The sequence below is a fragment of the Scomber japonicus genome, chromosome 18 (assembly GCF_027409825.1).
Source record: "Scomber japonicus isolate fScoJap1 chromosome 18, fScoJap1.pri, whole genome shotgun sequence".
NCBI classification, from domain to species: Eukaryota; Metazoa; Chordata; class Actinopteri; order Scombriformes; family Scombridae; genus Scomber; species Scomber japonicus.
Window position 1 is genome coordinate 22,754,166 of NC_070595.1, and position 138,962 is coordinate 22,893,127.

Consider the following 138,962-nt stretch of genomic DNA (forward strand, 5'->3'; position numbering starts at 1 on the left):
AGCAATTGTTTTATAATGTGGCCACAAAACAATATTTGACTGTTCTTATGTGTTAATGGATAAGGAACTGTCCCCAGGCACATTCATGCAAAACATAAAACTGAGTTAGAGGCAGGCGGAGGCTGGGAAATGTGAATTTATTTTAGAGATCTATTTGGACTAAATGTCAGGGCAGTTTACAACAAACAAGGCTTAAGTGAAGGGGAACACTGCTGTGTTGGTTTTCATTTAAATCCTAGCTTGTCTCACAAAGATACATTAGCCTTTTTAGAGAGCCAGAGACATGTTACAATGAAAATAAAAGCCATTCAGAGTTAATGCATCCGTCTGAAATGTTACAGGAATTTGTTTTGGTTATCTGTGGTTTCACGCTCCATTAAAGCTGTAATAATGTAGCTGCCAACAAAGAGGAAAATATAGGAACAATCTCATCTATTTAATATGCCTTAAAATGTCGGATTTGTTTTTACCAAGTGGAAACCTCCGAGGCTGAAAAATGAAGCCAGTTGCAAAAACTGCAATTCCTTGAATGGTCAATTGAGGCAGGCTTCAAAAGTCAGTCAATCTCCATAGACAGCCATGCTAAAATTCTTAACTTTATAACAGGAATAAACGTTTTCCAGCCTGGTAAAAAATATGGTTTTTGTCTTTGTAGCTGGTTTTGCCATTCATGACAACTGATTTTTTTTATATAACTCACCTGTTTAAATTTTTATTAAATTATAATTAAGGGGATAGGCCGCTGTACCATGGTGACAATGTTGAGGAGATAACCATGGCATAGCCCCAGATTAAAAATATTGTTTTCTATCAGCAACTTTAAACAGTAAGCTGTGATTGAAAGTAAAGTGTTTTTCTTTATCATTTTGCCCCTTCTGACCTTTGCAAGGACCAACATGTTTTGTAATATGCAAGTCTGACTGTATAGTAGCTTCACAACACCAATAAGTCATACAGCACATGATGTATAAGGATCTTCACACATGTGAATTTGTGCGTGTAGATTTGGGCCTAATGTATTTTATTTAATCTTGTAAAATTGCGTGTTCTATCGAATATTTGTTTGGAGGTCTGTGAACATGAACTATTATGGGGCTTAAAGGATCATGTTTTGCATGAATTGTGTAGGCTTTACTTTACATTGCTGACAGAGATTTTCGAAAGCATATCACAGGGTTTTAGATTAATGAGATTCTCCTACTTGGTGGCCATTGTTTCCATTTGAGTTTATGCTTTAATAGGTCTGTTATCCTTTATGTCGTTGCCTTTAAGTCACTATTATTGTTGTAAAGTGATGCAGTTGTACGCACTCACTTGAGACAAATTATTCTGAACACAGTCTTTTAGAAGTGGTGCATCCAGATGTGGTCAGATAATCCCAGACATGCAAGACTTTTTTGAGTTGGAAGCCGAAACAAAATTAATCCATGAGCTCCACCTCCAGAAAATGAAATCCATATAGCACATGCAGAGAAATGAAAAATGAACATTGTGAAACAACCACGTGAATTTTGCATCTGTTTGCACTGATAAGGTTGCCATTTGGTAGCCATCGCTTTGATCCTGAAGGCAGTTTTTCATCATTACTGTACAGTATATTTCACTGTACTGCCATGAAGTGAAACAACTGCTGCCTGAAAGGGAATAATAACACATTCATCAGTTTAAAAATCTAGGCATTGAAAAACTGTTCAAGAGCCATGTCAGTGTTTTGCCATTAGTAGTAAGTCTGCCATCACTATTTAAAAACATACATAATCCAGTGGTCAGTCCTCTCATCTTTCACAGATTGTCTAAAATTAAATTTGGAAAAAATTGGTGACTTAGAGAAAAGTGAAAGTTGGATTAACATTGTGTACACAAATAAGCAATGCAGCAGATGTGATGCAGACACAGTAGGCATTTAGCTGGTGATAATTTGCAGCCTCCATACCTGGCTACGCTTTTTAAATATTCAAACAATTGAGTTGATGAAACAGCAGGAGAAAAAACAGCAGGACAGAAAGAACAGACTGTATATACATGTTTCAGAGAAATTGAATGCAAATGTTTCCTTGTTTTGCTCTTTCCATACTAATAGTTTTTTTCTAGTCAGTATAGTTTGATCATACAGATCTAGAGAACTATTCTTAGGGAATGCACCCTAACATTTAGGTAGGTAGTAAAAACAACATATGCTCTCTCCACACTCTCACCACACTGTCATCAGGAGAGGGTTGCCAGTATACACAGTGGTCAGAGATGATGTCTGTGCTCTCTCCAAAGTAACCAGCCACTGGAACCAGCTTGGCAGCCCTCAACCTCAACACTTAAAATAATGAGATCATGCGCTCCACCAATTATCCAAATAGCTCCCAGTTCGACACTGGATTGTTTTTTTTATTGTTTTTTTTTTAACACAGGCTGATTAAGGGGCCAAGATTATAAGACATCAGGTGTTAAGCATTGCACAATATTTTCTCTTTAAACAGCTGTCTCCATATTATTATATGGCAATAAAATCATCACAAAAGAACACTTTAATCATGTGATGCAGCAGCAAAAGTTTATTTTTCCTCTCACAGATCCAACTGAAAACTTTGTCTCTGTTTTGTACAGCTCAGCTTTAGCTAATTATCATGTATACTGCCTTTTCAGGACAGCTGAAGAAATGTACAGTATGTGATATGTTGTAACTTTAATGTGAATCTATATATGATGGCATCCCCTGAGAAAAAAAACAAGAAGGAGAAAATGCATGAAATAAACCTCCAGCAGTGATCTCTCTAGAGGAGCTGCTGATCTACATGAATGAACTTCACTGTTTTTCACAAACTTCCCCCCATAATCTCAAATTATGATGCACGCGGATTGCACTATTTGAATTAAGAGAAGTTTAGTTATGAATTTTCTACTAAGCTCCTTTTTTCCCCTCTATCTTTGTAGTCAGTCTTCCATTATAGGAAGACCAAAAGGTAACAGGGTTCAGTGTCACTGACTCAGAGTCTAGGCTATATTGGGTTGATAAGCAATATGATTACCTTGGTCCACTAATAGCTTCTGTATGTCCACTGATGTTATTAAGCATTGTGATAAATACAACCCCCCCCCCTACACAGTTCAGTCATCATTATACTTTTGTAACTTCACTTCCTGTTGCACAAGCCAAAATGGACAGAAATGAAAGCAAACATTAAATTGCACTGACAAGGAAAATTGACCTTATATAACACAAAATGCCTCCATTACTGCAGCTGTTGTTACTTTAGATCTAGGAGTCACGTCTGACCTTTCTGAGGAGACAGGATGACAGAACCACAGAGGGCTAATATTAGTGGTCAACCGATATGAGTTTTTCAATGGCTGATGCTGATGCCAAAATTTAGAGAGCAGTGCAGCCAATGGCTAATATATAATACAGATATGTTGTTATTGGGGTTTTGTTTTTTTGTTTGCTTGTTTGTTTGTTTTGCATCTGATAAAACACATTTAATTTGATTGTAATGAGACACAATTGCTGAACTCAGTATTAATAATTAACTGTTATTGTCTGCATTGTTTGTTTGCTTAGGTAGACATGCACTCTGTATGTAGTGCACTTATTTTAAAGCATTTTTTAAAATGTATTACCTAAATGTCCTCAAGTAACCAAAAAACTAAAGTTTTAGTGCTCTAAAACTACAACAATGATCAGCTGTAGTGCCAAGTGCCCATTAATAACTTAATGGGCACTTGGTGGACATTATTTGGGACCAACTCTCCTGTCAACCTTCCTTGCCAACATCTGCTCCATTAACAATAATCTCTACTGCCAAAGATTGCTTCTGACTTCCTGGGGAGAGACTGCTTGTACTGCTTCATCTTCACCAAGACATCGCTTCCCGAGAGTGTCTCATACTCCACTATCTAGGTAGTCAGTCTAATCACTCTCTGGTCAGACAGGAATGCTTCATGGTGAGATCCCAGCTGGTGGCCTATGCATAAACGAAAGACTGGTATACAAATGCAGCAATCATCTCTCACACTGCTCAGCATTAGCAGAGGTTTTAGCAGTTCAATGTAGACCTTTTTATCCACCATCAGAATTCACAAATGTTGCTCATTGCTCATAACAAAATCAGCCTCTCAAAATGATAGTAATTGTTGACCATTAGCTAATATCTTGGTTAGTCGACAAAACATTTCTGATGTCCCAGTCTAATGATTCGACTGCCGTTCCACTGTGATCTGTTTACTACTGACTTTTCACAGAGAAGGCAGCCAGCTGGGTCTTGCGTTTTCCACCCCACTTTATAATTATCATTAACAGCTGTAGCAGTAAGCACTTTCTTATTGTAATCCTGTGTTTCCATAACTGGCTGTCACCCTCCCAGTGGCTCTCTGCCTCTCTCCCTGTGTGTGTGTGTGTGTGTGTAATTGTGTGAGTGGTATATTTGATACAACCATGCACACAACTGCCACTCCTCATCACTGTTATCAAATTTTGTTTCCTCCTTCCCTGTTTCCTGTCTCCTTCAGTTCTTTTTGCTCCGTCTCTGGCCCCTGTCTCCAGCCTCTCGTCTCTTCTCATCAACCCTGGATCCCCACTCTTCCCAGCTTCCAGCCTAAGCCTTAGTCCCAGGTTCCCACCCGGCAGGCAGAGCTTCAGCTCCTGGTGTCCAGCTATCTGCCCAAAGCATGAGCCACAGACCAAGTTCCATGTTACCAGCCAAAGCTTCCTTAGGTCTGTATCCTCTTTCCTATGTCTTTAGAGTAAATACCTTGTTTCAATTTTATCCCTGTGTCCTCATCGTTGAGTGTCTTGAGCACTTGGGTTCACATGCTTCGTCCCACGTAACATTTCTAGGTCTGCTTCATATTTAGATTGCGATTCAAAGAGAAAGCACAGAGATAAATGCGCGGAAAATTGGGCCACATCTTTTGATAGCTGTTTAGACTCATTTCCAGTTTAAATAATAGGACTTAAATTCATATACAACTGGCTTAGATAACATTGAAGTGTAGCAGGAAAGAATAAACGCGATGTGAAGTTACTGATACTTATTTGCTTGTTTGTTTCCAAATCAGATAAATGGTCTAGTCACTCACTATCATCCTTAAATAATGCCTTTGTGACATCCTCCCCCTTGGCTTTAGTTGCATGAAGACCACTTATCTGGCTGGCTGCAAAGGGCTGGAACCTGGAGGCTTAGATCCACAGTCAGACCTCAGGAGAAAAACTGGCTCCCATTCTCAATCCCACAAACTTTTCCATAATGCGAAACCATCTCTCATCCTCTCAGCTCTGTCGCTGTTCCAAACCAAGGAGATCAGCGCTGTTACCACCCAGTTAGAGACAGGCAACAAAATACCTAAGGAGGGAGGAAGAGAAACATCTTGATGTTGTCAAGTGAAAACCTGGGAACTGCAGTTTTGGTTACTTCCTGCTTGAAAATAATTTCACAGTTTTTTGGCTCCACTGTTGTCTCACAATGCCCATTCAAAACACTTCAGAAAAGTAGGATTGCAGCACCCATTCTAGTAGGCCTTTTGTAGCTTTCCACACAACCTGTCAGAACTGTCCTAACGGCACTAGCCTAGTATTATCTCTCTGAGGTTGTGAAACTGTGAGACTGTGCAGTGGTGCTTCAAGCTAAATACTGACATCACCATGCTACCATGCTTACAATGACAAACATTAACATATTTATCTTAGGCAGGAATAATATTTACCATGTTCACAATAATAGTTTAGCATGTTCTCTTGCAAACACGTGCTAATTAGCAATACATCAAAATATAGCCCCAGTGGCCCAGTATAAATATCTTGGCATATGGCTGGATAATAGTCTCAATTTTAAGCATCGCATTAACACACTCATTACTAAATTGAGAAATTCTGTATAGAAATAAAAATTGCTTCCATACTCACCAGAGAAAAAGAATTGTTGATGCACTGTTTTTGTCTGTTTTGGATTATGAGGATGTCATTTATGGAAGAGCAGCTGTACACTGACTTCACTGGATGCTGTGTACCGTACCACATTTAGCCCTGAGGTTCATAACTAATTAACCTTATAGTACCCACCACTGTACTCTCTACCAAAAAATTGGCTGGCCTTCCCTAGCAGTGAGGAGAGATCAGCATTGTTTTTCATTCATATATAAAGATTTGTTACAGATACTACCACCCTATATTTCATCTCTGTTAACCCTGAAGTCACACAATATTGGTACTCGTTCACAGAACTGGTTGTTGCTCTATATTCCAATAGTCAGAACCTAAATAGGAAAAATGCCTTTCTCTTATAATGCACCTTACACATGGGACAATGTTGCAAAAGCCTTAAAATTAAAAAAATGTTTTACCATCAATACAGCTGTTCAAAAGCCTTATCTCAGACCTTGGTTTATGTCATTGTAAATCTTAACTGTTTAACTATATTTAATTTTATATTATTTTATTTTTCCTAATATATTATATCTAATATTTTATTCTCTTCTCTTCTCTTCTCTTCTCTTCTCTTCTCTTCTCTTCTCTTCTCTTCTCTTCTCTTCTCTTCTCTTCTCTTCTCTTCTCTTCTCTTCTCTTCTCTTCTCTTCTCTTCTCTTCTCTTCTCTTCTCTTCTCTTCTGTTAATGTTAATGTTTCTCAACACCATTGTCCTCCTAAATGGTCTTTCGAGGTAAAATAAAGTTAATAAATGACTGAGGCTAAAAGGAATGCAACATGAGATAATTTCCTTGAATTTGACATTTTTATATTAAAAAGAAACACCATACCTGCAAACCATGCATACAAATATAAATGTTTCAGATATTTGAGAGAGACAATCATTTCTGAAATTGGGCACTGGCACTATTTGTTATCTGTATCTAAGCAGTCTTCACAAATCACTTTTGTGAAACAGGCAATCTATCAAAAAGTTGATATGTATCAGTCTGGACTGTGTTGGACTGACAAACTAACTGATGGCCAAAAAGGCAAAAGAAGATCCCTCGAACCTCATTTGTTTAATAAAGGAGGGGTTTATGATGGGAAACTGGCTCAGTCATGGCCTCTGAGAGAAACTGGACATTAAGAGTGGTTTGAGGCTTCATCACTCTGGGAGAACACAACTATACTTTGCAAACATCCAACATTATGGCCTGTTACCACCAGGAAAGTTATAATAAACTTATCCCATGGGAGGAAGTGAAGTAACAGCAGGAAGGATGAACCACCAAGAGGAGAAGGGATGGCTCTCCTTCGGCCCACTGAAAGAGGTGGCATCCTCACTACAACCCCACTAAACAGACATGCTCATGGATGAAACAAGTCAATCTCTGAGAAGTGGTGGCACCCAGCTGATGATCCTGCAGCAACAGCACTAGGACAGGTGCAACAGGAAGCACAGCTCAACAGCCTGTACACTAACCTGCCTGACAGCTGTATTCAGTCAGTTTGTGTCTGAAGAGTACTATGTTGTTAGTTTTTTGTTACTTCATGCAAAATGTCTATTGCAGTAAATTAAATCAAGGCAACTTATGAATCACTGGGGGGTCCCACTGGTTATTATAACACACATGAGAATGTGGAACGGTAATGTAATTAAATAAATCTTTATTGCATTAAATTGTTAGCAGCTGTATCACGATCATGTGGGATATGAATTTACTAACCCAGAGCGGGAGAAAAAAAACAACCTAAATCACATCCTGTCTCAACATGCTCATTAATTTTACAATAAATTCTGTGAACAAGAAAATGTATCTTACTACAGTGGCTACTGCTCGAGGCACATTACCTTATCTGATCCTGATTCAAACAGTTAAAATAAGCATCTCAAATATTTGAGCTTTTTTGAATCAATTGCTAGAAAATGTCATATGTGACAGTAAAACCATAATATCCATAAATACTCATTTCGGTGTGTTAGATTATGTTTTTATCTCCTTTAATCCTGTCACATGATGATAAGAAATAAGTCATAAATTGTGCCGGTGTTGACTTTCCATTAAAAGGCAAATATTATATCTATGTTAACCATTATAACAGCGGAACAGAAACCTTGTTAATGCTACCATCTCTACACCATGAAATTGAATGCCTGTCCTTTGCATGATTTTCATCAGTTACTGTATCTACGCTCTCTTTAGAGTTGTACCGCACAGACTAGTTTCTCTGTGAGAGACAAATGTGCTCCATTTGATGAGATCTTCACAGAAACCAAATTATTCAAAGGGAGTGGCAGAAGTTTAATAAAAACAATCTACAAAGCTTGTTTGTTTATATGCACACAGATGAAAAACAAATCATTTTTCCTCGTGCTGAGATATAAAGCCGCAACCCTAACCCTGATACAACAATTAACATCAGTTTAGAATCTCAGATTCAGTTTCTACTATCTGTTCCAAAATACTCAGTCTGACAGCTGTCAGCTGCAAACCAAAGTCAGTTTGAGAGCTTTTTTGATCCTCTTTTCCAGAAACCAAGATTGAGGGAAAGAGACGCCGGCATGCATTGATGCCCATGTGTGTGTGTGTGTGTATGTGGTCTGTTATAGGCCACATTTGGGCACAAATTTCCGACTGAGGACCAGTTAATTGCACATGACTTGTCCAAGGTTAGGGTAGGGTTAGAGTTTAGGTAAGTAGTAGTGATGGTGATATATAATGTTAAAAAAGTGACCATGGTCTGATATGCTTTGGAGTGTGAGTGTGCATCATTTATATCATTAACTGAATGTCTTCCAGCACAGTGGATAGTCTGTATTTTACCAGGGACAGAGTGCCTAATAAAGACAAAACAAACCTATGTCTGTAGCAAACATACTCTGAAAAGAAAGTTCCCAGATGTACAATCCCTCTGTGGTGCATTATCTGTCATTACCTGTATAGGCCATCAAGCTACTCTTTCAGTGAGCTCCATGACAGTCGCAGATGATAAGTCTCTCCATTACATGACTTTCTACAAAGGTTTTACAGGGTTATGTAACCTTTCTATGCCCAACATAACAGTCGCAAACTTTATCCACAAAAATATATCAAAAGTAATGATTTAGTTCAATTCTTGCCCATCCACATTCATCTCTTGTTGATATACTTTTTCGACAGGTTGGACTAAAGAAGAAAGTTATTCTGTATTTGTTCTTGATTTTTACATTGTAGAAAGAGCATCAAAAGTGGAGCTGTCATAAATTTGACTGAGAAGACAACTGTCATCACTCAAACACTGACACTGATATAGACAGTAAATTGTAGGACATGGAAAAATATCAGGTGTCTTTTAAAGCTGAGAATGATGGATTGTGCATGACTGTTAGAGATATTACTAAGGAAAATAATACCTGGAACAATATAAAATAATAAAAAGCCACAAAGCCACATACTGCAGCTGCACAAAGACTTCGAAATCTTGTCTCAATTTTTTGTATCTTCAAATGAACATGATTTACAGGCTCTCTGGTTTAAAGTGGTGGATTGTTCTAATGAAAGCACAGACATATTGTATTTAAGTGTTTCTAATTGGAAGTTTTGTTCAGTCTACTACACAGTGAAGAACTCTGTTTCAGACAGATGAGACCTGACAGGCAGCTGAATATGTGCAACTGCAACTATGCAAAGTAAAGAGACAAATGATCAAACAATCAGATAAAAGGATAAAGGAGATGATATGATAATTCAATGAATGTTGTTTTCTTTGTTGTGACTTACTGCGTTTCCCCAAGTATTAAGTTATGCATTTATTGTATTTACAGGAATGTTTATTTGGATGATCCTACTGCCAACCAGATCTTTCTTTTTCTCATCTTGACTCCCAACTTCACAACAAATGTGAAAAGTATGCTTTCCACACAGTGTCCACAATATTAAACAGCATGGAAACATTGACATAAACACATGGGTTGTCAACATAAGCACACTAATTTCCAGTGTAACACTTCCCCCCAGAGGGCAACAAGAGCCTAGTATAATGGGGCAGTTAATATCAACTTTAATAAACCTTCTTGTCACCTATAGTACAATGACAATGCCCCCAAAATCTTGACATACCCCAACCAGAGGTAGAACTAAATGAGACATTGTTTTTCCTCATCACTAAGGTCTGCCATATATGAAATGGGTTCTTGGACAAAAATATTTTCCTGCAAAGATGGTTAAATTGATAGATATTGTTAGATACCTCAAAACTAAAAAAGGACTAAAATACAGCTAAACTGATGTAGATTAACAACACAAGCTCTGAGAGCTTTAAGAATTGACATGTATGTAGTCAGGATGTTGCTGTACCTACTCAAATAAGTAGGGTGTGAATATCATGAAGTATGTGGGAGATAGAGGCCTTGGAACACACTCCTAAAATAGGCGGATATGAAAAAAATCATATTTATGCTGAATGTTTTCATTTAGTTTGTAACTGCTTTGCCATGGATTGTCACAGAAACACATATGATGGCTTGTTAGAAAGGCAATATCAAATATGTGAATGTATCATCCATAATCAGGGTGCAACGTCACTTTCTTTATATTTAACCATCTTGGCAATGAAATATTTTTGGCCAAGAATCCATTTCATAAATGGGAGACCTTGGTTGGGTTTAGTTCTACCTCCGGTTGGGGTATCTCAAAAACTAAAGCCCCTTTTGGCCATTTGTCACTGTACTACTATAACCTATGTCATTTTTTGAGCAATATTGCTTATTACAGGTGCTGGGCCACAATAGTGAATGTGAATCATTTATAATGAACTGATTTGACAGTATGTAAAACCAACCTGATAATTCAAGTCTGTGTTTCTAGACAGCTCTGGGACACATGGGAGGAAAAGAAAAAAAATCACACATCACATTTCATTTCAGTTCACTGCCTCATCTGGAGCTATCTGTGATATTGTATGAGTCACTTTCATTTTGTTATGGATGAAAAAGTTTTGCATAAAGATGTACTTTTAGACGTATATTGGTATGTGACTCCTTCTCACTTCTTGTTATTAGCTGTACAGAGTGAACCCCAGCTAAGCTGGATTTGTAAAAATTGCATAAATGATTATCCTGTCCAACATGGGGGACCACTGAAATTGTGGTGACTGGTAGCAGCTATATCTTTAAGAGTCACTTTCATATGACACTCTCTCTCAGGCGACAGCCACTGCACCAAAATGCTGTCTCAGTTGTTGGAGGAACATGAAGGTGTCCGGGATTAGATGAATGGCTGCAGGAACAAGATCTTGGACACAAATCGAAAATGAGTGAAAAGACTAAATAAGTCACTCAGACTTAATAATCAACAGTGAAGCCATCCACCTTGTAGAATGCCTTCGGACCCAAATATGCGCCTTCTGTTAGACGGTGAAACACACCCTGCAACAAGGAGACCAAAAAAAAAAAAAAACACTTGTCAGGCTGTGTAATTTTCCCCACAGCCTAAAAGTAAAATATACATGTCAGAGTGATGGGAGACAGAGAGGAATTCCTCAAGAAACCTCATTCGCCCTGCCTGGTAAAAAGGTCACTTCAGAGTGTTTAAAGAAATCACACGGCAGCACCAAACTCACCACATAGTCCACCTTTGAGCTCATTAGTCTAGTTTTAACAACATTAAGTGGTCAGCACAGGATTGTGATGGAGCCTCCCAATGCAGAGAAGGAAAATGTTATGTTTATTTCAACTAGTAGTTAATATTATACTGTATGTACAGTATATTGGGGCAGAAGTCACTTGCCACAAACACACTGGACAAAAAGTGAGTGAGGATGTTGTCTGTCAGGTAACCAGCAGCCAGGACTAAATGTTTGGACTGGTCATAACAAGACAGCTGCAAGGACAAAATGCAGACCCATACAGCTGAGTAATAGCACAGCATTGTGTGATCTAATAGTAAATCAGTTGTTGAACAGCCACAGATGTCTGGTAAAAGACAAGGCATAAAACATTTTTGCAGTATTTTTATTAAAGGTTGTCACCACACTAGACAACTCTCAGACAACACCCTCTAGTCCACTTGTGAGTTGATGTGAGGCTTTATAAAAAAGAAAAATAAGCCAAAGCTATAAATTGAGCATTCTCAGCCAAAGGCAAATAAAATAAGCAGCTAAAATGAGAATTATGTGCATTATGAGTAGTTAAATGGTCTAAATTGATTGCTTAAACTACAATAATAAATACACTGTAAAGAAGATCATTCTAAATATAAAAACAGTTCATTAAACTCATATTAACTTGTCTAAAAGTCTGGCAATTAAAGCTGCACACACAACAGCAACAAGCAACTTCTTAAAACTCCAACCAAACCGCCTCCTCAGCTGCAGAAACCCAGCAACTAACAGTCTTAGCTCCTCTGCTCCTTGAACACCTGCTCGTTAGCAGCATATAACTGCCTTGGTGACCTAAGAGTCCTGGAAATTATCCAACTGGCTGTGACTGATAGGTAGTTATGAAGAGTGACAGGTAAGAGACCGAGTGAATTTCCTCATTTGCTACCATGATAAAAATAGTCAGTCTTCATTTTTAATTTTCACATTTCTGTTTCTGTTTTTCCAAGTTTTACCTCTTTCCATTAGCACATTCAGTGGCATTTTAAGGTGTTTTTACATTTGAGTCATCCATTTTTCATTACAGGGTTTTTCTTTTTACTTTCCATTTTCAATGCTACCTGCCTCATATGTTTTGAAATCCAGTTTTCCCCATTTCCTTATGTAATATTTATGGCATTTATTGTTCCTATAGACAAGTAAACTCTATTTATCTTGCATTTGCTCCATTAATATTTATCTAGGCATATTATCCTCCTTGTAGGACACCATTTTTTTTAACATTACACTTCAATAGGCTCTTCTGCATGCTTTCAAGTGCATCTGATAAAGGAAAGCAGTCTGATGTCAGTCTGAAATGTTTCCTGGTTTCAGCTGTCATAGTCTCTGGGGGAGTTGACTGATGTGCGTACCACCTACCTACCCACGAACTCATCTCAACCCAGAGTGTTTTGCTGTATGTCATCTCCTTCTTACTCCTACCCATCTACCATCCTACACTTCCTCAGCTGCCTTGCATTAATAGAAAGTCCCAAAAGGGGAACAGCTTGAAAATGGGTATGCATGCAATGTCATGATGCTTATTCAACATTTCTTCCAAGAATTCCAGACAAAAAAACAAAAAAAAAATTGTTTATGTAAATATACATATACATATTTACTAACATCTGAATTCAAATGATGAATTAATCAAAGCACAATAAATACAGTAACCTATAGTTACAATAGGTACTATTAGGACTCTCAACATCTAATGCAACTAATGCTGCCCAGCACCTTGATGTCATTTTCCAAAGAGGAGTAATATATGATACGGTCATGTGGCATAATTGCATCATTATCAAGTGAATGCAGGTCTAATCTGTACATCAAAAAAGTCCCAAGCCTTTCTACAGCTGTGTCACACCTCAGCAGCTGTCTTAAAGAGGTTAAGGTCTGGATGAGCACAAATTTCTTTCATTTAAACACCAGAAAAACTGAAACTGTCCTTTTTGGCACACCATATAAGACCTCTATGTAAAGCATCTTTCTAATGTCTTAAAAACACCTCTAAACTCTTCCCCATCTCTAACCCTGTCAGATGCGTGAGAGAAACGTGTCCATCTGCTGAATATTGCAATTCACTCTTCAAAGGGATCCCTGGCAGGAAGTAACCAGAAGCTCCAGTACATTATGAACAGCTCTTCCATGATCCTGATGAGAGTGCAAAAATACCAACATTTAACACCAATTCTGTTTTCATTACTGGATCCCCGTCTCCTTCGGGGTTGACCACAAATTCCTGCTATTCTCATAAAAATCCACCAACAGACATGAACCTCTCTACTTACAGGAACTGATCACAGCTCAAACCCCCACCCACACCCTCAAATCTGCCAGCAGCTTGCTCCTCCAGGACCACAGTATAAGCTCTGCACCATGGGGAATTGTGCCTTCTGCTCTGCTGTACCATACTTGTGGAACAGTCTTCTTTAATATATGAGGGCAACAAAGACCCTAGCCTTTTCTTATTCTTATCATATATGTGGGTGGAAGACTAAATTACTCTAAATGCATAAAATGAGCCCTGGATGAATTCTGAACATATTCTCAAAGGTGCAACTCTAAAACTTAAAAGTAACCCATATGGTATACACAGTATGTGGACCTAGTAAGTATTTAATCCTATTAGCCCACTTGAAAAAAAGGACACACTCCATATTCTGATAGTGTAGTGCAACAGTTACAGAAATAGTGGGTAATAATAAACACGCCTTTGGCCAAAGATTTTTCTTTGATCTCCTGACCTCCTAAAACAGCATTCAAAAACCTCAGATAACTGCAGGTGCATTTTTTATGTGTTGATTATGATACACATTGTAGATTCTCATCATTTGGTGTATGTATCCTGATCAGTTCAAACCCTTGAAAAAAGATCAAAAATTAAACTAGAGTAAAAATACTGGAATAATTGATGTTTAATGTGCAGCCTCGCCATCTTAAAGTATTAACTAAATAGATTACCAGAGTAGAATTTCGGGGTTGGGGTGAACAGATTGAAGGCATTTTTTCATTACTTTTGATACTTATGGTACCTGCAAATAGCATATACTGTGCCCAAAGCCTGAACTGCTACTAGTTTTGAAACTGCTTTCCACTCTTTCAGGGCAGTAAATGGTTTTAGTTCATGTCAAAATAAATCTCAATTACACAGGAACAAATGTGGTTCAAAAGAGCCACCCTTGCCTTTTCTTAATTGATTAAAGGAGATCTTATGACCTCTAGTGGTCAGCAGCAGTAAAGCAGGGTACTGTCCAGGATAAAATGTTCTGGAACCTTATTTTTGTGCATAAAATAATGCACTCAAAATATTAATGCAACTGTTCTCTAACTCCTCATTTGAAATCAAAGTCTTTAAATTTTACAATCATGTAGTCAGAATGAGGATAAGTTTACACACTTTAGGGCTTTCCAACTTTGTGCTAGAAAAAAACATTCAAATGTCAAACTGTGAACCTCAATCAGCAGATGTGTGTATATATATATATATATATATATATATATATACACATATACACACACACACACACACACATATAGAGGAGGAATGGACAGGCTCAGACATCAAGCAGACTCCATTTAAACTTATTTTGTACTTATGGGGCACAATAAGTCTAAAGTGAGGGCTTTCACAGCAATGTTCAGATCTTATCAGTGTGATGGACTCTGTGGTTAGGCCCTAGTAATACCCATCTTTCCCAACCAGCATAGCTCTTCTCATAACATAATATCTTCTCTGCTTATAAAAAGAGTTGCTTTATATGTTTATCATGCATCACTCAATACAGCTTCAGTGCCCGTCATAAGAATGTCAAGCTGCAGTCCTATTTTTACACAATTAGAAATCTAAACATGACACTCTGATCTTGCTTACTGTTTGCTATGTCATATGTTAGCTCAGTGTGTTGCATTGCTGTCTTACAAACATGAGATCACAAGTTTACTCCTGCAGGCAACATTAGTCATTGTAGAATTTCAATGCAGTGCAATCAGTTTCAACTTTGAGTAATCACACACAATTTCTTCCAAAACATTTGCTTATACACAACATGTTGCATAAAATCAACCATATGATTGATATAAGAACACATAAGAGAAGGGACAAAGATGAATATTTCAAATTTTAATCACATAATCGACAATTCTATAAGCAATGTAAGGACTCAGCCCTGCCATTCCCTGAATCACATATCTTGTGTTTTTCATCATAGGTAATGGTAACCATGTCCTTACAGTATAATCTTTAGTTCTGTGAAAAGATGAACATACACACACACATACAGTATGACCAACTTACTTACTTTGCACACAGGCCAATATTTCTGTAGCTTGTTTGCTACACAAGTATCAGACAGACACATGAGCAGGCAAATGGACAAGCAAACAGCGGGGCGGCTGTTGGTGCAGGCTCTGTGCCTGGAAAGTTCAGTCTGAGTTGTACCGCCACACCTGACGCTGTTAAAAGACAGTATTCATGTCAGAAGGCTTTGTTATCTTTTCTCCTGGTATCCTGTCTTCTTTGTCGAGTAAAAAATGAAGAAAAAGAACAATGAAGGACGAAGTGCATGAGCAGCAGGGTAGGAGGGCAGCTGGAAATCTACTCTAGCGCCACAGTGCCACCTGCTGCCTCCAGGGCTGCCTTCAGTTTCTCTGCCTCTTCCTTGGATACGTTGGCACGGATTTCCTGAGGAAGAGACTCCACTAGTTTTTTAGCCTGGTTTTAAAAAAAACAGAGAAAAAACAAGGGTAAGTGAAGTTACCTGGTCTGTTCAAACAGCACTTGATGTAAATGTCCTGAGTAGATCTGCAGAAGCTGATCAAATACTAGACCAATATTAAGGATGGTTTAAGACTACCCAAACCCTAATCTTTAGTTTATATGAAACTATGGCACTCCAGTTTTATCAGCTGTCATTTATAACAACACATTAGAAACAAATGAAAACGGGTGACCCTGTGCAGTGAATGTGGGTGAACTATAAAGCAGCACAAAGAAGTTAAGTGCAGAATATTAATACCAAGAAATCTATTTCAGCACAATGATGCAGGTTGAGCACAACTCTAAAGTACTGATGTTGTCAAAGACTTCATTCGGATTACAGTATTTTGTAAATGTAGAGATAAAGAGAGAATGCCCAAACCTTCCTGCTATTACAGCGAGACAATCACACTCAAATCACCACAGATTCTCTCCACACACCACAGGAAGACAATACTTTATGTGCAGATGTTCACCTGTCATGTCTTTTCTAATTTACGTATCATTTCAGTATACTTTAGGCTGTGTATACTATGTAGCTGTATTATGAAGAAAAACACAAGTTCTGGATCAAGACAAAATATTCAATAGCTAAGATCAAAACTGAAGGTGGAAAACTGAACCACAATGATGAGACATACCTGCACTAGGTTCAAGCCTTGGATGCAATTCTTCACTTCCTTTATAAGTTTGACTTTTTCAGCTGCCTTTAGCTCTGTCAGTTTTACTGTGAAGTGAGTCTTCTCTTTCTTGATTGGTGCTTCGTCCTCTTCTGCGGCCTAGTTTCAGGAGAGAAATACAATTCCAGTAAGGCTGCTTATATTAGCACCTACTCACAAAGTAGACCTTGACATAACTTTGACATTAATTACACACAAAATGGTAAAACATCATAAACTATTTCTCTCACCTGAGCCCCAGCTGGAGCTGATGCAGCCATCGCGCCCATTGGCATCATTCCAACATCCTTAATATTCAGAGTTTTCTGTGACCAAGAAAAATGAGACGTTCATTCATCATGAAACACAGAGGGATTATTGTGGTCTCTTTAGATTCAGCATTTCAGGACTTTCCCACATACCTTGAGGAGCTCATTGAGGTCCGACACCTCTAACAAGGTGAGGCTGGCTATGTCACTGACTAGCTGTTGGATTTTGGGGGAATACTGTTTGGGAGCTCCGTCTAATGGAGGGGTGGCGATGGCATCTGAGTGGGTGGCTGGACTGGTCCGTAGAAGTCTGAGAGCACACAGGGCTGGCGTCTGCTGCTGAAGCTGTTGCCTGTTAAAATGAAAACGGATTACTTAAATGATTCACTCTGTCTGGTCTATAACAGCCCAATCTACAGTACATTGTGTATACAGATATATCCAGAGTGTCTTTATTGATAACTTCTGATCAATTTTTTCTCCATCACTTTATTATGACTCCTGTTGACCACTGACACAAACAGGTGATGAGCCACACAGTGGGATAAGAGGTTTATAGTAGCCACTGTATGCCTCACTTTGGCGTCAAACTTCCAATCCTCATCTGGCACCAGTAAACCAAATGTGTGGAAAGAATTTCTCATGCAATATTCACTGTGAAGTATGCAGGGACACATTTGTATTGACAATGTCACTTTTTGCTAATTTGGCTCAAGTAACTGGATTATAATGCATTTTGGGTGGCATTCACACTGGTGCTTACATCAGTCAAAATGTGATAAACTGACACAATATGTATTTCAGTGATAAAGTCCATATAAACAGCTGTACTCTACGCTGTTGGTTTCCTATCTTTTGGCTTGAGCTATTATCTTCTTGAGATGAGGGATGCACAAATCCAACTTTTTCAGTCCTGATACTGATGTCTCGGTTTTGAGTATTGGCCAGTATCGAGTCCCAGTCCAATACCTGTCTTTAATTAATAAACGGTATGTCTAACTGTGTAGAAGACATCGGGATTAAAAATCAGCCTTGGCTTGAACATTGCTTTCCCAACTTTGCAAAAGTACATGTAACAAATAAATACACAAATAGAAACTGAATTGTAACTTTAAAAAATAACAGTATCTGATACCATATCAACAAATCCAGCTATTTGAGTCATTATCTGACAGATATCAGACAGTATTGGTGCATATCCACTTGAGACCCGTTGTTGCTGGCATGACTGACTAATCTGAATACTTTTAAGGAAGTTGAGGATGTACAATCATTCAGAAATTTGCAAGAACAAACCCTTAGAACTAAAACAATTAGTCAAATCAATCAACAGAAGATTATTCAGCAACTTCTTTGATACCCATTCATTTTTTATTAAAAACCTAACTCCAGCTTCTTGTTTCTCTGTAACATGATAATGAACACTAAAACGTCAGGTTTGGGGCTGTTGGTGAGGTCAAACCTTTCAGATTAAGGAAATCACGATGGACACCTTTCACTATTTTCTGACATTTTATAGACCAAACAGTCAATTGGGAAACTATTCAGCAGAATACTGTTAGGTGGTCCTAAAAACAAAGAGCAACATTGGAGTCTACAAAATTAAACCTTGTGTCACAGAAAAATGTGTTTCTTTTTTCATGTTGTGCTCACCACCTTGTGACCTCTCTCAGGTGGATCCTGTGAGAGGTCGCGCCTGTGATCCTTTGAGAGGAGGGGATCACTCATACACCAAATTGGAAACCATTGTTCCAAGTTGTGTGGACAGCTTTTACTGTCAACTCTAGAGGCTCTAGTTGCATACGCTTGCTTCCTTTAACATTTAACCTGCAGGTCATATTTGCTTTGCTCAGTGTTGGACGTAACAACTCCACACACAAAAAGCAAGAAGATATGCTGCTTGAGGGATATATTGTCCAGTCAGAAACGTGAATTTCCAGATACACTAGTGTGACCTTGGCTGTCAGAAGCATGACTGTTGAATGGAGGAAAATAAGACACAGCTGCAACATTTAACATTTTACAACCATGCTTGAACTAAGATGAAGTGTTTCATGAGGCTAATTGCAAATCCCTGGATCACGCTTAAAGTTGAGTACATTTACTACCGGCTAAAGTTACCAAGCTAACGTCAGCTAACCTACTTAACCCACAGCCGCAAAACCATGAAACTTCATTTTATCTGCGGACAAAATACATTTTCTGTATTTGCACGAGCTGAAGAGACAGCAGCAGCTTTGACAACCAAACTCTCGGGTAGCAGTCAGCGGCTGTCTGCCCTTGAAGAAGCAGGCAGTCAAGTCACTGATGCACCGTTATCGCTGCACCGGTGTTACGTGAATAAGTGTGACCCGTTCAGATGGTGCTACGTACCGGTGAATGCTTGCCGCAACCCGCAGCGCGGTCCGGAGGCAGCGTCTGGTGCAGTACATGCTTTCGTTAAATTGGAGCCGCTTCTCCTTCTTTAAAAATCAGCTAGGTTTGTCACAGCCTGGTCTCCTTCCAGTCCCTCTGCCTCAAAAGCACATGGCGTCCTCTCTGCTCCTGACCTACCCTCAATGCATTGCGTGAACTGTTAGAAAACGTATGGGTGCCGGTAAGGGCAATACTTCTCAAACTGTCTCATATTATACAGTCTACGTATCAACCATAGAAATATATACGTATATATGTCTATGATATAAACGACCCGTAAATTTACACAATTTAGACTACAGATCCCAGTTTGATAGGGTTTTGTCCCGGGGTCCCCATCCAGTAAGATTTTTGAGTTTTGTGTGAAACCCGTGACCAAACTATAGCCTACATACATTCTGTTATTGTTTTACTTATGGCTGTAATTATAGTGGAAAGAATTATTCATTATTCACATTTTTGCAAGGGAACCCCTGTAACCCCCTCAAGGGCCCCTGGGAACGCTAGACACCTTTTTTTTCCCCTAAGATGGCGAAGTCATGGCCTACCCTACTCTATCTCTGATTGGTTAATACCATAGAGACTGTATACTCGTCACCTGCGTTGGTTGGAGTCATAGACTGAGTCACTCTGGGTAAGAATATCAGGCTAAGCCAATCAGAGACGGTCATGACATCGTCATCCTAGGAATAAAAATTGAGACCCGGCTATACTCAAACATGCTAATGGGCAGGTATAACAACAGGTAACAGAGCAACTGTACCCTGATGCAGTTATTCTGTGTTCAATGTATGGAATAGGGAATAAAATACTTCTTAAATTCAGAGTGTAGTGGGAGTGAGGCATCTGCAGTTATATGTTCACATTTTTTTTCAGTAAGGGCAAGCGCAAATCACTGCTGTAAGGGACCTGGACATACATAAAATAAAATAAAGTGAATGAAAATCACATAGACTACAATATGAATTCCTATAAGTGTTAATCGAGTTATCCATCATTATGACAGTATAATGTTAACTTTACTTTCATTAATAATGTACACTTATTGGAGCCCTGCAGCATTTCAGTAACCAGCTCTATTTACATGTGTGCACTGCCCACGAGTGGTCACATTCAGGAACTGCAACACAACAGTTGGGTTCACAATTCAAGTAGTCCATGTCTTAAAACAGTCAGCTGCCCACAACATTGAAATGTGTTTTTCTTGCCATAACCATTCCTCCTGTTCATACTGGACATTATAGAAGATCCCTTCATAATGCACGTACAGTGTGAGTGATGGGGCCCAAAATCCACAGTGTGGACACCCTCTGGATTTTCTGGCCCGTCACTTTTATCAAAACCACATTTGAAGGAGATCTTTTAATGGTCAGTTTTAACACAAGGAATGATTACAGCAAGGAAAATCTCTTTATATGGAGGTATGGACACCTGACTATTGTTTTAAGACAAACTTGAAAATTTGTGAACCTGTCCTTTAAATGGATATTAATATAGTCTAAACCAACACTCATGTTGTTGTCCTGATAAATCCTTTCCTTCTTTATGTCCTTCTCCCCTTCTAAGAAGTTTTGTCCACTTATTATTGTAACAAATAGCACCAACACAGTCTGAGCTACGTCAAATAAATGACATTTGACTAAATTACACAAACAGTACTGGCAACTGGACTGAGGCTTATGAATAGGGCCTTTATCTGCTGGCTACTCGACTTTTTGAGGACATGAGTTTGACACAAGCAAACAACAAAACTCTCTTTCTGTATATGTATCTTAATTGTACATTCATGCATACCTGTATTATCCAGCAACAAGATATTGGTCACAAGTTACATTTTATTAAAAATCTTAGTCTGTCATTAAAAATACACTCTGTTGACTGTTTGTCTTTTACAGGTTTTGCTACATAGTTTATGTTTTATGTGACACTATTTAAGCTCAATATTTGTTGTGAACACATTAAAAAAAAGCATGCCATCATTGTCTTTTCTCTACTATTCTATTTTTATGATTGTTAATAGTCACAAAGGGCCTAAAATAAAATGATACAATTATATACACTGATACCACGCAATGAAATGATGATTATCATGTAGATTAGTAATCCTATTATTGATTATATGAATACTTTCCTATGAATACATCTATTTTTCTGCTTGTGTGTGTGTGTATATGTGTGTCATACCTGGACTGTACCAGTTCTGAACACTGGGGACAAGCACAAAGGGAATCCTCTTAACCAGGTAATCTCAGCACCCATCTGCCGTTACTGTCATCTGCCACATCCACCCTGCACCAGTATGTCATTTCCCCGCTAGCCTCTGTCAACCAGCACAAGTTAAGGTAAGGTAAGAGGGATCTCCTGAGAGACAAACTCACTTCACAGGCCGGCAACACAAGATGACAGGGTTCAGTGTCTTTCTGCTTCTGCTCCCCAGACGATGCTGCTGTCACCTCAGGCAGAGAGGAACTGGGAGGATCTGTGTACAGTGCTCGAAGATGTGCTGGATGACCAGTCCCACAGGCAGCTGTTTGCCTTAGAGCTGGGCTCTGGAACAGGGCAACATGTCATTCGCTTTGCCCAGAAGTTACCCTTTGTCACCTGGCAGCCATCAGACATCAAAGAAGAGTCTCGGGAGAGGTTTGAGTCTTATACAGCAATTGTTACTATGTCTTATGTCCTGCACTCGCATTCAATAATCTATTATTGATCTAATTAAATGGTTGTGACAGCAGTGATAGTCATAGTGACAGTAAGCTTCATGGGCTTTAGGTTGTCAATTTTCAAGTTCATACATTAGTATAAGAAAAAGCAGCAAGTGGTTTATGGGAATCTATATGTTAGAAATTAAAGTGATATAACTTTTTTGCAGTATTAAGGCATACATCGCTGCCATCAATGCAAAGACTGTGCTGCAACCTGTTCACCTGGATGCCCGTGAGCCGTGGGAGAAATGGGCAGGCATTCCACACAACTCCTGTGATCTTATTATTGCTATCAACTTATTACAATACAGCTCCTTCAAAACAGCAGAGGTAGGCATGGTTATGTAAACGGTGATTCAAATCTTGAGCTTAATTGTGTGAGTAACTCAGACTAGGAAAACTTATACATTTGTGCTGCACTGGATCATTTATGAGGGCTCATAAACATATAGTTTTTAAATTGTTGAAATGTGCAAATATCTGTTTCATATCAATTGTTTTTTGATCGTTCTCCAAGGGTGTTTTCAGTGGCGCAGGTCAGATCCTCAGATCAAACGCACTTTTGATAACATATGGGGTATGTGATACTGTACTGTAGTTTATTATGCACTCAGAATAACTGTCATCATTTAAGTACACAAAAGGCTTTAAAAACTGACCCATCCAAATGTGAAATGCTTTACAGGTGTATGCTATTAATGGCACCATTATACCAAGCTGCAATGAACTCCTGGATGCAGAGCTTCGAAATTTGTGAGCAGGTTTTACAGTCTCGCATACATTACACAATGCTATATAATATCAATTACTTTAAGAGGAATCATACTGAGGTCTTAAACCTACTGTATTTGTTTATGTTCAAATTTGCACTAAGAAAGTGATTGCGTTTTTACGTAATGCAGAACAGTTAATACCTAGATAATCACTTTGAGTAGCAGTTTGATTACTCAGGTTATTCAATTTTAAACTAAATTTGATCTGAAAAATACAAGAATCACCCAGCGCCACTGCTACATGACAACAATCTGACTCATCTGTTACACAGAAATCCAGATTGGGGGCTTCCAGACATTGATGTGCTCAGACAGCTGGCCTATGGGAATGGGATGCGTCTTGAGAGGATGGTGAGTCACACACTATTCACAGTTTGGGGAATCGGTAATAACTACGAGACTCATACCTGTAATGTTGCTTTGCAGATTGAGATGGAAGAATACTACAAATGCCTCATCTTCAGGAAAATTTAAAGAAGCCAAACTGCACAAAGGAGAGAAATTAGCCCTTTTTTTGTACCCCATAATGCACAATTCTAAGTAGATGCGCTAAAGCACATTTCATCAGGCCTTTACACTTGTAGAAGAAAAAGAACATTTTAAACCCATCTTATTTATACTGAAACATGACATGCAACACTGTATTTACACTAATAAAAGGTTGTCATACTATACTCCTCTTCTCTAATTCTTTGGAAGCATATACAAAAAAAGATGAATCAAGTGGACAATAAGAACCAGATATTTATTAAATATAATTTTAAAATTACTTTAAAGTCAGACAGATCAGTATGATGGAATAAAGAAGTTCACAGATGGAAAATTAAAGGTTACAGAAATCACTGATTATGTGTGTGATACATACATGCTGCACATCATGTTCGCTCTGCATTTCCGCATTTGTGGAGAGCCAAGTACACTTTAGAAAGGAGTGCCCACCTGTAGTCACTATGTAGATCTCCTTCTTTGTGACAGTTACAACTGAATGCACTTGGAGGCAATTTGCAGTTAAATATAGGTTACTGTATGCTTCTTCTTTCAGTCTCGTCTTATGATGGTAATTTACATTCTGCAACTCATTTTAATAAAGAGGTTCTATTAGATTTGCTGGATTGTGGCTTTCCATATTGTATGGTCAGTAGATGTGTAATTTCAATGTTTTAATCTAAAAAAAGTATATTTAATAAGGATTAAACAACCATCCAGTTACTTTCTGACAATTCTCCCACAATGTACAACCCCTGCCATGTTTCATCATCTTAAAACTACATTAAGACACTCAATATTCCAAGTGCACAACAAATAAATGCCAAAACAAGATAAAACAACTCTAGCTGATGTGTATCTGTGTGCATGAAAAAGGGATGGTACCGAAAACTACAACTGGAATGTCAAGCTGTGAACCTGATGGAGACGTGAGTTAGTGCCGTTTATTTCAAGCCTGCTACTGTGCTTTCTCTTCCGTGACCTCGCTCTTTATCCACACTACCACAATCTCATTAACAGCACATACAGATGTCTCTCGATCACTGCCAACTGTGTACAGACAGGATGCAATTATTCACTTCCATTCCAGAAAATAATTAAAATTTTAACATGCAAATTTTGCTTTAGAAAAATATGACAATGGATGGTTATGTCTTGTCTTTTTTTTTTCTCCTCAATTATTATCATATTTTCTTATTCGTTTTGAACTTTAATACCACTGACTATTTCTGAGCTTCAGTTATTGAATTAATAAGGAAATACTACATACATATCAGCTGGAAAGAAGAAGGTAGAGGATGAAAGGGGTCTGGGTTATGGTGCCCCCCCTTGCAGCTTCACCCCCACATTCCCATACTTCAAGTGGGGAGAGAGCGGGCTGGCAAGGAGAGCAGTTCTGCAACATCATCACGATATTTCACATTGCCACAGCATCACAACAAGGTGGAAGGTAGGTGTGACTGTTTCCAGAGGGCATCCTCAAGAGTCCGGAGAGGGAGGGGACAGACCAAAGGAGGAGAGAGGGTGTAGTGTTTCAGACCCTGCAGCGTTTAAGCTCTTAGTCGAAGGAGATGAGCTGTGCCTCCGCGCTTCCCGGCACAGCCTGAGGGGCCTGCTGCTGTGTCTGCTGCTGCTGCTGCGGGCCACCGGGGGTAGCCACCTAGCAAAAAAAAGGAACACAGAGGTAAAAATAGGAAGGTTAGTGAGGATTGAGATTGAAATAGCCTGCAGTGAAGAGTAAAAATAAAGACACAGATGAATAGTTAACTAAGAGGTTCTTGTGACCGTCTACCAGACAAATTAGGTTTTCTTATTGCTAATACTTGCTAACATAGGTGGAAATATTATGTGACTTACCTGCTGGTACATGGGCTGTTGGCCTGGCATGTACGACTGTTGGGGGGGCATATTGGGGTCCTGTCCTGGCAATGCTGAAATCATGTTCTGCATGCTATATGGCTGGTATCCCATATAACCACCCATACCATTGGTGGGGGCTGCCTGGGACATGGGCGGCATACTCTGGGCCTGAGATGCCACATTCTGCACAAAATAGGACTGACAGTTAGTGGGAGGATCATTTTTCCATTCAGCATATGTGTATATACGGTGATCAAAATCTGAAAGTGGGCTACAAAGAGAGGCTAAAAAATCAGACCTGGTAGCCTTGTGTAGGTGTAGGCTGGTAGTTGGAGTACGGTGGACTAGTAGTGGGAGGGGCCTGACCGGGAGGAGGAGCAGGCTGCCCGTTGGTGCCTGCTGGCTGGTACATGTATGCATTGACCATATTGGGATCTAGTGAAAGAGAGGACAGTCAGTCACACACAAACAAATATGATTTTTGTGTATCATATCAAAATTTTTAATGCACTAGTTTACTTCCTCACCTGTGGCAGGACCGGGCATTGCCTGGTACTGTGGTGGTGCAGTCTGCCCAGAAGGGTTCATATAGATGTTGTGCATAGGGGAACCCTCCACAGAACCAGCAGGGCTGAAGGTGCCTGGGTAACTGGGTGGAGCACCAGGCTGGTACACCACCCCTCCTGCTACGTTGGGGGGCAAAGACTGCATCTGTGTAACGGCACATTAAAACACAGTCAGATATTTATTTCCAAAGACTTATAAAGAAGTAAGTGTGGTGTGTAAATCCCCATTTCATTTAAATGCCAATAACTGATCATACAATAAAATGTGCTGCTGATGGGAATCACAAAGCTCAGTTAATACTGAACTGCAATCTCGCAATCAGAAACCAGTTGATCAGTATGCTGTGTGTACCTGGGCGTAAGGCAGGGAGAAAGCAGGCATTTGAGCTCTCATCTGGATTGTGTGCTTCTGCTGCTCCAGACGCATCTGCCTTTCCTTTTCCTGCTCCTGGAGGCGCTGAATGGCCAGCTGTCTTTGCATCTCCAGGTACTCCTGTAGTACAAAAGCAAGGACTTGTCAGCACGATAATGCACAGTGCATCAACTTCTGTGCTCTCAGTGGAGGACTTGATTCATTACCTGTTTCTTCTGCCTCATGATCTCCAATTTCTGTGCCAGCTGGATCTGCCTTTGCCTCTCTGCTTCTTCTGCAGCACGGCGCAGCTTCTCTCTGTGTTCGTCCCGTAGGGCGTTGAGGGCCGCCCGAGCATCGCGCACTTGAGCCAACTTGTCCTGGAGCCCTTCATAGTACACTGCCAACAAGAGATATTATATGACAGTTATATGACTGGACAAAAAAAACACACACATTGCGCACACACACACACACACACACACACACACACACACAACTAGCACTCACATCGCTTCTCGTCCAGCTGGTTGAGGATGTCCAGAAGCTGTGGGTGCATGTTATTGATGGACTGGAAGAGTGAGAGCACGGCACTGTCATTGGTGATGCTGCGGCCACGCATGTGGTTGCTCTTCATGCGGTTAAGGAAAGTGGTGACGGCATTCTGCAGAGCCTTGAGAAACTGCTCATGGTTCTCCTCTGACTCCCCATTCTGGTACGGCTGCTGAAGGCAGAGACGACAGGAAAGCAGAGCACAGAGAGTCATTCTGTTGTTTGCCCACACCAGTTCAGCTAGACATTAATACATACTACAACTAGCATCTACTGTCAGCACAAAGTTTCAGCATACCTCCACTATGCTGACTGGTTGGACAGGGACATGAGTTTCTACAGGCTGACTGATTGTCGGAATGGGCTCAGCCAATGGCACAGGAGCAGGGGCTGATGGGGTGGGACTCTTGCGAGCCTCCTCCTGTTTCTTCTCCCAGTATGTTCTGTTCAGGTAACGGGCCAGCTGGAATAGTGCGACACATAAATAGTAGTATTGTAAGCATTTACATTTGTCTTTGAATAATGGAGACTTTAAGGAAGAGAAGAAAATATACCTCAGGGTCTATATCTTCAGCCGATGGAGCAGAAGAATTCTGGAGAGAGTATATAGTTCCAAAAGTCAGTTAGAGAAAATATTTTTAAATCACATTTGCTGTTAGAATGGTGAACAAATATATGGTTGTAAAAATATCTCAGTTTCTCAGAGAGAAAAGCAGCAAGAGAAGAAGTCTTACCACAGGGGAAGTGTACAGGGTGCTGACTGGAGGTGCTGAGGAAGTAACTGGGGTGGGGTCAGCTTTGGGGTACATTGAGTACGAGTTCTTCTGCCTCTGTAAGTACAAATACAGATATTTAGCAGTTTTTATCTGTAAGCAGGTTGTAAAAAAAACATTTCAGCTGTGCAACCCACCATGCGCTCCTTCTCCTCAGCCTCACTTTGGGACAGGGCAATGGCCAGTTGCAGCTCTTCTTCCTCCTGAAGTGCTGCTTCATCTCTCTTTGGGGGCATCTGATGAGAGAACAGAGCCACAGGAAGATCCAGAGAGAAGAAATGAGGGAAGAAGAGCCAAATACCATTACAGGGTCATTAAAATACACATTTACATGTGTATATAAAACAAGAAATCCTTTGAAAGATACATTGTCACAAGACTGATCATCTAATTTCCCTACTTCAGTTTGTGAAACCATTACTTGTGACTGTTGGGACAGCGGGCTGGTCAAGTACTCAGGGGGCAGTTCAGCAGGACCTGAGGTCTGGGCTTTCCCCTCAGCTTTCCTAAGTGGAGGAGAGAGGGAGGGGTGGCTGGTGAGGAAAAGGGATCAGGAAGGACAAAAAACCTTGTAAATTAGTGGAGGGGAACATGCAGATTAATTAATCTACATTAGGATCTGAAGTAGGGCTGTCAAGTCATTATCTCACAGAACACAAATAAAATTCATTTCATTAAATGTATCAATCCACACAGACCCTAAGACTCACAGCAGTGACGCATGTTTCCATGCTCCCAGTCCACTTCTATTGTGTTTAGTGAAGTGTTATCTGCACAGACAGCCGTTTAAATCACGTGTGTGTGTGCGTGCGCGTCTGTATTAATGGTATCTACTTTGATAGATCGAGGCTTCTAGTCTGTCTGTGAGCTCATCTTTTCACAATAATGATCACTTTATCTTGATCATCTTGGTTTCATAATTGAAGAAGCTAAAATCATAAGTGAGAATGAAATTCCATTAATCGTCCAGCCCTAATGTGTATTTACACATGCACAAGGGAAGATAATAATGCTGAGTTTTGGAGAATACCTAACTTCTCGTCTTTGTATTGCTATGTAGCTATTTATGGGGCATACCCGTGTCAATTAAATGTGCTCTTAAATTACAGCACTTATTTATTCCATGCGCCAAATCTGGTAAAGACTAGATGAAATATGTTCATAAAAGAATGATGAAATGAGCGTAATGAGAGTAAACTATGAATACCCAAACAGTTGCAGTGTGTGTTTTTAAGATAACAATTTAAATAACTAAAACAGGACTGAAAATATAACACCTTAGGTGGAAAAACAAAATGCAACATATCAACACAAAATCAGTCCATAGAATGAATAAAGACAAGGTATAGCATTCAATTTTTACATTTAACAACATACAATAGCAGTGGATGCTAACAGTGATCGAGCACAAGAGGAAATAAACTAAGAACAAAAGCCATTTAGGCTCTTCATAAAAGTATACAGCACACACGTCATAGAGCAGACAATCAAAGAGTTTTAGAGACAGACTGACACAGTGGTGGCATTCAAAAGTACTGTAATTCACGCTACAGAGACCAAAAATCATGATAATTATGGCAGTACCATAAATCTGGGGACTCACTTGTTGAGTAGCTCAAAGCAGGGCTCACACACACGCACTTCCTTCTCTATGCCAAACTTCGGAATGGTGGAGTACTTAGACGAACACTTGCCACAAAAAATCTGGCCACAGGCTCGACAATGGTGCTGGAAAAGCAAGAAAACACAAATCGAGGTCAACTCCTGCACATGCGCTATAAACATTCAGTATACTCCACAAAATGCTGCTGTAACCGAATGACGGAAACCATGAAATCTCCAAGTGCCCTAGATTCAGGAGAGCCCAGCCTACCTTTCTTGTCATAACCCCAAACTGGACTCTGCACCGGTGGCACTCCTCAGCATCAACCCAGTCTGGAGCCTGGATACAACAGACAGTCATTACATGTTATGACACATATGGTGAAACAATAACTGAGTGCAGAGTCATCTTCTCTTCTAAATAGTTTGCCTAATTTTTGGTGTGTATCCACCATAGACCATAAGATGATTCCAGAAATATAACCTACTTAACAAAACTAACTCTACTAAAGTGAAATAAGAAGAACAAAATATCTCACTCTCTCAGCTGCAAACATTGCATCGCTCTCCTTGAACTCAGGGAACACATGACCTATGAGAAAGCAGAAAAAAACAGACAATGTTAAGCATACAGTATACACTACTAGTAAGAAATAAATACTAGTTAACATGAATATAACTGCCGTTTAACACAATGTACTACTTAAAGACCTTGTTGAAACTGAAAGTATTCACTCTGATTAAATGACCTGAATATACAAATGTAGATGTGGTTTTGCTCATGGGGGGTGTTTATCTAGATCATTATACTTTCAGAGGCCCTGAAGTTTTTTTTATTTCAGGTGAGAGATGCAGTAAACATTTAAGAGAATTAGAAAAAGAAACATATATCCACTTACCTTCCACTTTCATGATCTGATAAGTGTCTTGAACCACCTTGTATTTGGGCTCATTGCGGAAGGCGTGGGCCCAGGCTTGGATCAGGTAGAGGATCTTGTTTCTGACATTTGGTTCCGTCTGTTTCTGGCAGAAAGGGAGCCCAATTGTTAACAAAATGTGTCTTCACACCTTTAAATACTCCTTGTATATATCTTATTCATCCCTGTTGTCACGTAAAATTCACGTAACTGAGCTGTGGGACCGCAAACTAAATCAAACAGCATTGTATTTGATAACAAGAACTGAGGTGGGAAGTCCCGTGCATTGGTCTGAAGGAAAAAAATAATAAATCCCCTCCGTCACAAGGCAATGACATAATCAGGAAGTGAAAACCAGCATGGGCTGCAGCAGCCTGTGTCACATGATACAGCAAGGATCCAATGAAATATTGCTGGCTCATGCTGAAACGTGGTCAGCTGTATGTCAACAGTGAGCAGCTATCAGTCAGAAGAGAGGGTGGGTGATAATGTTTCCAGCCAAAATATGAGCAGACAAATCACCCTGTTTATGTCTAAGAGGTCTAAAACACAGTTTACTCATTACCCTAATAGTGGAGAGTGAGGGACTTAATACATAATTGCACTGATATTATTTAAACTAATTCTATAAATGCTGCAACAGTCCACCCTCATCAGCAAATTCAGCTTCACAAAGAGAAAAATGTACATGGGGACTTTCATGGAACTGGATCAAAGTGATTACGTGCAGTTCACAGGAAACTGACCAAAACAAAAAAAAGGTATAAAAAAATAAATAAATGAATACGAAACAAATAAAAGAAAGGTCACCTTGAGTAGATCCTTCAGTTCCTCCATAGTTTGTTTACTCGCCACCTCATCGTGGACCGTCTGTCCACAGTTCTTCACTACAGACTCCAGCACCTGGAGAGTAAGGCCATGTCATTTTTTCTTTATTATGCACTTTAAAGCAAAGCAACCGTGTGTGTATGTGTGTATACAACACACTGATTTATTTTAAATATTATAATGTCTTTTTCACCAGCTGAGAAATAATTTAGCAGCAAAATTTCAACTGCACTGTTTCCACTGTAAACACATACCTCAAGTGCATAGAGGGCGACATGGGGATTTTTGTCATTTAACTTCTTCTTAATGGCCCCGATGGCATATTTAGCTCTGAAAGAACAAAACAAAAATACTGCTCAATCCAGTCCAGATGACAAATCAGAAAAGCACACTCAGTTTTCTTAATTACAAAAAACAATAAACATAATACTCAGGTGGTTGAGTTATTTTCAACATCAACAGCTAGGTGTATGAATATACAGGGAGACGGGCAGAGTCACTCACTGTGTGTCTCCTTGTCGAATGAGATCACAGATCTGCAAAATGGATTCCCAGTCAGTCTCCAGCAGCAGTTGACTGGTGGCTTTATCTAAAAATGATAACAGGTGGTTAAAGCTTTAACATCCAGTACATAATGCTTATTTAACAGTGACCATACAGTATCTGCTACACCAAACCAACATAGCATAATAGATTACCAGCCTCCTCCTTCCTTAATTACAGGCATGGGCATGTGATAGAAAAAACATGTCCACCTGGGCTACAGATACAACAGACATGTATTTTGTCTCTCTCTTGATATTGGTAATGGTTCCTTTGATGAATTATAACCACATATTTATATTTTCTTAGTGGGAATTGTTATTACTGTGGCATAAATCCAGATTCAGAGAGGTGACTTTAGTAAATCCAAGTTCTTGATACAGACACAAACACATACTTGATCTGTTAAGCTTCCCGAACTTTATAACCCTCATTACTATGAGATATCGTAATGGTCATGTGATTGACATTTTTTTGTAAGTTTAAAAAAAGATGCCTTAATATACATTTTTTAAATGGCTACTATTTTCTCTACCTGTTTGGTCATTACATCCACATGGCATTTCTCAAAATGTTCATGTTTTTTTAATATCTAATGAAAGTAACCAATATATTGTCATCTTGTCATTATTACATGGTAAGAAACGCAGATTACCAAACCTAACAAAGCTATCAACTATCACAGGGCCGAAGATCCAAATAGGCTGTAACTTAAATGTATGGAAATCAGATGATTATAACGCTGCTTAGGAAAATGTAACATTAAAGCTCAATACCCCTGTATGGCTTTAATGTGGGTTTAGCTTTGGATCTGATCTTTGTGAGGTCCTGACTTTGAAGAAAGTCCCAATGTCAGAATTTTAGGATCTTCATTATATAAACTGACAGTGTGCTTACATTATGTATATTATGAAAAATCTATGTTTTGATACCACACAACAAACTTGACAATAGTTCAGCATGGAAACAGCATCGTAAATAAAATGCAAAGAGTTGGAGGGTCAGGAGGTTGCCAGAGGGCATTACTAAGGTAACCCTATCATATATTTTCACTGCCATTCAAGCAGGTTAACTTAGTAATAATAGTAAATGATTGCACGACAGTGTTTAAATACCCCTGGAGGTGACTATTCTGATTTACTATCAATAAGATACATTAAAGCACAATATGACAGTCTCTTCTTGGGTTAGTGCTCGGGTAAGCTATCAAACACTAACATTTGTCACTTTATCTTAATGGAGGGACTTCCAATCGATTAGTGGTGAATTTATCAATCTAGCAAATTGCTAACTTAATCAACCTGTTGTGTTCTAAAGAAGTGAACATTAAAACTCAAACATCTTAGTAAATGACAACGTTGTTTTTGGCTGACTGATATTCTTGCACAGCTAATTCATGTCATTTGAAATTAATGACTTATATTACTATATTATTGGGGTTGACGATTAGCTGGCGATAATATATTATCGAGTGAAACTGATATGAACTAATTTAAAGCCAATCAAGAGCCTTGTTTAACGCTAGCTTAACTAATAACACGGCGAGAGCGCAAGATAAAGATAACGTAGATTTAAGTAAAAATTCACTGTGTTATCAACTTAATAAGGTTGCTAAAATTAGTGAGCCTATTTAGGGCCTCGAAACAATAGCAGCGGATTTGTTAGCAGGCTAAAATTAGCTGGCCTGAGAGCCACAGCCCCAGCGTCTGTCAAAACAATACGCTGAAAAACATCGCAGTTTGACTCGTAGTTGACAAATGAGCTATCAACTTGACAAGTGTGCTTATAAACTCACCCAAGAGCCTCTCAAATGTACCTCCGCCTTTCCCCATGTTAGATTCAGAGTCGCAAAGAGACTGTCGAGGTGTGTTGTTTGGTGAAACGGATCCTGGTGATTCTCACCGCTGAGGTTAGCCTACTAGCTGCTCTGTGTTAGCACAGCTGTGGCACTTCCTGCTTCTTCTTCTTCTTCGTGGCTGTTTTTTTAGGGGCGATTTGCATCCAAAATGTCGCATTACCGCCACCTAATGGATTAAAAATAAGCCACAACTCACCTATCTACCCTAGATTATTATATATCAGGCACGTGCACACATAGGGCCCTAGGGGTGCTTGAGCCCCTGCCCTTTTTGCCTCGTATTAAAAAGTGCCCTCTGTGTGTATGTGTGTTGTTGTTTTTTAAATAACATTAATAAATTCCTGTTAGAGCCGAGAGAGAGAGAGAGAGAGAGAGAGAGAGAGATGCACCATGGAGACGTGACAGTGGAGCAACGTGAACCTGTGAGTTATGGTCTAACTAGTCTCCGTCCACTTATTCAACGTGCTTAAATATGGGTAATATTTCAAAAACGCTCTATTTTAGTCAATGTGTCAGCTTCTACTTTTGCCGGACGTCAATTCAGCACAGAGCAGATTGTGCGGGATAGGAAATCGTGTACAAAATACAAAATAAAACACTGGGTTAATTTTCAAAATAAAATGCACCGTGTTTACGGCGGATCATATTTCCCTCCTCACTACAGGTCTGAGGTTTAGATATAAAGTTTATTGTGACTTTGCTACTAGGCCTACTGTGTGGGCTAACAAAATAATAATAATAATAATAATAATGATATTATAGTAATTTCAGCATTCTGGGGATATAAGATGTAGGTTATCTGTGTTTGAAATATTACCATCTGTATTTAAACTTTAAATAGCCTAATAATAAACCAGTGTTTTATTGCTTTGCATGTCTTCCAAGCCTATGATGAAGCCTATGTGAATGAACTCATGTTGACAATAATTTGTTGACACAAAGGAAAGAGCAATTGCATCACTTTCACCTACACAGGACACACAGCTAAGTAGTTAGCTTTACTATTAGCACTTTATGTTTAATTTTACATTAATTTCCATATTGTGTAAAGGACCGAAAAAAAATTGGCGTGCACTTTGCTCTGCCTTTTTCTACCTTTGAGCCCCTGCCCCTCTATAATCATGTGCACGTCCCTGTTATATATAAAATGAAAACAACAAAAAGAAAGAAATACAGTTCTTCCCTACCCCTCATCGCATTATCATATATAACTTCTCAACAACCTTTTTTTCGTTTAGTTTTTTTTTATTGACAAAAACAATTAAAAAAAACAACGTACAAAACCATATACATTCTGGGTACATATAACACAAAGAAAAGCAAATATATATGTAAAGAAAATGTACACATTACAACTATGAATTAACACTAAGGCGATTTTCAACAAGGCACAATGTCTGACTGTTTTAATTGCTTTTGGTTTTAGGAAGGATTGAATTAATGTATTGTTTGATCTGCAATAAAGCATGGTTTCTTACCTGTAAATTTGTATGGATATGGAATTTGGCCATTATAATAATAAGATTAATCATGTACAAATGAGAATCTTTCTTTGTGTTATTTTCCATGACACCAAACAACACATTCTTCCAAATTAAATTAAAACTTTCATCAATATTTTCAACAATAAAATCACAACGGTTTTGCCAGAATATCTTCACGAATGATCAATGCCAAAATAAATGTACAATAGTTTCTGGACATTCATAAAAAAACTACAACTCACATCAATATCTCTTTTAAATCTCTTATGCTCAACAACCTGGGCCCTGAGCAACTCTTATTTTCCACTTCTGCCGTAGAAACACCATTAACAGTGGGTTGTGCTCTCTCTACTGACCAATGAATGCATTGAAAAAATACTTTTAGGAAGCCCATTCATATTGGTAGAAGAAGCACTCATATTCTTTACTCAAAGATCCCCTCCAGACATGTTTTAAGATCAATTCTTTATATGCATAGACAATCAATTTCACCTGCAACTCATAAACATTATTGTCAGCATTTATACAGACATCTCTTGATACTATCTGTCTGAAGTCAAACCTATACAGTAACTAGACTTTAGGTGATCTGGCAATGTTAAAAGTTAGTTGTCCTAATTGTTGTATCCCTACCAGTTCCACCGTTGCATTTGTTTGACCCTAACCTCTGACCTACCTGTGGTTGGGGTAGCTCAAGTGAAATATTTGAAGTAAGTTATCAATGATTCAGTATACATATGAATAATTGTTACTTGAGTTATGGTGTAGTTGGTACTCCCAAAAAGCTATTTTAGGACACTGTACTGATTATTTATCATTTAAACACAACACTTGTCTCACTCTATGTTTTCTCCATTACAACTGTACAGTAAAATAGCACAGACTGCCTCACTGTATTCACAGCATTACTCTACTGTCACTTCTATAGGCCTACTTAGGTCATGTATGAGTCACTACCTGGCACTTGGAACACTGGTATCTATTGTTATTGTGATGCTGTAATGCTTGTAATGCTCCATAAAGTGGCATTGTGTTACTACGTCTTCTGATGTGATAGAAAGGAGAAGAAAAAAACTGAGGGAGCCATGTCTGCTCTCCCAACTATGATCAAAGGCATTGTCTATTGTGGATATAAATCATGTACCCGAGTATAATTACTAAACAATGAAATGAAAACAGAATCATGTCATTGTATAATTCTCTGAAATTATTCTTCACAGTTTCTGTGAATTATTAATTATTTTAAAGTGACAGAGTACATCATTTGAGTGATCTGAACAATGTCTCATAAATAAAAAATAACACAGTGATACTGAGAGATAGACATGCGCACATACAGTACACACTTTCTCATTTTGAGTGTGAGATATTTTTCATTTATTGTCATTTAAGTAGGAAGGCGAGTGCTTTGAGATTAATTGTGTTACGAGTGACTATTCTGCTGTTAATCCATGAGTTGGCAGGATTTTTTTACATTGTGAAACAAAGATAATGGATTTTTCTTTGTCCCTGGTACAGGGTAGCAGAGATAGGGAAGGGGAGATGGAGGATAGGAGATGGAGGGCCACACACACACACACACACACCCTTCTCAACAATATAGCACCACAAGCAAATGTACACACATCCCCATTGTTCTATTGTTCTTCTCCACTCAGCAGAACCCACAGTAGTGTTTAGATAAATAAGCCAAACAAAGATTTCCCTCTTAAGACTACTATACTTCTCTCAAACACATGGAGGCTGAAAGAATCTTTCAAAGTACAATATTATCTGTAGTCATAAAAATGTGAACACACACAATATCCCTCAGTAGAGGATTTGGAAGACCAAAACTTTTATTGTATTTTACAATGACAGACAGAGAAAAAGGTTATTGAATGATATCATGTATGAAATAATAAAATGAGTTCAATTTTCCCTTAACAGCCTCCTGTGGCTTTTCAAAGAAAAAAGCAAACTGGAATAACATTAAATATAAAATAATTATAAGGAGCTAAATCAAGAGAAGAAAAAGAGTGTGTCATCGGTTGGGGTGATTTTGTGGGACTTGAAGGCATTCAAACTTTTGGGATCTTAGACATAACCTTTGACTTGTGAGGCAGGTGCCCTGCGAGGACTGCTCTCTCCACTGCTAAAGGTGGGAGAGCCTGGCATGCCAGGGGGACTTGACCCAGCATAGAGCAGCGATCCCCCAATAAGGAGCAAAGCTGATGCAGCCCAGCCGATGTAGAGGGCAGGGCCAAGTTCACGCTTGTGTGGAGCCGCCACATGTGGGTCATAGAAATCCCTGATGATGGAGTGGGCAGTCCAACAGATGGGCACAAGGTAGAGAAAACCTGCGATAGCGAAAAGGGCGCCAGAAATACGAGCAATACGGGCCTTGAGGCTGTTTACACCAATGCACTTAGTGCACTTGACTCCTAGGATCCCCAGAGCCAGAGCCAGGCCACAAATCAGGATAGAGAACACGGTGAGGCCCCGGGCAGCCTGCATGTCACTGGGCAGAGCAAGCAAGCTGTCATATACCTTACACTGGATTTGACCTGTGCTTTGCACAATGCAATTCATCCACAGGCCCTCCCAAATGATCTGAGCCGTCACTATGTTGTTACCGATGAAGGCAGTGACCCGCCAGAGGGGGATGACACAAACTACAAACCCACCCACCCAGCCCACAATGGACATGATTAGGCCCAGCAACTGCATGCCCGTGGTTGCCATGGCAAAAGATGTTGTTTATATCAGATGGATTTGCCTTGGTTTTATATCAGTCTTTGTTTGTTGCACAGTGCCCACTTATAGTCCCAAAGAAATGTGACAGTCTACACTACTGGGAATATAGTGTCCCACTGGATCCTCTGTCTTCAGGTGATGATTTCAATGACTTCAGCTTTGGTTAGACAAGGACAGCAAGCCTGGAATCAGACAGTAGAATCAATTTTAAACATTTATATTCATCATCCACATACTTCTGCAAAATCCCCAGATAGAAAAATATTTACAACTTGTTACAAGAACAGGCATTACATCTGTACAGTATGAAAAGGCTAATGGAGCATATATTTACCATAAATATTTGGAAACAGGCTTGGAGGCCCATGTCTAGTGGATTCCAATGAGAACCACAGAGAATAGCCTTCTTTGAAACAGTTGTGGGTGTCGAGCTACGCCTTGCCGGGTGAGGGGATTATCTCAGAAAAACATGAGGGGACTCTGAACACAAGCAGCTTTCATGAATGCTTGTGGAGTGGGCCAGGAGGACCTGTATCATCTATTTATCACAGCTCTCAGTACCCACATTTGACCATTTCTGTGAATCAAACCCTCCCTGCACAAGATCAATTCCAGGGGTTGCTTCATGGGGATAGATGGACATGTTTCAAAGGAGTAAGCTTTACCCATTGGACCACTGGTTAATAAGAACCACCATCTGAGATCCATATTATCTCATTGGATATGAACAGAATTACAAAGCCTGTACTGTAAGTAGAAAGATAACACTGAACATATGAATCCTCCACACATGCATAATCATTCTCATAGACCTATATAAATGCACAATATTGTGAATGGTTTCACAGTAAGAAACCATTCCTAGTTTTCCTGTTGACACACTTGAAGTCCCTCAAAGGGCCTTGGAGGTCCACCAGACCTCTCTTTCTGATGCTCTACCTCTTTCCAATTGTAAACATTGCAATGAGGAAAAAGCAACTGATAACATCCAACACACTTGCCTTGAACACCCCTCAAACAGGGATAATAAACAGCAATACAGCTAAATTAGAAGAATTACTGGAAATATTCTTTGTATTACCTCAAATAGATAATCTCACAAGTGCACTAAATGTTTTTCAGTCAGTTTTTTGACATTTTGTGAAAGACAGACAGTAATACACTGATAAATGAAAATGAAAATATGTAATAATTATTAAGCATATTTACCTCAAATGGAGTATACTAGACTTTCACTGCTCTCCTTGTAGTCAGTCCACAGGTTAATGTTACCGTTCTTTTGCTTGTGTAGATCAGTTGTAGATGCCTGGAGTTGTGAATGTTGGCCCTGAGAATTCAATTCAGTCCACAGGGAGGCTGGAGAGCAGGGGAAGCTCTATCTCAGAGGTCAGTTGCGCTGGACTGGAGAGGGTTGATCGGCTTCAACACCCAGGACTGAACTGGAGATGGGGCTGCCCTCCGAGATGCCAGCGCAAGTCTGTGTGGCAGTGGGCAGAAGCATGCGCTTGTGTGCACGACTGTGTCAGTGTGTGAATGCGTGAATATGTTTGAGTGTGTCTCCCAGTGCCTGGTGTATGAGCACAATGCCCTGCTGTTTTCTGCGCCCTCCCTCCCTGCTCCTCGTCAACCTCTGTCCCAATCCTGCAGCCCCTAATGTCCATCCAACTCGGCAACCCATTCTCTCCTCTTTTACAACTTTAACTCACTTGTTCATTTATGAGAGCCTTCTCTTTTCTTCTGTACTCTCGCCTTTCATTTTCAATCTGTTTATGGGCTTCACTGAAGTTTTTGAGTGTCCTTATGCAACCTCTTGTTTACTGTTCTGTCAGGGAAAATGTGGTTCATTGTAGTTTTTTATATGGACTTGCAATCTAATAAATATATTTGACATACAGAATAGACACTAAGAAGATAATAAGCTAATAGATAAGATAATAAGGAACTGCATTCATACTGGGCATTTCTACGTTTGCTATGGTGTTCAGATGCTGCAAAAACTAGAACAGATTGTTAGGGGAGCAGCATTTTTGCCACCATGCAGGCGACCAGGACTGAAGAATGGATGAAGCCTGTCAGTGAATGTATCCATGAAAGTGTGAATGTGGACTCCAGATTCTGTGCAGTAGAAGGATACACGACCTTCTGTGTAGTCCAGAAAGACACCCACCCTCTTGGGTCTCTGTTCTAGAGCCAACAGTGTGACAGGGGAGGTGTTGGCAACGTACTGGCCTCCCACCTTCAGGCTTAAAGTCCAGAAACCATTTGCAGGGCAGACAGAGAACTTCCCTTTTCTGTTTATGGATTGTCTGACAACTCCCAGGTTCCATTCAATCTTGTCCCCGACCTCCACCTCCCAGTAGCACCTAGCACTGACGAGGCTTTCTTTGGCTAATACATTTGCAACACGGTCGAATCGTTTGGGATGATCCGGTACCTCTTGAAACTTGTCTGTGTGCCTCACTTGTTTTCTGTCATCTGAGACAAAGAGGAAGGGGTGGGCTGTCTTAGCACTTAGATTGACTTCCACTATGGAAGAGGGAGAGTAAAAAGTCAAAAATCAGTCAAATTCAGTCATATTCATTTCTGTGTACCCAAAGCCTTACCTGTGTATTTCTCTATTCTCTTAAGTTCTGTAAAGGAAAACCCAGAGGAAAAAGGAACGTCACTGTCATTGACTTTTATCATAAAATGTCAACATAATACATTTAAAAATTGTGGTACTGACCAGATTTGGAGAGCCGGCAGACTTCTAAATTTATCTTATCCATCATGTCTGACAGTGCTCTTCTGGTGACCCCAAGACAAGGATCAATTTCTATGGTAACCTTAGACCAATCCTTCATCTCAGCAAGGCACATAGTGGAAACAATGTTCTGCATGACATAAGAGGAAAATACAATTTCACTGGTGATCGTAGCCAATATCAGTGCTTTACCATCTTCTCTATGTGCAGAAGATGAAGATTCTTACCATGGTACCTTCTTTTGTATTGTCACTTTGATCACAGTTAACGGGAATCTGAGGATCAGATTCAGCGGTCTCCTTCCGAAGCTCCTGGATCTCCTGTTCAAGCTCTTTCACCAGTTTGTCCACTTTCTTCTCCTCTTCTCTCTGTCTTTCCTCAATTGCTGAAACAACAGCTTTGTGACTCTTCTCCATAGCATTTACGAGGGCAGAGAAGACCTTCTGGCTCTCTCGCACCTCTCTGAGGTAAGAGTTCTGATTGGAAATCATAATGATCATCATTCAACTGTATATATTTTTTAAGATGACAAAAGATGACAAAGATTTAATGATGTAGACATTTTCAACTGACCTTTTGGAGTTCGAGAGAATATTTCAACCTCTCTATCTTCTCCACCCTTTCCTGGATCATTTCCTCAATATCAATAACCTGTACATGTGCAACGGTGGCGTTAGCATAGACATAAATGCAAGATTTAAATGATCAGATTATATCACATGAAGGGCTGAAGTACCATCTCATCATCAGGTGGTTTCTGTGGTTGAGTCTTCCTGTAGTTTTCAGACAAATCTGCCAGAATGCGGTTGACACTGAGGTCAGGCCGGTCAGTAAACAGTCTTTTGCAGTAGGGGCAATACTTGGACTGGTGTCGTGTCCAGTAGTGAGAAAGACAGGACAAGCAGTAGCTGTGTCCACATGGTATCGTTACTGGGCTGTTGAAGATGTCTCTACACAGAGCGCAAAGGAAGTGCTTCTTAGGGAGGAGGCTGATGGTGGAGGCCATTATTCCTAAAAAGATCCATGTCAAAGTATGAAAAATGTTTTTTTTCTTTTTGCAATTAGGAGAGTGAATTGTAATATATTGTAAATAAGTGGCCAGGGAAATCATTTTATAAACATCTGTACAAGAGGAAAGGAGGGCATCTTTGTAATATATGCAATGAACATTACCCAGGAAGTAAATTCCTAATGTCATATATTAAAGTCCATATACAGATGAGTACATATGGTTAGTTGGTTGGTTAGTTCAGCTACAGACAGCACATTCATAAACTTGTTACTTTATTTGTTGTTTTTGATGAATTTATAATGATATTACATCAGTATTCAATTTTAACTATAGGTACTTGCTTCTGACAATTTCTAACATCTCTGACTGAAATGTGAAACCACAATTATTTTCAGCTCAGCTATGCAGCACTCAAACAAATGGGGTGTAACTTCAAAACGGCATACCATCTCCTATTACATAATGATACACAAAGGACAGGGTATGTTTTTTATGAACAACTGGTTCATGTCAGTTAAAAAATCCCACAATGAGGTATAGTCCTTGGATTATGTTCAACCACAATGTCTTATAGCTGTTGTCATAGATATTTGAGTCAAAAAATAATTTCTTAGTGATCAAGGAGCGATAAACCAACAGAGAGCGGAAGAGGTTGAGTAGAGGATGAGATGGAAGGTATGTAGTCAAACAGGTACCAAGTAAATGGTTTGCAACGTCATCAAGGAGCTTAAGTTCAACACAAATCGCCAACTACTGAAATCTTATGCAATATGTTAATCCTGTGTTTTTCCTGACTCTATTGTAGTCCAAAATTCATATAGAAGGCATTCTCAGGTTATGAATCATGTCCATGAATGATTCAGAGGACTGATTTCTGTCTGACTTTATAGTTACAAAAGAGGTAGCTTTTCTCTAAAATGTAAAAGAAACCAGTGTAAAAAGGTTTGTGGGGTCTTACCTTTCTTGTCCAGATAGCACTGTGATTAGTCTGCACTGCTTCTGTTCATAGTTTCAGGGTAATGTGGAGAAATAGCAACAGTTTCCACTCAACAGGTGCACTAAGGTGTGTGCGTTTTCTAGGGAAGGAACAGTGCTGAACACAATGGCATGCTCAGTGGAGACTCCTCCCAAAATGTTACCTGAACCATACTTAAACTTGCCTACAGCAAGACAACAGGAAGTGTTGGAGGTTGAATAAAATGTTGTATGGTTACCAAGTGAGTGCACAAAAATCAATAAAAATGTGGTGTAAAAAAATCACAAAATGAATTAATTTACAGTTTCAATTAAGCATGACATTTATTGTTTTTGAAAATCAATAATTCCACTTGATCTGTTAAGATGAACAGTGTAGTAACCTATAGTATAAAGGTTATATTGTTTTACAGAAAAAGGGAGTAAGCAAGTAAAGTGTGTGCTTCAACCTAAGGGGGAAATTTCCTTATTTAATCTGGTATCCAGTCAGCTTGATAGCTACATAAACAACCTTCCAGAAAAACAGGTCAAAAGTCAAGCATAAGTCATGCAGTCATTGACGAGGAGCTGCAAAGAAGCGATTGATGAAGATTGAGTTGAAGTTGAGTCTTGCAGTTGGGGCCACTCTGTCCTCTATATGCTTAATAGCCACCTGGGCTGTTCCTCCTGCTGAACCACCTACTGCACCACCTATGATCCCATAGAGAACCATCCCCCCTGGCCCCTCTATAGACCCAACCAGTGCACCCATGACAGTTCCCACAACTAAACCTGTCCCCAACCCTCTAACCAGGGATTTCCTAAGCCAGCCATTGTCCATCTCTGCCTTGGCTCTGATCTCTTCATTGGTGGTGTAGGCATCCGGCTGGGGATACAACTCATCCGATATGTATTGCTTCCCCATATTAGTCCCCATATTAGTCCCCATATTAGTCCACGCTTTCTCATTCTCTGCTGCCCTCTGCTTCCTAAGCCTCTTTTCCTCCTTCCGCACCTTGGCCTCTGCTTTCTCGAAAGTTCTGCTAGAGAAGTGCCCTCCCCCAAAGGAGGCAACCATCAACTCAAGCTTCTGCAGCAGCTTTCTATCACGACTGCGATCTCTCCAGTTCTTGCTGAAAACATGAAAGCGTCCGCCAAACTTCTCAATCAGTTCTCTCAGGTGCCAGTCAGTCTTCTTCACCCTGTCTTCCAAGACAGCTTCCTCCATATTTCCTTCAAAGGCCAGGAGAACTATGCAGTGTCTCAGACAGTGTCTTCCAAAACGTCTCATCATCAGCTTGGGGGTTCTCATGTCATCTGGGGAGACTTTATCCATGTCAAAGGCAACAAGAAAGGCATGGGGACCAGGGATACATAAGCACTTAGACCTTCTCAGCTCCACCTTCCTCTTAACTTGAGATATATCCTTTTCGTAGAGGTTTGGTCCATTGACCACAGCCATTCGTCTACCAGCCAGTTCTCCAAAATACTTCCTGCTGTCAGAAATGCTGATGACATCCTTAGAAAACTCCTCCCTCCCAAGAATGGCGTTGGTTAGTAAGAACTGGGAATGTCCACTGCTACCGACTAACATCAGCCTCAATTCCATAGAAGAGCCTATGAAACAGTGAAGTTCAGTTTTATTTTAGAGAAAAGTAACTCTTAAATTCACAAAGGGAATGTTTCATTTACTTAAATTTATCTTACTTATTTTTACATTGTTTTCAACTGAGAATCTTTAACATTTAATTGTATTAATTTTTTTTAAAGTGAAACATAACATTACTTTTTTTGCACCTTTTATATTAAATCAGAGCGCTTACCTTTCTTCCTCTTATCCATTTGGTGGGTTGTCACTTTTTGATGTAGTTCTCTGGCTTCTCACTGAACTTCAGAAACTCCCACTCAACACCTAACACAAAGCAGTTGCATGTGTTGAATGAAAACACACCCCTATCCCCTTGCCTAAAGTTGCTCTCTCCTCTGTCCCTCTCTCTCTCTCTGTTGGTTAGGTTATTGGGTACTGTATTTATTATTAGGTGGAAAATGTCCCCAGGGTATGAAGCTGGCAGCGAGCACATTCACATTTATTGACATCTTTAATTAAATACTTAAATTAATTATTCAATAAATGTGTACTGTCACATTCTGGAAATAATAATGTGAGGATGAACACATACATGTCCACCCTGTAAATATTCACTGACCCATGACTTTACACAGAGACACATATCAGTGATTTCAAGGTTATTTGTACAATCAGTAGCAAACTCTCCAGTGTGTATCACTGCTGCTCAGGGGTAATTATTTGATGACGACAATGTCAATCTGTTAATAAAGCCATGTTGGCGCTTACCTCAAAATAATGAAGAGGTTTGATTACCTCTGATGAGAGTAGGCTTTTATAGTCACTCGAACAGTGTTAAAAACATTTCTCTGCAAATAAACAGATTTGAAAGGTGACTCTACAAGGTTATCGTTCTATCCGCCCACCAGACGGTGTTTTTCCTGGGTTCAGGGAAATCAATAGCTCATTAAATTAGTTTGATCCTGTGCGTGTAGAGTACAAATTTATATTCTAATTATAGACTCGTGCCTTATGTGTCGTCACTGCAGCAAAAAATATCAGTGTTTACAGAGAGCTTTATTCACATAATGCGAAAAGGCCAACACGCATAGGCTATATTCAGATATACATAGCCCTCTGTGGTCATATTTGTTTATGTTAAAAAAGGGAGCATAAACTCTGTGAGGACTTTTTAAATTTATCGCTTACCCTATACTTGTGTTTTTCCCCCAGATATGCATCCTACGCCTAATATTTGATATACTGAAAACTATACTGTTCCATTCACTTTGGATATTGTAAAATTGTAAAACTTTACTATCTGATGTTTTTAATGACTCTCATAATTGTTTTTATTATTTTTTTGTTGATTGTGACTGTCTGGCCGTGGCTGTGTTGTTTATGTCTGTTGAATTTATGCTTGTGGTCAGTTCTCTCTTGAAAAAGAGATCTCAATCTCAATGAGAATATCTGATTAAATAAAGATTAGCAACAGTATTTGTCAACTTGAATGTAAGATACTGTATGTTTCTGTCAAATCTTAGGAGTTCCTGTAGCTTCAATTTGATTTTCAAAATGAGTATGAAGTCCTCAAAGCCCCAGAGGAACTATAAATGGTTCATTTCATACAATGTTAAACTAAACTTTACAGATATACCTTTGTTTCTCTTTAAAACATTCTTTCATTTCTCACAGTAAGCACACAATCTCTATTAACACTGCAGGTGTCTAATTAGTGATCAATCTCCTTGGCAAAGACACAAATAATTTATTTTCACTATAATTCCACAATACAATGACAGTGTATGACTATTTTGGTCTAATTTGTTTCAGTTTAGGGATCCTCTGCGTGAAAAGTTTTGAGAACCATTGCTTTAGTCAAAAAAGCATTTCATGATTCAATATACTATGCTATATTTAACATTAATATGCTTACATTGTTGGCCTTAATGGTACTGAAAATGATATGACTAGGCATGGTATATAATGTTGTACAGTAAACTGCCATACAACATTTTGAACTTGTTGATAGGCCATTCTTACTCTAGTAAAACGGCGCCTCAGTGTGGTGAAATAATGTAATACATGAAAAAGTCATAGCCAAGAAAGAAGGGAGTGAAAAATACATAGATAGATAGATAGATAGATAGATAGATAGATAGCCACACGTAATACACATAAAAACAAATGGCTATCTGACTATCAAATAGAAAAAAACTGAAAAACAACAACTTATTATTAAAAATGACCCACAAGTTGTACTAATAAAACGAATATATACATGTAATAAATAGCAATAAAATACTACAATAAAAATCTGCTTTAATATCCAGAATATCTTCTTTATTAAGTTTATGAGGGGTTTTCGGTTGTTTTTTAGTAAGCTAGGGGGCGCCATACACTTTTAATTTTGGTTTGTAGTCCGCCAGTGAAACCAAAGAAGAAGCAAACAAGCAGAAGCAGAAGAAGGAGAAGGAGAAGGAGACGTCTATGCTTAAGGAACTTGAAACATACACTATAGGCCTACATTACATTGTGGTTACATATTCTCCACACTGTTGTCATGTAAACCTTTATAGCCTAAAATGCATTTCTGTATCTTTTACACGCGTACAGCTGCGACTAATAAGCATAGACTGTATAGCCATGTGTTCAAATGAAGGACAGCTTCGGATTTAGACAATCTGCCGTCAGATAAACAAATATTGTCACCAGTATGATCAAACACACGCTGCGTGCGTCAGGACGTGTAATCTCTCCCGGTCTGCGCAGCTTCTCAGGGACTCCTGGAGGAGAAATCATTGAAGATGTGTTTGAACGTGCTGGATCTACACATCTCACACAGCAGGCGTCTCTCTATGTGCATGTGAGCTGGCTTTTGGTCAATTTAATGATGAAACACACATGAATGTTTCTGTCTAGACTCTAGGCCTTTATTTAATGCAAGTATGTCATGTTTAAAAATGTGCCCAAATGATGTCAAAGTCTTCCTCTCCTCTACAGTGGCCTTACTGTCTCAGAAGGTGCTCCTACTGCAACTTTAACAAGTACATACCCAGAGCCAACAATAACCACATGATGACCGAGTGCCTTCAGCGGGAGACAGAAACATTACTGCAGCTCAGTCAGGTATCCTGGTATGAGGATTTGTTACACCGTCCACATGAAATCATCCAGTATTCATTGCAGCTTTGTGCCTCACCCATTCTACCTTTTATTTAATTTCTCCTTGCAGCATCACCTCAGTATTCTTTGGTGGTGGGACACCAAGCCTGGCACACCCTTCAACCATCTCTGCTGTCCTCGAAACTGTTTCCAGGCATGCAAACCTTTCAGATAAGGCTGAGGTCACACTTGAGGTCAACCCAACACCCGTGGGAATGTCAAAGTTAGAGGACTTTTGCCATGCAGGGGTGAACCGTTTCTCCATTGGGGTCCAGGTGACTACAATCTATAGAATACTACTCACAGAACATCAGATTATGTTTAATATCACAATCCCCCCATATCAAAATTTCAATCTGTCAGTCTCTGCAGGATGAGGACTTGAAAATTCTGGGAAGAGACCACAGTTCTCATCAGGCTTTGCAAACTATTGAAGAGGCAAGGAGGCTGTGCCCCGGGAGGGTGTCCGTGGACGTCATGTTTGGCCGGCCCAAACAGAGCGTGGAATCCTGGGAGAAAGAGCTATCTGAGCTGCTGAGGGTTTGTGATGACCACGTTTCTCTGTACCAGCTGACTCTAGAGCGAGGCACCCAGCTTTTTAAACAGGTGCAAAGCAGTGAAATGACTGTGCCCGCTGATGACGTGACAGCAGAGATGTACCAGTGTGCCAGGAGGAGTCTCCACCAGCATGGCTTTCAGCAGTATGAGGTGTCAAACTTTGCGAGACATGTAAGTCCTCAGTAGAATGACATTTAATTTCACAAATTATTAATCTCAGAATTGTGTCCTCCTCCTCTTTGGAGGCATTGGTCCTTTAATAAATATTATAAGCAAAACCAGTTTGTTGGTAGGGAATCTTATGAATACTGAAGGCAATTCATAATTCATAAAATGCATTACAGCAGCATTTAAAGACCCCTCTTCAGCCTTAAAATGAAACTAACTCCAGAATCTCTGAATATGTAAATATTTTTCATTTCATATATTTAACTGCTGGACTCAAAATGTCTCTTACTTCACTGAAAAGTTCATTTTCAGTGTATGTGCACTGGAGGCTTTAAATTTCCTCCTGTGTAAGTTGAATATTAGACCAGAATTGGCTAAAAACTAGTTATGATGCCACAAATCCTCATTATAAGCTCACACCTTAAACTCTGTGAGCACAGAGAAACTTTCCACTTTCAGCCGATGAATGTGAAAACAGCTTTCTCATGTCAAACCTAGCACATACAGACATGATGAAGGAACAGGAAGAAAAAACCTTTTTTTCTTACTGCAGGGGGACTATAGAAGACAAGGACACATCTATTCATGAGGAGGTGCGCTTATGTGAGATATCATCATTAGCATAATCTATACCTATACATTTGCTATTTAAGGCTCCTTCCACTCTGTTTCTGGGTAAATTTTTATTCACAAAAAGAGTAAAAACATGTTGCAACTTAGAATCCAGATAACACATTTGGAATTGACAGTAAGAAGAAATGTGATGATCAGGTTTTGGAATAGTGATATAAATATAATATGTGATTCCTTTTAAAAAAACAAAAATACGTGTTGCTGTTTTTAATTAGATATTTCTATTATGTCTGATAAGAACAATCACAGCAACACTACAATGCTTCACTTTGTATTATGCAGAATGCAGCGAGTGATCACAACATGAGCTACTGGAAAGGAAGACAGTACATCGGTGTTGGCCCAGGTAATCTAAAAGCAGTGACTGATGATTGTTGAACTTTTGGGGGAAGTTTGTTTTAATATTTTCTTGTGTGACAGGAGCACACGGGCGCTTCGTGCCTCTGGGGGAGGGAAGTGTCAATCGAGAAGCCCGGACCCAGACTCTGGAGCCCGATGTCTGGATCCGTGAGGTGCAACAGAGGGGGCACGGGACGCGGAGGAGGATTCAACTCAGCTATCTTTCCCTGTGAGCTGTTGCACTTACAGGAAGTAGTGTCGTGTCTCATTTGGAGTATATTTGGCTTACAGTATAACACACGTGGGCAGCTCCCATGTTCATCAAGAAATCCTACGTGAAATATAACAACTATATATCAGCCAATCCAGAAAGTGAAACTCAACAGAATGTGAGAAACTTGGTGTTTGAGGTCGCTGTACACGTGCTTGTACTTTCAAACTTTCTGTCCTTGTGAAGTGCTATTGTCAAACCATTTGCTCACTCTGTCCTGTCCTTGTTAATTACAACGTGTAGTCGCTGTGAATATTTCTCTTATGGAAGATATTTGTTTTGCAGGCTGGAGGAGGTGCTGGTGATGGGAATGAGAATGACTGAGGGCATTACTCACAAGGTGAAGAGCACATAATAAAACCTTTATACCCACATAACATTCTATTCAGCACAGTTTGTTTTTATCTTCTCTATCAGTGAAGGTGATATTCATTATGCAGTGGAATGGTGAACTGTGGTTAAGCTTTTTGCTATTTTCTGGTTTTAAACAGCATTGGCAGTTGTTTTGCCCTCAACTGAGTCTTCATAAAGTCTTTGGTACGTCCATTGATGTCCATGAGTTCCTACAGAGTGGACAACTGATTCTTGATGACAGGTGATTTATCATTTTATTATACTTAAATGCAAAGTTTTCTCTTTTTGAATCTCTCTAATTTTGCATATTCTTTCTCTTCTTTTTTTTAGTGGTCTTCGCTGCTCCTGGGATGGACTGGCTTTGCTGGACAGCATGCTGCCATCGCTACTGTTGGAGTTAGAAACACAAATCCTTCAGAGACCACAAAGTGACCACCAAGCTGATGCACAAACAGAGAAGACCCACGATAACAGTAATGTTATTAAAGTGGCTAACTTCAGAGGAAAATAAGCTGATATTGATCAAGAAAACCAGGTTAATGTACATTATTCATTTGAATTATTTCCCTTAAGTCCTACTGTTCCGTTCAGCTGCCATCGTAACTCAAATCACCACAAGCTATAATAAGAAAAGTGAAACAATTATCGTCACACTGGTGTGGATGACGCTTGTTTTTCATTTGTAAAAATCTCCAGGTGCTGTGTGGTAATTATGGCTGTAACAGAAACTGAAAAAACAAATCTCAATCTCTCTCAGACATCACCCAGAGATCATTACTTTATTGGTTCAGAGGAAATGGATTGAGTTAGCATGGATTTCTTTTGCGCAGGGGTGTGATGATGCACTCAGCTCACGAGACGACACAATACACAATATTGGTTTCACGAGACGAGATGGAAACTGGAAAAATAGTCCTTTATTTGACTGAAAGTCACAAAATGTATAGTGCAGGTGCATTCGGAAATGTTTTAATTTATCATCTTTTAATGAATGTCACTTCAGTTCTACTTTCTGAGTGTGAATTATCATATGCAGTATGCAATATGCAAGCACTGTAAAAGCCTGAGGTCGGCCTAACCCAGCTCTTCTCCTCATCTCCTACTTTGGACTGAGATATTCTCAGCAGGCAGAAGCTTCTAGCTTTTGCCACCCCCTGAATATTACTTCGTGAGACAGCATTCACCTTGACGAGAAATGTTGTCACGACATCTCGTCACACCCCTCCTTTTAAGTATAATGTGTATATTGAGAATATATGTAAATGTTGCTGCTTTTGTTAATACAACTATGAAACAGATTAATCTAACTTTATACAGACATTATTTAAGCAGCGACCATGTTCAGCATACTGACAGACATTTTAAGATGACTACTTTCAGTAGATTTCAACTCTTGTTTGACATGTAAATGTATAAATGAATCCTTATAAATTGGTACATTTATACAAAAAAATCTGTCTTGATTTGGACTCAATCTGTGTGAACTGTTAGATTATGGGTTAGATTAAACTCAGAAAATAGTCATGGCTTTGTAATTGCTTTCGTATTCAGAGATGAATATGAGCATAGACTGATGTATCCGGTCCACAATTGCACTTCTGAATGAATCAAATTAGTGTTTTTACAAGTGAAAGGAAATAAATTGAATATTCAGTGGCTATACAATAGTGAGGGCTCAGTTTAATGATCAGTGGGCTCTCTCCATGGTGCTGATCTCATAGAGTCCATTAGTCTGTTCCCTTTCTCCCCTCGTTTTTTTTTTAATGAAAAGGTGCTTTAATTCTTTGTTAGCTTGAAATACCATGGTAATAAAGGAGTGTGATAGATTGCTAATTAACAGACATTCTCACACCTGAGTCCTTGATACCATTCATAGTGCGTGGGCGCCTGGAAATATGAACAATGTATCGTGTCTGATGACGGTAGAAGATGTTTAAGGTCGGTGCTTGAGTCATCTCCTCACTGTGCTCCCTCCCACTCGCACACTCACGGTCATGTTTTCACCATCATTAGAAAACAATCGATTTCCTACATTCATGAGGATAATGTAACCTCGCTCTGTCTCCTTGTTCTTTTTATTACATGAAGTGCATGTCTCGACCACATTAAAATGAGCCATTTGATTAAACAGACAATACAATACAATTAGAAAGATTTAATGTGTTTATTATATGATATCATAACGCAATTATATGTACAAAAAAACAAAATATGAATGCACTGGTCCAGCCAGGTGCTGCAGAGTATAACTCCTTACATAATACGACATTGCAGCATACTACTACAATTGGTTTATCGAGAAGGCTCACAATTCATTGAATCTGACACCTCTCGGGTTTGTTTTGTTTGGTGCTTGATCCAAGCACCATCTGCAGGTCGCTGGTGAAGCTCGGGCGTCTCGCCAGAGGATCCACTGCGGCACAGGGCGCACCGAGCTCCCGCGTACGACTGTTCCTTTTCCTGTCTCGCTGGCTGATGCACATCGCCTGATACGTGAGGATGGGTACGATCTGGTGCCGTGAAGGGCTGGTTTCGTCAGGCAGTCCGCCAAGAGAGGCGAGGGCTGTGAACACACCCTCCAGTCCGGTACCGTCTTTAGCCGAGGTTTCGAAGAAGGCGACATCCTCACCGAGCATCTCTTCCACCTCTGACCGGCTGACGGCTCTCTCTGCTCCCAGGTCGACTTTATTCCCACATAACACGACTGGTATTCTCGCGGGATGTTTCAGTTTCAGTAATTTCGCTTTAGCAGCTTTGATCTCGTTGAGAAGCTCACAGACTTCAGTGAAAGAGTCTCTGTCATCCACACTGAAGACGAGCAGAAAGATGTCACCTGGAGAAAGAATTCATTAAGAATAAGAATTAATTAATTAAAAACAATAACTTTTCCCATACTTTGAGATTTGTCTGTATTGAGGTTAGGCCTGCAACATTTTTATTGATTCCTAAAACAACAATTTTAGAGGTGAAGTTGTATTTTAACCACTCTTTATCCACTTTAAACGACACTGATCCCATTAACATTTGTCAAATTTAAGACCTCACTAATGATAATCATCTCAATGGCTCACCTGTCAGTATGGATAACCTCCGTTTGGCAGGAAAGTCCCTCTCACTTGCGGCGTCAAGAAGATCAATCTGGTATGCCTCACCTCCGATTTGAAACAGCTTTCTGTGAAAGTCTTCGCTTGTGGGCTCATAATGCTCTTCAAAGTCTTCACCCAGGAACCGCTGGAGCATGTTGGTTTTGCCTACTTTGGGTGCGCCAAGCACAACTATTCTGTGACAGTTCTTTGGCTTGGTCAGACCCAGCTCCAGCAGATCCACGGACCCTTTGGGGAGTCGATCAGTCGACATCGGCCGGTTACCAGAACTGGAGGATCTCCTCGTAACCACTTTCTTATCCTGTTGTCTCCAGCACCCTTTGACCATTTTGATGATGCCCATACCAGTCTTCGTTATGTTTGAGACTTTGGGTGTTTGGAGTGCTGGGGTAAGGACTGTGCTTTGCAGAACTGGGTGCGTAATGGGTGATTGATGCCCGGTGAAAGAGTTGAACATTTCGAAGATGCCATCAACGGGAAGGTAAAACTTCTCAGTTGCGTTCATCTCCATGTTCTTTCAAACGTCACCGAGAGGCTGTCAGAATCTCACCAACCCAGTTGCTTCCCCATCTGTGCACCAAGTAGAGCGGAGTGGCTCCTCTTATACTCCTACACCGAGCGCAGTTTCTGCGTCATCGACTCTCAACCAGAAACTCATTCCTTTTATAGAAGCATAAAGCACAAAGGAAACGAGAAAATAAGCCTTCAATATCTCCACTTCAGGATTTTGTAATTTTCCTTTGAAGAAATGAGCTCCAGAAAGGTCTGGAAACATACATTGTAGTTCACTTGGTACTTCGCAGCTCTCCGAATCTGCTCAAAATTGTATTTATTTTTCTCCATACGTGTTAAAATAACGAAACAAAATAAATAGGCTGTGGTTTATAACAAAGTAGAAATGGCAGCATTTCTTTTTGACATGCAACAAAATAAAATGTCCTTTTGAACATTTTAATCTGAAACAAACCATAAAAACATAAACACATTCTGATCTGTTCATTGTATTTTTAGCACCTACAGGTGGAAGTGTTTCCTGTCTCATTAAGGATAAATGGATGAATTAATTGGTGGACTGATATTCCACATAATTGCTCATATCCCTGGTCAGGGGATGTGCTCATATAACTACCACACAGTGTTTTCATAACAGCAACCACTCAACAATAAGTGCCTGCACAGCCTGACATAACAGTGCATTTGGGATTTTGTTATTCATGAAGCCAATATGAACTGCTCCTGCATTCACTCCTGGTTGCATTCTGTGATCACGACCAGAAACAGCTCACTCTGTACTCTATGATTCACAAAACATGATGATGCGTCCTCTGCAGCAACATCAGCTTCAGCAACCACAGTCCGATTTTTTTTTTTTTTTACTGTATAACCATATATAAATATATTTTAAAAATGCTGGAAGATTCACTACAAGCCCATAAATCATAACTTTCATCTTTGTGGTGAAGAACACAAATGCATTTTTTAAAAATCAATATATCAAATTTAGGGTAAGGGTCTTGTGTGAGAACACAGTGAAACTTGGACATGTCATACCTTGCAAGAATCAAAAGTATTGAACTAAACTCTAAAAAGGTTGTAGCACCAAATGCAATACACCAAGACACGCTATATTTAGCTTTTTCTCCATTTAACCATCCTTTTCACAAACCAAGGGCACTCTGAATAGACAGCCCACATAATCATTTCTTCCTGGGAACCTGAAGAATGGGTTGCTGAAAAGAAGGGCTGATTGCCATGGAGAGTGCAATCTCAATTTAACAAGATAGTGCTGTAGCCAAAAATCATGTTGTAATAATTTAATAGAGGTGCTACATTCATAGCCCTGAAATTTATGAAAATCTATTGATGAAAGATAAACATTTTGGCTTGTATGTGTGTATAGGCCAGAAGTCAGTATTAATGAAATAAACAATGAAATATAACAAAATCCAAACAGTGAGTCATTAATTATTTGTTGAAGTTTAGCTGCCTTCTATAATTACAATGGATTATCTTCTCCAGAGAAGACACAATTCAATTTTTGATATTGTAGTTCATTGTGGCTTATACTATTATACATCTTATACTCTCAGCAACATAAAACCTTCACGTTACTATCATTCACATTGATGCAAGGCACAGTCATGTATTTTTATTATTGTCAAACTGCCCATAATCACTGTACAACGTCATACGGGACTAATGGCTGTTAATTGTGGATGTGAATTTATTAGACCACATAAGCAGCCCATCAGTTAGTAACATATGTAACTGCAAATACAAAAATAAACCATAAACGAGTCATCGCTTTGATTCCAGAGGGCACATTCATACCTCACTACCGCTCTGCTGTACAATTTTTGACAAGTTTAAAAATGAATACTGTAAATAAATAGAAGCAGCCACAGTCTAAAAATACCTCACAAATGCTGTAACACAAATTAACTATTTGCTTTTTTGTTTTTTAGTACAAATGTAGAAATGACAGAAGCACTGGAGAGACAGGGTGTCATACAGACGTCATATTACAATCAGCATCATTAGGTGATAGTACTTAAATCTCCATACTACAGATATCTTATCTCTATCTAAAAACGCCTATATTAGCCTGTGTGAACTGATTTCAGAGGGCAGATTTGTCAGGAATTTAACCCCTTCATACCTGACTTTCAGTTTTAACATTGCATTGTCAGCAAAGGGGACTGGTGATCAGTGATTTTAAATCACATGGACAACTTTACCCGCACTAGTATTCAGATAAGACCAAAGATGTAATGCACTGCATAGCAACAACCAAACCACCAGAGGGCAGCAAAGAGAAACAGGTTATATACAGTGAAGTTAAAGTTTAATTTATTCATGATTTATTTAAATACATTTTAAAGACAAGATTGCTATGGTAGAAACTGTTGAGTAATTATAGTTGTTGCAGCAACAAAGATGAACTTCAAAACTAAACCCCCCCAAAAAAACACATATCTGTCTGTTTGTCCATCCATCTTTCACACACACACACACACACACACACACACCCTCTCACACAAGAAGTCATATTTCCTCTCCTGTGTGACATCACCGCCATGCAGTAGTAGTAGGCTGGTGTTATTTATCTGTCCTCTCTCCTCCCCCTCTGTTCTCCCAGCTTTCGCCTGCACGTCCCCCACACCCCTACACTGACCTCATCAGGCTTTTGTTGGGAAACAAAGAATGCTCAGGCATCTGTTTTCAGGAGAAATAAAGACATAGGGTGGCAAGACAGACAAGAGGAGGGCTGGAGGAGTTATGTGAAATTGAGCTCAACCAACCTGATCAGTGAGAGTCACATGAAAATCAAACAGGGAGCTGCGACGAGCAACTGCCACAGCCAGGAGAGAAACTTATTATAATCATTCATCAAGAGATAATCCCTACAAGTGCTGCTTAAGAGCCAGTTTCACTCAGCTTGATGAGTTTTCAATTTCTTTACACTTTGCCCCATTGTCGTCTCCAAGTGTCGTGCCTTTTGTTGTTTCAAGGTGGAGCTGGTATTTCCTGTATATCCTGCTCAGTCAACCAACCACAAGGCCCACTGCAGCGCTCTCCTGCGGCTCTCTCCCTCAGTTAGATAATCATGATATGAGCCGTCTGTACTTTCCAGTACACCTCGCACAGCAGTTGGCTTCAGACTACTATATGGCATAAAGTACACTTGATAGAATCCAAGCTAACTTAAATACAGTAAAGATTTAGGTCTTGTATAATGCATAAGGATGTGTCTTTGGAACATCCCATTAGTGGTGATGAATAAGTAAAGAGCAGAGATGTAATGATGAGGCTGCGGAAAAGGAAATTGTGGTTCTTTGTTGAATCCCACAGGGATGACGTGTTCACTGGCACTGTTAGGAAGGATTGCCAGCATAGCCTTGATTTATCTTATCTCTACCTAATTATAGGATATGTGCTAGCCACTAATAGGTTTTACTTTCTGTTTGTTGGTTATAGTTATATAGTAGAGTAGTAGAGCTGGGCAATATATCAATATCAGATTGATATGGTGATATGAGATTAGATATTTGATGTCATTGGATATAAGTGATGCCTTTTCCTGATTTTAAAGGCTGCATTACAGTAAAGTGATACCTACTTTATCATTATATTGATTATTTATCAAATAACTCATTGTTTAAATGTCTCGTGAAAGCACTAATAGTCATCCCTACAGTACTATTGCATTAATATTGTGATATTTGATTTTGGCCAATTTGCCCAGCCCTAACTAGCTGTGATTGTTTAGGATATGAGATACATACACCACTCCACGTACACATCACAGCGTGTAATTATTTCTGTTTTGTGTATATAGCACAATCCTGTTTGTCTGTCCTCAGCGTGCTCAAGTCACCTGCATGCTCCAGCCAGCAGAGACAGAGATGCTTGTCCCAACAGGCAGCGAAGGGGTTAAGTCTGACTCTGCATGCACCGAGCAGGCCTCCCTCCCCTCCCTTCTCTCTCCCTCCCTCCTCCCTCCCTCCTCTCTTCCATCCATTTTCACTCTGTGTTTTCAGGGGGGCTGTGCCATCTGCAAGCGCAGTGCCTGGTTTACGATTTGCTGTATACACACACAACAAAGTTTAGAAACACAGTAGCGCCGCCGCGTTTTAATATTGGATACATTGTGGACACACACGGCTTTCCTCGGTTGCTTCCTCCTGCGCTCTAAGTATCTTTTATACACTTGTTTCCCCCCTGTCCGAAAGCTACGGGATATGTCGAGAGGCGGAGGCGTTGCTTCCTCTACCCAAAGCCTGCTCAAGTTGGGACCCTGACGCGCTATGACATGAAGGTAAGAGGGAAAGTAGAAGCAGTGAATCGCTCTGAGATTTAGTTTAGTTGTTTTTTACTTGTTTTGTCGAGGTTTCAACTTTGAAACTCGGAAGCATAGCTGAGTCACGGTCAGATACTTCACCTACGCGATCATCCCATTTGACGCAATGTGCATGATCATGCACGTACTCGTCCTAGTTTGGGACAAAAAGGACATGTCATAGAAATCCTTAAACATTTAGACGAGCTTTCAACCGGTGCCTTACTGTTATTCTATACATCTGTATGGCATAATAAAACATACCTAGACAAGCATAGGCCTGATCTGGCAACAATTTTGACTTTGCTTCCTATATAGATAAAGAGTGTAGGCTAAATACTCATTAAAAAACACAACAACTCTTGTCCTACTCTAGATATCTGAACAAAATGTTTTACTGATTGAATCTTCCAAAACAGTGCTGAGAATTCAATCCAATGTGTCAGCATGCCAAGGTCATAAATTGTATGAGGAATCTTGTGTTTTCTCGGTAAAGATATGAGTTGGGTGTGTTCTTGATAGGAAGAGTCTGACTTTTCAGGCAGTGGTTTGTTAGTCTAAATCAAGATGCCAAAATGGATTTACCTTCATTATAACTGTTAGTGTAGTGAAGGCATCCAGATTAGATTAGAAATCAGGTGAAAGGAAGAGTTTTGGGCCACACTGAACTTTGTATTACAGCACTGCTTTCTCTGTCAGTAGCTGCATTTAGCCTCCATTTTTTATCAACTTTGATTTATAGGAAGTCACAGGAATTTAATTGAGTTGATAGCTATCCCTCTCATAGTTTTTAGATGAGTAATCCCAGGATTCAGGAAGCAGGTTTGTACTGTAAACTGGGCCTGCATTGGTCACCATTAGAGGTTTACCCTGTGGTCAGCTGAGCTCCTGGCATTTTTTAACAACCACTTAATAATCTATTGACAGCATTGGATGCTCTCTCATAGTACGTCAAATATTGCCAACCAAGTCAGTGCAGCCACATTGTATTCATGGTATTCCCACAGCCTGGTGAGGTTTTTTAAAAAAAAGTTAAAAACTAAAATGGTTTTAGTTTTCTGTCTTTATTACACTGTCAGTGTATTCAAAGGTAATATGTATCGAGTATAACATGTATTATACACCCATTATCAAGTAAGTTTGTCATATTCAGTATTTCACTGATTCAAGGGTCGATGCTATTTCTAATCTAATTTCCATTCTCAAAACTATTCATGACAAAGTACAGCTTAAGCAAAGGGATTTAAACCCTTATCAGATCAACTGACTCACCGGCCAAGTCCAATGTCCAATGTGATTGATACTGTACTGATGTAAATTGTTTATGTAGAATTAAAAAAATAAGTGATTATGGTGGACTACCTGCCAATGTGATAGTGTAGGAGTTCAGCTGGTTTGTTTTGTGCTCAAATGCTTTGAAACCCTACTGCTGCTGTGATGATGTAATCAGGTCAGAAAAACAGGGGAAGCAGAGCCCCTCCCGTTGTACTGATAACACTCAAAGGTAAAACACAGATTTCTATAATGGCACGTTGGATTGGAAACTGTTAGGTCAAGTTAGGTCTGGAAATAATATTCACTTCTTAGGGAGGGGAAATTTATTTTGTCAGACTGAATGTTAAAAATAGCTGATTATTGCTTATTTAGGAACAATGCACTGTATTAACACAAATCTCTTCAAGTTGTCTCAGGGAAAACTGAGCCCAGGTGTTGTGTTTCACATGGTTTAAAAGTGCTGAGTTGTTCACCTCATCTTCCAAACACAATTACTGAATAGAAACATATGTGAGAGTTGAGATATAGTCACAAGTGCAATTAGAAAAGATATACAGGAAAAGTAACAAGGCTGAAGATCTAATGTCTTTGTTATCTTTCTCAGTTAATATAGGATTTAAAAATAAGAATAATAAGCTGTAACAAGCTCAATTGATCTTTTTTTACATCTCATTTGTGCCCTCCTTGCCAGCAGGATCATACATGTGGACGTCACTGAAGTTGCAAACAGGAGGACGACTCTTGCATTTTTCCACTGAACTGATCTCTTAACGATACACCTTGCCTCAGGCAACACAGTGGGCTGGCCTGCTGTTTAACTATCTTTTGCCACCTGTCAAACACTACTGCCATCATGCAGACCTCATCGCTCCGCCGCCAGATGAAAAACATGGTAAACAACTATACAGAGGCTGAGATCAAGGTCCGGGAGGCCACTTCCAATGACCCTTGGGGTCCTCCCAGTTCGCTTATGTCCGAAATCGCAGACCTGACCTTCAATGTAGTGGCTTTTACTGAGGTTATGGGTATGATCTGGAAGCGGCTCAATGACCACGGTAAAAACTGGCGCCATGTTTATAAGGCACTGACCCTGCTGGACTACTTGATCAAAACGGGCTCTGAGCGTGTGGCTCAGGAGTGCAGAGAGAACATATACACCATCCAGACTCTGAGAGACTTCCAGTACATAGATCGGGATGGACGTGACCAGGGTGTCAATGTCCGTGAGAAGGCCAAGCATCTAGTAGCACTCCTGAGGGATGAAGAAAAGCTAAAGAAAGAGAGGAGCCAAGCACTGAAGACCAAGACACGCATGGCGGGGGTCACTGGTAGCTTGGGCTCTGGATCCATGCCTCCTCCATATCCAGGTCGCCGCACTAGCCATCCCAGTTCAGCAGGGTTGTACGGGGATGAGTCTGGCAGGTGCAGAGACTCACCATCCTCCGTCCACTGTGAGTAACAGGAACATCTGACTAATTTTATGCATCCTTTTTGAACAGGAAGTGCAGTGACCTTCACATGTAATGTAACATTACTTTAGTGGCTCAAAGGGCACAGTTAGCTGAACGACACCTGAAAGCTTCCTGTGGCATTTGATCTGTCGTTTGTCAGGAATGCACATGACAGGTCATGAGTTGACTTGGCCCACGAGTTCATCAGATAAATTCAAATCTGATCTCATGGATGATGCAAGTAAAATAATTCCTTAACGGCTCAGTTTATCAGTCACCTAAGATTGATGTCCATTTCATGACAAAAAAAAGTAATCAGACAATTTATAGAGATATTGTCAGTTATACAGTATGAGTCAAAACATTTGGACACACTTCCTCATTGATGTGAATTGGAAGGTGTGTATAAACTTTCGACTGAAACTGTCTGCCCAGTTCTCACTGAGGTAGATGCAATTTTAATACTGACAACACATACACCTTGATAAATATATATATATATTAATTTCTTTTTGCCTTCATTCTCCAGTGATTTAATAGAAAGTGTTTCAGTTTTGCTCTCTATAGATAGTTGGACATCTGCATTCTTTTCATTCTCCAGTTTACAGTCACGTCAGCAAAACAGAATTTACAAAAGAGAGGAGGCCCTGTTTGTGCTTGTCTCTAAAACTAACATGAAACCACCGTTGAATACCACGTTTACTCAATGTTTGATCTGCCAAGCTACTGCAGCAATCTTGGTTAGGTGGCTAGATAATGTATGACCTAACTGATCCCTGTTTGAGTGTGTAGGGGTTAAGACATCTGATGTGATTTATCAACTACAGTAAAAAGCTCTAATGTGAAAACATATTGTGAAAAAACATCTAGAAGCTGTATGCAGCATTCGTAATTGTGTATTATATACCTTGGCATATGTTTGGTCTGTGTGGTGTTAATTAAAACATGTCAGTCAGTAGCACGGCTGGTACTAGGTTATACTTTGATGTCTGTGGGCTTTTTCATGGTATAAATAGAGACATGCCTACAAATGGTATTTGGCTGTTTTATGACCATTTGTCTCTCAAAAGTAAACTTTTCTCAAATTTATTTTCCCTTTGATACACGTTCCTTGCATACCTTTCTGGGCCTAAAGGTGTGCCAGTAGAAACATATGGCCAGTTACTGCTGTCAAGCTCTGGGTCTGTAGTGTTGCTACAATAGGAGCTGGTTTGCAATACCCAGGAAGACTAAATACATACAATACAGTACGCCACAAAATGCTAAGTTTAAAGCTTCAGTTTATCAGACAGTGGCTGACTTTCATGCTATTACAATTTCACACTCTGGCAGTCATAGCATTTAATTAAAATTACTTGGTCTTTATCCAGATAGGAATGCTTCCAAAAAAGCCCAGGCGGCAAAAGCAAAGTTTTAAAATGTTTGTTTGTGTTAGTGTGTGCCAATGTTCATATATGTGTGCTTACTCGTTCTCTGGCCGGTTTAAATGCAGTTTGTTTGACTGCCTCTGCTCTGAGTGATTTAAATGGTTAAATGAGACCATACGGGCTTAGGGTAGCAACTACTAATTACTTTCATTATTAATTAATCTGTCAATATATTCTCAGTTAAATGATTAATCACTTTGACTGTAAAGTGTCAGAAAATAGTGAAAAATGACCATCATAAGTCCAAGGTAAAAGCATCACATATCTTGATTTGTCCCACCAGCTGTTCAACACCTAAATGTTCAGTTATATAAAACAGAAACATACACATTTTTCAAGAATATTTAGCAGTTTTGCTTAAAAATAATTACTTATGATTAACAAGCAATCGGTTATCAAAATAGTTGCTGATTCATTTTCTGTAGATTAACTTGTTGATCAATTGACTAATGGTTACAACTCAGGTGGTTGTCTCTTCCTCGACACCAGCACATGGTTGGACTGTGATGGATTGTGTGGGTGGGGGTCAGGAGGTAAGCAGCAGCTAATTGCCAGCAAGCATTCCAGCTCAGACGGGGGATATTGAGGGGCAGCACAGTGGAAGTGATGGGTTTCTGAGACCTGACCTTGCCAACGTGTGGCTGGCGGCCCTCTTTTAGCCTCATGACCCAATGCCTGGCACCCAGACTGGTGTACCGCCAGCCTCCCCATTCCCTCCCCCCAACCTGGACCTGAGTCCTGGAACCCATCCAGAGGATTTGGGGTAATAAGGTGGGCCCCACTCCAACCCATCCATTCCTCTCCCCCTTCACCACCCTAGCTCTCTACACAGGCGCACCATTGTTCTGAGTGCAGGCAGAGTTAGGCAGACCATAGCAAGCAATGCCAGCAAAGGCCCTAAACAACCACCAATGGAAAAAAATTAACATGCAAAAACAGCACCGGCTCTTAAAAATCAGTCTTAAGTGTTTCTGTCTTTGTCTTTCATCTCTTACCCCCTCTATATGCATCTGTCAATTTTACCTTATGCTCCCCCTTAAAAACCCGATCCTCACTGCTCTTTCTCTGTGTTTGCAGCCTCCTCTTCCTCTCCTCGACTTGCTCCAGACCTGGAGCAAGCTCGGCCCACGACCAGCGGAGAAGAGGAGCTGCAGCTGCAGCTGGCCTTGGCGATGAGCCGAGAAGAAAGTGAAAAGGTATCGTTAACTGAGATAACACACATACCCACACACATTTCTACTGACCACAAACTCCTTGCACTTACAGTACATCCGCCTGACAGAAATAATTCTTTGCTGCCCTGCTGCAGACATGTCATGTAGTAATGCTGTTGTAAAACATTAAACAGCTCTCTCTCTCTCTCTCTCTCTCTCTCTCTCACACACACACACACACACACACACACACACACACACACACACACACACACACACACACACACACACACATCATGGTGGTGGAGCACTGTTACTGCCAGCCACCATTTCCCAGAACATTTAACAGAAAGTGCTATCATCAACTCTGTCTCTGATGTATTCAATAATGGCATTTTGTGTGAGCAATACTGAAGAGTGAGGAAGCTGCTGAAAGAGTGAGAACCCAGACAGGATGTGTGCATTGATCCACTCTGAAGCACAGACATCCAGTCCTAGTCTCCATGGCAAGGACAGTCTTTGTCCTCTGTGATTTATGTTCGGCTGCTATGGGGATGTACTGTTGTGCATTGCAGTCTCCTCTTCTGTAATCAGCTGTGATTTTTAATGATCAAATTTAGATCCATTGAGAAACACCTCAAACATTGTAATTCTTAATCAATCACTTCAGATAAGTCAGGAGTGATTTTACCTTTTCCTTGATTAGTCTTCCTCCTAACCCTTCCTGCTTGACCCTAGCCACCTCCCACAGTGGATATTGATGAACAGACCCAGCTCCAGATCGCTATGAGTCTCAGCAAGGAAGAGGCCCACAAGGTACAAATACACTAGGATCAGGGATAACCCTTGCTTTGCATCATTTCCCCCTACAGCACATCTCCTGTTGCTCTAAACCTCACCACCCAGTGTCTGTGCTCCTCTGGGAAACAACTGCATGTACTACTCACTTTCTCCGCCCCCCAGATTTGATATATGGCCTTCCTCACCCCTGAACAACAACATGGACATGTAGCTTTCTCCAGTGACTAGAGACTAATCGGATGAGGTGTCATCCTTCTGTTTCACTAACCTTTGAATGTCTCCTCTTAGACCAGACCAGAGATACCCATCTCAGACACTCTGACCTCTTCTGGTTTGGTGTCAGGGGAGGGCAAAGGGACTAATCCCTTTACTCTGCTTGGGAAGTTAGTAGAATTGCATGCAATCCTACTGTAAAGGATGTCAGACAATGATTTTTAAATACTAATTGCAGTCTATTTCACCGGTTGACACTCTCACAGCCAGTCGAACCCGCACCTGCCCCAGTGGATATGGATGAGGAGACCCAGCTCCAGTTAGCTCTGAGCATGAGCAAGGAGGAGCACCAGCAGGTAGGGTTCCTCAGGGGTCACTTCGGGGGTGGCGGGGCAAAGAAACACATTTTGATTTGGAGCTGTTAGTATTGCAGATTACATTTGCAGACACCACACATATTAAGTGAGTCAAACAGGATCACCTTCAGATTTTTCCATATTCTAGTCATAAGAAGTTTACAATGGTTTGAATCACTTCAAGGCAACATGCGCAAATTCTCCATTATTTCATGCTCTAGGTTTTTTTAAAGTTGTCCTTGTCTGGCTTTTTATTTTTAATTACACCTATAAATTCTTTTTCTTCTGTCTACACCCACTGCTTCCTTTGCTTTGCCTTTTTTTAAACTGTACCTGTCACTCTGTTGTTATCTTTTGCAACTATTTTACTCCACCTCTCTCTTCCTGTCTCACTCTGTCTCTTTGTCTTTTCCCTCCCTTGTTTTCTCTCTCACTATGCCAATGTACTTTAGCACAATAGAAATGCTCTGTTAGAGATCACAGCGATGCTCCACTCTCTCCTCTCTGTGACCAGAGAATGTTCTGGTCTGTGCCCATGCCTCACATCTATCTGGCTTTTGTGCATGTCTGCTGTCACTGACACATAAATATGGTATGATGTGACAATATGTGAATTTTGCCGGAAGCTGTCATGCCCAAAAGGCATCCATGTGTCTGTATCTGTTGATAGGAGCAACTCAGTCGTCAAGGAGATGAGTCGATGCTCCGGAAAGCTCTGGAGGAGAGCAAACTTGAGATGCAGACGAAAGGCGGGGTATGAAATATTGGGGTATGGAATATCTCAATGGGGGTGATGAAATATAGAATAACCATGTATTCGCAGGGTCTCTCATCAGGTTTTTGATCTGAACCATTGATTACACTGAAAATTTCACCAATTATGTTGTCGTCAAAGATTAGAAAAGTATCAGTTAGTACTGAAGCAGTATACTAAATGAACACAATTTTGTCCTGTTTGTGTGGTCAGACTGCCTTCATGGACCTGGTAGATGTTTTTGCAGTACCCATAGATCCACCTCCAAGTGACCAAAACTGGAATAATGCCCCATACCAGGCGGCTGCTCGTGCGGGCGGCACAGACCCCTGGGACTCTATGGGTGAGTGAGTGAGCACCGAGTTCAGTAAATCATTAGTATAGTGTTCAGGTTGAGTCATTTTAAGCCATTTGGTCACAAATGTTTATTCTCTGAAGGAAGAAACATTTCTCACACAGTCAGTTTAATCTATTTTTTTTTTTCATGCAAATGGGTAGACTGTACAGTAGTAGACTTGGGAGTGTTTGGGATAAAACTCTTTATGTCCACAGCACCATATGTGCTATGAAGAACTTAAAGCAGTAGAACATCTCTCTCTGATTCATCTCTGTTATTTAAGAAGGCAGCACCAATGCCTCGAGAGTAGAGTCTCCCTGGATGGCACCGCCAACTTCCAACAGCCCTCCCCCACCATGGGAACCAAGCCAGCCCCCAGCTGACCCCTGGGACGGCCCACAGAGTAATGTCTCCAACCCCAACGCCACAGGTCGAGTATGGGCCTTCCCGGCGGGCACAGGTGTGTGTGTGTGTGAGCACACATGCACTTATAAAGCTCGAAGAAGCCACATAGATATAGATATTTTAAATTATTTTAATAATTATTATATTTCACAATAATTAAATTAGATTTGGTTCTGTCATGTTGTCATAGCCGCTGCAGGAGTTGATCCGTTCTCAGCTCCATCGGCTCTCAAGGAACCTTCTCCCCGAACTGGAAGTCCCTCAGGTAATCAATTATGTTCTCTTACTATTCCCACTGTAGATGTTGCTACTGTGCTCCACACATAGTTTCAGTGTCAAAACCCTTTCTTTTTCTACTATTAGATGGGGATCTTTTTGATGAAGCCATGGATGGAGGTCGGATGAATGTCAATGGACGAGGAGAGGGCAGTCCTGAGCTATTTGACCTGTCCCGTCTTGGAGAAAGCCTGGCTGCCCCCAGCCCCCGTACATGTCGAACCCCTGAGTCCTTCCTAGGCCCCACGGCAGCTTCATTGGTGAACCTGGACACCTTGATCCCAGCAAATCCCCCAGCCAAGAACAAGAACCCCTTTCTACCAGGTATTTCTTATGATATTATTAAGACCAGTGAAGGGGATTTGTTGGTGGCTGAAACTCTAGATTTAGTTAATCAAATGCAAATTCTATAAGCATTATCAAAGTGTGCCAGAAGGAGTCAGGATAAATATCTATTTCATGAGAGTAGAAATTCTTGTGATTGGTTCTTGTGATTATTTTTTCAGTTATAATTGAGTCATATGGTAAATTACTTTTTAAATAGTCTCTTATTGCATGCTGCTGAAGAGCAACATTTTTAATGAGAATTTCTTGGTTCTATTTCTTCATTTTATAAACCTTTCCCTGTTCCTGTCAAAGTTTTTTGTTTTGCTTTTTTTCAGTTATTATTGAGTCATATAGTAATACAGTTGCAGATATGGACTTTTCATTTTAATTTTAAATCCCCTCTTGGTTTTTATCTAGACCAAAGGAGTGTGCTGCTGAAGCATTTTAATTGCAGACATACCCCTTTTTTTTCTCTGTTTGCATTTTTATCATCCTTTTCCATCCCGTATTTTTTGTATTTTGGGATTTGTTTACTGACAGCACAACTTGTTAATTGATTTAACTCGCATATGCTTGAGCAATCTTAAAAGCACCAGTGGGAAAGAGTTTCAGATCAGCCCATGCATGAAACAAGAGATTCCCTGACTAACTGATTCTCAGAAACGATCTGCTGAACTTGAATAACTGGTTAAGTAATCTATTTTTTGTCTCTTTTGGTTTAGGTCTGAGTGCTCCTTCAGCCACAAATCCATTCCAAGCTGAGCAGACCAGACTAACTCTGAATCAAATGGGCTCTGGCTCTGGATCCGCCTCTGCAGCCACTTCTCTTTCGTACAGTGCCTCGTTGCCCCTGCCTATGAGCCACCAGCCTGCCAGCCTTCCTGCATCACTCACTCACCCCACCCAGCCTGGCCTAGGCCTGCCAGTGAGCCTCCCTGAGCCCTTGTTGCCCCTCTCCACAGCCAGCTCTCAGGGGTCACAGGCAGCACAGAACAATCAGAACCCTTTCTTATGAGGACCAACTAAACTGGAGAAAATACAATAGAAAAAGGGGAATACCATTAGGTTTTGCTCTTGAAGTATCACTCTAACCACAGATTGAACTGCAGCCCCCAAGGCCTTGTATGAAACCCCTATTCCTAGTTGTTTTTATATTGTGGTATAATACAGTAACCCTTAGACTGATGCAAGCTGGTTCTTCTTTTCACTGCAACAACCTGTCCTGCTCCTCTTGTCATGAATGCAATAATAGGTCATAAGATATAATGCCTATATATCAGAAAATGTCATGTAATGCCATGTAAATCTTTCTTAAGACTATAATCTATTGCTAATTAACTTCAGATAGACACCTACACAAAAGCACAGTTTTTGATATTTTGTTGTCACTGTACTTCGCCATAATTTCCAGGCACTTTGATACTAGTCAACCTAGTATCCGGCTCACTCAGCTGTTTGTGTTATTGGCGTAACTGGATGCTGATGTCATATACTTTCTTATAAGCGTTGACAGTGACTTAAAGACATGGCCAGTCCCTGAAATGTTTCTGCATCCACATGGTTAAGTCTGGAGCTTCTGTTGGACCAGAGCTGATGACAAACATCAGCATATATAATGTTACTATAGTAAAAGGAATTGCTGGGGTTAACTGGATAAAATTGGAGTTTGGGAGGACTGTAAGTGCTTCAGGATTTACTATAAGCAAAGCAACATTAGAAAATGTATGAATCATGAATTTTATTAATTGTTTGTGAACCACTGACTCATCAAATACAAGAGTGTAATTAGAACACTCATTCATTCTTTGGTTGGTTTTATTGTTTTGCATTTTCTCATTTCCTATGATGTCAGTACATTTGATATGAAATCATTACATCACAGGCACACATCAATAGTTTATCATTCACTTCAACACCACCTGCACGCAATAACTTATTACTACTGTGCCGCAGTACAGGAATCACTGCAACAAGGGAAGCTTTGTTTGAACATTTGTTACTCATACGCTGTTACAATAAAGGTGGAAGAGCTTCTTTTTTCCAGCCAGAGACTAAACCCTCCTTAGTGTAACATGACGTTTCCTACAATGTTATGAAAATATGCAAGTCCAGTGGCTTGGAAAGTCTTGCCTTCTGCCTGTGCGTCACTCTCTCATATTGAATGATCACACTACGAATCCCTGCAACGGACTGTTGTTTAGAATTCCTCCTGCATAAAAAGGTATATTGATACTGAATGTTTCATTAAGAGAAATCCTTTTTAGTATGACAGCATAAATAACTATTAAGTGGCCAACCACACACTGGCCCCATCCTCCCATGATTTAACATAGATTGTTTCCATTCCCCTGATGGGCAGTCGCTACTTTCATATGATACTTAAGGTGAAGCATCGTTTTTGATGTCATACTGTACCTCCTGCCATGGTTTCATTGAGTCCAGTGTTTTTGATTTGAGGGTCTGACACATACTGAGAATATTATACCCTCTCAAATTGTGTTTTAACAGTCCTTACACACTGTCTTTACACAAAAGGCTTGGAGACCTCATTCAGGGTCCTTTTACAGTAGCATCACTTTACAAGATAGATGATAGATCATTTGACTGTGATAGACTCCAGCCAGCCTAGCACATCCTGAAGCCCTTCTCCAGAACGGGCACTGAGCTCAAGTGTTGTGATTGGCTGAGTCGCAGATGCAATGATGTCATCCATTCGAAACAGTGACTTTACTTCTACAAGGCTCATAGTGCAAGGCATGTCCCTGGAAAAGATGGAGACAAAAAACTTTTTAGAAAACAGCACAAACTGCTGCTAGAGTCAGAATTATGATATCTGATCCATTAGTGTGTTGTATCTGCTGACTGACATTTTGCAGGTACAACAAGTGAATATAGTGTTTGATGTGTATGCTTAGACTGTCACCTCTTGTTGAAGAGAATAAGCACAGAAGCACTGTGCAAAGGCTCAGCAGAGAGTATTGACTGCAGTTTGATACAGGAGGAGGATATCTGAGCAATGTTGGCTGAGTCCACCATAAACTATGAAAATACAAAACCAGGAACAGTCACTTATTCCAACACTTAATTATGTATTTTCCAAATATATTTCCAAGTGTGTCCAGATAGATGAAGGATGTACATAAAGAACATACCATTACAGATGAGCAGTCTTTGAAGTAACTTGGCCATATTGGGCCCATGCAGCCTCCCAGCTCTCTCACTGTCAGTTTCTTCCTCTTCAGTGTCAGGTCTGTAAGGTTGGTTCCTACCTGTGCAAGTGTAAAGACACACATCAAAACAGAGCATATACAGAGGGGCTAAGTAAAACACAATTTCACCAACATATCAAAATAGATTCTCCACACTTTGTATTCATACTTACTGTAGGCAGAGTAGAAGGAGTTGCACCCAGTTCACCTAATCCATGCAAATTAACCTGTAAACATCATCTGTTGAGCTTTGAAATGAAATACAAGTTCAATATACTATTTGGCCAATTTCGATCGCGTTTTTTATGTCAATGCAGCTGTGAAATAATTCAGTAACCTGTAATTTGTGTACATCGTTAACATGCCTACACATCTTGTTTAGTATCTATAAAGTTACTGAAACTCTATTTGAACTTGAACCAATGCAAAACAACAGCAAAAAAATCAACCGAGATAATGGAGAAATGTCATTTATAACTCTTTGATGGTAAATCTATGTAAGGTTACAGTTTAAAGTTACGACCATTACTACTGTAGCTATTACTGTAACATTAGCTCAACAAGCTAAATGTGTTAGCTATGAAACATACGCCCAAACGTTCAATTTACGAACTGAACACAGAGGATATTTTGAAGACGTTTCATGAGAAGAGTTTTTCCCACACCCGTCGCTCCGAGAAGCAAACAGACTTCATTGCTGCTCATTTCGTTTTTTCCCCTTTTAGACATAAAAGTATCGCATGTAGTCGATGAAGCCTCGCTTGGCACCATGGTGACGCTCATGTGACCGTGAGACGCGTCTGTGATAGGACAAAAGAACCATCAATCATTCTAATCTTTCATCTGATTGGTCATATAACCAAAATAACGGAGCGAGAGTTCTGATTGGCTCTCACGTTCCCTTATAAACTTAGTATTTAGGACTGCATGCAGAGTCACTATAACGTTATTTCTGCCATAATTTATTTTGGGGGAGCCATGGAAGCAAAGTTAAAGAGAGAGCTGGGGACAGTCATGCTGAAGCCAACTGGTCACACAGGAGGTGGATATATCTGCGAGGGCCAGAGTTATGATACTGATTATGGAAGAGTGTTTGTGAAGATAAATCACATGAGTCAGGTATCTTATTCCACTGTTGTTTTTCTTGCTTTATGCGTCATACTGACATTCATTTCGTTAATTTTAGCATTTCTACACTTCATTAGTTGCACCTGTGCAAGCTCATGCAATCCAATACAACAGCTATGCCATAAATTATACCTTAAAGAAGTTTATGCATGTTTAGTTTTTGTATACATCATCAAAAAGGTGATACTTCAATATTTATTATTTAGGTCGTAGTGGGTGTTGCTGGTGTACTGGAGTGCATTATATTCAATGGTGTGTCTAATATTTTGCCCACCCCATTAACCTACATAAGGTGGGCAAAATATTAGGAACACTTTCAATATAATGCACTCCAGTACACCAGCACCACCCACTACCACCTCAGTGATAAACATAAAGAACCCTTCTAATAATGTCAGCAAAAAACTAATGTATAAGCTTCTTTAATGTATCATTTATGGCAGAGCTATTGTATTGGACTGAATTAGATTGCACATGATGTGTACCTAGTAAAGAGGCTAGTGAGTGAATACATGCTCATCTGAGACTGAATGCAAAAACACATCAGTGAATAGGATTTGTTCCAGCAGCTGCACCCTATCAAAGCCACTGCCAGAGGATTTGTGCACAATGGATAAAATAACAATCAACTTATTTAATTTACCATAACCCAAACCGTCCATACTACTACACCACTTGTAGATGTTTTTTGTCATTACACATTACCGACATACCTTCATAACATTTACACATTTTTAAAAATCACAATACGTTGATCACAGCATATGGTGCTTAATTTAGAATATATGAGACTCCCAACCCTTCCCATTAAAACTATCACAAGTTTGATTTACCACTGATTTTTGACCTTAACCAAAAATCAAACTTATTGACAATAATGAGCATTGAATTAACAACTTTTTTAAAAAATCTACGATCTCTTGCAGTCCAGTTCTTTTTTGTTTTTGTTGTTGTTGTTGTTGTTGTTTTATTTAGGCCAAATTGATGTTTAATGGGGAAATGGCCAGTTTAGAAGCCATTTTGAAGACAGAAACTGTTAAAGTTCCCAAGCCTGTGAAGGTGATTGACCTTGACACAGGAGGAGCTGTATTAGTGATGGAACATCTGGACATGAGAGGTCTTACCAAGTAAGAGCTGTCTCATACAGTTTGTGTAATACATCTGTAGCGCTGGGTGCAGATTAAAATGGGCAGTGGAGTGACAATATAGTACATTGTAATCTAAAACTTTTTATTTTTAACAATTTGCTTTATTTTCAATTTCATAGATACTCAAAGCAACTTGGGGAGCAGTTGGCAGATCTCCATCTTCACAACAAGAGACAGTTGGAAAAATTAAATAAAGAGCAGCAGACAGTGGGTAATTCACCTTTCTTGACCTCACTTTATTAAATGTAAGTAATGAGTAACATTGAGTTGGTGATTAATTAGTGCTAATTACCTTCTTTGATTGAACACAGGAAAAGGGGCTGGGCAGTCGGAGGTGGCTGTTGTTGAAAAATTTGGGTTCAATATAGCTACATGCTATGGATTTTTTCCACAGGTAAAAATATAGGCTATTGTATCGGTATGCTAGGTGAAACTGGACTGTATTGTAGTCTTTTAGATGTAGGACATATGCAGTACACATTTGTGGTCTCTAAATCTATGAAATTTTACAGTTGACATTAACAATATTGTTGTGGCTTTCTCTTTTTCCCCCTCACCTCCTAGGAAAATGAATGGCAGGATGACTGGGTGACATTTTACACCAGGCAAAGGCTGCAGCATCAGCTTAACATGGTGGAGAGATCTCATGGAGACAGGGAGGCCGGAGAATTATGGGCAAAGCTACAGGTACATCCTTATATTGACCCCACTAAAAAACTTTAAACTCCACTATATAAATAAAAGATGTCACTTACATATTGTGTCTTTTACTATTTATAGCTGAAGATCCCTGAGTTTTTCACAGATGTGGAGATTGTCCCTGCTCTCCTCCATGGAGACTTATGGGCAGGCAATGTGGCAGATTGCACAGAAGGCCCAGTCATCTTTGACCCTTCTTCCTACTATGGCCATTCAGAGTATGAGCTGGGAATTGCAGGGATGTTTGGCGGCTTCAACAGTTCTTTTCACTCTGCTTACCATGACAAAATCCCGAAAGCTCCAGGCTTTGCAAAGAGAAACCAGCTTTACCAACTTTTCAACTATCTGAATCACTGGAACCACTTTGGTGATAGTTACAGAAGCTCTTCAATAAGTATTATGAAGAAGCTACTGAAATAACTGCACTGACAGCCAGCTGTAGAAAGCCACACAGAGGTTCTTGAGTGAGAAAGTCATCCACACAGTTCATGACATCTTAAATAAAGGCTTAGTCTTAACCTTGAGCCAAGTGCTAAATGTATATATTGACATTGATATGACCAATTATAGTTTTGCTAATTTTTTTAAAGAAATTAAACATTACATTCTTAACATTGTAATTTCTGTTATTGTGTAGAAATTACAGATTCAACAAGACCATGTACCCTCCTTGGCCCATCTACACTACACCAACCAAAATGCAAAAACCATATTCCATAGCACCTCTCTTAAATTATGTAACTGAATTGTATTTTTGTGGAATGACTTGTGTATATGAATCCCAAAATGCAATACGATACAAAAAAGGAAAGACTTAATCCACTCCCAAAATCTCAGCTCTGGCTTAACCTAAAACTTACCTTTTGTGCAAGTGGAAATGTGAGCAGTGTATTTGAAGTAGACTTTATCAGGCTTGTTAATTAGTAGATCAAATGCATGTGTGGCAAGACCTCTCTTAATTTTTGATTCTCATGCATTGTAGTTTGCACTAAGGACATCTGATTTCCCCCATGAATGCAATAATGTACACATTACCTACAATATAATAGCTTGCCTGTTGATGTTGCTGTTTGGCAATGACTTCTTGCAGTATATGCTATCCACAAACCAACAATAAATCTTCGAGTGAACCAAAGTGTCTGGGAGCTTATTATTCAGAGAGAAATGAAAACTATGTTAATCATCAACATCAACTGTGCCACTATTGACAGTGGTGTTGCTCAAAATCTGGCATTACATACCTAAGGCCTTCCTAGGCCCCACAGATGCTTCATTGGTGTATCTGGACAGCTTGATCCCAGCAAATCCCCCAGCCAAGAACAAGAACCCCTTTCTATCAGGTATTTATTATCATATTATCCTCCCAGAGAAAGCTGAAACTCTAGATTTAGTTTCTATGAGAATTACCGGAGCATGCCAGAAGTAGTCAGAATAAACATCTATTTCATGAGATTGGAAATTGTTGTGATTGGTTATTATTTTTTCAGTTATTATTGAGTCATATAGTAATACAGTTGCAGATATGGACTTTTAATTTTAAATCCCTTTTTGGTTTTTATCTAGACCAAAGTGTGCTGCTGAAACATTTTAATTGCAGACATATCCCTTTTTTGTCTCTGTCTGCATTTTTAGAATCGTTTTCATGTTGTCCACATTTTTTTGGGATTTTTGGGATTTGTTTACTGACAGCACAACGTGTTAATGGATTTAAATCTCATATGCTTGAGCAGTCTTAAAAGCACCAGTGGGAAAGAGTTTCAGATCAGCCCATGCATGAAACAAGAGATTCCCTGACTAACTGATTCTCAGAAACGATCTGCTGAACTTGAATAACTGGTTAAGTAATCTATTTTTCGTCTCTTTTGGTTTAGGTCTGAGTGCTCCTTCAGCCACAAATCCATTCCAAGCTGAGCAGACCAGACTAACTCTGAATCAAATGGGCTCTGGCTCTGGTTCCACCTCTGCTGCCACTTCTGTTTCGCACAGTGCCTCGTTGCCCCTACCTATGAGCCACCAGCCTGCCAGCCTTCCCACATCACTCACTCACCCCACCCAGCCTGGCCTAGGCCTGCCAGCAAGCCTCCCGGAGCCCTTGTTGCCTCTTTCCATAGCCAGCCCTCGGGAGTCACAGGCTGAAGAACAGAACAATCAGAACCCTTTCTTATGAGGACCAACTAAACTGGAGAAAATACAATAGAAAAAGGGGAATACCATTAGGTTTTGCTCTTGAAGTATCACTCTAACCACAGATTGAACTGCAGCCCCCAAGGCCTTGTATGAAACCCCTATTCCTAGTTGTTTTTATATTGTGGTATAATACAGTAACCCTTAGACTGATGCAAGCTGGTTCTTCTCTTCACGGCAACCAGTCCTTTAACTCTTGTCATGAATGCAGTAATAGGTCATAAGATATAATGCCTATGTATCAGAAAATGTCACGTAAAGGCCATGTAAATCTTCCATAGCAAAGCAACATTAGAAAATGTATGAATCATGAATTTTATTAATTGTTTGTGAACCACTGACTCATCAAATACAAGAGTGTAATTAGAACACTCATTCATTCTTTGGTTGGTTTTATTGTTTTGCATTTTCTCATTTCCTATGATGTCAGTACATTTGATATGAAATCATTACATCACAGGCACACAACAACAGTTTATCATTCACTTCAACACCGCCTGCACGCAATAACTTATTACTACTGTGCCGCAGTACAGGAATCACTGCAACAAGGGAAGCTTTGTTACTCATACGCTGTTACAATAAAGGTGGAAGAGCTTCTTTTTTCCAGCCAGAGACTAAACCCTCCTTAGTGTAACATGACGTTTCCTACAATGTTATGAAAACAGTGGCTTGGAGAGTCTTGCCTTCTGCCTGTGTGTCACTCTCATATTGAATGATCACACTACAGTCAGTCACGAATCCCTGCAATGGACTGTTGTCCAGAATTCCTCCTGCATAAAAAGGTATATTGATACTGAATGTTTCACTGAGAGAAATCCTTTTTAGTATGACAGTATAAATAACTATTAAGTGGCCAACCACACACTGGCCCCATCCTCCCATGATTTAACATAGATTGTTTCCATTCCCCTGATGGGCAGTCGCTACTTTCATATGATACTTAAGGTGAAGCATCGTTTTTGATGTCATACTGTACCTCCTGCCATGGTTTCATTGAGTCCAGTGTTTTTGATTTGAGGGTCTGACACATACTGAACACATTATACCCTCCCAAATTGTGTTTTAACAGTACCTACACACTGTCTTTACACAAAAGGTTTGGAGACCTCATTCAGGGTCCTTTTACAGTAGCATCACTTTACAAGGATGATAGATCACTTGACTATGATGGACTCCAGCCAGCCTAGCACTTCCTGAAGCCCTTCTCCAGAACGGGCACTGAGCTCAAGTGTTGTGATTGGCTGAGTCGCAGATGCAATGATGTCATCCATTCGAAACAGTGACTTTACTTCTACAAGGCTCATAGTGCAAGGCATGTCCCTGGAAAAGATGGAGACAAAAAACTTAAAAAAACAAAAAAAACAAACAGCTGCTAGAGTCAGAATTATGATATCTGATCCATTAGTGTGTTGTATTTCTGACTCTGACATTTTGCAGATATGACAAGTGAATATAGTGTTTGATGTGTGTGCTTAGACTGTCACCTCTTGTTGAAGAGAATAAGCACAGAAGCACTGCACAAAGGCTCAGCAGAGAGTACTGACAGGAGCTGGATACAGGAGGAGGATATCTGAGCAATGTTGGCTGAGTCCACCATAAACTATGAAAACACAAAACCAGAAACATTCAGTCATATAACACTTTATGTATTTTCCAAATATATTTCCAAATGTGTCCAGATAGATGAAGTATGTACATAAAGAACATACCATTACAGAGGAGCAGTCTTTGAAGTAACTTGGCCATATTGGGCCCATGCAGCCTCCCAGCTCTCTCACTGTCAGTTTCTTCCTCTTCAGTGTCAGGTCTGTAAGGTTGGTTCCTACCTGCACATCAAAACAGAGCATATACAGAGGAGCTAAGTAAAACACAATTTCACCAACATATCAAAACAGATTCTCCACAGTTTGTATTAAAAATACCTCCGATTCATACTTACTGTAGGCAGAGTAGAAGGAGTTGCCCCCAGTTCACCTAATCCATGCAAATTAACCTGTAAACATCATCTGTTAGGAAAAATATCCACAGAGCCAGTGCTGGGACAAGTTCATTATACTATTTCTACTGCTTATATAGTATTTGGCCAATTTTGATCGCGTTTTGTATGTCAATACAGCTGTGAAATAATTCAGTAACCTGTAATTTGTGTACCTCGTTGGCATATCTACACATCTTGTTTAGCATCTGTAAAGTTACTGAAACTCTATTTGAACTTGAACCAATGCAAAATAACAGCCAAAAATCAACCGAGATAATGGAGAAATGTCATTTATAACTCTTTGATGGTAAATCTATGTAAGGTTATAGATTAAAGTTACAACCATTACTGGTTGTAACTTACTGCTAGTAGCTATTACTGTAACATTAGCTCAACAAGCTAAATGTGTTAGCTATGAAACCTACGCCCAAACGTTCAATTTACGAACTGAACACAGAGGATATTTTGAAGACGTTTCATGAGAAGAGTTTTTCCCACACCCGTCGCTCCGAGAAGCAAACAGACTTCATTGCTGCTCATTTCGTTTTTTCCCCATAAGACATAAAAGTATCGCATGTAGTCGATGAAGCCTCGCTTGGCACCATGGTGACGCTCATGTGACCGTGAGACGCGTCTGTGATAGGACAAAAGAGACATCAATCATTCTAATCTTTCATCTGATTGGTCATATAACCAAAATAACGGAGCGAGAGTTCTGATTGGCTTGTACGACAGGAAGTTTCGTAAGGAACACTTGCTAAACTTCTCATTTGGACTGCGTATAGAGTCACTATAACGTTATTTTTTAGGGGAGCCATGGAAGCAAAGTTAAAGAGAGAGCTGGGGACAGTGATGCTGAAGCCAACTGGTCACACAGGAGGTGGCTGTATCAGCGATGGTCTCAGTTATGATACTGATACAGGAAGAGTGTTTGTGAAGATAAATCGCAAGGGCGAGGTATCCCACTTTCTTTTATTCCACTTCTGGTTTCTTGCTTTATGGATTGTAGTGACATTAATTTAGCTATTTTTTGCATTTCTATACGTGCTAATCTGAGACTGAATGCAACAGCACATCAGTGAATAGGATTTGTTCCAATATCTGCACCCTGTCAAAGCCACTGCCAGAGATATTTTTAAGAGACAGCTAAAGGCATATCTCTTCATAATACTGTAGCTTTCAATTAGCTTTTCATCAGTCACTACTTCACTTCCTTTAATAGCTATATTTTTCTTGGATTTATATGTTTTTATTCTATTGTGTAGCTACTTTTGCAATGTACTATTATTATTGTTTATTACTATATTCAATTTTATATTACATTAATCATTTTATTTATTTCCCCTTTCTCTTTTCCACTGTTGTTTTTCTTGCTTTATGCGTTATCATGACATTTATTTCGTTAATTTTAGCACTTCATTAGGTACATTTGTGCAAGCTCATGCAATCCAATACAACAGCTCTGCCATAAATTATACCTTAAAGACGTTTATGCATCTTCAGTTTTTATAATTCATCTCAGTGTTTATTATTGAGGTCATAGTGGGTGTTGCTGGTGTGCATTATATTCAGTGGGGTTTTTCAATATTTTGCCCATCCCATTAACCTAACCACTACCACCTCAATGATAAACATAGAAGAATGATCATCTTTCTAATATTGTCAGCAAAAATTAATGTTTAAGCTTCCCTAAGGCATACTTTACGGCAGAGCTATTGCATTGGACTGAATTAGATTGCACATGATGTGTACCTGATAAAGAGGCTAGTGAGTGAATACGCTCATCTGAGACTGAATGCAAAAACACATCAGTGAATAGGATTTGTTCCAGCAGCTGCACCCTATCAAAGCCACTGCCAGAGGATTTGTGCACAATGGATAAAATAACAATCAACTTATTTAATTTACCATAACCCTAACCGCCCATGCTACTACACTTAACCACTTGTAGATGTTTTTTTTGTCATTACACATTACTGACATACCTTCATAACATTTACACATTTAAAAAAGTCACAATCTATTGATCACGGCATATGGTGCTTAATTTAGAATATATGAGACTCTCCCCTCTTCCCATAAAATGGTCTCACCCACTTTTCTACTTTAAAAAATGCATGTACAGCATGTTGAGACAATATTGATTTAATGTTGGCTTTTCAATCATGAAATTCAACCTTAATACAATGTTGATTCAATGTCATTTTTTCAACATTAAAACTATCAAAGGATTGATCCACCATTGATTTTTACCTTAACCAAAAATCAGCCTTATTGACAATAATTCAGCATTGAATTAACAACTTCTATTATCTAGGATCTCACCAATCCAGTTATTTTTGTTATTGTTGTTTTCTTCAGGCCAGATGGATGTTTAATGGGGAAATGGCCAGTTTAGAAGCCATTTTGAAGACAGAAACTGTTAAAGTTCCCAAGCCTGTGAAGGTGATTGACCTTGACACAGGAGGAGCTGTATTAGTGATGGAACATCTGGACATGAGAGGTCTTACCAAGTAAGAGCTGTCTCATACAGTTTGTGTAATACATCAGTAGCGCTGGGTGCAGATTAAAATGGGTAGCGGTGTGACAATATAGTACATTGTAATCTAAAACTTTTTTTTAAATTAACTTTATTTTCAATTTCATAGGTACTCAAAGCAACTTGGGGAGCAGTTGGCAGATCTCCATCTTCACAACAAGAGACAGTTGGAAAAATTAAATAAAGAGCAGCAGACAGTGGGTAATTCACCTTACTTGACCTCACTTTATTAAATGTAAGTAATGAGTAAGATTGAGTTGCGGATTCATTAGTGCTAATTACCTTCTTTGATTGAACACAGGAAAAGGGGCTGGGCAGTCGGAGGTGGCTGCTGTTGAAAAATTTGGGTTCAATATAGCTACATGCTGTGGATATTTAGCACAGGTAAAAATATAGGCTATTGTATCGGTATGCTAGGTGAAACTGGACTATATTGTAGTCTTTTAGATGTAGGACATATGCAGTACACAATTCGTGTCTCTAAATCTATGAAATTTTACAGTTGACATTAACAATATTGCTGTGGCCTTCTTTTCTTCCCCTCACCTCCTAGGAAAATGAATGGCAGGATGACTGGGTGACATTTTACACCAGGCAAAGGTTGCAGTATCAGCTTGACATGGCGGAGAGATCTTATGGAGACAGGGAGGCCAGAGAATTATGGGCAAAGCTACAGGTACATCCTTATATTGACCCCACTAAAAAAATTTAAACTCCACTATATAAATAAAAGATGTCACTTACATATTGTGTCTTTTACTATTTATAGCTGAAGATCCCTGAGTTTTTCACAGATGTGGAGATTGTCCCTGCTCTCCTCCATGGAGACTTATGGGGAGGCAATGTGGCAGAATGCACAGAAGGCCCAGTCATCTTTGACCCTGCTTCCTTCTATGGCCATTCAGAGTATGAGCTGGGAATTGCAGGGATGTTTGGCGGCTTCAACAGTTCTTTTCACTCTGCTTACCATGACAAAATCCCGAAAGCTCCAGGCTTTGCAAAGAGAAACCAGCTTTACCAACTTTTCCACTATCTGAATCACTGGAACCACTTTGGTGGTGGTTACAGAGGCTCTTCAATAAGTATTATGAAGGACCTTCTGAAATAACTGCACTGACAGCCAGCTGTAGAAAGCCACACAGAGGTTCTTGGGTGAGAAAGTCATCCACACACAGTTCATGACATCTTAAATAAAGGCTTAGTCTTAACCTTGAGCCAAGTGCTAAATGTATATATTGACATTGATATCATCAATTATAGTTTTGCTAATATTTAAAGAAATGAAACATTACATTCTTAACATTGTAATTTCTGTTATGTTGTAGAAATTACAGATACAACAAGACCATGTACCCTCCCTGGCCCATCTACACTACACCAACCAAAATGCAAAAACCATATTCCATAGCACTTCTCTTAAGTTATGTAACTGAATTGTATTTTTTTTTTTAGAATGACTTGTGTATATAACCATGAATCCCAAAATGCAAAACTAACATTTTATGCAAGTGGAAATGTGAGCAGTGTATTAGACATAGACTTTATCAGGCTTGTTAATTGGGAGAACAAATGTATGTGCGGCAAGACATTTCTTAATTTTTGATTCTTTTGCATTGCCGGTGTTTGCACTAAGGACATCTGATTTTCTCTGTGAATGCAAAACTGTACACATTATCTACATTATAATAGCTTCACTGTTGATGTTGCTGTTTGGCAATGACTTCTTGCAGTGTTTGCTATCCACTAACCAGCAATAAATCTTCCGTTGAACCAAAGTGTCTGCGAGCTTATTGTTGCGAGAGAAATGAAAACTTTTAACTGAGTGTCTCCACCTCTGTCGTCATCAACATCTTCTCTGGCAGTCTTGACAGTGGTGTTGATCAAAATCTGGCATTACATACCTCTGGCACCCACCTTGTCACACCTGTAAAAGGAATCAACAAATAAATAAATGCATCTGAAGTGGTTTTTAATGTAATGACTAGTGATGTGTTTATAATACAATAAAGGAGGCCCCTCCAAAAGGTCATCTGATAAATCTGAGGGGTTGTGAGAATATTAATGGGAGAGGAAAGAAGACAAATCAGAGTTCTGATATAGAAGTCATTTCAATTTTTAGGTTTTTTTGTCTAATATTTTATATTTGGTGATCAATTGAATATTTATTCAAATATAACCATGTGAGAAGTTTAGAGCGAAACTACTATTTCAAATAAATACCCACTATTTGGTGGTGCTCTTAACAACCTACATCTGAAATGTTATCCTGACTACACACTGCTTTTTGTAAGATGTCAAAAGCCAAAACGGTTGGATAACTTTGGTTTAATCATCAGCAATGTATTGTATTTAAATCTCCATCTAAGAATGAACTAAAAGCTGTCAAATAAATGTAATGGAAAGTAGAAAGTACAACATTTCCCTCCTAAATGTAGTGGAATGAAAGTTAAAGTAGCGTCAAATGGAAATATTTAAGTGAAGCTCTATTAATCTGTCCATTCACTCACATGCACACACATTAAAAGAAACTGTCAGTTGAATGAGAGAATAACTATAAACATACCACATAAAATGGAATATACAATCCATAAATTATATTTCGAGTAATATTTACTAGTTATTTTCCACAATTGAATATAAAAACGCGATTAACGTGACGTTATGGCGAAACGTTTTCGCCATAACGTCACCAGCTATAGTTTTGAACCTTCTCGGTCACCGTACTGGGGCGGGGTATAAGTATAACAGTGTGCGTACTTGACTGGCGCATCACTACATAGCAATATGAGAAGTAGTTTCTTATGTGTTTTTAGTTATATTAATGTGAGTTCGCGTAGAAAAGAATTTACGTAATTACTTTAAACTAACACCATATATCTTACATAAAGTCCGTTGTTCCTTTTGCTAGGCATAAATGCTAATATAAGCTAGCTAACTAGTATACAACTCATACCAACAAACGCTAACATTAGCTTATGCGACAAAGATTTTATTGGTAGGTCAAAGTCTCGCAAAAATGGCTTTATCGGAGATGGAGGATGGGCGTCCCGGTGGTGAAGGAGGAGAGTCGGATGTTATTGTCCAAGCCTGTGTGTTGGGTGGCTTCAGTGAAAGCGCCGAGACCCGAGGTCTGATCTCCACTCTGGTAGAGGTCCACGCAGACACGGTGACAACAGAGTCCGCCATACAAAGGTTTTTGGGTGAGAAAGTCATCCATACAGTACACGGAGTCTTTAAATAAACCCGTCTGTGCCCTCAATTCATCACAATCTGCCCATTTCCCTTCACAGTGATAATGAACAGATATCAAGAGCAGCCTCATCTGCTGGACCCACATCTAGGTACAGTCTGATACGTATAATTCAAAATATGATTTGTAGTAGTACTGTATATTAATCTGAAGAACGTACATACAGTAAAAACGCCCTCACTCACTGTTCATCTTTCAATTTTGTTGCAGAGTGGATGTTAAACATGATACTGGAGCTCATTAGGAGTGAAAAGTCTCCTCCTTCACTCGTTCATCTGAGCTTCAAGTTTCTCTACACCATCTGTAAGGTCAGTCAGAAACAATGCTGTCATTGACATTAGCCTGTGTCCTGTCTGCCAAGTCAGTGAAAATCCACCAGACTTTGCTCCACGATTAAGGCCTTGAATAGTCCTTTTATTTATGGAGCCAAGTTATCCTGCTAATTCATTAATCTCCCCAAAGTGTATTCATTTGTTTGTTTGTTTGTTTGTTTGTTTGTTTGTTTTCTGACCAGGTGAGAGGCTATAAAATCTTCATGCAGCTTTTTCCTCATGAGGTAGCTGATGTCCAGCCAGTCTTGGACCTATTATCCAGGCAGGATCCCAAAGACACTGAGGTGAGACTGGCATTCCTTTTTTTTTTTTTTTTTTTTTTTTTTATACAGAGATTGCACCTCTGTGCATTGGCCTCCAGCAGGTTTGATGTATGTTATCAGCTTCATCAGACATTTACTAATAGTAGATATGACCATTTACTTCTTTCAGACATGGGAAACTCGCTACATGCTGTTGCTGTGGTTGTCCATGACCTGCCTCATACCCTTTGACCTTTCTCGTCTGGATGGACATCTTGAGTCTGATTCTGGCAAGGCCAGAGAGTCCACCATGGACCGCATTCTCGCTTTTGCAAAGGCAATATAAGTATATGTATAATATAAGTATAATGTTAATGTTCTGTTTCTGTGTTTTGTGGGAGAGATTGGTCTGAATGTAAAGGTCTTGCTCCCCTTAATTGCTTGGTCATTTTTTAAAATTTTTAAAAGAGTTTCAACAATTATCAGAATATAGATCTCAAAGTTTGGTATAAATAATTCTATGACAGACAGACATAAATAATTGTATTTACTATTACTAATATATAACATAACAAAACACATTCTGCTGCTTTTAGAGTTGCAGAGGTACACCCGTTGATTAAATCAGTAATTTAAATTCAGAAAAAGGAGCACATCATCAATATGTCTCTCTATCCATAGTGTGATCACATTAGAGAAATCTTCAAGAAGAGAATCCACTCGTGTAATATCTGAGCTGATTTTTTTTTTAGCCATGTTAATTGTTTGTGGTTGTGTTTGTAGGTAATCCAACTTTTAAAGATTGGGAGTTGTGTTATCATGCAGTATTAAATAACAGCTGTTTTTGTTTTGTTTTTCAGTCATATCTAGTTGTCAGTGATAGTCCCAGAGATGCTGCATCTGTCCTGGTATCAAAGTAAGTACTCGCGCACCATGCAGGTAATTACACAGTGTTTCAATTTTATAGTGATCTCCTAAAACATTGTTTCTGTAGTTTACAATACAACCCCTTAAACCTTTAGGCCACGACACTTTAATTGTATCTGAAGTGAGATGCCACGTATAATACAATGTCAATATACTCTTGTAGCCACAAAATATCCCCTGGAATGCAAGATGTTGATAGACTGTAGTGTACATATGAAGAGGAATGAACACAATTCAGTTTTTCTTTTGATCAATCAATACCATCAAGACTCCATGATAAATGATGTACTTATGATTACATGATGTTGGGTGTTCATTACCCTTGAAAATTAGAAGTATTCAAAACCACATTTTTCACATTCACATTGAGTGGCATTATGTAGCCAAATAGTCACATATAATTATATTTCAGTATCACTGGTTCGATTCCAGCTGTGGGCCTTTGTTTCAAGTCATACACCTCTTTCTTTCCCCTACTTTCATGTCTGTTTCTACACCATCAATTCTCCAATAAAGTCAGAAATGTATTTTGCATATGCTGTTTACTGTGGATTTATCCATGTGCATGTGTAGACACATACTAAGTGGAGATGACAGAAGTAGTGTGTATGCATTAAAAGTAAATCACACCTGTCAACATTACTGTTGCAGTTGGATTAATATCAGAGTGAGTTGCATACATCTAATTTAAGATTAAGTAGCCACATGTCTACTTTTTTTTTGTGTTGATCACTGACTCATAAATCAAAGACTGTGAGTCATTTATAAAAACAGCAATGCAAAATACAAGCCAAGAAATGCAAGATACAGGTATCAACTGTAGTTAGTTTTGTAGCCAGTAGAGGGCGAGGTTGTTCTTCAAATGTCTTTCTTGGTATCTGTATGTTGTGTATCAACATTGAAACCCTTATTTTGCTTTCTTGTCTCATTATACATGACTGTACAGGTTCATGACACGCCCTGATGTGAAACAGAAGCGTTTCAAAGACTTTTTGGATTGGAGCCTCACCACTATATCCAAGACTAATGACCACTCAGTGACAGACATTATGGTACTGGATGGTGCTCTGCAGTCTCTGGTAAACATACTCATTGATCGTGTTATTGCATGAACACGTGGATGTGTATATGTTTGAAGATGGTGTAATCTGTGCACAGTACTGTATCAGAACCTGTGGAGGGTAGTTTACAAGAGCTAACATGACTGGTATGTTTTACACAATACTTAATGTGGTTTTGGCAGGTGTGTAATGCACCTGCTCTGTGTGTGGGAGGTGCTGCTTCGAGTGGTTTATGTCAGTTTAATCCATTGCTTCAAGCTTAACGGTTCTTCAGCAAATGAGACAGGGGTTGAGGGCACTTATTAGGGTTGGAGCGGAATCTGAATATTAGGGGATGGAGAAAAATCGTTTCATGTACATATCGCAATTTTTTTATGGGGTGATTTTAAAAATTGATTTTTCTCCCCAGAATCGATTTTTTTTTTCTATTTTAGAGGCTCTATTTTGGCCAAGTGTTTTATTTTATTACCTTACAGCACTACCTTCTCAGCGCCACTGCAAAAATGACTGCTTGAAGTTAACTGTTGTTACCTGACATTAACTATGTTCATCACTTGCTCGATTTCATTAGAAGTTGCTAGCAGCTAGTTAACCATATACCTTCGCTTTTGTAGGCTTCATAACACAACCTGCCCCCTCCCTTCATAAACTACTGAAGTAGGGGGAGGATAAGAGCAGACAACCCAACTCTCCTGGATGTCCTGTGAGTCTCCAGCATATTGATAGCGGCTCCTTGACGCTCGTAAATGAGACACAATCTCCCGGAATCTGGAGCAACCAAGCAAGAGCGCGCACTAGAGTGACTGAGCGCGTGTGCGTGACTATCAATGCAGCGCATGTGAAAGCACAGCGTCCTGATAGTATGTGTGTTGTTGCTTATTACACCAATCGCGCCTAAAGTGTAGGAGCAGTTCACTCTACATAAAACTAGAAAGTGTGTGCGTGATACAAATCGAATCGGCACCTTAGAATCGTGATACAATCGAATCGTGACCAAAGCATATCATCCCCCTACTGAATATGGTATTCAGTCTCATGCTGTGGATAGATTACATCACTGTCTCTGTCCCTCTCCTCTGCTCCACTCTGTGTCTCTGTGTCATGGATGTATATATAGCTGCAGGCCTGTGTGTTTGGTGGAGCTGAACTTTGGTTGAGTGGTCAGTGTAGGCATCCGTGGTCTGAAAACCGTTCGAGACCTGGTGTGGGAACTCTACTTTGCAAAGTAGTTTATTGAAGAACATTTAAATATACTAAAATTAGAAGTTCACTAAAAACAAACACAGGATTGTTATGCCTATTTCCACTTTTACTCAATTCAAATACAAATATAAATGTTTTTGCTGCTTCAACAAATACAAATACAAAAACTCTCTTTTCATGCCTAGTACTTAGTTCTAATGAAACCTATTTTTCTAACCTGATGCATCGAAGATTAAAATCTTGGAGGGTATTTTCCAATCACTCCTTGTAACTAACTTAATGTAATTCAGCCCCCAAGCAAGTACACAAACTTGTATAACATGTTTAGAAAGCATTCCTTTGTACTTCATATGTCTGTGAAATAAACCTGGCTCCAGTCTATATGATGCTTGGGGCATTTAAAACTGGCTGTGTGTTCAGTCGACAGACCAACAGGAGCCATACTTTCATGTTTTTCTCTTTGTGTGGATTGAGAGTTAAGTGCTTTAAAATATTGACTTCTGATTCAGAAAAGAGTTTTTAGTTCACCAGTGAGATACTTAGTGTTTCAAAATGTGTAATATCTTCCCTAATGTCATCACTATCATATTTGCTCTCAATATCTTGGCTTGAATTGGTTATCTCATTTCTGTGCTGTAGGCAAAGCTCTTCAAACATGGAAAACGAGATGACCTTCTGCCGTATGGTAGGTTCCTGTTATGTTTATTTGCAGTAAAGTAATGACTCAAGATCAAACACATTTGCCATTAATCCAAATTAATTGGTCTCACAGGCCTTTCAGCAGTTTAGTTGGCCTCAGTTTGATTGAAATTTTCAACATGATAAGTATATTGTGCAAAAGCACATCTTTTCTCTCTAATCTCCATGTGGAAAGTCATGGAATTTAATTTAACTCTGACTGTCAAATTCAGTGCTGTTGCTTGTGGTAACATAATTATTTGTGTTCACAAATCCTTATCTAAATGTTATATGCCAGAAGGGAGACATTTGAATGCAGATATCAGGTGATATTTCCCTTGAAAAAGTAAAATAGATCTCAAAGTTTATATGTAGAGGGTCTATGATTTTCTTGAATGCTCATTTCTGGCTATTTATGGCAGCTTCTGTATAGACAGTCCAGTTGTAGCTGTGTATGTATTTAATTACTGAATAGTCAACAGAAGGCCAGGTAAACATTCAAGTATTTCTATTCTAGCTAGATAGTTTCAAAAACTATGCATAATCCTGTATGTTTATTATAAATGTATTTGCTGTATTGAAATAACAGTATCATAACATAACATTTATGACTGTTTGTTTTCTAGCTCCTACAGTTTTACAGTGTCTGGAGCAGAAACATCTTTCAGAGAGCAGCCAAGCCATGCTGAGGAAGCTTGCTGTCAAACTAATCCAGAGGCTTGGCCTCACCTTTCTGAAGCCACGTTTGGCCACTTGGAGGTTAGACATAATCCCAGTCAATTATATCTAATGTTAAACTAGTTCTTCAACCAAAGTGAGTCAGCTGACTCAAACTCTTTATCTGTTTTGCACATTAAAACATAAAGAAAGCATTTAATGAAAGTGTAAATTTGTGTATACTTTATTATATATTAAATCGTGCGTACCATTATTGCAACAGATCTAGTTAAGAGTGAAACAAAGTGATTCAACCAATAAATGCTCCTCAATCAGATCGCAGTTGCATAATATCAGCTCTCTTTCCAACTAATTTTCAGTAGTGCATAAAGCCATATGTGTCACAACATATTTCATTCGTTAGTAAGACAAGGCACAGAGCTGAGTGTGTTAAAAGGTTTGCGTGTTTGTTTTTCAGATACCAGAGAGGTAATCGCTCCCTTGCAGCAAACCTTTCTATGTCCCAGTCAACTGCAGCCACTGCTGAAATGGAGACACAAGAAAAGGAGGAAGACTATGACATTCCTGAGGAAGTGGAGACTGTTGTTGGTCAGTTCCTACATGCAATCTACTAAAAAATATTGTAATTTTAGTCTGTATGCTCAGGAAATCAAATTTGCATATTATTTTACAGAGCATCTGCTGGTGGGACTGAAAGATAAGGAGACCATTGTGCGTTGGTCTGCAGCAAAGGGGTAAATCTGTCCTTATCTCACCATATAGTGCAAATTTAAACTGCTGATAACAAATCATCCTTGTTGCTACTTGTCTGTGGTGCTCTTCAAGACAGCATATTTGACAGAGTTTTTATCTAACCCTTCAGCATTGGGAGGTTGACAGGGAGGCTCCCCAAGGAGCTGGCAGATGAGGTGGTTGGATCGGTACTGGACTGCTTTAGGTAGCTTCATGCTTGGGGCATATTGGCTCTCTTAATCAATAATTTTCAAAATACTCATCACACAATGACAATTTTATAAGCAGACATGTATTCCAGTGCATTCCTATGCTTTGACGTGTTGTTTGTTCTTTTTTGAAGCTTCCAGGAAACAGACAACGCTTGGCATGGAGGCTGCCTGGCACTGGCTGAACTTGGTAGGAGAGGCCTTCTCCTGCCTTCCAGACTAACAGATGGTAGGTGTTAATTCCCATTGAAAAAGTCATCATAACATACATGGACTATCGTAAACAAATTTCTTTATTCAACATGTTTACATTTAAAGTACATCATCACAACTTCCATACTCAATATTACAAAACATATATAGATTTAAATATAAAGACCCCCTATAAAGCCTTATATCAGAAAAAAATATGTATGGAAATCAACAGGGAGAGAGAGGTCTTTCAGTGCTTATCATTTTAACATAGATGTTCAATAAGTTGATCTTGTCATGTAGAATTAAAGATATTCTGTCCTTATTTACAAATATTATACCAGTTAGAGTTTTAGTTATTAGCAGCAGCGAGGCCTCCTCCTCGCAGCCCGTCCTGGTATCTTTGCTCTCTTGTTTGGTTTATGGCACTTGTTTTCAGCCCGGCCACTGTTTGTTCTTTTTATGCCCTTTGCTTTAGCCTTGGTTGTGTTTTTGGTCTTCTCTGGAGAGCCAGTACTTACAGCATTTGTGGAATCTGAGATCTCAGAGAGCCCGTCTGCTGTGCCGAATTGACATGGAGAAGGACCGGAGCTTGCTATGGCTAGCTGACAGAGTGCCAGTGCTGCAGTCTGCCTCTGGTCACATGGTTCTTCATCCAGCTCTGTGCCTGGTCTCTGCTGAAGATTCTCCGAAGTGCTCAGGTCAGACTCAACATGAGAAGAGCGCAGACTGAGGTTCAGGGGCAACTCTTCCTCCTTTAAGTCCTCTGTGTCTGAGCACCTCAGTCTGTGGTCAGATGGACTTTTTTCTTTGTTTTGGTTTCTTGTGGAGAGGTTGAGTGGAGCCAGATCTGCGCTGTTGTCCTCATCATCTTGTTCTGATGGAGCTTCAGGACATGGCTCAGAGGAATATATGCTGCTCTCAGCTGATCTGAAAAAAAAGGCCAAAAAAAAAAGACTTAACAACTGACTACTGTTGTCGCAATAATGTGGCTCAGTAATGCCAAGTAAATGTTTCACTATAATACCATTTATTTCCTGATATAAAAAAACATTGAATGTGGTCATTTTACTCACCCTCCATCCTCATGTGGAGTTCTTGACTGCTGCAAGCTTGAGTTAGTTTTGGTGGGTTGAACATCTGTAGGTGTGTGTCCTACTTCTGGGTTGGGCTGTGGCTCACTCAGGTTGTTGTGGTGTGGGTTCTCGTCATCTCTCTGGATGATGTGTGCATGACTTGGTCTGTCAGGGGACCCCAAGGCTGAACAGCCCTCTTTAGGGCTCAGTCTGGTTGTCTTGTCTCCACTCTGCCTGGTGCTCTCCTCTTGTGCAGTTGTGTTGATGCTGCTGTTACTTGGACGGGAATTCATGTACAAGTCATATTCCTTAGGCCCAAAGGTTGGACCATACAAATCTAAAGGAAGATACCTTGGTCCTGTAATCGGCATGGAGAGTTCATGGGGTCTGTACAGGCTATAATGCAAATGGTGTGCTGGGTGAAGAGGGTGGCAGTATCTGTATGGGTATGGGGGAAATAGAGAGGTGTGAGGTGGGGCAATGGGTTGCGGAACCACCGGCCTCTGGGGATCCACAAACTCTGGCCGGAGAGTAGGAGCGTTAGGCTCATTAGCATGGTGGTTTCCTGGGAGGTAGTATGTCGGATACAGGGGCCTTTCAGGCAGGAGATAAGGAGAGTAATCAGGAACTATGGGAGGGGGGAATGGTTTTAAAGGAATGGATGATGAAATCGTGCCCCATGGGAAGCTTGGGTGGTTGAAAGTAGGAACAGGAGCTTGCGATTCCTCTGACTGCTGCACAGATGACTTGAAAGCTTCTGCTCCGTCGCGGTTGGGTGTGACAGGGGAGAAGGCAGATGGGCGTGGCAGAGACTTGGCTTTGTTGCCCTCACTGTTCTCTCTCTCTGCAACTGTATTTGGTTTTGTCATACTTTTGCTGTCATTATTCACTGGGCTGTCACACCCTACGTCTACTTCTTCCAAGTCATCCCTGCTTTCGGCTTTGTTCTCCTCAGCGCTGTCTTTCTCCGGACTGTTGGTATGGACTGCTGGTAGAGGGCTGGGACAATCCTTAGATTTTGTAGGGCTTCCCTTTGCTGCAGCCTTGACCTGTCTGGCTGTTTGCCCGTTTTTCTGCGACATCAGGGAGATGGAGTTCTTACACAAGTTGTATTTCATATGGTTGAAGAGATGTGACTTTTCGTTGCAGGTGAAAGGACACTGGAAACAATGGTAGTTGAAGGGCTTGCCAGGCGGTCGGGGAATGTAGTGGGGCCTTTTTGGCTTGCGCTCCTGAGCAGTGTCCATCTTGATACTGAAAAACAAACAGAGCACAATGCATTTTACGATTTAGTAGTGGTTTAGATTTTCTTCATCCTAAGCATACTGAAGCTGTTGGGGAATGTGACACTTAAGCATATAAGAACATACAAGAGAATCATTGCAGGTTTAGTACCAGATTCTCACTGAGTTTACTTTGAAGTAATGAGACTTAAAGAGTTGTTTGACTGGTTCAGGTGGAGAGTTTTACTAATTGGGAGGTTTTTCCTACGTGTGTTTTTTTAACTGCTCAGGCAGAAAAATCTCACGCTGCATAAAACACTGCACCCTCAGGCTAATGTATTTCTGCAACTGTTTCTTCATACTTGGTTGGACACCAAACAGAGACATTGTTCAATATGAAAACCTGTATGCAAAAATGTACGTTTTATGTTTGTATAGGTGTAGTCCTGACTGTAGTGCGGTTTTGGTTGATTGGCAGCGGCCTACTAAGACTATAACGATATCACTCATCTGTCTTTAAGAGTTAGAGCGCTGTTAAGTCACCAGGTAGGCAGGTGTTGGGCAGACGGCGCACTTAGTTACACAGACCTGGAGGGCATGCAGAGACTTGCATTCTCTCTCAACCTTACTAAACTCTGCGCTGTTGGCGTGGGAACCAGCAGCCACCTGCTTCCCATGACTACACCTGCGGGATGCACCCAGCTCTCATTCATCATTTGATGAGCTCACCAGCTCTGGAGATACATGAGCATGAGAAGTAACCCACCAGACAGCATGAGGAGTAACAGTTGAAACCAGCCATTTAAGTCAAACTGTGAAGTAGGTGGCATTTGAAACATTTCGGCCCTCCCTTTGAAATGAAACATCACCTAGAGGTGTGAGTTAAGTGTTGCTGGGTGCTGCGTGGAGGAACCTGCTTGTCATGGGCTGTCGCAAGAAGTTGTCACTCAAGTTTCTGTCCAACTGTAGTAGCACGCAAAGCCACTCCCTTCTTAAGAACTAAAATTCATTGGAAAATCTTTAACACTATGTTTCTCCACTGTGAATATAATCCAGTAAAAATCTTTTTTTTTTGTTTTTTGTTTAATAAAAATATATGTTGTTGCCTTGATCTCAGGTTATGTTTTTTTGCTTTTCATAAACAGACAAGTATATATTATTTTTTTAAAATGTTTAAAAGTTTTTGATATTGATAAGTAGTTAGAAACCTTATCAGAAGGGCTTTTGTTGACCAGGTACAGACGGCATTACCTGTGCATCAGTCAAGGTAGCACGAGCAGTGGATAATTGAAGCCCACAGGTAACAGGTGCATGACTTAAATCTATCCTAGTATGCCTTATAAACTACTGACAAGTAGCTTTACAAACTATTGACTAGTGTCTTTACATCAACACAGAAACACTTTGACAGATGACATGAAATGTATAAAGTAACTTAATAATGCTTCCATATTATGGATGAAAGTTTAAAAAAAAAAAAAAAAAGCGTTTTACCTGCTCGGGTTGTTGCAAAGGTGTCCTCTCTTGAGTATTCAGCCTGCAGAGAGCAGCTCCACAGTCCACTGCCAGCGTTAGTATCTGGCCAGGATGTTTGCTACAGGACGTGTTAAGAGTTCAGAGTCTGTTAGTGAATGTGTGTAATCATGTATGTGTGTGCTCTATTTAGTGATGTTAGTTGTGTGGTGAGATCCTTTCTCTGAGGTGTCGCCTCACTAGTGGGTGGGGCTTCAGTCCAAACAGTAGGGCCCTCAGGCAACATCAATGTACCTGATATTAGTCAAGCCTCAAGCGATGATTTACATGACGCTGTGGGATGGGGGCTCTCACTCCTTTTCCTTTTTCCTGATCCATTTCTCTCTTTTCAGGAAAATGACCAGACTGGCTTCATTGTGTAGTTACTGTAAATAGTTTCAAGTTCAGCAGCAAATGGGCGAGATTGGGAACATAACATTTGCATAATGAGAGTTAAATTAGTGCTGCTCATGTTTAGTTGCACCTCGCTTTTATGTGTGACAAACCAGTGTTCAAGGAAACCAATACAACACAACAGATTTATAACACTGATTAAAGTTAAGCTTTTATAATTGCAAACTCCTTGCCTTCCTAATTATAACCATGCCAGTCATGTTGTGCTTTCTCTCCCTAATGTTACAAACAAGTAACAGTTACTAAGGTGAGTGGCCAGGCACTCGTTTGAGCACGTGTAAGCACGTGCTTAGTTGGGATTTAAACTTTCATTGGAAATGTATAATTTCACAACATGTCTCATGTTTTTCTTAAAAATGATATCTGTTCTGGTAGTTGATTGGCTTTGTGCACACCCTTTATCTTTGTTTTTTTTGTCTCTTTCTGTTGCCTGTTTGCAGTTGTGCCGCTCATCATCAAGTCCCTGACCTACGAGGAAAAGAGGGGAGCATGCAGTGTCGGCTCTAATGTGCGTGACGCTGCCTGCTATGTGTGCTGGTCTTTCGCCAGGGCTTATGAACCCAAGGAGCTTGAGCCTTTTGTCACTCAGATTGCTAAGTAAGCTTCCTCTTCCTTCCTTTCCCATAAAACAGTTACACGCATAGATTGCTACAAAAAATGTACCTCAGGAACAACATTTATTATTATTATATTTCAAGTGCACTTTATTTTGACTGTAATGGACTGATATTTTATTTTCCTGTTTGTTGCTTTTAATGCAAACTCAACACGCCTACGTTGTATTTATTATATATCATGTCCACAACATAATCACAGTCAAACAACATAATCAAAAAGAAAGAAAAGAAGGAAAAGCAGCAAATGGCTCAAATGTGAATATAAATATGGACATTTACAAAGATCCAGTATCAGCCTGTAAGATTTCACCAACATGTATGTTCTTTAAATATATTAATTGTTGTAAATACATTGTTATAAGCAATAAGTATGATTTAGGGTTAACTTGCAGCACATTGTCAATTGTATCCTAATTGTATATTAGTATTTGTATACTAGTTTGTATATAAGCTGCATGATTTGCCTCCAAGCAGTTATTGTAGTAGTACTGCCCCAAACCAGTTTTTCTGTGCTACATCAATCATGCATGTCCCCGCATAACCACCATTCATGTGTGCTTTGTTGAAGCCGGCTGCGGTGCTGCATTCTCTATCTTTAATCACACAGCCATGCTATCAAAAGGTGATGGCCACATGTTGACTCCAGTGATAATTCATTATAATAAACCCTATAATGTAATTTCATACGTTATATTTTATCTTTCTATGAATCTTTCATTGCTGCTGAGAAGTACATGTGTTTGATCTCTTTGCGGCTCGGTGTCAGTTGTTCTTTTGTATTTAATACTTGTTCCTGTGTGCTCTGTCCGCTACAGTAAAGATACGCCTCGCGATTTAAAGCAGTCTCTGCTTCTCAAAGATAATTCCAAGCTTACTGTATTTAGGAAAGTCAGTTTTCAACTAAGTAGAGAGTTTGGGAAGATATTTTAGGAGTCGTGAACATCTTTAGAGCATTGTAACAACCAGGAAGTGAATATCTAAGGTTCATGTGTGTCAATTGCACAGAGACAGTGAATCAGTAGAAATGATGACAAAGTGTGTTGTTTTTTTGCCACAGTAAAAGCTCCAATGGTGACACAAAATATAATTTATATATAATTTATATAATGTATATTACTTTTTTTCAAAAAATGAAGTGAAACACACTTTTTTTGTTGTGGGCCAATAGTCACTTTATTTGCTTCTGTTTTATTTATAGTTTTTTCCAATAGGGACTGGACAACAAATATCCCTTTTTGTTTAAAGGTTGTTTAGAAGTTCTTGCTCAAGGATTAGCTGCTGACAGCGTAAAAGGGGGGACATATCACCAGAAGCTGGAACTAGCCTCGAAACTAATGAATAACATCGTAAATCTTCTACATCTAATCAACAACCAGTGTAGAGACACTAAGGTGTAATATCATCTCGTGACGTACATTCTGTCTTTGTCAATAGTAACGGTTTTCCTCCTCCTTGATCTCTTCTCTCTCGGCATGCATGTATAGACCTGCGGCCTCTGACTGTGCAGACCAGCTCTGCAGTGTCAGTTTGAACCCCTGCGACTAGCATTATCATCAGCAGTCGCGACAACACCCTCCCTTTCCCTAGCCTACAGGATTGCCAGGTTTCGCCTGTTACTGTAGGTTTCGGTCGCCGTTTGGCAGCAATGCTCAGACAAGCTGGTTCCTGCTCTCTTCATCACAGCTTGATGACATTTGCAGAAATCTCACTTTTGCAAATGTTAGACTAAGTGACTTGGGGGCACACATGTACTGTACACACGCACACACACAGTTGTATTTCTGCTTACACTTACATTACACTTACTAACTGTAGCAGCCGCAGACCTAATTCAGAATATCTTTTAGAGCATTATCTAGAATGCAATCAGGACTGTTTTTATTTCCAAGCCCTCAGGGCAAGGACAGTTGGTAAAGCCAAACTGTCCAGCTCCAGGCTTGATGTTGCTGGTTGGATGCAGGGAACAAGGGGGGAAAGCAAATAAGGCCAACAGCAGTTACTCTCAGTCTGTCACCATGATTTATAAAAAAGTTGGCCCCCCCAAAACCACTGATGTTCACACAGCCGCCCCTACTGAAACGTGTAGAGGCAGCGTAGCATGGAATCATATTAAGGTCAAAACATAATCCTGCGTAAGTTCCAGTATTGCAGGGGAGTCATAGTTAATCATATGGTGGTTGTGTTATCCCACTTTGCTGGGAATATGTACACCGTGACTAAAATCTGTTTCACAGTGATGATGTAATCTGTCTGTGATCCCTTACAAATTAATACGATGTTAATGCTTTGTTATTACTGTGTAAGAGGACAGACAAGTATCAATATAAAGGAAATACAGGAAAACATAACAAATTTTCCCAGCTGGAAAAAGATTTTTATAATAGACAAATGCCTAAGCAAGAAACATGGACGTGTTGAAATATTGAAATACTGGAGCCCAAATAAGCTAATTTAACACTCACAGTCACAAAGCTACAGTATAGTGGAAGAACTACTAATGTGATTTTTTTTTTTTGCGTACGTTTGATTACATATTCTGTTGTCTAACTGTTGAATGTTCAATTTTAAGCCTTCTGTGACTGTAAAAAAACACTTAACTGTTAAAGATTTAAAGAAGTAGTACCCTCTTTATTGCATTCAGTGAACAATTCAAGGCACAGATCATTTATCACTCAAATTCTCCAATCCATACTTTGGGATTTCTCTCTGCAGTGCTTTGCTGATCACGGCTGTGTTTGATCGAAATGTCAACTGCCGCAGAGCTGCCTCTGTAAGTACTCTGGTCAACATCCTACAATTGCTTCAATAAAGATGTACAGCAACATGACAGAACTTTAGATTTTTATGTCTCTTTTATTCCCAGGCTGCTTTCCAGGAGAATGTCGGCAGACAGGTTTGTGACCGCAGTATTGACTTCTTGTGCATCATGACTAAGACAATTACTGTGATTTTAAGTTTATTTGCTGCCAAATATCCAAGTCTTGCTCAAACTTGCCTTGCTAGTGAAAGTGTTTCAAGCAAAGAAGTAGACTCCCAGTGAGGCTACAGGGCACCAGCAGACACTTGATTTCCTGACAGTACTTGAGCCATAAATCACGCTTAAAATCATGATCATTACTTGAATTTGGAACCCATCTCTTATTTTTCAACTAAAATCATTTTCTCAGTGTCTTAACAACATAGTTTTCTTACACATTACACTGAAAGTGTCTCTGCTGTTTATTTCCTTTTTGTGTCCAAATAGGGGACGTTTCCTCATGGCATTGACATCGTAACAGCAGCAGACTACTATGCTGTTGGGAATCTCAACAACTGCTATCTGACCATTAGGTGAGAAACAGTTTAATCTACATGTTAACAGTAATTTGTTTCGTCGCACAATTCTGAAATAAAGCTGCACTCAGGGAAAATGCTAAGGACAGTGCACCTTTCATAGCAGCCTAGTGTAAATAATGAACTAGGGTGGGACCAAATAGTGTTCCATCCTTCCTTATTAACAAAGCACAGATTTAGTTTTGATATCACCGGTAGGAAATCGTCTCTGTGCACAGGAAGGGACAAATAGAAACAAATGGTGAACATGTGGCCACAAGATTTTCTTCCACTCTTGCTGTCTCCACAGCTAAAAAGAAAAATATGTTCAATTGAGATGAGTGGATATTGAAGTACACAGAATTGCGCATCCTTTAAAAATGTACAAGTAAATATTGCAATTTGTTTAAGCTATAGATATCGTGTCTTCCTAAACATGGAGGTTGAAGTTTCTAAATACCTCTCAGAACAAAGTCAGTGCTACAGTCATTCCTTGGGGCTGCTGTGGCTCAGGAGGTAGAGCGGTCGTCCACCAATCGAAGATCTGCAGTTCGATTTCCGGCTCCTCCAGTCCACCTATTGATGTGCCCTTGGGCAAGATACTTAGACCCAAATTGTTCCTGTATTAATGTGTGCTTGAATGTTAGCTCCCTCCTGTTGAGTAGGTTGGCACCCTGCCATCAGTGTTTGAATGTGTGTGCGAATGGGTGAATGTGACATGTAATGTAAAAAGCACTTTGAGTGGCTATATAAGAACAGTTCATTTATGCTGTTATATATGTGCAGTCTATCTGATTAGTTTGTTACGACAGGCACATCTTGTAAGGAAAGAACTGTGTACTTTATAACCAACATAGAAATGTTTTAACCCTTTTGCAAATTGCCACTGTTGGCAGAAAGGTGTCACCGCCCGGCAAAGCAAACATTGAAACTGTAAAAATAGAGATAGATGCTAGCCTCAGGGCATGACTGACTACAGATCTACATATAACAGGGTGTAAAATATAAAGAGAGATGGATGAAATGGTATGAAAATGAATGGTATTTAATTTCTGTTTATCTTAGTGTCTACATACCTAAAGATGTATGTATTTGTTCTTGCAGCGTTTATATAGCAAGTTTTCCAGAGTACACCAAAGCCATGATAGACCACTTGATAGCCATGAAGATCAACCACTGGGATGGGTAAGTACTTGTATTTCCCTATGCTCATAAATATAACTGAATATGAGGGAAAATGTACAGTTGTTATGTAATCCTGTGTGTTTTGCAGTGTGATCAGAGAGCTCGCCACTAAAGCGCTTCACAACCTGACGCCACAAGCACCTGATTATATGGCGACAACAGGTAAACAATGTCACCAAACCTGTTCCCCAGGCAATAAAGAGCCTTCAATAAAAATAAATTGAGAAATGCTTTTTGGAAAATGAAACCTATAATTATTGGTCATGAGTAGACATTCCATGCTTTCTTCCTTGTTGGTTTCAGTTTTGCCACAGCTGTTGCCTATAGCAATGGGTATTGACCTTCATGGTCGCCACGGAGCCATCCTGGCATGTGCAGAGATCACACACGCGCTGTACAAACTGGGCCTTCAGACAAACAGGTAGACATTAACCCAGTCTTTAACTCATAGTAGATGTCTTACACCATACTGTTGACGTTACCTCTACCTGAAGAACTGTTAAACATTGTGTAGGTTTTGGGGTCACGGTTTTCGGTTTGGTTTAGTTTATGTAGTTTTCTGTGGGGGGTTTTACATTTCATTTCTCATATTTTTAGACTGGATGATGTCATCAAGGCAAAAGCGCAATACAGCAGATTAATAAAAAAAAAAAACCTTAGTAGTTTAACACTGACCAACAGTCATGTATCAAGGAAACCTTTAAATGAGTTCCTTAGACGATTTAACATTATTTTAGACACACTGACAGCGTGAACACAGGCTGGAGTCCGGGATTCTCCCCGGAGAAACACGTCATCAGGGGGGATTCCCACCTAGCCGGCCATAACTGACGGAGGAAAAGATCATAACAATATAAAGAGCTGTCACATGAAGACCATAATATATTCATTAGTTTGATTATGTAAATAGAAATGTCCTGTGCTACTTTTGTTTTTCTGCGTCAGTTATTTTTTTATATGCTCATTTATTTATTTACAGCCACTGCACATCTCCTGTTCAAACAGACCAATTTACCTCACAATGCTAAAATACAACTAGCCAACTCTAAAATAAAACATGTAACTTATCCCAAGCTACATTATACAGCCTATTTCAATAAGCACATTGCAGGAAACTGTTTTATTGATGCTGCTCAAATCCACCTGTGGCACATGGAATAACAATAATAATAATAATAATAACCGTGACAAACATACTGACTTTTTTAATGAACCATTCCACCCCTACTAGATACTTACTCATTCTGTTTTCTATTGACCATTTTCAAACATCATCATGACTCCCTGCTCTTGTCCCATAGGACTGTGGTGGACATGATTTCTTCAGAATGTGTGGACGCATTAAAAGACATTCACCAGAAGGTTAGTGTACCTCTAAGCTAACAAAAAATGTTACATCAAATGGAACAAACTGCGGTCAAAATATCCTCCTTTGCTGATTTTCATTTGTTGATATGCTTCCAGCTACAAGACAGAAAACAGTACAGGTAGGCAGAAATAATTCATTTAACTTTCTGTTAGCTGCATAATAAATAAAAAAAAATCCAAGCATTGTTTTGACTTTTTACCAAAATTATGTTTTTTTTCATGCAGGGGTTTTGGTGGGGAGCTAATGAGGCCAGCAAGTGAGTCTACAAGCAAATAAGAAATGGTTTTAATGGGTTTTAATATGAAAAAGATGTAATAAACATGAAGGAAGGCATATGGTGATATATGATTTTTTTTTTTTTTTTTTGCAGTGTGCTGTCTGATAGAAAAGTTGTCCCTGTCCAAAATGCCTTTTAAGAAAGACCCTGTAATCAGTAAGTGAATTCATTGAACAGTCTTTGTACGTCATATAGCTTTTGAGCTAAAGATATCTAATGTTGGTTTCAGCTGGCTGGCAGTGGCTTATTGACGACACCATAAAGAGTCTTCATCTCTTTTCAAGTGGTGCAAAGGATAGCATCATGGTAAGCTTAACTTTTCCTTATTAAATTGAACACCACACACATCCACAAAGAGATAGAAATCTTTGGCAGTAGTTTAAACAAAGTGTCTGCTAAAATCAGCAGTTATACTAACAGAACAGCAGACTACAACTATTTATGAAACACTACTCTTTCATTTGGAATGACTATTTGCTGTTTACTACTCTAATTAATCTTCTGCAGGCTGCTGTGGTATCAGCCTTGTCTGCACTATGTGAGGAGTACTACCAGGCCCAGCCAGGCCAGGCTGACTCAGAAATACAGAGTGAGATAAACATAATTTATTGGTTCTACTACTTCATACTGTATGTCTTGAATTTGAAAATAATCTCTGCATGTTGGATTGTGTGCATATGTGTAGCTGTCCTGGTGTCTCAGTATACTGAAGGGCTGAAGAGTCCACAGATTCTCACCCGTTGTGGATCTGCCCTTGCTCTCGGCTGTCTGCCAAGATTTATGATCCATGGTCAACTGAAACAGGTGTGTTTGATGGATTGTGTACATTTTCTAGCTGTTTGATAACTGACTGCTCCAGGATATAGGTATAAGTTGTTATTGTGTGTGTTTGTCTGGGTTAGATCCTAGAAGGCCTTCAGCAGATGTGCATTGTCAGCCAGAAGCAAGGGAGTTTCACAGAGGCAAGGAGAGATGCAGTCAGAGCAATTGCTCAGTGAGTATAAATATCATTTTTTATTGACTTTTCATTTGTGTTTCTTCTATCTCCAAGTTTTAATTATTATTTTTCAGGTTCATGACACAAAGGCCCCGCTGTCTCTCCCCTTCTCTTTGTCTTGCTTGTCAGCTAGCTTTACTAAGCTTTTAAGGCTAAAATAAATAATGGAATGACTATACCTGCAGGACCTGAATGACATGTTCTTTCTTTTTGTTTCTCTGCTCCTTTTTTTGAATTTTTCCTCAAAATTCCCCAGTTCACCTGTTATTTCGTCTAGCAGCCCTTTGTGTCTTTCTTTATAATGGGAACATATTTTTCATTCTCTATCAGGGTGTGTATGAAGGCAGGTGTTTGCGCCAGTGGCTCCACAGACTCTGCTCTGTGCTCGGAGAATGTAGCAGAAGTATACGATGCTCTGCTCAATAGCATGAATGACTATACAACAGACAGCAGAGGGGATGTAGGGGCATGGTGAGTTAACTTATCCTTATTGTAAATAAACACGAAAACGCTCAAACACACACATGATGCAAATATACACGCTCTTTTGATTTGCCTCAGGTATTGGGAATGTTCCTCTGCCTGAGGGCTTTGGTGTTTTTGTGTCCCTCCACCTTTGAGCAAGAAGTCATGGCATACCTGTCTCACTGGTGGCCCCAGGCAATGCTTACCTACTTGCTAGGAATGTCACCAGGCTTGTCACTTGTCCTCAGTCCTCCGTGGGATGGGCTGCTTCTTTCATGCTGTCTAGTCATCCTTTTCTTTCCTTCATTCTTTCTGATAAATCTGTTTTCCTCCTTTTTTAAAAAAAAAATCTCTGCAGTTATCACATTCCACACAGTCTCTCTTTTTCATCTGTTTACACATAAACGCTCTTAATTATCGTTTTCCTAAAGTTATGAGTTCCAGTACCTTTGCACCTGTTTCAGGGTGTGACTTTCATTGGAATGAATGCCCCGGTTAACATTTCACATAAACAAATGGTGCCCTGCAGCCATGAAGCTGATTTGACTATAAAACTACCATATCCAGAAACACTGAAATGCAATCTTCAAAAGGTGGCGTGTGTCTGTGTGCCAGCTTATGAGTGTGTGTGCATGACTGTGGTGTTTGGTTGTCTTTTTAAATATTATGTAGACTAGATTTAGTAGATTCAAGCACATTTTATTGTATGCATAAAGTCTTCTTTGTCACGTTTCCCAGGGTGAGAGAGGCAGCAATGACAAGTCTGATGGATGTGACCATTCTGGTGGCCAGCAGTGCTCCAGAGATACTTTTGCCAGATCTGTGAGTAGCAATTGGAAAACTCTGACCACATCATGTGTCACAGTACCAGCAGTTGACTATAAAACTTGTAATGTCAGTCAGTCTCAGACTTGTTTGTTAATTTGCTTTAGTAACCTTTGGTGATACTTCAATGCCTCAAGGTGTGCCATAATACCTTAGCTTAAATCAATCCAGCTTGCATTATGTAGTTTTTGTAATTATGGTAGAAGAACCGGATCAAACAAATGATGAAACATTTACTTTTATCGTTGATCGGATATTATATCCTAAAGTTTATAGTTTATATCTAAAAAAAGAAATAATCACACCTAGTGTTGCCTTTGGATTATCCAAAATCCAGTTGTTAATTTTTGTCACCAGAATCTAAGCTGATAAAGACACAGAAATTGGTATAAGTTCCAAAAACAATAGCCAGTTTGTTGATTTAGTCATACCTTAATGATGTGACATTCTGTGGAGACATCTGCTGATGTTGAAAGAAATGGTGATACACTCATCATTTCATTTCCTCATTGCATCACTTCTAATTCTCCTTTGCAGGGTTAAATCTATGATGTGTTGCCTGGCCCAGCAGGCAGCAGAGAAGATTGATCGCTACAGAGCTCATGCTGGCAACATCTTTCTGCATCTCCTCCACGTCACTGAGCCTGCAGTACCTCATATCCCCCACCGAGAGGCGCTGCTAACCATCTTTCCTGTGTGAGTCACACCTGCCTCAAATTTGCAGCTCATTTTGCAGCATTAAAACCTAAAACACTGTGCAGTGATTTTTGTTTGACATAGTGTGATCATAAAACACCAGCCATTAATAAGGTTGAGCAAATAAATGTTAAATATGAAAGCTTGTATGTAGAGTAATATAATAATGTATGTATAATACATTTCCCCAAAAAGGTCAATACACTTTGCTTTGTTAAGGCTCAAAACTCACACCAGTCTGTCTCACAGTCCAACAATCACATACTCAGGTCATTTAAGTACAGGCATCAGTCACACATGTAACAATTTTCACAGCCTCTTCCGGCTCCCTTATTACACCTGTATATAATAAATAAACACTATATTACAGATCATAATAATGATGATGATATATTTTGGTCTTTTTTGCCTTCATTAGACAGTATATGGCGTAAAGTCTGTGTAGATCTTTGTTTATGTCTTCTCTCATCTGTCTTTCAGTGAGGCCACAACCAGTCTGAACTGGAATGCTCCATCCCAAGCTTTCCAGCATATCACCCAGCTACTTGGACTACCTCAGTATCAGTACCACACCCTGCTTGGCCTCACTGTGTCTGTGGGAGGGATCACTGAGTCCACAGTAAGTCAGTTAGATACAATCTGCACAGATGAGTAGAACAGTTTCCAATCAGGCTGGTGACAAATTCAAGGGAAAAACTGAACTAACGAGCAGAGAAGGGTTACCCATACAGAGCCATACAGAACATGAGGGGTTACTTAATTCTTTAATGATGACTGTTACCAAATCTCAACCTAATTGATTGTTAGCTGAGCTCTTCCCCCTTAGTTACTGTTGCTACGTCTACCAAACTTTCTAACTGATTTGCCTCTCGAAATTCTTTGTAATTTTTGAAACAGTGGGTCATTTGTTTGAGGCAGAGGTAGACAAAAACAAGCCTCTCATTTCGAGCCAGCAACCGTCGATTTTCTCGGCTAAAATGACAACTGCCGCTAGAAGCAACCTTCTCTGAGCAGCGTAAGCTAATACTAATAATAAAACTTAGTGAGCTGGTTGAAAACTGCATTTCCAGCTGACTTTTTTACGTTCTTCATCTGATTCATTTTCAAAGGAGAGCCCTATTAAAAGGTCTTAAATATGCACATGGAAAAATGGTGTTCCATCCCTCCAGTAGACTTTCACAGACTTCTATAATCTATGCCAAAGAGCCCTGAAGCTGTTCTAGCAGCTCATGGTGGCCCTATACCTTACTAAGACACTTACAATGTGCTGCTCTTTTATTTTGTCACCTGTCTTTATTTTGTAAAGTTGTTATTTCTCCCACACAATATTGATTTACTGTATTTGCAATGCTACATGCCAATACTTTTATTCACATTTCAGGTCAAATTGTTAACATTTTCTAATACTGTTAGGAAATGCAGCACTCTAAACAGAAGAGCACATACAAGAGATATATATGTAATAGTGTGTTTGGTGAAGTTGTTCTTTAGTTCATTAGCAAGCTAGAATACTACTACTGGACCATTAAAAGGTAGAAATGCTGTGGAAATCTACAGGCAAAGTCAACTTTTTATTGTTTAGGAGGAATTTAGACCAACAGGGGGAGCCATGTGTCTAATGAAGTCTATTCAATCTTCTGCACGAAAATAATGCCTTACTCTTTCCAGAAAGCTTGACTTTCAATTAAATCTTAAAAACACATATCCGACTTGGTTACTAACCTCATCTTCACTCTGGCAGCCATCTGGGTTTCAAGCATTGATCCAGACTCATCCAGAACAAATCGATCTGACGGGTGTCTCAGGGTACTGGCAAGAGAGAATTTGGCATCGGTCGAATCTTTGCATTTCAGTGATAAATAAAGGCTTAAAAGCATGCCTGCTACTCTCCACTCCTGACCCCTCACTCACCATCGCTTGGGAGGCTTAGCAGGGGCCCTTAACTGGGGTTGATGAAGCCCCCCCCCCGGCAGTATCACTTAACCCGTAGAAGCCAATCATATGAAAGCTCCCTTGTGATGGTTAGGTTATTTTTAGCTTTTATTGTTTGTGGATATAGTAAAGAAAAATAAGTTTAGCCTTTAATAGCAGCAGTGAGGTCATTAAAATTGAACTCATCTGCCAATGGTGGCTGTAACGTATTCCCTCAGAGGCGATCTCGCTCTCGTCTCGCTTTACCAGCCTTTCTTTTCCACAGATACATCCTCAGAGACGGGAAGGATTGATATGTTTGTACAGGGTTGCATGCAGGAAAATGAGCCAAGACTGCATCGATACATGCGCCAAGATCACTATTCTCACACCACAGGCACATATTCACACAGGCCAGAAAGAGATAAAGCATTGACTAACTTTCCAAGAATCGCTTTAATGGCAAGCTACAACGTGGACTCCATACAGTGCAGGCCTGCAAAAGCCAAGCAGCAGAAACCATTCCGAGGCCCAAGACAATTTGATTTGTTACCAGCAAGTTTTATTCAGTATTTCTATCATACATTTTGTCAGTGTGAGTATGGAACCTTGAACCACTAAAACACACAAAATCAAGCTGTTTGTTGTTTTCGTTTTTCATTTTGTAGTTCATTGGAAATGATGAAACAAGACACTAAGTTTCCATGCAACCTGTTTGTTTATCTGTAGATTGTTGCGTTGCTATGTGGCAAGTGTCAAAGTTTCACACTTTCTTTCCTGCAGCCTGATGATATCAGCTTTTCTTTTGAAAGTAGCTTAGGTTCATGCTCATGCAATAATAAGCACTCAGTCATTTTGTTATTACAGTAATGTTTAGTGTTTTCATCAGTTATTCAGCTTTTCTTCTCACAGGGAATCGTGAGAAGTAAAGCAAATCTCTGTACCATACTATACAACTAATCCTTGTATTTTGTTAAGGCAGTGATAGTGTAGCTTTAGATAAACAGACATAGCTAGCATCTGTCAGCAGCCCATCGTTGATCCAGGCTCCCAACTTCACCATGATGAGCATGTGCATATGTGTTTTTTTTTTTGCCCACTGTCTTGACTTTGTGGCTCCTGCTGCTCCACAGTAAACCCTGCTCTCTGCTGCTTCCATTCAGGTGCATTTTTCCTCCCAGTCATTATTTGACTACCTGAAAAGGATCCAGGAGGATATTGCTGCTCTGTCACAGTTTGGTGATACATTGCTGAGCATTTTTAGAGACAACCTCCGCAATGACAGGTATGCATGCCTTTTACATGTTGACCTTGCTCAATGTACAGTATCACTTCAGTCCCCTTTGTAGTTATTTCATTTAATAAACTATCTGATAGACTGTTCATAAAATGTCAGAAAATTGTAACAACAAAAATCCTATCACAATTTCCTCAAGCCATAGGTGATCATGTCTCACCAACAGCCCAACTCACTTTTCACAAAATTTAAAAATGATCATATTAATTGCATATTATTTTTCTGATGAACTAGTTGGCTGCTCGTTTTAGCTCTATTTGAGTTATATGTCAGCCTTTGGATCGCTTCCTAAAACTCAGATTTGTGACATGAACTTTGTCTTTTAAGGGTTAATTGTTCTGTTCCCTACTTTCAGCTTTATGCGTTGCAACATTTTTCTTTTGCTTTTATGTTGTGCTTTGCTTACATTTGATAATGTTCACTGTTGGGGGGGGGTAAATTGATTTGCTTTTTCCAATTTATCTTTTGATTGTTGTTGTTGCATTATTGGCACATTAAGTAGTAAAGTCTGTACAAACACACTGACAAGCCACCAGAAGAGGAAAAAAAACAGCTTTATTTGTATAGCACCTTTCATACAATAAATGCAGCTCTAAGTGCTTTACAACAAAAATATATGACATACACTAAATGCTTCATATGAAAGGAACATAAAAGGAGCGTAAAGCAATGTTTTAAAAAAAGAAACAGAAAAGAAAGAGAAAAAATAAAAACATTTATGTAATATAATATTTAATAAAAAGAGTATATAGTAAAAGTAGCAAAGAAAAAAAAATAGAATAGAAACAAACAATATATAAAATCAAGTGAAAATTCAACTATTAAAAGAAATACAGTAGTGACTAATAGACAAGATAATTAAAAGCTGAGTGAAGAGATAAGTTTTTAGCTTTCTCTTAAAAATATTTAGTGAATAGGCTTCCCTGATATCTATCGGTAGTTTGTTCCATAGTTTTGGGGTGTAACTGACAACAGCTGCATCCCCAATTTCTTTTCTGTTGGTGCTGGAAACCTCCAATAAACCAGCAGCAGATGATTGTAGTGTTCTTGAATGTGAATATGTAACAAAGGAGTAAGCCGTGTAGTTTGGTGCTAGCCAATTAAGAGCTTTGTATGTAAAGAGAAGGACCTTAAAGTCATTTCTGAAATTTAAAGGAAGCCAGTGATGAGCAGCTAAAACTGGACTAATGTGTTCTCTCCTCTTGGTTCTGGTTAATAACCAAGCTGCAGAGTTTTGAATGAACTGAAGCTTCTCAGTGTTTGTTTTCGGGGGCCCTGTAAAAAGTGCATTATGATAATCGAGTCGAGTCTTAAGATAAAGGCATGAATCTGTTTTTCTGCATCTTTTGGATTTATGGATGGTCGCACTTTAGCTCTGTTTCTAAGGTGAAAATACAATGTCAATCACTTTGTTGATGTCAGACCTGAGGTTTAGATCTGAATCTAAGGTAACACATGGTCACAAGACTTGTGACCTCAGATTATTGTACTGTGTTTCTTTTTCAGTTTTGGGGCTGACTAGAAGGATCTCATTTTTGTCCTCATTTAACTTCAAGAAGTGATTGCTCATCCGAAAACAAAAAAAGTTTAATGTACTCAGCGACAGAGATCCTATACGTGACCCAACATTTTCTTTTCCTCTTTGTAGGGTGTCTATTCCTTTCCTGAAGATGCTCAATCAGATGCTCGCTAACAGCTGTTTTGAAATCTTCACCACACAAGAGAAGTGAGTGTTGCGACAGCTTTCGGTGGAACAAACATGGATGATATCTGTGAAAGCTGAACTTTTTCTCTCTTTCTTTTGTTCTCTAAGTCACCAGTTCTGTGTTGACCTTTTGACTCTCTGCAAAGAAATTAAGAAGTCCAAAAATATTTCTAAGCTACGCGCCTGTGTATCTGTGTGAGTCTCCATTTCATAGTAAACATTATATACTTGACTTAAGTGGAAAGAACCATCCATGTTGACTGTGCTGATTGCTGTTTTCCAGTTTCTGTGGGCTAATCCAGTTCCAGGGTGAGGTGAGGAAGAAAGTTTTGTCCCAGCTGCTGATGCTACTCTGCCATTCCTTCCCTGTGGTAAGTTCACAACACAGAAATGCAAAATGGACTCACCGGTCCAAGACAGATGTGCAAATTCACTGACAAGCTATCTTTTCAAATAAAAGAAAAAAAATACAGCCAGTTTGGTTCATATTTCACTATCACTAAATGCCTTTGAAATTTTACACTGCTTTGTGTAACATCTATGACAGGGGAAAAAAACAAAACTGTTCCTTTCTTATAATTTCAGATCAGAAAGACCACGGCCAGCCAGATGTATGAGATGCTGCTGACCTATGATGATGTCATTGACCCAGAGTTTTTGGATGATGTTATGACCCTGCTCAGTGATGCTAACTGGTTAGTGGTCACATTGGATACACTTATTAGATCTTCTCTTAAATGTTAATTGTGTACATTATGTACCAGTATGTTCCCTTGACACTGTTGTGCTGGGTGTCCGTTTCAGGGAGAGTGACCTTGCCACAGTGCGGACCCACAGGAATCAACTTTGTGATTGGTTGGGAGTCCCCAGGCCACAGATGGTTACTAAGGTAACCATTTAACTGACATAAGTGAGAGTTATATAATGTTTTAATGACCTTGCTAGATCTGTTAATCATAACCACTCTCTTTCATCGGGCAGAGTCCTGCCTAGGATCCCTGATCACCTGTGGCTGTGAAAACCAGCTGCAAATCACACAGGTGAACAACATCTTGCAAGAATTAAGAACATACTTTGAGTGCTGCTTTTCTGAAGCTGTGTTGTATCAGTTCATCTACTGTCTGCTGCCTGCCAAACAATACATGGAATTAATTTCAATCTGTAAGAAATCTGGAAATGACATGATAATAAATAGACGAAAACATCAGTTATTTCCACTGTTTTGTTTTTACTACAAAGTTCTTGCACACCATAAATTTCTTTTTGGATGGTGGGTCCCATTAAAAACTCTGACCTTGATAAACCAACTTCTAGTTTTTCCAACTCCCACACACTAAGAAACCCAAAATACATATGTATAAAGCTTTCATTGTAGTTTCTTGTACATAAAACGTCTTGCATGGCCCGTTCAGGTCACAGTCTAATAACAAAATGCCAAAAGAGCTATTTATTTGTAAGGAGTACTTGGAGTACCACTGATAGGTGAAACTGAAACTACAGTTTGCGTACACTCCAGGGAAAACATTGCCATTTAGCCATTTTGGCACAAACTGCGGAATGTCACTGGGGGCCTGCTTCCCCTTAGGTCCAATGCAGACCTACTTTTTCAGCATCAGTGGAGGTGCCAGGGACTGGAAGAGTCCCAGGCCTGATAGCGGAGCCTTCCTTGCCTGTGGAACAGAGCCTGTTGTGTCACCATCAGTCCGGGCTTTCTCATTAGAGGCTGATAGTGACCACATTGTCTCAGCCAGCTTTCCTGTCCGACGTTGACAAAGATGCAGTTGTGTCATTATTTTGGAATTAGGTGGTTTCAGATTGTTTATCATCCATTGCAGAAACCCTCTAGGCTAGTAATAACAATATTGCATTACATTTTTCTGTAATATGATTAATTTAACTAGGTTTATCCTTTCCCATGGAAACTGAAGTGTATTTTGACCCTCATAAAACTTGGTAGAAAAAAAATGGCTGTTTTTTTTTTTGTATCCCATGTGTTTGTAATTTTGTATGTGCTGCCAAATCATTAGTAACATCTGGCCACTAATGCCACACAATTTCTCTTTTTTTCTGGTTCTGTGAAAGTTGATAATCATGAAGCCATTGGCAGCTTTATAACAAACAACATTAAAGTGGATCATTGAGGTGGATCTAAATCAGGGTTTTAGTTATATCATTGGATTTATGCATCGTTTTAGCTGTTACCATTACTCTTACTTTATATGAACACAGCCTTTCATCAGTAGGGAATACATTTTATATAAAACGTTTTCTTGACATGTTCAGGATGGCATGTGAAGTATACTAAATAACTCCAGGCAGTACAAGGATCAATTGTGCCTAAGATAAGTGGATACATCAATGATGACTTTGTAAGTCCTCTCATTGCTATCATGCCCAATAACTGCTGAGTTAGTGCCTCTGACAAGTGGCTTTGACAAGCCTCTTGCAATGCTCATTAATAAGGCCACATTCACTCTTACCCTCCATGGGAGTTGTTGAATTTGTCTGGGTAGCCCAATATTGCTGCAGTCCATAATTCGACTTTAATTAATTCCCAGCCAGATGGAAATTCCTGTAGTTGCTAATGAAAGAAATGGTGTGTTTCTCGCAAAGGCGGATTGATGGTAAAGCGAGCAGCTTTGCTACAGTGCTCAGGGTAGAGAGGAATGCTAATAATTCTAAAAGGCTTACAGTTCGCCGGCAGTAGCCATGGCAATTCCTCACATACAATGGTAGCCTTTTAGAGGAGTGGAGAGAGGAGGGGGCTGCTCCCTCATTGACTTGGTTTGGTGTGATATTAGGAAAGACCTCCTTGCACTTTCCACTGTTCTGGTTATTATGAGATTAAGTGGTACCCATAGCAGTTTGCCTAAGTTAATGGCAATGGAGCGAACAGGGTAGAAGTGTTCTGAGACAGGTCTGTCCATTTAGAACTATGGGTACATTACTTCTGTCAGATCATCATGTTATCTCCCCAACATACATATTGTAGTTTTCATCCTTGTTTTGCCCATGTGTTATGTAATTGGGCCTGCAAGAGGACAATGTGAGTGCTTGTGCTGTTTAACCGTAACTGAAGTCAGGCTCTGTTAGACGACATTAGGGGAGAACCAGGACAACAGTTACACTTTTCAGATAAATGTCATTTTAAAAAATAACATTACAGACAAAATTTTCATTGTGATCAGTAACTCTGTGTTACAATACCATACAAATGTGGAACGACAGTTTTACTTCTAACAGGGGTTGTGATTTGTTGCTTTCAACCCTTTCAGTCAGGTCAAAAGTTACACAACAATATAAGCTTAAATTGTTTATATTATTCTTGTAACATTTTATCTCCCTCATCTTAATTTAATTTTTTTAAAAACAACGAAACATTTTCTACCTGTGTAGATCAGCCCATGAACACTTTGCATTTCCTTAAATTCCTGCTTCGAGTCATATTGAGTGATTTACAGTTAAGCAGGGTTAAGGTTTAAACCTGTTATAACCGTGGAGGGACGAAAGAAACACCTGTTACAATCATCCCAACAATGACTCCTGGCAGTTAATCTCACTTGTTTCTACACCGAAAAACTGTTGACATGGCAAACTTGTTTTTAAGTACTAGATAAAAACTAGATAAAATTTAAAATAAAAATGACTTACCATGGTCTAAAAATCAAATCCATGTGATTTTTCATAGATCTAGTAAGTGTTACATGCTGCACGTGCTGACACAGTTAGACATATCAGACTAGTATGAGCTTGGAAAAAATGTCTGTGTTACTTTGGTCCCGTGTTACTTTCGACCTGGTTCTCCCCTACTATTGCTCAGAGAAACAGTGTGTTTCTAATTTCCTTCATGATCCACTGATTGGTATCAACATCACAGAGGCATACATAATCAAAATCACTTCCCCTTCACCATCAAATGATTCGACTGTGGTGGAATTAGAGGCAAATGTTACATTAATTGCACTTAGTATAACCTTTGTTTATACATTCATTTTCTCTGTTGAGAAAAATACCTCTCTGCATTGCAGGGAGGTAAAGCCCATCCCAGCCTCACATTAGGCAGGGGAAAGGAAAATATAAAAATGAATATTGACTGTTTTAAACACAAGATACATTTCAGTGAGATTGTCCGGCTAACTAGGGAAGGACATCGTTTACATATCATTTTTTTAATTACAGAATTACATGGGTGACAAATCAGGACACTTTGACAAAATAGTTTAAAAAAATCAAGAATGCCAAAAGGATGCTGGTTATCAATTTGCGGCATTGCCTGCAGTGGCTTAATAACAGCCACAGATGAGAAAAAAATAGGTGTACAATTCCTTGCTCAAGTAATGGTGCAGCAGCTGATTAATCAGTGAACTGTTGGCAGTACTTTTGGTATTTATTCTGTCAGAAACTGTCTTTGTCCAATAAAATGTTTTGAAAAAATGCTAAATTCAGGCCGGTTATGCCCAATAACCTTTCAGAGGTTCTTCTGAATTGCACCTAATTATGGCTAAACTAAACTAGTCAACCTCACTACTGGCCAGTATGAGCTGAAGCTTTAAGTATGTTTTCAGTGTGGGTCACCCCTGAGATGGAGCTATTGTCTGCTATAAGAGTTTATTATTACCAGGTGTTACTCCTGCTGGGACTTCCTGTGTATGGCCTCAACACCTGGTATAGGGGCAACAACCCTCCTCTAGCTTGTTAGTCAAGTTCATTAGTGGAGCTCCGGCCTTAATTGCACTCAATTTATGGAGTGGAGGTACTGAGGAGCAGCTGTTACAAGTAGATTGGTTTGAGGTTAAGAGTACATACAGCTTTCTAAATTGAGCTTAAACTACGGTTGACTTGAGTTTAAGCATAGTAGTTTTTACCTTATTTCTTCTACGAGTGATGCTGTGTGTACGTTCAGTGGAGGCTGCTCCAGACCTGTATGTAATGTTTATATAAAGACAGCAGCACACACTTCGGGTGCTCAGACATGTCTCGTTCCACAATCAAAGGATCATAAGTCTGTAGTGACTTAACCGTACAAATATTAGGTTGAGCACTCAAAGCAAGACTTGTGCTAAAAATGAGGCCGAGAAGAAAAGCGGCATACACTGTACAGAACATAAAGAAAATTTGGGAGTCGCAGAAACAAAGTTTAGGTAGAGTTGGTTGAATATGATAATTATATGACTGATAGAAATAGCAGAGATACGATAATTATATGATTGATGGAAATAGCTGAAATGCTATAATTATGAATATGACAGCTGATGCGGTCTCCCTCCAGGAAACCACAGTCTTTATAAGTTTCCAAAAAGCCATAATCTGCAGCACACCAGGCATGCGCTCTCTGCCTAGGAAATTACCACGTTGTTTGGAATTATAGTCATTTTGGAAATGGAGGCAGCTGGATAAGTTTGGGAATGTGGGTTAATTGGGAAGCCTGTGCCCTTTTATACACCACAGGTTAATGGGCAGTGTGTTTTTATATCAACTGCACAAACAGATGCTCAGAGATGATTTGGCTAATTGAATAGAGAGGTCATATTGTTGTACTGACCTCTGTTATTTTGTTATTCCTCCTCAGTCGCTATTGACAGAGGCCCACTTGTCTTTCTTAGAATGGATTTGGCAAGCCGGGCAATATCTCATAGCCTTACTGTTTACTACCCTTTCGTTGTTTTTTTTAACAATTGGCGCTTGGTATAGGCGCTGACCGCCTAAAAACAGTCAAGCAGTCTCTGTAAAGAAAATGTGATTTATGCCTATTAAACTGTTTCCTCGGCTTGTGTTTTCCGAGGACTGACTTGGCCTTGTTAGAGAGAAGGCAGCCTCCAATTAGCCTTCCTTCCTTATCGCTGTTCTCCTGGAGGAGTTTGACAGCCACTATTAGCTCCAGCACCTCCCTGATCCCACTTGCACTATTCATTTCATGTTCACCACATTAACAGTATTTTTATGTTGATATAGATATGTATATGGTCCAAATGCACCGGTGCACACAATGTATGAATGTATACAATATCTGAATGACCTGAGAACAGTGATGGAAAAGATGCTTGTGAGTGATGGTTGCGTAATGAAGTAGCAGAGGAGGTTGTCGGCCAGCTGGTCTGTTTGGGTTAAAATGATATCAAGAGTCCTGCTGAGAGTTCCTCGTGGCCCTCTGGGAAATGTCTTCCTTTGTACTGTGTCTGTTTGACGAAAGAATTGCGGGGCTGCTTACTTAGCATCACTTGAAGTTGTCAAGGTCTTTATGTCAGATAAGATTTGTTGTTATTTTTTCACAGTAGCCTGGTCAGGGGTATGATAAGACTAAATTTAGCCTTGAGGACATGCTGTTTTTGTTCTTGTATGCCTCTTTGCAATTTCTTTTAATCAGATGTGTTTCAGTCCTTTTATTTTTTGTTGCCTTCACACTGACGCCATGTTTGCTTGGACTTTGAGTCAGTTTCACTCAGTCCAGTTAAATGGTGTTTCTTAAAAATGTGGCTCTTCCTGTCATCACTCTGGCCTTGCATGAACCTCAGAAAGTCTCAACTTTATGGGCCTGTTTGCAGAGACTGATCTATGCTCGGAGAGTGACTTCATGGAGACAGCTTAGACGTCAGAGGTCTGGCTCGCCTCTTGTTTGGACGGTGGCCAAAATGAGCTCATCCATGACAGCAAGTCCAGCTGCTTGGTGGTAGGAGTGCTGTTCACTCTCAACCTCTGCACTCGGCCCTGAACCCAGGAGCTGACTGGTGTGAGGATGGGGGTTAGTGTGAGTGTGACACCGTTCCCAGAAGCTCCGGCAGGGACTGACCACTGGCAGCCTGCCGCCCCCTCGGCGCCTGCTAAGCAGCACGGCCTCAGGCCTCCACTGTTCCCCACGGAGAGGCCCAGTTTGTTCTGGACACACGCCAGCACTGAGCGGTAGGGGGCATGGCCAGGTCAGCTCTCAGGGGTGGTCCTGTAGTCCGTGTGTGTGAATGTATGTGTATGTGCAATGCGTTTGGAGCCATAATGATTAGCTTGTGTTTTGTTTATGTGTGATTCTATTATTTTTGCTTTAGTGTTAAGCCTTCGGCCTGTAAGATCTCTGTCTTTGTCCAGCCCTCAGCGTGTCCTGGGAATAGAGAGGAGGACAGCACATAAAAGATTACGGTTCTCGCTCATTCAACTATTTCTATGAAGATAAATGCTGATGGGCTTCTGGTCCTGAGGCACGATTGTGTTAAAGGACAGAGAAAGTTGCCAGCATACCACAGCCCATGCTACATCACCATTCTGAGCGGAGAGGTGCCACACTATCAGTGAGATCAGTTTGAGTTAACGATTTCTGCAGCATATACGGTATCAACAGGCAAAGAAAGATAGTCTCTTGGGGGAAAGATAGCTCCACTGGACTGTGTGCGATTCTGTTCTGAGATTATTCTGTCGTTCAGTCATCTCCTGGGTTAACACAGTCAATCTGGTCTTAATCTGTGGCAAAACACACGATTGTGGGGGCAGCCAAAGGTCAGAACCTGAGAAGGAGTCATATCTCTTTACTCCCCCTCCTCCTTTCTTCGTCCGCCTCCTCCTCCAAATCATGTGCTCCATATGTAACCACCTCCTCCAGCCCTGTACCCGCTCCTGCCAGAGCTCCCCATTTGGAATCCATTATCTAACCCCTTCAGAGTTTTCTGATAATTAAAAGGAGACGCTCTCCAACATTCCCTCTCAGATTAATGGCTGTTCCTTGGAATCAGCCAGTGTGAGGGCAAACACAGCGGGGAGGATGGTGCTCTGGAGACTCCACTGCTGGGAGGAAAGACCTTGGGGACAGGGATGGGTTTATACTGGTGAGCCCAGTCAATGAGTTGGAGGAGCTGTCTTAATTTAGCAGTTTGGAATTGGGAAGCGGAGGGTCCGTAGTGGAATTTTTTGGGAGCAGAGGCTGGAGGAGAGGTCTTCTACAGGAGTAAGATTTGGAGTAGGCCAGGGCTGTGGTATACCAAAAAAAAACTGTCAAAAACATCAGCGTAGGGCCTATTCTGGGCCTGTGGGTCAACCCTGGACCCAGTTGGATCTGATTGCAGTTTTTGGCAGGGGGGACATGGCTGCTTAACACAGAGGTCAGAAGCAGATCTTTCCTACAATATCATCCCACCAGAAGTGCACTTGGTCAGATTGAGTTCATCCCATGTCTCTGAAATTGTGTTTGACATTGTTGCCGTTTTTGTTATTAGGTCATGGCTTAAATGGGTATTTCTGCTCCGTTTCTCTTTTCCCAGTTGATTAAAGTTTTCACCCGTTATTCCAATGTCCATGTTAAAAAAAATCAACAGCTCTGGCAGGCCCTCTATAAAATGAAACGTCTGTCCAAATACATTTTCAAATGCATTCATAAATAATGTCAAATGAAGTCTTAGTGGAAAAGTTGTGCTGGAGAGAAATTGGTCTGACGCAACCTCAGAGACATGTGTTGCCATGCATTACTAAAACAGCGATAATTATTGTTTCTATTGGTTGGAAAAAGAGATGAATCACATCAGATAGCATCAGTTCACCAGAACTGCACCATTTCTTAGTTTCAGGTGATATGCATCATCTTCCACTCATACATTCTCCATATCTTTGTTCATATCTGCTGGACTCAGCCATGTGTTGTCAGATGTCTTTGTCATTGCATAGAGCAACACAGTCAGATTGCACTCATTTTTACTTGGAAAATGTTACCAATTAGGGTCAGAGACAGTCACTAGTTTGTGGTTGGAGCATGTGATAAGAATGCAGCACTGAGTCCATCTATGTTAGATGACAGTGCCGCTGGAGATGGTCTTTTCAGGGCAGTGTACTGCATTAACCATGACTGGTCTTGAACTTATGACATGCAAACAGACGGACACTTCACAACTGCAGGGCCCAAAGATCATCACAGGACTCTCAAATCAGATGATATGCTCTTTTTGTCCTGTGTTGACAGCTTCTTCACAGTTACGTTCTCCTGTCATGTGATTCAAGAGGCTGCCTTCATATTTCTGTGGGGCTGTAATTTTTCAATATGTCCTTTATTTGATTCACAGCTGCATCCTGTGATCTTTGTTTAGGCAAGATGGTAGGATGTATTTGTTTTCAGGGCTTTGTAGTTGTTGTGTTAATAAGAGGTCAAGCCAAGGACACTTTCAGAATTAGACTATTTTTGTCAGACCGGGATTCTGACCAAGATAGATATTACTCATTTTTTCATGGACCTCAAAGACTTTTAAGTATCAAAACCACTTCAAAAATGAATTGCTCATGTGGTAAGGGTGCATCTGCTGAAGCATACTATTAGAGATAACATCAAAAGTCAAATTTGAGTCAACAGCTAGCGTCTGTAATCTGCTGGTCATCTGTTCGTTTTATGAGTCATTTGGTACATTTGCAACACATTCTTTAGCTCAGTATTCTATTATGTTTGATTGTGGAACAAAAGTTTTAACATTTGTACTGTGGCTGTGGCCACAGTTTAGTCTTTTCTGGTTAACCTCAGTGAGACCTGTCAGTGTCTTGTGTTCAAAAGCCGCTTGTCTTTATGTTCACCAGGCAGCCTCAGCTTTAAAAAAACAACAACAGTTCTTTATACATTTTTTATGACCATTTCTGCTGTTATTGTAACAATGTCTTTTGTCTTTTAGCAGCAGTCTAAATTACAAGGCTGGAAGCTGTGACTTTCAGGTGATTGGAGTATACACTACATACTCAGCATAACCACTGCTTCCTTTGAAATCTTTCAGCTGTTCATGCATCATTTCACCTCAGCGTCCAGCGAGCACAATGACCAGAGCAGTTACACAGTGCCAGACGTGTGTGGGTTATTAACATGATAAATATCACACCAGTTACAGCGCTGCCAGTCACTCACAGTTGTGGAAAGAACACATGTTTTATATAAACCGACACTGAGAGGGATGTTTAGAGATAACTGAACCAACACAACTCAAAGCCAGTGCCTCTTCTGTTGTTGGAATCGATTCAGGATTCGGGTGTGTGTAAGTATGCGAGCACATGTGCGCATGTTTGTGTTTACATTTAAAATGGAATGTCTTTGAAATCAATAATGCGCTGAAAAACCACAAGCTGGCAACGCAAGAGGAAGATAATGTTTTCGAAGGGCTGAGGGGCCTCTGAGTGAGCGATGCTGTGCCCCACTCCCCCACACTGCAAGCCTGCTGGTGTGGTCACGGGTCGACATCAGCCTAATAACAAGTTGCTGCTCTGCTCCAATCAATGGAATTCAGACATCCGCCATGAGCCAGCCGTCCTCCTCTCTATTTCTCTATTTTAAGAGCCAGACCAAGGGGGGTGGAATTACACTCCAATATATTTAATCATTTCCATCAGTGATGTGGGATATGGAGCAGGGAATAAAACTCCTCTGCTGCAGCAGCCAGGACTGTTTCCATGAGGCACATTCACTATCCACATTAATGTTCTCAAACGGTTTAGCCGAGATCACCACACAACTACCACTGGTAGAAAAGCCTTTGAAATTGTCAATGATTTGCGTCACTCGTGCTTTGACCCAGCAGGAGTGGTGCAGCATGTGCGGACTAATTCTAATTCTAGTCTCTGAGAGAGAGAGAGAGAAAGAAGAGATTTAGGATGAGTAGATGCAGGAAAAAAGGACAGTGGATGCGGTTGCAGCGGTCTACCAGCAGCTGTCATCGTAAATGAGTGACTCAACTTTGGGAAGTGGCTTTGACATACAGTGCAGAGAAAGGGAAGTGTGCACATTGAACTACACTGTTTAACTGTTTATCAGCTTCCTCCCTTTTATTCACCACATTGAGCTAAATGTCAAAGAAGTATTATCCTTAATGTTTTCTTCACCCCATTTTTTTTCTTGATCACTCTAGTAATCTTATCATATTTTTCTGTGGTTTCTCAGACAGACAAATAGATAAAATTGCAGGATGTGGGATTCCCCCCAATGAAGCTCATCCATCTTGTCCTCTCATCTATGTGGTTAAAGAGGGGGGATGGTGGGGGCAGAGGAAGGAAAAAGTGTATGCAGGGGCACACGGGGAGCTTGCACGCTGTTGGGAAGATCACAAAGGCTGTGGCGGGAAGCTTGCTGTGATGTGGCGGCCTGCTGACACACATGGCCACCATCTTCTGTCCCTGGGTGGCAACAGTGGAGTGCTGCTCACCGGAAAGCCCCGGCCTTCTGCTGAATGACACAGGAATAATTTGAAGACTGCAGTGGATGCACTTCCTGTCTTCCTCAGAACTAATGCTATCCTGCATAGTCTGGTATGAGGTTGCAAAAAATGGAGCTGACGCAACCAACCACTGTTAGTGTTAGACAAAGCTTATTATTATATAACTAAAGCTAGTCTTGGTGATGGCATGCACAGTAAATCACGTAAACAAGTTGATCCATGTCCACAAATTAAACTATGTTGTTAAACTTTTCAAACAAGTCAATTAGGTTATTGCTGTCATATAGGTGCTGTCAGCCCATCACATGTCATTGTGGCATTCATCCAAGCGAGTCAGTCTTTCATCTTTTATTATTGGTTGTCAGTTCAGCCCCTCCTACCAACGCACATACTGACATTTTCTGTTAATTGTGTTGAAAAAAGCAAGTCTCTGCATGTGGATGGAACAATAGCAAGTGTTTGTGTGTGATGATGGCAAGAAATCCATGTAGATAAACATAATGAAGCAGCACTTATCATATCAGTCTTTTATGTCCTGGTATTTTGCTCTACTGTGTGGTCCTTTCTTTTTTTCTATCACTTCTTATCTCTGAGAAACCGTGACATCCAAGTACTCAAACTGACATTTTGAAAGCTAAATTTGTTCACTATGGGTACACTTTGCTCAGGAAAGTGAATGCACTAAACTTTTAGAACAGGAAGTGTTGTTGTAATATTACTGATGTGTCAATAGATGAAACAGAAGTTCAGATCAGGTCAGATGCTGCTGATATTTTTTTGTTCACCAACTTCTTACTAACTGTCTTTGTCATATTTTGTGCTGAGAAGACAGTGTATACAGTGTTTTTCTACAACTTTGTTTCTGAAAACAGCTGCCTGCTATGACTGGAAGCAACGCTGTGAGAGCCGTGAGACTGAACCAAAAGAGTTACAGGCTGAACAGCAAAAAGATGAGCTAATATTTGCAATGAATTCTCTGTGGGTTCATCACAATGAGCAACACCTCTCACATTACACATTGCCATTTGATGTTTGATGTTTTTATTATTATAAAATATATTGATTATAGACACTATTAGCAACATTCCTCATTTGGTGAAATGAAATACACCCACAATTTTATTATAAAGGCTTAAATTTAATGCAACCCAATAACCGTATGGTCAAGTCATTCTCCTCTGACAGTGTCAACAGCAGCCAAGTTTATGAGGTTTATTGGATAAAAACAAGTTTTTAAGGAGGCTTCACTGAATAATTGCTGTTGAAACTGCAGCAATAAAATGTTGAACCTTAAGGCTGTAGATGAGTGTGACTTTAATATGGTGAACCATCTGTAGTCAGTCATTCCACAGGAACAATTGTGTTTAGATAGTCAGCTGCATTTTAGTTGATGGGTGAGTCATTAACAGGGAGTTATGAGTAGAGTCCAGGTTTTGTATCCCCTGAAGAGCAGTAGCTATATTATGGCTGCTCAACTCTGCTGTTTACAGTCTGTGATGCCCTTTGACTCCCCCTCCTTTGCTGCCTCCCTCCATCAAATCCTGTATTTATTAAACAGCCCCACCACCTGTCTGTCCAAGAGGAATGTGTGTGCCGTCAGGGCCCGAGAACCACCACTGCTGCCAGTTTCTGCCTCCATTTCGGAGGAGACAGGAGAGGGAGAGGCAGCGAAAGGTTAACCGCTGGACTGCTGCGGTTTAAGGCCTGCCTTACCGGACTGTGCAGCCTGCTGGTTCTCTCATTAGCCTTCCTCTTTTTCCGTCCAAAATTTCTCTTTCCCCCCTCATTCCGATGCGATGTGCCAGTGGGTTTTCGCCTGGAATACTGAAATAGCCTGTGTCTTGTTTTATTTGTCAGGCATTCAGTGAGAATTCCCCCTCCAACCCACAGCTGGCTCAGGAATGTCCTGCGACTCCCCTCTCAAGTCTCCACTCACTTCATCACCTCCCTATCCCCTACTCGCTCTTTATTTTACCTCTTCTCCCTCTCTCCCCGCTTTCCCCTCATTCCCCCGCTCTCCCCACATCACTTCACATTTTATCTCTCTCCCTCATCGTGCCCCTCTCTATCTGTCTGCTCGTCTTTTCAGGGATGGCAGTTAGGAAGGAGAGTAGCATGGGTAGAAGAGTCAGCCAATGCCAAAGCTCACAAACTGCTCACTACAAGCACAAAGAGTTGCTGTGGAGATAGGATCACATATGGCTAAAGTGGATTTGCTCACTTTGTCTTCCCCACTCCCTTTTATTATTTGTCTCTCAACTCCTGCTCCTCTCAGTGCTGCTTTTTCTACTCTGCTTCCCCACTGTGAGTCCTATGTTCTTATTCTACATGTGAACCTCTCAGGTGTCTTAAAAATGGAAAAAGATGGGTTTTAAACACCTGCCATATGTCATAAAAGTTAAAAACAATAAAGTGATAAAGTCCTATGTCAAACAAATGTGTGTTTATATGCAACAAATACACTATTTTTTGTGAAAATAATAAGGAGTTGATGACAAATTCCACAAAAATGTAATTTGTCATCAACCCCTCATCTGCCAGAACAGACAATAAATAAAAGTAATGTGAAGATTTAGATGGGTGGATGTGCATACAGTACTACTCAAACATTTTGACACACCTACCCATTGACCTGAATGAGGAAGTTGTAATTGTGAGCCAAGCATTGCTCAATCAAAGTACAGCCTCACAGAACCAATATCATGGCTGTAAGTTCTTAGTCAAGTTTTGTTCTATTCTGTTACATGATTGATTTTTATTTTTGTGTCATGCATTTACAATTTTCCCAGCCAGCCTGTATTCTGAGAATACTACCAGTGAGCTACTAAATTAGCCTAAAGATTTCTAGCAAAGAGTCCTTGATTAACAGTGATTTAAAGACAATTCTCAGTGGAACTCTGAACAAGGAAGGAAAAGAAACATTTACCTTAGTGAGGAGATGTGGTTGGTATGACTCATTCTTTTAAAAAAATGCACTTTGTTGATTTAAAAAAAAAAAAGCACTCTTTATGATAACAATGAAAATGATTGGCCAAAACAGAATTCATTCTCTACTATTTTAAAATACTATTGTATGTACTGAACATCAATTTGTACAATCCTACTTACACAGTCGCCTATTCACATGCTGGTAGTTATTATATTTACTTGATTACGTTTATTTACCATACTGGTCACTTTAGTACTTAATCTATTATACTATTAACAAGGGGTAAATGGGTCGATTTCATCCATTTCTGTGAAGGCTTGTCAGTCTATACTGTACTATATAGCAACATTGTTTAGCATGTACATATTTTTTTCCAGCTGCCAGCAAATTCTAAACATTCCCAGTTGCTAAATAATTGAATTAGTTGAGAGATGTCCCTGCACAGCCTTAGTGTTTCATTAATTTATTGTCATGCAGCGTTTGGAGAATAGTTCCTCTTTGTCTCTCCATCATTTCCTTAGGCTTAAGAAACTCTAAAGCCCCTTGAAAGTCCTCCTCCCTATACTCCTATCAGCTTTTCACCTTAGGAGCTCTCTTAAGGGCTATGATGGTTTGTGAATAACTTTTATTTTTACCAGGATCTGGTTTTAGCTGTGAGGGGAAATTCTTAGAAAACTTCTAAGAATCTTCTCCGAATTGTATCACTTGGAGCAACTCTTTGTACTAGGAAGTTTTATGAATACAGACCCAGATCCTCTATCCAATATGATTGAATACCACTATTAAACAAAAGCACTCTTTAGCACAAGCTTTAGAAAACAATGCCAACTTCAAGACACTAAACCTAAACAGCCATTCCAGCTTGTTTTTGTCAGTGCTCCTAAATATGACTCAATTTCAGTTATACATTTCACTACAAATTAGTCTTCTTAAATTCTTATAAGAGGGATTGTATGAAAGTAAATGTGATTTATTCTCATCTTCTCCCAGTACACACAGCTCACACAGCATGTCCTCCTCCTGGATGTTATTAAACCAGCCAGCTTCCAGAGCCAATGGGAGGATGCCTGTTCTCAACTGGGCAACTAAAGATCTTTGGCTTCTTCATGAACGGGATTTAACATTAGTAAGGTACTATTATACACTTAAAACACAATGTATTGGGGATTATGAACCATGTAACAGCACAATTACAGTATATTATTGATTTAAGGCAACAACTCTTTCAAGAAAAATTAAGAGTTTTATTAAAAGCTTTTATTTAGTCGGTCAAAATGATTAAAACATGGACTCATTTTGACCTTACACAGTCTTTATCAAGGTTGAAATTGTAATAATAGATCATTTTAAATAGAAAATCACTGGAAATCAATAATATTGCATCACATATTACAGTAACCAACCGATACAGAGAACATAGCTGTTACAAAGCTATTAATATCATAAAAAGCAATAGTGACCATACAAAGGCAACAAAGAAACTACTTATTTGTGAATGTGTAAACAAAAATCTTCCCCAGGCACTATTTGTCATCAGCCACTCTGCACTGGAACGTATCAGGAGATATATGGCAACATGGTTTGCTTTGGATCCTCCACGGGGAACTATTTTACATGTTCAAATAAATACCTTTGACATGTCACAGGAGCCAGCGCCCGTTCCCTGCCAAGCTACCTGCATTCAGCTCTGCAGAAAGCAGCAGCCGGCCTTAAAGGGATTGCTCATGGGGCTGATACTCGGTAAGCTTAGCTGTTATAAACTACAACCAAAACCTGTGACCCCCGTCTGTTTCAAATGATTTACAGCATCGGACCATGGTCTCCTTCATTTTCCACTCTTCACGCGGGGAACAAAGAGAGCGTTGTTCGAGACACGGAGAGCATAGTAGAAGCAGGTTTATAGATGGGGTTAGGTCAATGTTAAGGTGGTTCAGTGAATGTGTTCTTTTCTTCTGAGCATACTCAGCGCCTGGGTAAAGTTAGTCTATAGTGAGTTCCAGACCTGTTTTTGATGTTTAAAGATGATTATCCAACACATTAAGGCCTCTGGAGGAAGTTTGACTTTTTCCATGTCATGCTACAAGTTTTTTTTGTTTTTTATCATGCTACAGTATCTTCCACAACTGCACTCACTGCTGTCATTTCTCCACCCAACCCCCACTCTGCCTGCATCCAAAACATGAATCATTATTTATGTAAAGAAATTCCTCCAAACGATTAACATGAATTCTTCCACAGAAAATCACTTAATACAATTATGAATGGACCCCTCCGGTGAATAAAGGGTGCTTGTGGGCTTTGTGGACTTTGTGGTATTCTAATCCTGCATCACTATGCCATGAATCTATTGTTCAGCTCTCTGTTTCCCAAACAAAACAGCAGAGCAGCATGAATAATACAGCGTCTAATGCCTCATGAAATATACATTGAGTGTTATGCTTTCAGAATGATCTGCACAGCTTCGTAGCTACACCATCCTCCATGATGTGTGTGTGCGTGTGTGAGATAGAGAGAGAGAGAGAAAAAGCACTGTGGAGGTGGAAGCACTTGTTGATGCTGAAGCTAAAGTGAACCAGATGTAGTAGATGGGATACGCTGCATTGCTTTGTGCTGAGGTAATTCTCAGGCTTTATTTTCTGTGATGGTATATCATTCTCACATTGGTGTAAACTTAGAACACAAACAAGGAAGTGTTTGGTGCAGGTGTGAAACATGTTGCCCCTCCTGCCAGTGTGGTGACTGATCCTCAAGGAGAAAATGGGTAAACAGTGATGTGCTATAGCAACTCGCACACACATGCAAATTTTACATGGCTCCTTGCAATAGTCTTTTGGCAGTGTCACTGCACATTTGAGGTGGAGATATAAAAAGCAGGTTTGTGCTCCATATCCTGAGGAATAATTCATGGTAAGAGTGAAAAACAGTCCTCCCAGCCAGAGCTTTCACTGGAGCCTCATGTTTTAAACCTGCCAATCAAAGACAGCACATGGATTATTTATAAATCATATGTTTTTTAAAATGAACATTGCAAAGTAACAAATGCAAGAAAGGATATTAATTGTTAATTGTGAAATTAAGTTTTAACAATAATTATGTGTATTTTTTCTTTCTTTTGAATAATGATCAATATCAAACTTCTTATATTCTAAGTGAATGACTTGGTGGATAACTTGTACAACAGACTTTAAAGGTCAGATCAACAGTGTACCCCTGTCTCATGTTGAGTAGACAGGGTCTTGTATGTCTGACACTGACAGAATCCAGTATGCGTAACAGCCAGATACACAAGACCTTGAGTTCAGAACAAGACATCCAGCAAGGTTTTCTCTGTTCTTAATAGTCTAATGAATAGACATCAACAAGTATAAACAAACACACACAACACAAACTGGAATTTCAAGATCACAAATGATATGTCTGGCTCGTGACTCAAGGTTCCTCCTCCTCTTGACATTATGCAGGTGACATTTGCATATTTAACACATGTACATGTAGAGACTTTGTTCTATAACAAAGCACCGGGATCAATGCAATGAGTCATCACTGATCAAGAATGAAAATCAGAACCATGGCCTGTATAGTCCTTGTCCATGAATGCAAATTACTGGTTGTAATAAATCTTCCAGTCTTGACTATGCTGAAAGAGTGAATCATTTAATTTGATGTTTCTGAATAAACAGTTTGGGAGCCTTGCTATTTAACTTTTGAAGTAAAACCTTAAAGGTCTGACTGTTCCTGATGTACCAGGAAACCAGAACACACTCAATGGGGACAAACAGGATCCTCACAGGGCCAAGTTATTTGGTTGCAAGCATGTTAGGTGGAAGGAACTGGAGGACATGCTTTAAACATATCAGACATTACATAATGACGTGTTGTACAGAAAACATCTGAAAAGGTTATTGTATCAGCTACATAATCCACTGATTAGAATCATAGCTTCAGTGTTAATAAAAAGTGTATCCTATCCTTATATCACAGCAGATGTTTAGCCATATAGAATATAATGGATTTTAGGGAACGCACAAAAAAATAAAGAACCTCTGTCTTTTTGTGGTCACAAAACAGCATCTTCTGTCCTCAGATCTCTCACATGTGAACAAATGTGCAGGTTCATTCGTAGGTACACACAGAAGTTGCAAAGGGGGCCCCTGCTGTCCTAGTCCATTGTCGGGGGGGCCAGAGGCATGCTTGGACACATCAGTCGAGGATCAGATTGCTTTCGTTGGGTTAGTCCCAGGTCCACGCTGCTCCTCATGACTTCAAAGGGCCATGTCAATGCGTGTTAGAGAGGATGAGAAGCGGTACGAGTGTGACCCAGCGGAGTGTGATCAGCAGGGGCCACGGTGCACCCTCAGGACAACATTGTGTTGTCTTAGCGGGCGAGGTAGTCATGCAGCATTGACAAAACACCCATGCACAGGGGCAGAGATACATCAGAGAGCCAGCTAATGAAGGAGTACAGAACAAGAAGCCAGTGGGGGCCAGACAGGTGATGATTTTGATAGATGGGTGCTGGAAAAAGACAGTGTTGAGATGAAGGAAATGCTGTAGGAAGCTGCATACATACACAATGAGAGGGGATATATATTGTACATGGGTCACAACTGGGGGTTAAAGACACACAAAACAATTATGAGAACAGACAGAGCCAGTGTTATCTCCTGTATGGACCAGTGGACTCAATGTATATACAATATTCAGCTATTTGATAAGAGCTAGGACAGAGGTGAAGAAGGTACGTAGAGGATAGTGGGGGTCAGGAGTCACCACACAGGAGGCAAAACATCCTCCACAATACTCACAAAAATCACATCCCCTAGTGCTGTTGCAGCCAGACCTGAACATCCTCTCCCCGCTCCAAACACAGCAACTCTCTTCCCTACACACCTAGTCTGCAACTAATAAAATAGCATGGAAAATTCAGCTGTAACAACATTTAGATTGTGATGTCTGCGAGGGATGTCTGTTATGTTCTTCTCTATTTACACTCTGAAAAAGAAGAGGAAAAGGTGAAAGAGATGGTTGCATGATATGTTTTATGCTGTTGTTGGAGATTTTCATGTTTTTATTTAAAGAAATATTATATATTCCTGTATTTCTTCTCTGCGGTTACCGTAAGTATTACCATTCAGGCGGCGGGTGCTATGAGTGTGTGTTTAGTGTTTGAGGTGGCTGCAGCCTCGTGCACAGAGAAAGAGGTGTTTTATCGACAGGTGTGACTCCTGACCTTGCCTCTGTCTGCATCTGTCAACACATCCACGCCTGATGTCTCGGCTCGGGCATGGAGAGACACGCCGCACCACCACAGGCATTGTCTGCTCACCTGCTCACATGGATACAATATCCAGTCTGTTGAACAGAGCTGCAACAGTGTATGCTTGTATCTGCTCTTGTTGACTATTCAGCTCTTGTAAGCATTCTGAAGCCTTTTCTTTGACAAGGTTAAATAGATAATGAGGTGGTATTGTGCATAAATTATACAGTATTATATATTCTCTGGCATAGATATTATGTTTCATTCTCATTTGAGTAGATATAGCACAGTTATGTAGTGGACCACCCTTCCATGAGTAATGAGGAGGAGACTGATCGTAAACTACTTGTTGATGTTCAGCAGGAATTTGTTCACTGGAGGTGATGTCAAAGCCCAAACATCCATTGGCAATACACCAGTGAGTTTCCTTAATTTATTTTCTGGACAGCGAGGTTAATCTTCACACAATGATAACATTCTTGGCAAACCTCCTTGAAGACACATACACAAGCATGCACACTTTCATTCAACCGGCAGATGATTCCAGATGTTTCCTAAACGGATGAAAGCCAGGGAAGCTCCTCACAGACCTGCATTAGACTCAACTAAAAGTTGGAAGCTGACCAGCTGGAACCACCCAGGCCTCCATACTGTTTCCTCGTCGCTGGCCCCTCCCAGGCGCAGGGCCCATAGTTGTGATTTATCTCCCCAGGATGTGTCAGGCGCGTGGGGAGGACGAGGGGGCTGACATCCCTATCGTTAAACACAAAGCCCCATGATAAGAGACAGTCGAGGGAAAGAGAAAAAAGAAAGAAATAAAACCAAAAACAGAAACCCAATCTCAGATAATATAGATGTACTCTTTTCAGCACATTTATTTATTCTAGCTGACTGGCTTGCTTTTCAGCAATAGCATCCAAGTGGAAAAATTATGTCTCATTTGGGCTTTCAGATTGGCAGCAAGGAATTATTAAACTTCTCCAATGGACTGCTCTTTCGTCACAGATCATTGATACACCTCGTGGAAATATAAGGATATTATTAAATCTGTCACTCCAGCTCTATAGAGCCTGTGTTACCTTGGCTTATACAGACAACACATGGAAATACAAACAGGAGCTTTTTTAGGCTTCAGCCACAGCCTCAGGTGCACGAGCCACCCACGTTTGTCTTCATTATATCTGATTAATGCAACATCTCTGAAAGCCACAAACCTCTCAAAATGTCACTGGGAATAAAAAGTGGGTGTGTTTTTCACCTGAATAGGAAGATTGTAACAATTATGGTGTTACCTCAGCATGTACAATGGGTCCATTGTGCGGTGTACAACTCCCCAGGCTGCTGGTGGATCTGAGGCTTGGCGAGAAGAGAGCGGGACAGGGTTGAGGTGCAGAGCAAGCCCACCGCTGAATCGCTGGCTTTGTTTGCAGACATATCCTGGGATTTTGATCATACAGTCAAAATGGCTGAGGATCAGAGTTGCTTTGCTAGTAGTCAGGGCTGAAAACATTGAAAATTGTGAAGATCTTTTACAGTTTTTAAAACCTTCTGGATTCAGTGTTAAATACAGAAAATGCTGTTAAAATATTAAATGTATATAAAATATTAAAGAGATAATTTACAACATAATGTGACTTATCAATATGTTGTGTTTGATTTCATTTAATTTCAGCCATGATTTGTCTGTATTGGACAGTATACTCTAGACTCTGCTCGTGCCTTCTTTCGTGAGTGTGTATGTTTGTGTCTGTGTCTGTGTGTGTGTGCGCTTGCGGCTGTGTCACCTGCTGCAGTTCTTTCTGCTGGTTGAGATTCACCTGCATAGATTCATGTCTGATCATGACAGAGTCTTCTGTGTTTCAACAGGTGTCATCCAACACAACAACATGAGCTTCTTTACATGATAGGATACCACGTACAGTACAGCAGTGTCTGTCTTCAAAAGATCATACCAAACTTCTCTTACAGTCTGAGTATTCTCTATGGGGTACATGATAACTTTAAACTTATTTTCTCAAATCTGTGGCTACATATTTGATTAAAATAAGGGAATGTTTTATCTGACTTCTATCACCCTTTTTTCACATTGTGAACTTTCTGTGTTCTGCTGTGAGCATATCTGATATGTCTCCACATGCGGCACCACATGACCTACTGAAGTGTGTCTGCAAACTAGGGCATATGACCCTGGGAGTGTGTGTGAAGTGTGCCAGCCTTGAGTATATGAACTCCAGTTGCGTGTGTCTGTGTGTATGTGTCAGATACACAAACCGGCCAGACAACTTGCTGATTCAACCCTGCAAAGCTAAAAGGTGTGTATTTGTGTGTGTCAGACACTGAGCTACTTAGCTGGGCTAAGCTGGGTGGGCAAAAAGAGCAGAGTGCCGACTAACACAAAGCACAATAATAAGATCACAGAGCACAGCCTCCATGCTCAGCTCCCATGATCCCTCAGCTGATCCTGCAGCTGATCTGGCAGCTGTGGCCTCCATGTTCCACTCAGTCAGCACATCACCCGCTTTCGACTTCATCCAGGTTATACATATGAAGACATTTTCTGTTTTAAGTACCACCTGCTTTAACCCCTAAAGTAATCTCTTGATGTTGATGTGGCCTTTCAGCATAGTTTCAGACTAATTCGAGGTGAGTATAAAAATGCTCAGTACCCTAGTAGGTGATCTTATTAAAATGTATGTATGTATGTATGGATGCCTCAGAAGCATTTGTGCACTACATGTGTCAGTGTAAAGGAGAGTATTTGACTAAATAGTGACTAGATGGCTTTCCCTAACTGTCAGAATTAAGTGGAGGCCATTTCCATCATTCATGCTGTCTGGATACCTGCTCAATTCAAAATGGCTCTCAATTTTCACCACAGGCACAGTTGGCTGACTGCCTGTTATGACCTCAGGATGAATACAGGAAGATACAGACCTAACAGGTTATTTGTGTGTTTCTCTTTGTTGTTTATTAATGTCTCGTGTCTCAGCATGTCCGTGTTGTTTTTGTCATTTGGGAGTATTTAGCAATGACTTGGCAACTGCTAAGATGTTTTTTCTTCCATGTTCTTCATCAGAAAGACAATCCTTTTTACAGCACACCAGGGACCAACACGATGGTGAAATGTGGTTATTTTATACCCTGGGACAAACAGTGTGCTCTCTGCTAGGACTATAATGAAGTCTCAAAAAGTTTAAGTTTGAACAAATGTCGCCCCTCCCCAATATGACTGCTGAGTGAGTATTACATTTTCACTCTATTTCCCTTTTTAAAGAAATGCCTACAAGTGTAAGAACTATTTAAATGAGGCATGGCAAAATAATTTGAATACAGAAAACACACATTAACTCTGCTCAAAGCTGACAAATGATCATTTCAGCTAACAGAGGACATTCTTTAAATAACAGTATGGGAAAAGTTTCTGGTATGTTTCAGGAGTTTGTCTGCAATTTGTCATGCACTTTAGGGATGAAGTAGATTAACAGTCATTATGAAACCATATATAGTGTGTGAAACAGTCTCAACACAACACATACAACAAAATAAGTTATGATTTCTTTCAGTTAAGCCGTGCTAACTCGTCACCAAGGCCACACTGAAAGCTGAATGTTTGTAACAGTTGGACGAACACCAGTAGCTTCTTTAGAGGGACATGAAGACCTGACAGCTGCACTCCAGTAGAGGAAAACAATAAAAAAAGACAAAAGGTTCCAGGATGTGTCCTTTGAAGCAGCATCAAGCTCAATAAACAACTAAGCCCTCAGTGAAATGTATACTGTACCTGGTTGGATGCCACAGTCGCTGCTCACATGTGTACATCAGAGTCATCAACCTCTGTGGATTACCACCGAAACATGAACCTGACCTGCCGCCTCCTCTCACCTGTGACCACGGCTGTCAGCACCTTATGAGTCAGCAGATGAGGCGAGTATCACCTTCAGAGCAGACCACACCACCCAACGGAACTCTGGGTTTCCGAAATCCAGCTCTCATTTCAGGCAGAATGAGATCCATTCAGATGGTTGCCAGAGGATCTTAAAGACCCCTCTGTGTCAGTGCTCCAAGAACCAGACCACTGGGTCCGAATTTCCATAAAGAGCAATCATGCTTGTTTTATAGATTTGAGTGATTGTTGTGTAGTTTGCTGGTTGTTTCTCCCGGCAAACCATGTGCTAATATAAAACTTTGCATGCGTATGGACACAATAGGGCAACTGTTCTCCTCTCCTGCATTTCCTTTTCTTGTCCTCTTTCTCTCTCTCCCACTCTCTCTCTCATCCCTTCACTCTCCCTGTGTAAACACATGAGGCTGTTAATTTGAATTGCACTGAAAGAGCTTTGCTGTTGGTGGGGTTGTGTCAGCTGTGTGTATCCAGTGGGAAAGTGCTTGTCTTTCTTCTGTTAATACATGACTTAAAAACACACACACACACACACACACACCAATAAACGTGTGTCAAGGTAAGTGTACTTTGTGCCCTCATCAACCCTCAAAATTGTGTAGGGGGAAAGTCAGGAAGTATCTTCTCAAAGATCTCCTCCTTGAAGTAAAAAGAAACCAAAAACAAAAACATAACCTCAATCACTGATTGAAAATGGCCAGGGAGTTTGAGTTAGCTCTCATCTGCACTGGCAGATCACTGCATGTCTGATTGAAGACAGACGACATCCCCTGCAATGTTAAAACTCCACGAAAATCTGTTATGCTTTTTTTCCGGGAATTCCAAACTCAACTTACTGTACAAAAAAAAATAGGGAGACTGCCACAGCCCTATATGAAATCAATATTATTTGGATAGTCTAATGTTTAAATGTTCTCCTGCAATGTTCAACAGAGTTTGAGCCTAAGTATTTCACAGGAATGATGCCAGAGTCTGCGGGTAGATAGAAGGAGCTGGTCTCCCGGTGCGAGCCAGAGAACTTGGGAATTAACAAAAGGAAGGCGCTCCCACTTCTTCCCTCCTGCCCCCTTAGTGTCTGAGTCTATCATGGCTGTCACCCGGGATCAGTGGGCCTAATGGCTGAAGCTTTTTGTGCAAGGCATCCTGGACTGATTGAGCAAATCGAAGAATGAGTGTACCCATCAATGCCACAGGGCCATGAAGAAGAAGGAGGGACATGGGCCAGCCGGAGCACTTTCTCTACAGGAAGCCATGAGAATCAGATCACCGAGGCTAATCTAAAGAGCGGAAGTCGTCTTGCTTGCGGTGGAGGATGGGTGCTGCTATAAACATACAGAACTGCTTCCTCAAGTGAGGCAGATTTTACCTTGGTCCCTGTCTTCCCTGTCTTCCTATGCCTTTGCCCCTTTGTGCTCGTTGGCTAATCCTAGAGCTGCAGAACCACCTGGATCTTCAGGCTTTAAAATCCATATTTGATTGCTGTGAAATTCAAAGGCAGAGTGGAGTTGAATTCACTTTTATTGTGCTGCTTTCATAAGATTTGCCCACCTGCTATGGTGAATGCCCTGTCAGAATGAGCTCTGACCCAAATTCTTCATGTGAACCCTCAGAGCTGTAGTTCCTCAGGTTTCTGTGTGCCGCTGAGAGAGGGATATGAAGCGACTGATAGCATGGTGTTAAGAACAGCTTGAAGGCATCAGGGCTTATTCAGCACGGTCTTGAGCAAGTTGCTCTGATGAGGCCTTGGCAACATCTAATCTCCTCTGCCACCCCTCACATGGCCTGTAACAGATACAGTACATGGAACACAACCCTGACATTTTCTGACTTTCTCCACTTTGGATCTCCTTTTCTCTGTTTTTCTATATTTTGGTATGTTGCTTGTGGGTTTTCTCTCTCTTACACATGAGCACATACACGATACATCAGCATCAAGAGCTGAAACAAAAGGCAGGCTTTGTCTTCCGTGGCTTGCAAAAACTTCAGGGAATTTTGAGTGAAATGTGCCAGTTGCTGCATACTTCAAATATGTCACTTTCCTCCCACATATTTTCGCACTGACTGGATATATGGACTTATACTAGCACAGCCATACAACCACCGATCAGTGCTGATGATTGAGGCACAAGGGCTGCAATACTGGAATGTACACTATGTTTATTACCTTCTTGTTTAAGTGAGAGAAAAGACTATGACAGAGTCGCGCAAGGTGTTAGAGGTGATACAAACACCATGTCTGTCATCAGATATGGCTGGCACTTCAAAATGACAGGGCTCTTGTTTACTGAGAGGAATGTGGACACAGGTTTGAGCTCAGCTGCATTTCTGACAGTCTGGAAATGAGCCAGAGAGGGATGATGACAGGCAGACAGCCTCTCGGTGGTATCAGCGCCTTCCAATCTACTTGCGCATACCACAAGATATCGGACATGCTTGTGTGACTGAAGTTTACTGTATATCTGCTCAAGATAGTAGACTTAATGAAACAGGTTGAGACTAGCTCTACAAAAGAGCAGCAGTTAGGGTGTTGATCAAACTGGCTGTCAGAGCAGGAGGTTTAACATTGAGGGAAATGTTGAAAATTAACTCCAGACAGGCTTTCATTCCTCAACAGTAAATATTTCAGCCAAGTGGATCAATAAAATGCTTGTTAAAACTGCCAAAGTGAACAATAGGTTTCTTCATTTCGTATTTTTTTTTCTTTTTACAAATATTAGCTCTCTCAACAAAGGGATTACATGATTATAGATAAGGCGGGCTCTTGTTGTACCACAGTGAAACAATTATAGAAAAGACAGAAAAGAAAGAAGAGGCAGCCAGGACAAGCAATAGTAAGTACACACACACACACATACACACACACACACACACACACACACACACACACACACACACACAAACACAAAAATCACATCCTGTCAGCAGACTAATCTATTTTATGGCTGCTTTTTCACCTGGAGGCATAAAAGTGAGTCACACTCAGCAAGACAAGCCTGACAAAACACAAATCTTACCAACCCCCCCCCCCCCCCCACCACCACCACCACCACTATACTTCAGCAGCCTTCCCCACCCTGACTCTTTTAACTACATTATCCCAGCCTACATAACACATATTTACCAAACGCACCTAATCCTCTAATTAAAACTGCTTCTCTGTTGAATACCAGCCTGTTTCTGTGCCAGGTTTCAATCTAAAAACAACAATAGGACCGCACTGTGTAATTAACTCTGTGTTTTTTAGTCTCCTGCTATCTGTCATCGATTTGTTTTTTTTTAACCCCCGTGCCCAACTTTCCACTCTAACCACCAGTGAAACTTCTGACAGGTGGAGGGTGAGAGCTAAACCTGCTTCCTTCAAGCTGTATGGGAACATAAACACTGGCAACAAGTAATGAAGCAACTGCAATCACAATAAGGGCACATGCTTTTTTTCCTAGAAGACGAAGGATTTATCACTTTGGGAAATTACATGATGTTTCTTTTTAGTAAGTCGGTGATGTAGAGATTCACACATTTTTAATTGTTTAGTTTATAAGACGTCTGAAAATCCATATTTGCAATTGTCCATGACGTCTTCAGATTTGTTGTTTTGCTCAACCAACAGTCCAAACCCAAGGGTTTTCTATTAAGTGTTTTAAAAGAAGCAAAGGCTCACATTTGAGAATCTGGAGCCAGGAAATGTTTAGCATTTTTGTTTGACAAATGACTTGAATGATGAATGTACCATGAAAATTGCCTTTTTCTGATGACTGACTAATTGTTCTCACTCTGGTTGTGAGTATGTGGTAAGTTCACTCTGGTAAAAAGAGAAGTTATTCAAAAAATGCCACTAAAACACACTTAGATTAAGTGTAGAGTGTTTGATTGGTGCCTATCAGAGCATATGTTGAATCAGTTTTCTCAGTGAAGTACAGTTATTTCTTGTATACTGGCTGTTAAAATCAATATTGGGAGACATTGTACTTTATTTTATTTATATTTAACAAGGAACTGACACGTAAAGTGTGTAGTACGCAGACATTATTAGCCACCATTATTAGGTAATTACAGATGTAGCTTTGGCATAACAGTTGTTGTGACCTTAAATATCATGCCTGCACAAGCCTTGTGGTTTTGAAGAAGTAACTTCCAGACAGCATATGACAACAAGGACAGCACAGAAACTAGAGTACACACACACACAGCAGGCAAGTTTCTAATCCACTTTCTGGATTACTCAAACGATACTAAAACGTTGCTCAATGTACAAGTCTGAAAAAAAAACGGGTTTGTGCAATTTCTTTCATTCAGTCAAATACAAATCCTATCTGCGTAAGCATCTGGGGTTAATGGGGCCTTTTGGTGGCATGCGGCCCAGGCCAGGACATGTATCCTGCATGTCAGGTCAATGATCCAGACATGTCAATCATCGACCAGCCACAACCAATCCCAAGTTATAAGAAACTAGAGAGGAAAAGTAGCAGTTACAAACTCCTCTGGTTTTCCTTGTCAAACGGGTTTCTTTCCCATGCCAAACTCAATCCACACGCAAAACATCTTGTTTCATAAGAAAACGTTGCCCAGTGTCTATTACTTGAGGGATGAGTAGTTTATGTTTACAGATGCACCCAGCAGTAACCGACCCTGCTGCTCTACAAGTCCCTACAGCTCTTGTTGTGCTCGGTAGCAGAGCTGCATTGTACATTATGAGGTTAAGAAGGCTTACCTTCAAACTTTGGTCAGGATTTTTGTGTCATAAAACTGTAGATCAATTGTGTCAAAGAAATGTAATTACATGCAGTTAATAATATTGTACTATTTTCATTGGATGTCCTAAAATGGCTCTGGTTTTCTGGCATGTGGTTTCAGTCATCTTATAAATGAATCATGAAGCCACTGTGACATCATTCGAATTTTAGGCACAGAATCATCATTATTTCAGGAAAAAAACAACATGTGAAGTTGTGTTTACTTGACCGATACTTGACTTGACTTTCATTTGTTTAGTTATTGATGTGGCCAATATCTGCAGATGTTTGTGGGGCTATTTCCATGATTTTAAATTTGAATCGCTCTGGCCAAGAAATAATTTGAACATAAATAATGTCCAATGGCCTGTGCTCTAAGATGGAAAATAAAATTGTACCAAATGTTCTGGATTGTGGATAATATAACATTCAGCTGGTTAACATTTAAAACTTACTTAAAATGTAAAACTGTAATTAGTTTTTTTTTCTCTGATAAGGTGAGCATACAAAATCCTTGATTTTCATGTTGCCTTCAATGAGAATCGGAACTTTCTCCTACTGATTGCCAGATGAATGTTACACAATTTGCATTTCAGTGTCTTGACACTCGCGGCGCGGAGCCTGGGAGGAGCACTTGAACGCAGCATACATGATAGCCCGCTGTGGATGGGGAGTGACGTGGAGAGTAATCAGGGCTGCAGGACCAGCAGTCGGAGCTGAACTCACTACACATTTTACGGAGGGCTGTCAAGCGCTGGACGCCACGGCGGAGTGTGAATAAGCGGCTTTACACATCTGAACCTTTCCCGAGAATTAAGGAGAAAAAAAGGAGAAACCCCGGAGATCAGCGCTGGGTGGATTTGGGGCACATGGAAACGCAATGTTGCTGGAAATACGGCGGTGGACTTTATCATAGTTTCACTCGAGTGGAGGCAAAGTGAGCTGCGTGATAAACATGCTCACCCCGGTGTTGGCCTCCCTGCTGCCTCTCCTGCTCCTCTGTCGGATTTCTTTCTGCCAATATTCAAGTGACCAGTGCAGCTGGAAGGGCAGGTAAGATTAAATATTCTGATTATTGATTTATATTATTTTATTTATTTATTTTTGCCAAAAAAAAAGAAGAAGAAAATATTTGAAAGTAAGTGAATACGCTGCAGCGACCTGAAGTGACTGTGACCGAAACCCAGAGACCGTGATGATATGAAACCAGGCAGCGGAGTTAAGTGCCACAAATTTGGATAATAGCTCTACACATGTAGAAACACTGCATGGTCTGTCATAAGTTTGCGTTGATTTTCTTCTATGAAAGGAATTGAAAAGTACAGTTGAGCTTAATTGTCGTCACATACACGTGAGTTTTGGTTTGGGTTGAGCTGGATTTATGAATGAGTAATTAACGGTTTGATGTCACGTGATTCATCAACTAATTTAGATAAATTCATGTTTACTTTAATCTGGAGTAATATGAAGTTATACACTTTAAATAATACTTAATAACGATCAAATGGTACCTTTAAAATCTGTTTTTCATGAGTTTATTGTCAAGATAATTAAAAAGCAACATTCAAATAATTGTGTCTACAAATTTTCCTACAGCTTTAAGTATTTAAAGTCATGATTTACATATAGGCAGAATTCACTGGAAAGTTTCACCTCCCATCAAACATCTGCTGAAATCTGTTTTGCACTTGAGAGGCTGCGCCTCAAATAGTGTGGTTTTGTTTTTCATCCTCCAGTCAGGAGGGGTAGGCAATATTCAGCACTTTGAGCTCTTAACCAATAATCTGTTGTTCATTAGTAAGCCTCTTGACTAATCTCTTTTAATTGCATGCAGAAATGATGAAGTTAGAAAAAGACTTAATTAGAGGCATGCTGAGGAGAGCCTGGTTATGAGGCTTCAGCTGCATATGCTCAGCATGTGCCATGGGTTACTTTAGATCTGTGGCAAATTTGAATTTCATCATCTCATTTTCAGGAAACTGGGCGTTTCTACCCCAGAGTCAAACCACTAGCTTGGCATGCACATGCTGGTAGACTGCTGATGGCCTCCTGCCTCTGGCTCTGCCACAGAATGACTGACAGACTGGAGTTTTCAAACCCTGACCAGGCATTAAGTTCTGGAGGGAGTCATTTGGTCATGCTGGCGCCAGAGTCCGAAGTGCTGCCCGGACAAGTCTCTTCCAGTCTCTTTGGTGGCTTGAAAGCAAGGGGAGGTTCGGTGCGTGACCTGCATTTGCACTTGCATGCAGCAGGCCCGGCTACTGTTGCTGCCGTTGTCTGCCCGGAGGCCCCTGTGTCTCACCATTCATCCATTTCTGCTTCCAAACTCTTCCCAAAGGCAGTCTGCCAGTGGTGCATTTTGCCAAAGCTCTGGGAGGAACAATGTGGTATGGGGAGTGTGTGTTGGAGCTGAGGTCATTTTGGCTGCTCCGGCTCGTGACTGGTCATGCAGCCAGTCTTGCGCACAGACAGCCTTTAATGCTTTGGAGGAATGTGGTCTAATGTCCAAAGCCTTCCAGAGGTCTTCACCTTGGTCAGCTTAATAATTTTTATTCTAGTACTCCCTGTATGCCGCATTAAAGAAAATAAGCATTTCCACAATGAAAACTTTAACAATATTGGGTTTCTGTAATTCTACACAGTTTTTTTTTTAAGTCTTGACAATGCCTGCCACTTTGTTGATGTGTGCTGACATCTGTCTCTTTCATTTCTTCCAGTGGTCTAACCCATGAGGGCCACACCAGGGATGTGGAACAGGTGTACTTGCGTTGCTCCCAAGGCTCTCTGGAGTGGCTCTATCCCACGGGGGCCATCATTGTCAACCTCCGACCCAACACCATCTCCCCTGCAGCCACACGCCTCTCTGTCTGTATCAAACCCTCCACAGATTCCAGTGGCACCAACGTCTACCTGGACCGAAATGGAAAGCTGCGGTTACTGCTGCATGAAGAAGACCAGGCTCAGGGCAAGGTGCACTGCTTCAGCATTCAGGAGGGGGCGCTTTTCATCGAGGCTGTCCCGCACATGGACATCAGCCGCCGGATCACAGCGTTCCAGTACGAGCTGGTCAGCGACAGGCTGGGACCAGAGGCGCATTCACTGGGTGGTAAGATACAGCTCTGTTTTGATGTGCCTACAGTACCATGCAGTGGTAAACATGTAAATGATTGTCTTGTATTTAATCAAAGTAGCCATGAAAAAGGTCTACAGACTTGCTTTTGATTGATTCCCTCTAGAAACTGGGTTCCTTTGTGCGTTGTCCCTGCAGTGTGTGTGCTTTGCACTAAATGCAGCCATCTACTGGTGGAAACTTTTATTAAATTGTACTCTAATAGTAGGAAACTCAATACTTGCTCCATCATACTGCTAATACTGTAGCCAAAATCTCTTTCTTTCATGGTATTATCTGTATATTTTGGTTTTGGAAGAAATTTATTTCTTGTCAAAATCAAAACTTTCACACTGTGTATTTCAGCTCATGGAACAACTATTCAGACTTAATTTGACTTGAGTATGCTAAATGCCTGTAAGCTGTAATTGTTTAGTTTAGTGGGGTTTTTTTTTGCTTGACTTGAGTGTGAAAGGCCATA

The 138,962-nt window shown here is 40.0% G+C and overlaps 16 protein-coding genes across 29 annotated transcripts in view; 7 read left to right on the forward strand and 9 right to left on the reverse strand.

Annotated features, from left to right (window-relative positions):
• Positions 1-15,619: 15,619 nt before the first annotated feature.
• On the reverse strand, positions 15,620-19,724 carry mrpl12 (mitochondrial ribosomal protein L12). Its single transcript, XM_053339238.1, has 5 exons — positions 19,569-19,724; positions 17,349-17,547; positions 17,178-17,252; positions 16,909-17,046; positions 15,620-16,222 (listed from the first exon to the last, which is right to left on the reverse strand). The coding sequence occupies exons 1-5, from the start codon at positions 19,625-19,627 to the stop codon at positions 16,106-16,108; spliced, it is 588 nt and encodes a 195-aa protein (XP_053195213.1). The 5' UTR covers positions 19,628-19,724; the 3' UTR covers positions 15,620-16,105.
• A 2,088-nt stretch (positions 19,725-21,812) lies between these two features.
• Positions 21,813-23,604, forward strand: zgc:103625 (methyltransferase-like 26 B). 2 transcript variants are annotated; one of them, XM_053339235.1, is made up of 7 exons: positions 21,813-21,952; positions 22,048-22,250; positions 22,483-22,645; positions 22,833-22,892; positions 23,001-23,068; positions 23,361-23,439; positions 23,515-23,604. In XM_053339235.1, exons 2-7 carry the CDS (start codon positions 22,051-22,053, stop codon positions 23,560-23,562), a joined length of 618 nt encoding a protein of 205 aa, XP_053195210.1. In that variant the 5' UTR covers positions 21,813-21,952; positions 22,048-22,050; the 3' UTR covers positions 23,563-23,604. The 2 variants fall into 2 exon arrangements, with proteins under 2 accessions (XP_053195210.1, XP_053195209.1); XM_053339234.1 differs by having other exon boundaries at positions 23,361-23,598.
• A 210-nt stretch (positions 23,605-23,814) lies between these two features.
• hgs (hepatocyte growth factor-regulated tyrosine kinase substrate) lies at positions 23,815-33,497 on the reverse strand. Of its 6 annotated transcripts, none has more exons than XM_053339181.1 (20): positions 33,363-33,497; positions 31,529-31,613; positions 31,279-31,354; positions 31,007-31,099; positions 30,179-30,296; positions 29,819-29,871; positions 29,551-29,619; positions 29,281-29,405; positions 28,099-28,183; positions 27,815-27,913; positions 27,639-27,734; positions 27,459-27,497; positions 27,203-27,367; positions 26,863-27,073; positions 26,580-26,752; positions 26,353-26,493; positions 25,962-26,145; positions 25,733-25,869; positions 25,432-25,617; positions 23,815-25,234 (listed from the first exon to the last, which is right to left on the reverse strand). In XM_053339181.1, exons 1-20 carry the CDS (start codon positions 33,397-33,399, stop codon positions 25,133-25,135), a joined length of 2,274 nt encoding a protein of 757 aa, XP_053195156.1. In that variant the 5' UTR covers positions 33,400-33,497; the 3' UTR covers positions 23,815-25,132. The 6 variants fall into 6 exon arrangements, with proteins under 6 accessions (XP_053195156.1, XP_053195155.1, XP_053195153.1 ...); XM_053339180.1 differs by having other exon boundaries at positions 26,863-27,076; XM_053339178.1 differs by having other exon boundaries at positions 26,863-27,076; positions 28,078-28,183.
• Positions 33,498-36,800: 3,303 nt separating this feature from the next.
• On the reverse strand, positions 36,801-37,633 carry cldnk (claudin k). The gene has a single exon (XM_053337767.1). It carries the CDS (start codon positions 37,631-37,633, stop codon positions 36,986-36,988), a length of 648 nt encoding a protein of 215 aa, XP_053193742.1. The 3' UTR covers positions 36,801-36,985.
• Positions 37,634-39,626: 1,993 nt separating this feature from the next.
• On the reverse strand, positions 39,627-41,394 carry btr02 (bloodthirsty-related gene family, member 2). Its single transcript, XM_053338783.1, has 6 exons — positions 41,125-41,394; positions 40,962-41,039; positions 40,616-40,864; positions 40,371-40,488; positions 40,249-40,275; positions 39,627-40,171 (listed from the first exon to the last, which is right to left on the reverse strand). Exons 1-6 carry the CDS (start codon positions 41,392-41,394, stop codon positions 39,627-39,629), a joined length of 1,287 nt encoding a protein of 428 aa, XP_053194758.1.
• A 1,534-nt stretch (positions 41,395-42,928) lies between these two features.
• LOC128379290 (GTPase IMAP family member 9) lies at positions 42,929-44,565 on the reverse strand. Its single transcript, XM_053338914.1, has 3 exons — positions 44,562-44,565; positions 44,178-44,231; positions 42,929-43,971 (listed from the first exon to the last, which is right to left on the reverse strand). The coding sequence occupies exons 1-3, from the start codon at positions 44,563-44,565 to the stop codon at positions 42,929-42,931; spliced, it is 1,101 nt and encodes a 366-aa protein (XP_053194889.1).
• A 1,814-nt stretch (positions 44,566-46,379) lies between these two features.
• On the forward strand, positions 46,380-50,920 carry rsad1 (radical S-adenosyl methionine domain containing 1). 2 transcript variants are annotated; one of them, XM_053338418.1, is made up of 9 exons: positions 46,380-46,787; positions 46,925-47,058; positions 47,157-47,361; positions 47,450-47,815; positions 48,728-48,791; positions 48,866-49,013; positions 49,341-49,395; positions 49,547-49,650; positions 49,740-50,920. In XM_053338418.1, the coding sequence occupies exons 1-9, from the start codon at positions 46,638-46,640 to the stop codon at positions 49,918-49,920; spliced, it is 1,407 nt and encodes a 468-aa protein (XP_053194393.1). In that variant the 5' UTR covers positions 46,380-46,637; the 3' UTR covers positions 49,921-50,920. The 2 variants fall into 2 exon arrangements, with proteins under 2 accessions (XP_053194393.1, XP_053194394.1); XM_053338419.1 differs by having other exon boundaries at positions 47,459-47,815.
• Positions 50,921-51,721: 801 nt separating this feature from the next.
• Positions 51,722-53,880, reverse strand: rasd2a (RASD family member 2a). Its single transcript, XM_053338345.1, has 2 exons — positions 52,481-53,880; positions 51,722-52,242 (listed from the first exon to the last, which is right to left on the reverse strand). The coding sequence occupies exons 1-2, from the start codon at positions 53,022-53,024 to the stop codon at positions 51,722-51,724; spliced, it is 1,065 nt and encodes a 354-aa protein (XP_053194320.1). The 5' UTR covers positions 53,025-53,880.
• Positions 53,881-57,057: 3,177 nt separating this feature from the next.
• On the forward strand, positions 57,058-67,933 carry epn3a (epsin 3a). Of its 6 annotated transcripts, none has more exons than XM_053338441.1 (11): positions 57,058-57,332; positions 59,323-60,079; positions 62,584-62,702; positions 63,399-63,476; positions 63,941-64,030; positions 64,701-64,784; positions 64,998-65,127; positions 65,405-65,581; positions 65,717-65,791; positions 65,890-66,126; positions 66,852-67,933. In XM_053338441.1, exons 2-11 carry the CDS (start codon positions 59,482-59,484, stop codon positions 67,142-67,144), a joined length of 1,881 nt encoding a protein of 626 aa, XP_053194416.1. In that variant the 5' UTR covers positions 57,058-57,332; positions 59,323-59,481; the 3' UTR covers positions 67,145-67,933. The 6 variants fall into 6 exon arrangements, with proteins under 6 accessions (XP_053194416.1, XP_053194418.1, XP_053194419.1 ...); XM_053338443.1 differs by having other exon boundaries at positions 65,726-65,791; XM_053338444.1 differs by having other exon boundaries at positions 65,405-65,551.
• A 792-nt stretch (positions 67,934-68,725) lies between these two features.
• On the reverse strand, positions 68,726-70,043 carry arl16 (ADP-ribosylation factor-like 16). The gene is made up of 5 exons (XM_053338725.1): positions 69,968-70,043; positions 69,512-69,567; positions 69,282-69,398; positions 69,053-69,168; positions 68,726-68,891 (listed from the first exon to the last, which is right to left on the reverse strand). The coding sequence occupies exons 1-5, from the start codon at positions 70,041-70,043 to the stop codon at positions 68,726-68,728; spliced, it is 531 nt and encodes a 176-aa protein (XP_053194700.1).
• A 273-nt stretch (positions 70,044-70,316) lies between these two features.
• On the forward strand, positions 70,317-73,016 carry LOC128378903 (ketosamine-3-kinase-like). The gene is made up of 6 exons (XM_053338481.1): positions 70,317-70,457; positions 71,442-71,593; positions 71,734-71,825; positions 71,926-72,008; positions 72,179-72,301; positions 72,395-73,016. The coding sequence occupies exons 1-6, from the start codon at positions 70,317-70,319 to the stop codon at positions 72,731-72,733; spliced, it is 930 nt and encodes a 309-aa protein (XP_053194456.1). The 3' UTR covers positions 72,734-73,016.
• A 2,638-nt stretch (positions 73,017-75,654) lies between these two features.
• Positions 75,655-77,066, reverse strand: LOC128379050 (ADP-ribosylation factor-like protein 16). Its single transcript, XM_053338661.1, has 5 exons — positions 76,942-77,066; positions 76,440-76,494; positions 76,210-76,326; positions 75,985-76,100; positions 75,655-75,820 (listed from the first exon to the last, which is right to left on the reverse strand). The coding sequence occupies exons 1-5, from the start codon at positions 77,052-77,054 to the stop codon at positions 75,655-75,657; spliced, it is 567 nt and encodes a 188-aa protein (XP_053194636.1). The 5' UTR covers positions 77,055-77,066.
• Positions 77,067-77,266: 200 nt separating this feature from the next.
• On the forward strand, positions 77,267-80,792 carry LOC128378774 (ketosamine-3-kinase-like). 2 transcript variants are annotated; one of them, XM_053338363.1, is made up of 7 exons: positions 77,267-77,435; positions 78,840-78,991; positions 79,127-79,218; positions 79,319-79,401; positions 79,571-79,693; positions 79,787-80,169; positions 80,343-80,792. In XM_053338363.1, the coding sequence occupies exons 1-6, from the start codon at positions 77,295-77,297 to the stop codon at positions 80,123-80,125; spliced, it is 930 nt and encodes a 309-aa protein (XP_053194338.1). In that variant the 5' UTR covers positions 77,267-77,294; the 3' UTR covers positions 80,126-80,169; positions 80,343-80,792. The 2 variants fall into 2 exon arrangements, with proteins under 2 accessions (XP_053194338.1, XP_053194337.1); XM_053338362.1 differs by having other exon boundaries at positions 79,787-80,792.
• A 963-nt stretch (positions 80,793-81,755) lies between these two features.
• tbcd (tubulin folding cofactor D) lies at positions 81,756-108,609 on the forward strand. The gene is made up of 39 exons (XM_053338454.1): positions 81,756-82,217; positions 82,308-82,358; positions 82,478-82,575; positions 82,782-82,883; positions 83,032-83,178; positions 83,702-83,757; positions 84,715-84,847; positions 86,672-86,717; positions 87,337-87,469; positions 87,846-87,976; positions 88,062-88,122; positions 88,251-88,325; positions 88,464-88,558; positions 93,187-93,343; positions 96,076-96,133; positions 96,227-96,256; positions 96,608-96,693; positions 97,780-97,860; positions 97,949-98,022; positions 98,164-98,281; positions 99,162-99,222; positions 99,325-99,347; positions 99,454-99,485; positions 99,600-99,662; positions 99,736-99,812; positions 100,014-100,095; positions 100,192-100,310; positions 100,409-100,500; positions 100,834-100,974; positions 101,707-101,790; positions 102,331-102,489; positions 102,970-103,108; positions 105,564-105,685; positions 107,346-107,423; positions 107,511-107,597; positions 107,686-107,773; positions 107,988-108,097; positions 108,207-108,291; positions 108,384-108,609. The coding sequence occupies exons 1-39, from the start codon at positions 82,034-82,036 to the stop codon at positions 108,393-108,395; spliced, it is 3,570 nt and encodes a 1,189-aa protein (XP_053194429.1). The 5' UTR covers positions 81,756-82,033; the 3' UTR covers positions 108,396-108,609.
• On the reverse strand, positions 88,881-90,861 carry znf750 (zinc finger protein 750). Its single transcript, XM_053338456.1, has 2 exons — positions 89,598-90,861; positions 88,881-89,451 (listed from the first exon to the last, which is right to left on the reverse strand). Exons 1-2 carry the CDS (start codon positions 90,842-90,844, stop codon positions 88,881-88,883), a joined length of 1,818 nt encoding a protein of 605 aa, XP_053194431.1. The 5' UTR covers positions 90,845-90,861.
• Positions 108,610-136,117: 27,508 nt separating the features above from the next.
• metrnla (meteorin like, glial cell differentiation regulator a) overlaps positions 136,118-138,962 on the forward strand; it is a 6,603-nt gene continuing 3,758 nt past the window's right edge. The window contains exons 1-2 of the mRNA XM_053338205.1: positions 136,118-136,425; positions 138,090-138,478. Of these exons, the coding sequence (XP_053194180.1) occupies positions 136,328-136,425; positions 138,090-138,478 (487 nt within the window). The 5' untranslated portion in view covers positions 136,118-136,327. The remainder of the gene's footprint in view (positions 136,426-138,089; positions 138,479-138,962) is intronic.

What these genes read in the sequence shown, in the direction of transcription:
- mrpl12 (XM_053339238.1), bottom strand. Translation starts at nt 19,627, where the DNA reads ATGTACTGCACCAGACGCTGCCTCCGGACCGCGCTGCGGGTTGCGGCA. An exon ending in GTTGCGGCAAGCATTCACCG is followed by an intron (nt 17,548 to 19,568) that starts GTACGTAGCACC and finishes TCATTTTAACAG; the next exon opens with GCAACAGCTTCAGCAGCAGA. An exon ending in AAGGCTTGAACCTAGTGCAG is followed by an intron (nt 16,223 to 16,908) that starts GTATGTCTCATC and finishes TTTTAAAACCAG; the next exon opens with GCTAAAAAACTAGTGGAGTC.
- zgc:103625 (XM_053339234.1), top strand. Translation starts at nt 22,051, where the DNA reads ATGCTGCTGTCACCTCAGGCAGAGAGGAACTGGGAGGATCTGTGTACA. An exon ending in AAAGAAGAGTCTCGGGAGAG is followed by an intron (nt 22,251 to 22,482) that starts GTTTGAGTCTTA and finishes ACTTTTTTGCAG; the next exon opens with TATTAAGGCATACATCGCTG. An exon ending in GCTCCTTCAAAACAGCAGAG is followed by an intron (nt 22,646 to 22,832) that starts GTAGGCATGGTT and finishes TCGTTCTCCAAG; the next exon opens with GGTGTTTTCAGTGGCGCAGG.
- hgs (XM_053339175.1), bottom strand. Translation starts at nt 33,399, where the DNA reads ATGGGGAAAGGCGGAGGTACATTTGAGAGGCTCTTGG. An exon ending in AACCAGTCAGCATAGTGGAG is followed by an intron (nt 27,077 to 27,202) that starts GTATGCTGAAAC and finishes CTCTGCCTTCAG; the next exon opens with CAGCCGTACCAGAATGGGGA. An exon ending in AATGCCCGGTCCTGCCACAG is followed by an intron (nt 25,870 to 25,961) that starts GTGAGGAAGTAA and finishes CTCTTTCACTAG; the next exon opens with ATCCCAATATGGTCAATGCA.
- cldnk (XM_053337767.1), bottom strand. Translation starts at nt 37,633, where the DNA reads ATGGCAACCACGGGCATGCAGTTGCTGGGCCTAATCATGTCCATTGTG.
- btr02 (XM_053338783.1), bottom strand. Translation starts at nt 41,394, where the DNA reads ATGGCCTCCACCATCAGCCTCCTCCCTAAGAAGCACTTCCTTTGCGCT. An exon ending in ATTCTCTCGAACTCCAAAAG is followed by an intron (nt 40,865 to 40,961) that starts GTCAGTTGAAAA and finishes ATTTCCAATCAG; the next exon opens with AACTCTTACCTCAGAGAGGT. An exon ending in ATACAAAAGAAGGTACCATG is followed by an intron (nt 40,489 to 40,615) that starts GTAAGAATCTTC and finishes TGCCTTGCTGAG; the next exon opens with ATGAAGGATTGGTCTAAGGT.
- LOC128379290 (XM_053338914.1), bottom strand. An exon ending in AATGGATAAGAGGAAGAAAG is followed by an intron (nt 43,972 to 44,177) that starts GTAAGCGCTCTG and finishes ACTGTTTCATAG; the next exon opens with GCTCTTCTATGGAATTGAGG.
- rsad1 (XM_053338418.1), top strand. Translation starts at nt 46,638, where the DNA reads ATGATCAAACACACGCTGCGTGCGTCAGGACGTGTAATCTCTCCCGGT. An exon ending in AGGCGTCTCTCTATGTGCAT is followed by an intron (nt 46,788 to 46,924) that starts GTGAGCTGGCTT and finishes TCTCCTCTACAG; the next exon opens with TGGCCTTACTGTCTCAGAAG. An exon ending in CTGAGGGCATTACTCACAAG is followed by an intron (nt 49,396 to 49,546) that starts GTGAAGAGCACA and finishes GGTTTTAAACAG; the next exon opens with CATTGGCAGTTGTTTTGCCC.
- rasd2a (XM_053338345.1), bottom strand. Translation starts at nt 53,024, where the DNA reads ATGGAGATGAACGCAACTGAGAAGTTTTACCTTCCCGTTGATGGCATC. An exon ending in GAGGTTATCCATACTGACAG is followed by an intron (nt 52,243 to 52,480) that starts GTGAGCCATTGA and finishes TTCTTTCTCCAG; the next exon opens with GTGACATCTTTCTGCTCGTC.
- epn3a (XM_053338441.1), top strand. Translation starts at nt 59,482, where the DNA reads ATGCAGACCTCATCGCTCCGCCGCCAGATGAAAAACATGGTAAACAAC. An exon ending in GCAAGGAAGAGGCCCACAAG is followed by an intron (nt 63,477 to 63,940) that starts GTACAAATACAC and finishes ACACTCTCACAG; the next exon opens with CCAGTCGAACCCGCACCTGC. An exon ending in AGATGCAGACGAAAGGCGGG is followed by an intron (nt 64,785 to 64,997) that starts GTATGAAATATT and finishes TTGTGTGGTCAG; the next exon opens with ACTGCCTTCATGGACCTGGT.
- arl16 (XM_053338725.1), bottom strand. Translation starts at nt 70,043, where the DNA reads ATGAGCAGCAATGAAGTCTGTTTGCTTCTCGGAGCGACGGGTGTGGGA. An exon ending in TCTCATGAAACGTCTTCAAA is followed by an intron (nt 69,568 to 69,967) that starts ATATCCTCTGTG and finishes GATGATGTTTAC; the next exon opens with AGGTTAATTTGCATGGATTA. An exon ending in CTTATTCTCTTCAACAAGAG is followed by an intron (nt 68,892 to 69,052) that starts GTGACAGTCTAA and finishes CATCTTTTCCAG; the next exon opens with GGACATGCCTTGCACTATGA.
- LOC128378903 (XM_053338481.1), top strand. Translation starts at nt 70,317, where the DNA reads ATGGAAGCAAAGTTAAAGAGAGAGCTGGGGACAGTCATGCTGAAGCCA. An exon ending in GACATGAGAGGTCTTACCAA is followed by an intron (nt 71,594 to 71,733) that starts GTAAGAGCTGTC and finishes TCAATTTCATAG; the next exon opens with ATACTCAAAGCAACTTGGGG. An exon ending in TAAAGAGCAGCAGACAGTGG is followed by an intron (nt 71,826 to 71,925) that starts GTAATTCACCTT and finishes GATTGAACACAG; the next exon opens with GAAAAGGGGCTGGGCAGTCG.
- LOC128379050 (XM_053338661.1), bottom strand. Translation starts at nt 77,054, where the DNA reads ATGCGATACTTTTATGTCTTATGGGGAAAAAACGAAATGAGCAGCAAT. An exon ending in CTCCTTCTACTCTGCCTACA is followed by an intron (nt 76,327 to 76,439) that starts GTAAGTATGAAT and finishes TTTGATGTGCAG; the next exon opens with GTAGGAACCAACCTTACAGA. An exon ending in AAGACTGCTCCTCTGTAATG is followed by an intron (nt 76,101 to 76,209) that starts GTATGTTCTTTA and finishes GTGTTTTCATAG; the next exon opens with TTTATGGTGGACTCAGCCAA.
- LOC128378774 (XM_053338362.1), top strand. Translation starts at nt 77,295, where the DNA reads ATGGAAGCAAAGTTAAAGAGAGAGCTGGGGACAGTGATGCTGAAGCCA. An exon ending in GACATGAGAGGTCTTACCAA is followed by an intron (nt 78,992 to 79,126) that starts GTAAGAGCTGTC and finishes TCAATTTCATAG; the next exon opens with GTACTCAAAGCAACTTGGGG. An exon ending in AATTATGGGCAAAGCTACAG is followed by an intron (nt 79,694 to 79,786) that starts GTACATCCTTAT and finishes TACTATTTATAG; the next exon opens with CTGAAGATCCCTGAGTTTTT.
- tbcd (XM_053338454.1), top strand. Translation starts at nt 82,034, where the DNA reads ATGGCTTTATCGGAGATGGAGGATGGGCGTCCCGGTGGTGAAGGAGGA. An exon ending in ACTGCCGCAGAGCTGCCTCT is followed by an intron (nt 96,134 to 96,226) that starts GTAAGTACTCTG and finishes TTTTATTCCCAG; the next exon opens with GCTGCTTTCCAGGAGAATGT. An exon ending in GGAGCTAATGAGGCCAGCAA is followed by an intron (nt 99,486 to 99,599) that starts GTGAGTCTACAA and finishes TTTTTTTTGCAG; the next exon opens with TGTGCTGTCTGATAGAAAAG.
- znf750 (XM_053338456.1), bottom strand. Translation starts at nt 90,844, where the DNA reads ATGGACACTGCTCAGGAGCGCAAGCCAAAAAGGCCCCACTACATTCCC. An exon ending in ACTCCACATGAGGATGGAGG is followed by an intron (nt 89,452 to 89,597) that starts GTGAGTAAAATG and finishes CTTTTTTTTCAG; the next exon opens with ATCAGCTGAGAGCAGCATAT.